Genomic DNA, 130024 nt, shown 5'->3' on the forward strand with positions numbered 1-130024 from the left:
TGGAGTTTATTTTTGGATATAGTATAAGGTATGAATCCAACTTTTTCTCCAGCTAATCATTAAGGGAAAAGTGTTATTAAGAAAACCACTTCTCTCTCTTTAGAGGAAAATTATCTTGGATTTACTTCTTCCTTAGCACTATTTCCTTGAAACAGTGGGTTAAGATAAATAAGGAATGCCAGCTGTTTACCCAGCAACATTTTTTTATTGTAAAAAGCACAGGCTTTGAGATTTCTCTGAGTAAGGTACAACTGATAACCAAGCTTGTTCCTCCTTGGGGAGATGTGGAACCCACCTTTAGGGATTTTTACACCATAGTGGTTCCTGTGGCATGTGAGGCTTACCTAAGGTGGATGCTCTCTTCTATATTGCTGTGTTTACAGTGCTATACCTTTCTGGCAAGCTAAGTGACCTTGGTGCCTTTTGGGTCTTGTGAGTGTGAATGTCTGCCGGGTATGCAGAGTAGAGTTGTAAGTTTTTCTAACACCATCTGTTAAATCCATATTTTCCCATTTCATTACATACCAAGTTTCCATAAGCATGAAACTGGGGCTCTCTGTTCTGTTTATTGATAAATGTCAATTCCTTTCCCAGTACAACACTTTTAATATAAGTTTGTAATATGTCTTAATAGGTGAATCTATTTGTCCTACTTTGTTAAAATTACCTTAGCTGTTTGTGGATTTTTATTCTATGTATGTATACATTTTAGTATCTATGTATACATTTTAGTATCAGTTTATGAAGTTCCCCAAAACAAGCTGCTGAGATTTTTATTGGAATTGAATTGAATTTGCATATTAATTTAGAATTAACATTTTTACAAGGTCAAATCATCACATTTGTGAACATAATTTTTTTCTTCATTTATTCTGGACATCATGTGTTTATGGGTTTTTTATTTGTTTTTTTGGCTAATTCCTAGGTACTTCATACTTTTCGTTGCCATTGAAAATGGTATCCTGTTATTTCTGATCATGTTGAACTTGATGTTGATCTTGTATTTCCAGCTTTGATGAATGCTTTTTAATTCTAAAGTTATTGATTCTCTTTGGTTGTCTATCTAAATGCAAATGCAAATAATGAGTTGTATTTCTTCGTTTTCAGTCCTTATACCTTTCTTTCCTCTTTATTGTTTCAGCCAGGTTGCCAGTCTGTATTTGACAGTAGTTGTGGTAGCTGGCATTTTTATCTTATTTCTACTTCAGAATCTAAAGTTGCTTTATTAAATGTGATGTTTGCTGGGGTTTTATGCTAGTTAGTCTTTATCGAAAGAAGTTCCCTTTTATTGATAATTTAAATGTGCCTTTGTTTAGATGGTCTTTTGATTTTTGACCTTTCGTAATAGTAATATAGAGTATAACATTGATCTTCTGGTATTGAACCATTCTTGCATTCCTACTTGATGTTATTTTTTTCAATGAAATAATTTGTTTTATCAAAAATACATATAAATGAGCATGGAAGATGATTAATATAAAAGTGGGGTATCATGCAGAAATGTAACTATATTCAGAAGGCAGAATTGCCACTGTTTGATGAGGTGTCCCAGAAGATAAGCTGAAAAGAGGCACTGGGTCATAGTCTGGCTCCGTTGTCTCTGAAATTTTACAAGAGCCTTTTCTGGAGAAAGTAATTGGGCAAGGCCCTGAGCAAATATTGGGAAACCTAGAGTTATCCACAGTTTATGTATTTTGAAATGTGTGCCAGCTTCTAGAGCTGGATACTTCCTGTGACACAGGAGGAGTGGGCTGCTTAGACTTTTCCGCTTTTAAGTTCCCTATGGCTATCCTTCAGCACTCAGGAGTAGGTCAAAGCAGAACACTTGTGTGTTCTCAAAAGATCCAGGGAGCAGAAGAAAAGAGCTAAACCATCAGCACATGGTCTCACAAGCCAAGTACAGCAAATAACCTAGGCCAGACTCACCCAGACACTGTCAGATTTCTTAAAAATAAGGTATACCATAAGAAAACATCAGTTGAAGTCTCTTGAGTCATTCTGCACAAATCTGAACTGGCTGCTCTCTTTGCCTGGTGCATAATTACCCTGGGTTCTGTATTTTCCTGAGGAGTCCTATGATCTTTCTTATTTCTGTACCCTACATTTGCCTCTTTCTTGGTTTACTCTCTTGGAGAGGTAAAGCACATCTAGTAGCTTCCTGAGAAAGGCTGCATGGGAGGTAAAGTGTGGGTCCTTGAATGTCTGAAAATGTCTTTAATTCTAATCTCAATTTGAATAATAGTATGGATATAGAATTCCAAGTTTGCAGTTGTTTTTCTTTGAAAATCTGAAGGGATTTCTCTGTTGTCTCTAGCTTCCATTGTGGCCACTGCGAAGGCTGAAGCTGTTTTGATTCTTGATCCTTTATATGTGCCCTGTTTTGTTTTTGTTTTCCTCTCTAGAAGCTTGTAGGATCCATCCGAGGACATTAATGATTGTAAATTACTTTGTTTTTTATTTATTTGTTTATTTCGGCTGTGCCAGGTCTTAGTTGCAGCATGCAGGATCTTTTAGTTGCGGCATGTGGATTTATTACTTGCAGCATGCATGCGGGATCTAGTTCCCGGACCAGGGATCGAACCCGGGCCCCCTGCATTGGTAGCTTGGAGTCTTACCCACTGGATCACTAGGGAAATCCCTAAATTACTTTGTTTTGAAGTTTCCATTTTCCTACATAGTCTTTTCTTTCCCCTATGTTACTGTGTGTGTGTGTGTGTGTGTGTGTGTGTGTTTATGTTTTATCTCTATCACAATAAAGATTTTCCTTGGGTTTCTGCTGAACTTTGGCTGCCTGCTTATATTTAAGAATAAGAGTCTGAACAGCTGATTGAAGACTTTGAGCAGATAGGGAGGGCTTGTTGTCGGTGAACTTTGTGTTAAAGGTAGTTTGGAACGCATGACATACGATTTGCTAATATTTCCCTAAATTAAACTTTCTATCCAGTCTCAGGTGGAGTGACCCACCAAACTTACAGAATGGTCAGGAAAACAGAACAGAAAGCACTTTAACTGTAGGTAGGCAGGCAGCTCCAATGAGAGTAGAGAGAGAATGGAAAACAGCTTGTGTATAGTTTCTCCTTCCAAACTCACCAATCAGCTAAATCACTCCTTCCCTAAGAAGCTGTTAGTAAAATAGGGAGAGAAGGAGGGAGAAAAAGGCACCAGTGTTATTCTAGAGAAATACTTCCATGTGAAAAAATGGAGTAGAGAATTATGTTAGATTGAACAGTATGTTAAAGTGAATGTATATTTTAGATTTGTCTTCATATTTGCTTTTGGGGTGGTCTCTTTGCTGTTTCTAAGAGAAATATATTTAAAAATCTCCAGTTGTTGATATATTCTCATGGTTTTATCAGTTGTTACTTTGTATATTTTTGCTACCTTACTATAAGTTTTGTACTTAGCATGCTTTCTGTTTCTTTTTTTTATAGATCAGATGTTTCTGCAGGTTTGGAAGCTGTACATTCTATTTTTATTCTCGTTGTGGTTACTTCTAACCCATAATTATGATTATTTTTCTCTACCAGCGTTTAAAGTTATCAATGTTGGAGTCTTACGATAACACAAGAATGTTGGCACACTATCATCCTCCCTGCTTTCTGCAGACACTTTTCCTATTGTCTCTCTGCCCTTATTCTTTCACTTGTTGGTATCACTTGGAGTTTTTTATTCCAGTTAATTTTTTATTTTGAATATTTGCCTAGTAGAACAAATAACTTGTCTGAGGTTACTATTTATCCTTACTTATTATATGTGTTTTATCCATTCAGTTACATGTTTAACCATCAAACTAATAATCACATGGTTTTAAAAAATCAAATTGTGATTAAAAACACATAAGGAAATGAAGTAGTCACCTGCCTTACTCCAGAGTCCTGATCCCAGAATCAACCACATTTAACTCCTTGCTAATCTGTTTTTATCTTCTTATTTCAAAATAATGTGGTCATCTAACTTTTTTTTTTTTTTTTTTTTTTTGCTGTACGCGGGCCTCTTACTGTTGTGGCCTCTCCCGTTGCAGAGCACAGGCTCCAGACGCACAGGGTCAGCGGCCATGGCTCACGGGCCCAGCCGCTCCGTGGCATGTGGGATCTTCCCGGACGGGGGCACGAACCCGTGTCCCCTAGCATCGGCAGGCGGACTCTCAACCACTGTGCCACCAGGGAAGCCCTCATCTCACTATTTTGACTTACCAACTTTAGAGGTTATCTGTTACCCTCTCCTTCCCACCCCCTGCCATGGAGGATTTGGCTACCTTACACTACCATCCCACACTTCTTCTTACCCATCTTCCTAATATTATTTTAACTTTTAGTCAAGTCAGTGAAAATGTTTGCATTATTGTGACCATGTAAGTATTGTTTCTTTCTTCTCTATTTCTTATGTAACTCTCTGGTTTTCCTGGTGTTGACATTGCCTTGCTTTTTTATTTGTCTGGTTTCTATGTACTGTACCTGGCTAAAAGGAGTGGTGCCTAATGCTTTCAAAGTGCTGAGACTTTCAGGAGTTCTGCAGTGTAAACAGTCTTAGTTGTCAGAATCCCAGTCTTTGGTATAATTTCATCCCTTCTGCTAAGTCAGTTATTTGCTTTCTTACTGCTTCTGAAAGTCTCACTCATTGTTGTCTTCTCTTGGGACTTCCCTGGTGGTCCAGTGGTTAAGACTCCATGCTTCCAATGTAGGGGGTGCAGGTTTGATCCCTGGTTGAGGAGCTAAGATCCCACATGCTGCGCAGTGTGGCCAAAAAACAAAAAAAAACCATTGTTGTCTTCTCTTTATGCTTTGTCCTGGTTGTTTAATACCTCTCATTCTTTTTTTTTTTTTTTTTGTCATTTTGGGGGAGATTTTGAGGGGAAAGGAGAACAAGGTGAATAATCTCTTGTATTTAACTAGAAAACAAAGTGGTTTTCTGCAACCATGTGTTATATACCTTCGAGAGAGTTATCCATAGTGCTGCCCATTCATTCCTCCATACCTCCCCCTATTCTGTGTTGAACTCAATTCAACAGGTTTTTCCTACCACCACACCCCCCAATCAAAACAACTCTTGTTGAGGTCACTAGTGACCATTACACTGCTTTCCAGTGACCAATTCTCAGTCTTCATTCTACTTGACTTAAGGTGGCACGGTTGATTACTTCCACCTGTTGAAAATCTTTTTTCCCTTGGCTTCCAGGACACCATACTCTCCTGGTTTCCCTGCAATATCACTGAACCCTTCTTTTCAGTCTTCATTGCTGGTTTCTCCTCGTACTCCCTACCTCTAAATGTTGGAGGACCTCAGAGTTTAGACCTTGGACCACTACTGTATACTCACTTCCCTGATGATCTCACCTAGTCTGGTGACTTACAATACCATATGTTTTGATTACAAAATTTTTGTCTTCAGGCCTCATCTTTTATTTGAATTCCAAAATCATATCCACCTGCCATTTCACTATCTCCACTTGGTATCTACTAGGCATCTTAGGTTTAGTATGCTTAAAAATCCTGATGTTTCCTTCAAAACCTGTTTCTCCTTCATTCTCTTCCATGTGTCACTAAATGGCAACTCCATCTTTTGTTTAGGCCAAAAATTTTGGAATCCTTTCTCTTTTTCATTCATACCCCACATGTATCAGGGAATCCTGTTCGTAGTAACTTTAGAATATATTCAGCATTTAGCCACTTAGCATCTCCACTGCCCCCTCTCTGGTCTAAGCCACATCATTGCTTGCCTAGATTATTGTAATAGCCTTACGACTTGTGGCTCTGCTTCTGCCTTTACCTCACCAGACCTATAGTCTGTTGTCAAGACAGGAACAGAGTGATCCTTTTTTAAAAAAATCTAAGTCATAATACAACACTCCTCTGCTAAAAACTCTCCAGTGGCTTCACATTTGACTCAGTAAAAACTCAAAGTCCTTATAGTGGTCTACACGGTGTTAAGCTATCTGACCCTTTCTACTCTTTGCCTTCTACTTTCCTCCCAGGAGTCACATTGCCCCCCTTGTAGTTATTTGAATATTCTAGGCATGCTTCCGTAGGAGCTTTGCACATAGCTTTTCTTGTGTCTGGAGCCCTTTTCTCGCAGATATCCTCACGGCCCTCTTCTGCATCTTTCTGGTCATTGCCCAAAAGTCATCTTCTCAGTGAGTCCATCCATGTCACTCTATTTTAAACTGCAACCCTTTCCTTCTCCCTCTGCATTCCCTTATCCTTCTGCCTTTTTTCTTTGCAGCATATATTGCTTTGTGTCCTCCTGCATCCCCATACTTGAAAGTACCTGGCAAATTTAGGCATTCATTTATATTGAAAGAATGAGTGGATAAATCATAGTAGTTACCTGTTCCTAATACTCTCAATGTCAAAACGTTTCACTATAAAAAGAGCATATACGAGTGTTATGAAATTAACACTAATGTTAATGGTAAATGACAAAATCAGTGCAAGGTAAGTTAATGGCTTAAATTCATAACTACTAGCTACAGTATGCAATATTTCCCTAGATATGTATAATTCATCAATGTTTTGTTGCTTCTACCAAGGGTTAGGAACTAGGCTGCACAGCCGGAGGTGAGCAGCAGCAAGCAAGCAAGCGAAGCTTCATCTGTATTTACAGCCGCTCCCCATAGCTCACGTTACCACCCGAGCTCCGCCTCCTGTCAGATCAGCTGTGGCATTAGATTCTCATAGGAGCGCAAACCCTACTGCGAACTGTGCATATGAGGGATCTAGGCTGCACGCTCCTTATTAGAATAATGCCTGATGATCTGAGGTGGAGCTGAGGCAGTCAGTGATGCTAGTGCTGGGGAGCAGCTGCAAATGCAGATTATCATTAGCAGAGAGTTTTGACTGCATAGAGACCATAATCAATCAATTGCTTGCAGACTCATATCAAAACCCTATCCGTGAGTGGCAAGTGACAAGCTGCATCTGGTGGCAGGCTTTAAATCAGAATCTGACACTAATTTTAGTCCGCACATGGCCTGCCTTTTGTGGGTTTTTTTGCCTCTTTTTTTTTTTTTTTTTTGGCTGCATTGAGTCTTTGTTGCTGCACACACGGGCTTTCTCTAGTTGTGGCGAGCAGGGGCTACTCTTTGTTGCAGTGCACGGGCTTTTTTTTTTTAAACATCTTTATTAGAGGATAATTGCTTTACAATGTCCACGGGCTTCTCATTGCAGTGGCTTCTCGTTGTGGAGTACGGGCTCTAGGCAGGTGGGCCTCAATAGTTGCAGCACGCAGGCTCAGTAGTTGTGGCACATGGGCTTAGTTGCTCCACGGCATGTGGAATCTTCCCAGAGATTGAACCTGTGTCCCCTGCATTGGCAGGCAGGTTCTTAACCACTGCGCCACCAGGGAAGAACCCTGCCCATTCTTTTATTTACCACTTCCATTCACACCTCTTTCCCACGCTGTGCACTTGTCTCAGTCAGTTTTGGTAAGCCCACAAGCTAACCCTAGCCAAAATGAGTAAAAAACAAACGTCGCTGGAGAGCTTCTTTGAAAAGGGAGAAAGACCCAGTGATGAAGACAGCAGAAGACTCTAAGACTGCCAACAAAAAGAAATCTGCATTTAAAAGAAAATACCAAGAGTCGTACTTAAATTACGGGTTCATTGCAACAGGTGATTCACATTCTCCAAGCCCACTTTGTATAATATGTGGCGACTGGCTATCAACGAAACCATGAAACCTTCAGAACTGCTTCGCCACGTGGAAACCAAGCACCCTGCATTAAGAGACAAGCCTTTGGAGTTTTTCAAAAGAAAAAAAAGTGAACACAAAGAACAGAAACAATTATTGAAGGCCACCACTTCATCAAATGTGTCTGCACTAAGAGCATCATTCTTTTTTTTTTTTAATTAAGTTTTAAATTTTTGGCTGCGTTGGGTCTTCATTGTGGTGCGTGGGCTTCTCATTGCAGTGGCTTCTCGTTGTGGAGCATGGGCTCTAGGCGTGCGGGCTTCAGTAGTTGTGGCACGTGAGCTCAAGAGTTGTGGTGCACGAGCCTAGTTGCTCTGCGGCATGAGGGATCTTCCCAGACCAGGGATTGAACCCGTGTTCCCTGCATTGGCAGGTGAATTCTTAACCAGTGTGCCACCAGGGAAGTCCCGAGGGCATCATTCTTAGTGGCTAACCACCTTGCTAAATCTAAGAAGCCCTTTACCATTGGTGAAGAGTTGATTCTGCCTGCTGCTAAGGACATTTGTTGTGAACTTTTAGGAGAGGCTGCAGTTCAAAAGGTGGCACGTGTTCCTCTTTTGGCTAGCACCATAACTACATGAATTGATGAAATAGCAGAGGATATTGAGACACAATTGTTAGAGAGGGCTAGTGAGTCACCGTGGTACACAATCCAGGTTGACAAGTCTACCAATGTTGACAAGCCAACAGTGCTTGTTTTTGTGCGATATATTTTTCGAGGATGTGCATGAGGATATGTTATGTGCACTTTTGTTGTCAACCAACACCACAGCTGCAGAACTATTCAAGTCTTTGAATGATTACGTAACAGGAAAACTGGTCATTTTGTGTTGGTATATGCACGGATGGAGCAGCTGCCATAACTAGACAACTTTCTGGTTTCACTACTCAGGTCAAAGAGGTCGCTTCTGAATGTGAGTCTACACACTGTCATCCATAGAGAAATGCTGGCTAGCCGAAAAATGTCACCTGAACTTAACAACATTTTGCAGGATGTGATTAAAATTATCAACCACATTAAAGTACATGCCCTTAACTCACGTCTGTTCGTGCAGCTCTGTGAGGAGATGCACCCAGAGCACACACGTCTTCTCTCATACACAGAAGTGAGATGGCTTTCTAAAGATAGATTACTGGCCAGGGTTTTTGAGTTACAAGAGCCGCTCCAGAGATTTCTTTTAGAAAAACAGTCACCACTGGCAGCACATTTCAGTGACACAGAATGGGTCACAAAACTTGCTTACTTGTGTGACATATTCAACCTGTTCAATGAACTCAATCTGTCACTTCAGGGGAGAACGACAACTGTATTCAAGTCTGCAGATAATGTGGCTGCATTCAAAGCCAAACTGGATTTATGGGGGCAACGAGTGAACACTGGGATTTTTCACATGTTTCAAACATTAGCAGAGATTTTGAAAGACTGTGCCAGGGCCTTCTTTCTCCCACCTGGTGCATGATCACCTATCTCAGCTTTCAAAAGAGTTTGAGCATTACTTCCCAACCACAAAAGACCCCCAAACTGGGAAGGAATGGATCCGTGACCCATTTGTGAATAAGCCAGGTGAATTGACCTTGTCTGTGCTAGAAGAGGATCAACTGCTTGAGATCGCAATTGACGATGGCCTTAAAATTATGTCTGAGACAAGTCCAAATTTCCATACGTTCTGGATTAAAGTCAAGGCGGAATAGCCTGAGATTGCCACAAAAGCACTGAAAAGCCTGCTTCCATTTCTAACATCCTGTCTTTGTGAAGCAGGGTTTTCTGCAGTGACAGCAACCAAAACGAGATTACAGAGTAGACTGGACATAAGCGACACACTTCGTGTGTCACTGTCTCCCACCACCCCCAGATGGGACCATCAAGTTGCAGGAAAACAAGCTCAGGGCTCCCACTGATTCTGCATTATGGTGAGTTGTATAATTATTTCATCATATATTACAGTGTAATAATAACAAAAATAAAGTGCACAATAAATGTAATGCGCTTGAATCATCCCAAAACCATCTCTCTCCCCTACCCCCAAACCCCCGGTCCATGGAAAAATTGTCTTCTATGAAACTGGTCCCTGGTGCCAAAAAGGTTGGGGACTGCTGGCTTATACTATTAATAGACAATAATAAGTTAAGATTAAAATCCGTAGAAATATCAAACTGTTTGCCCTTTATCATTTACATTTTGTGTAGTTTAAATTTGGTTGATTTTCAACTCCAATAATATGTTCATAACCTAGCATACTTAAAGTTTTAGTTTAAAGCCAGCTTTAGTAAGCTTCAGTTAGAAATTCAGCCCCAGAGAAAAGACTACAAGTCATTTAGATAGCATACTTTTTAGATGACATAATTAGAATTGATACTGTAATTGCCCCCAGCAACTTCATTTTATTTATTCTATTCAACATACATTTGATTTCAGGATCTGTGGATCTTTGGATTCATCTTTTAATCAATTCTGGAAATTTTACAATTATCTCCTTTCTGTTCTCTGTAGAATTCATATTAGACATATGTTTAGCCCTCATTCTACCCTCCATATCTTTGTCTTTCATATTTTTCATCTCTTTGTCCCTGTGCTGCAATCTGGTTAATTTTTCATGTATACAGCATCTGCATGTTCACTCTTCAGCTATTTCTAATTTACCATTTAACTGATTCACTGAGGTTTCTTTAAATTTCCATAATTATATATTTAAATTTAAATAATTATAATTAATTATATTTCAATAATTGTATCTGGAAGTTTTTTTTCAAGCTGCCTATTTATTATTGATCATTTATTATGCCCTTTATTTAAGTATGCTACGTTAATGTCTACAAGAACTCAAATATCTGCAGTCCTTGGAAGTTAAAATGCTTATTGCTTGTGCTGACTCTCACACATAGTATCTGGCCTCTTTACATTTATGGTGCCCTTTATGAATTCACTGCTTGTTAATCTGTAAATTCCACAGGCCAAAACTGGGTAAGGCTTGACTGCAGAGGATTCACTTTTGCCTCTGCTGGTATAATAGAGGCATCATTATTTTGGGACCATTTCGGTCCTTCCTTGAAGGTCTTGAGTAACTGTAGGGGATAGTTAATTTCCTCTCACCCTCACTCTACTTCTGAGCCAAAGCTCAGAATCCTCACAGCTAAGTTGCCATGGGCATCCACTTCTCGGGACACTCATACCCCTCTCTTCTGCCTGCAGTTTCCACCAGTTTTGATGGATTTTGCCTCTCCCCCTACTTCATATGAGATCAGTAGTGTGTTAATGTGCGTTTCCCAGCCAGAGTCTTACTTGTTCATCAGGAGAGTCTCACGTGTAGCCAATCACAATGCCAAAAGTAGAAGTTCCCTCCAATTTCCAGACTCTCATAAACAGTTATTTCAAATTTTACATTGTGGAACATCCAATATATCTGTGTTTTTGTTTCTTTGAGATTTTTTTGTAAAACTAATGTTTACTTTATAAAAACTAATCCTTACATTGAAATTAACTGGGAATCTCAATATCCCCAATGGAACATGAGGAGAAACCAGGAATGAAGAAACGATATTAATACCAGAAAGTAAACAAAGCATAATTTCTATTAGTAAACTTAATAAACCAGCAAGCATGTATATTTCACCTTATTTTTCTCATTTGCCACAGATCTTCACAGGTCCTTAAATTAAGACAGATATTTGGAAACTTTGGCTTTAAGATTTAGGAAGATTTCTAAGTGCCTTCTGGCTCATCAAAGGAAAGTCAGATACATTTATAATAGTGTAGTTTTATGTATTTTTTATAGTCGATGGCAATATTCTTTGAAATTCTTTGAAAACTGTTCATTCATGTATGTTCAACCATATATGATAAGGCAACTAAACTAATAAACTGATTGGAAAACCCCGCTTCTTAACCATTGTATCAATGATTAAACATTTAATGCTTTACTCTTTTTCCATTTGTATGTGAAAGAAGAAAATTTTTAAAGCCAGCAAAAATTAATTTCTTGATATGAATGGTTAACACATTTTCTAACTGAAACTTGGTAATATTTATTAAGTTCAAAATAATATCTACTTTATTGAGTTGTTGAGAGGTCTAAAGGATACTCTGTGTTAAGCAAAGTAGGTAGCATATAATTAGGGCTCTTGTTAAAGGTGATAAGTACTTCTTAATAACCATGTTATCAAGATGCAGTTTTGAATCAGGAGCTGTCTTTAAAGACTAAGGACCTGCTCAGGGGATCAGGTGGAACAGTGCGGTTGGAACAGAGATGTTCTCTAGTAGCATCCTATTAGAAGAGTGGGAAATTACCTCTACCTGTTACTAGCACAGGTACTGAGGGACAAGGGGAAAAGTTATTGTTCAGGAGTAAGCAGTCAAGATTCTACAATGTTGAGCGTAGAACTGCCACACACATAGCACATATGTGTGGACTATGTATGTATACATACACACGTACACAGATGGAGGACTTGCAGGCTGAGCATGTGGTATATCAATTTAAGAATCTCCCAAAGCAGTGTCTCTCGAACAGCAAAAATGGGGAAGTTTTAAGCTAAGGGTACATGCATATTCATGAAGGAGCTTGAGCAGAGGAGGATTCAGCATAAAATTGGAGCAAAGGCCAACAGAGTCCAAGTCTTACTTGATTGAAGTCAGGAGGGTCAATATCATCATTCCATCCTTCACCTGGATGGGGGCCTTAGTTCCTGCAGAACTCAAAGGTATAATTATTATGTATATCCCTTGAGGAGGAACTAGGACTCTGCTTTATCACTGCACTTTCTTTGTTCCTGCGTCCTTTTGTTCCCTTAAGATCATTAATTACTGAGTCATGTTCAAGGGCAAGCATCACAGCACACTTAGATCACAAAATGGCTCAGGCCCAATTGGCTTCTCTTATGTTCATAGCAGCACTATTCACAATAGCCAGGACATGGAAACACCCTAAATGTTCATCGACAGATGAACAGATAAAGAAGATGTGGTATATATATATATATATATATATATATTCCACAATGGAATACTACTCAATCATCAAAAAGAATGAAATAATGCTATTTTCAGAAACATGGATGGGCCTAGAGATTATCATACTAAGTGAAGTAAGTCAGAAAGAGAAAGACAAAAACCATATTGTACTACTCATGTGTGGAATCTAAAATATGATATAAATGAACTTATCCACGAAACAGAAACAGACTCAGAGACATAGAGAACAGACTTGTGGTTGCCAAGGGGAAAAGAGGGTGGGGTGGATTGGGAGTTTGGGATAGCAGATGCAAACTATTATATATAGAATGGATAAACAATAAGGTTCCACTGTATAGCACAGGGAATTATATTCAATATCCTGCCATAATGAAAAAGAATATGTGTGTAACTGAATCACTTTGCTGTACAGCAGAAACACAACACTGTAAATAAGCTATACTTAAATAAAATAAATTTTTTTAAAAAAGGAACACTGACATGTAGCATTTACCCTACAAGACTGAACTTTGTACATCTGACTAGGTTCCCAGCAGTAGTCACCACAATAACACACTTGGCTGAACCTATTAATGTATGAAAACTCAACCTGTAACCCAGAGCTATTTACATTTTTCAAGAGATGCCTCCTGATGAAGACAATGGTTCACCCTAGATTCTTTTGATGTCGCTCAGATCATGCAATTTTCCCATTCTACCTAATCAGGTATACCAAAGACTCCAACAATTTCACCCAATTTTTATCTGAGTTCTTCTGTCTCCCCTACGTTCCCCTTTCTTCTGGACTCAGAGTTGATCATGTAAGTTCTGGCTCGGGGCCTCTGGTTGCTAAGAGACAAGACGCTGGTAGGGTGGCACGCTGCACTGCGACTAGAGTGAATGCGAGGTGGGGCCGGGGAGGAGGAAGGCAAAGGCTAGGCGCAGCGGCCAGTCGCCGCCGCAGCTCCTCGGCTCCCTCCCTCCCGGCAGGAGCTTGTCGTTCATTGGCTGCGCCGCAGAGGCGCTGGCCTACGATTGGCTGGCGGCTTTGATCCCCGCGCTCCCCGCCCCGCGGAGCTGGTACCCTGCAGTCTCCTGCTAGCGGGCGGGGGTGGCTTGTGAGGGCGCCGTGGCCGGTTCACGGCGCGGGCGGTACCGGCCTCTGCAGGTGACGGAGGCACAGCGAGGGCCGCCCCGGCGTAGAGGTGAGCGAGACGCCGAGGGGGCTCGCGTGCCGGTTGGGGGCGGGAAGTGTGGCGAGAGGCGGTACCGCTGGCAGCTAGCGGGTTCCCTCTGCGGCCTCCTCCCCTGGCGGCCGGGGTCCAGCTCGCCCAAAGTGCCTCCGAACGCCCCCACGCGCAACCCGCAGCCCGCCAGTCGTGCCTACTCCAGGTCCCCGAAGCCCGTCCAGCCCGCGAACCAGCTGAGGGACCCCCGGCGTCTGCCTCCCGGCCTCGCCCTGGGTCCCTGCCCCGCATCTTCCCCTCCGTCGCCTAAGCTGTCCGCCCCGCGCCTTTGTCCGCCCCTCACCCGCTCAGCTCTGAGAGCTTCTGCCCCTCCGGGGGAGGCGGGGAGACCGCGAAGGTCTGGGCTGCCCCAAGGACGTGCTGCGCAGCGAGCCTCTGGGCCGACGGTTTGCAGGGCTTTGATCTATTCTTCCTAGGTTTCAGCTGTGATTTTATTTTCCCCTTCACGATGAAAGCCAGCTGCTTCCGTTCTCATTCGTGGTCAGAAAGCCTGGGCACAAGGCTTCTACCCTAGTGCGGAATAACTCTGTTATCCCCCACCCTCTGTTATGCCAGAGGCCTTTGACCTGCCCTACTGGCCGCCGTCGCTTCCCACCTTCCTCTGCCCAGGGGAAGAAGTCTCTGTCTACAAGACCCTTTTTCTGTTTGAAAAAAGAAAAGGAAAATACAGATGCCAGTCGTGGACCTCTGGTCTTAATTACATTGGTTTTATTAATACATTTAAATAAACTACGATTGTGGGAATGGGGGAGACGAAATGAGGTGTGTTCTTTAAAAGTGTAGAGTATTAAACAAATAGAATTTTTTATTTTTGGTAAATAACACGTTTCACATTAAACTTTAACATCTTCTTCATGTTTATCATGAATGGGCGTAGATCTAGTAATAGTGTATAGTTTGAGCTTCAGACTTTTTCTTATTGGCAGTTTTCAATAAGTCTATACTTCTTTACCAGAATGGGAGGCACTGTGACAGCTATTCAGAGAATTTATTAAGGGTTATCCATCAATGCTATACCTTTCATACTTACATTCTGACTTTAAGGGATGCTTTCTTGAACATTCGTTTAACTGGAATTAATACTGGGTAGTTTTCCCTTTCTTGATATGATTCAGTTGTGTAAAGAAAATGTTAACAGAAAATTTTTTTTTCATATTTAGATGATTTAAATTATTCTTAAACGTATATATTATAAATGAGTAGTATTATATTGGAAATACACATACAAGTTTTAATTATTTTATATGAACAGTATATTTGATTAGATAACAAGTGCCTGCACATTGTAGGCCACAATAAATATTTTAGAAATTTTAAATGAATCTTTTTCGAAGCGAAGTAAAAAAACAGCACCCACGTCCTTTCCCTGAATTCTGTTTCAGACTAATTTTTATTGAGGCCCAAACAAATTGTAATAAAATACCCCATGCTCTAACATACTTCTCAAATTGCGTGGTATGAAAAGTGATGATGTGCTAGGCACACAAGTAGAGAACAGTGAAGTTCTGTAAAATCTATTTTCAACTGGTCTCAAGGCATTGTTTTACATTCTTAAACTAATTTTTGGCAATTTTTATGCCAATAATGGCCAAAATAGGAAAATAATAATAGCAATAATAAATTATTTATTGAACACCTTTTGTATGCCAGGTAGTGTGTTATATATATTATCAAATCCTTACAATAACCTCAAAGGTAGGTATTATTTTCCTTATGTTGTAGCCGAGACCACTGAAATCATAGGTTGTACTGCTGGAAATGGTAAACTAGATAAGAATCTAGATCTGACTTTCTACTCATTTTGTTGAGAGCATACTTCTTGGAAAGTTGCTGTCTCTCCTTTCATCTGTCACATTTATCTTTTTGAATCCGTTTAATCTGAGGATTTTTGGAATGGTAACGTTACCACTACAAACATTATGTAGTACTAAGTGCCAGGTAGTACTGTCCATATGTCCTCAAAAGTATGTGGGCTAGCTACTATTTTTCTTTGTTTTACAGATGAGGAAACTGAGGCATAGAGGTATGTAATCAGAACCAGATAATACCTTCAGTGGTAGAACCAGGACAAAAATTTGGGTAGTCTGGCTCCAGGGTCCATACCCAACATGATTCTGGCCCATCAACAAGGTACCTCTCTGGTTGCTAGGAAGCTGTGACTTTTAGAGTGCTTAGTGTTTTTCTTTGTTTCTTTTTAATGTTCATGCAGAAACATGTAGGATAACTTTATGATGTCTACCACCTGATGTCCTACATCAGTATTTTATGTAAACAATTACATAGTACTAATCATAGTTAACACTTAACTGAGAGCTTCTGCATTCCAACTCCCCATTCCAACATTTAAACATCTCACATAATCCTTAGCAGGATCCTAGGAGGTAGATACTGTTATTTTATGTTGCATCACATTTGTAAGGTGCTTTTATTGTCTTCAAAGTGCCTTCACAAAAATAATCCCTTTGATTATTTGTATGATGTCAAGTAGAGGTATTACCAGCACTTAATTTTTATTGCAGAATTTCAAATGACTTGCCTTGACTAACTTGTGTGGAGTTAAAACTCAAACCAGAGCTTCAGACTCCTATGTTCATTGCTTTTTCCACTATGCTGGTTTCTCAGTGGATCTTTGCTTTATACTTCTTGTCCTAAAATAGATAATATTTTTCCATAGGAACAGCTTATATTTGGAGATTATATTCCCAACCCAGATTCAACATCAGTTAAGTCATAGATATGACTAGCTGTAAATCTTTGTCATTATTTTCATCTGTAAATTTATGTTCTGACTTCATATATAATGCCTGGCACATGGTGAGGCCTCAGTAAATGTTAAAATTCTTTTTTTTTTAAATTTCAGCTTTATTGAGATATAATCGACATAAATTCTCAAAATTTTCTAAATTTGAAGGGAGTAGCTTCTTTTTCTCTTCGATACCACAGCCTTCTCCCTCCCTTGCCTCACAAACAGCTTTCAAAATTGTTTCATTGAATCATAACTAACTTCAAAATGTTTAGACTCTCTCTACCCTAAGCCATCATTCCCAACTGCTGTCTTCCCTATACTCTCACTTCTAGAATATAATGGAAAGAGCATGGATTTGAGAGTCAGTTTTACCTGGATTTGAGTCTTTGATCTCCCTCTTACTAGTTCTGTGGCCTTGTACAAATTATTTAACTTTTCTGAATGTGTTTCTTCATCTTGTAAAATTGGGGAAAGCATCTATCTTATAGGGTTGTGGTGAGAATTGAAATAACTTACATAAAAGGCTTAGCCCAGCTCCAGGCTCCTAGTAAATATTCAGTAAATAAGTTCTTAAAATTCTCTAAGGTTGAAGGAGGTAGCTTCTTTTTCTCTTTGGTACTGCGGCCTTACCCTCCTCCACAATACCAACAGCTATTATGTGTCCCTCCTCTGCCCCTGATGGCTCCCCTCTGCTTTGGCTGTCAGCAAGTGATATTAAAATGATGTTTGCCTGTTTGTATCCTCAACTCTCTACTAGTAAACTCCTTGAGGACAGGGACCATGCCATATTTATTATGGTATCCCCAATGCTTGGCTTATAGTTGGGACTCACTAAATGTTTATTGAGCGACATCCATTTGGAAAGCCTTCTAGAGACTTTTTTCTTGGTCATCCTGTTGCCTGAAGATTTTGGACACACCCTTAGTCACTTGATTCAAGGTCTTCTGGATTGAACCAGAGGATGTGTGATGGTAGGAGAGAGGGTGGGGAGCCAGATGACGAAGCAGGCGAAGCCTCCACTCTGCAGGTGTGAGTGCATGTGTGTATGTGTGTGGAGGTGCCTTGACTTTTTATATATGAGAGTCAGGGTGTTTGTTTGGGTGTGTGTAAGGGTTAAACCTTATCAGGCCAGTTGTCACATTGCTTCTGAAGATAAGGAATAAGGACTTTCCAAAAAATGTTTCAAACATATAAAAACAATGCTAATTTCATTTGTTGATATACTCTCCCCACCATATATAACTCATAATCACATGCGTAGTAACAATGATTATGCTTACCCTAAAATGTCAGATTAACTTAATTCTAAGTTTCGTTTGATTACATCAGTCAAAAGTATACTCGGCCTCCATTGTTTATAGCATGGACATTCACTCACAGAGAAATAAAGGAAATATGGCTTAGGACTGCAATGAAATTATCATTCTTTTTAACTAGCTTTTTTTTTCACAGTTTAGTTCTACCATCCATGAACTGCTAATCAAAATACAGATCAGGCATACATAAGGATTTTTTTTTAAGGAAGATATATTGTATTCAACTTTTTCTCTTAACATATTATTATGAAAAATTTTAAACATACAGCAAAATCAAAAGAATTTTATAGTGAACACTTGTATACCCGTCACTTATATTCTGCCCTTAACATTTTATCATACTTTTTTAATCACATATTTACCCATTTGTCCATCCTTCTATCTATCTATCCACCCATCCATAATATTCAAATGCTGTTATATTTGAAGAGATTTGAGCTATATATTCTGTTTTGATTTTAGGTCAGTTTTATCTTTCCTTTATGTAGTAGTAGATAATTCTTAGGAGATAATTCTTAGGAATGAATTATAACTGATTTATAATGTTCTGAAAACATTTGGATTTCAGACGCAAATAAATCTATTTGTCTTCTCTGTCTCTAGTTCCAAAAGATGAGTCATGGATATTCAGAAAACAACAATTTCCTAAACAATAACAACCAAATGGTGTTGGACATGATCCTTTACCCATTAATTGGAATCCACCAGACCATCAACTGGGAATCAGTGGCAAGGCTTGTGCCTGGATTAACACCCAAAGAGGTAAGTAACAGTTTTCCAGGTATCTACTGAAAAGAGATCAGAAAAAGTGATCAATTTAAAGGAATAACTGTTATACTAAGAAGAAATATTTGAGTTTTACATATTCATATGCACATATAAATACTGAATATGCATACATACGATGCAATTTGGCTAAATATAATCTATGTAAATTATATGATATATTAATCCACCTGGTATGTTTAAATTCAACCTTATCTTAAATGTTTACAACTGAATGGGTAGATAACATTTTTGTAAATCCAGTTTTATTAAATTGCTAATGCTTTGCTTTTCAAACTTGAGTAATGTACAGACCTTTTTAAAGGAAAAAAACCTTGAAAACTGCCAATGATGACTTAAATTATTATAGTGGAAATTAAATGTGCACTAACAATACTGGGTATAAACACACCTATACGATCATAAACCAAATTTACATTTTATAGACAAGTGAAAACTCAAACCAACACAATTCAAACTAATAAGCTTACTTAATGTGATAAGTAATAGTGTTTTGCTGAAATTAAATTGCTGATTATAATGCAAATATTTGTGTAGCCTCTTGTGGCACAAATTTTTTTGCATTTAGCCTGTACTGCCATGTGCCCTTCAAAGCCTTTACTCTTTCCCCACTTTTCTCTCTTTAACCCTCTACCATGAAGCTGTGTGTTGTGCCAGGACATTACTTGCCTTTCCTTGGCACTAACACATCTCTTCTCTGTACCAGGTTTCTTCTCCACATTGTCCTTTATTAAAATTAGCCGTGGGGGCTTCCCTGGTAGCGCGGTGGTTGAGAATCTGCCTGCCGATTCAGGGGACACGGGTTCGAGCCCTGATCCGGGAAGATCCCACATGCCGAGGAGCAACTAAGCCCGTGCGCCACAGCTACTGAGCCCTCGCACCTAGAGCCCGTGCTCCACAACAAGAGAAGCCACCGCAGTGAGAAGCCCGCACACCTCAACGAAAAGTAGCCCCTGCTCACTGCAACTAGAGAAAGCCCGCACGCAGCAATAAAGACCCAAAAGCAGCCATAAATAAATAAATAATAGAAAAATAAAATTAGCCGTGGACAATTAAAATATTTCTTGGTACCAACTTAATTTACAATTAATTTACAACAGAAAAGCGAATAGGCACGGAAATATTCTGTCATCCTAATGACCTGGATGATTTTATTAATGTTATCCTCAGAATCAAAACTCACAATCTAAAAACTCTTCTAGGGAACTCTTAGGTTTCTGGTAATTCATCTATGCACCCTAGTTGGAGAAACACTGACCTCAGAATTTTTTGCTGTTAAAAGGAACCCTAAAGTGGATGAGTCATCTCAGATTTCTAGAAGTAGAAAGGACATTAGTGATTTTACCCAGTAGGTTTTAAGCATATGCACCACTGCCTGGCCCATAATACACACTCAATAAATACCTATAGGATCAGTGAATGAACCAAATTCTACCCTCTTCTTTTACAGCTGAGAAAACCAGTACCCACAGGGATTACTTGCCCTCGGTTATGTTATAGGTCTTTGTGAAATGATGAGGGAATTTATTATTAAGTGTATGTTATCATTCCCTAATCTATACTTTTTCATCTTTTGGAATTTTACGTGTTAGGTTTTAAAACAAGGCAAACCTATGAATTTGACTATTTTTCCAACTTTTTATTGTGAATATTTTCAAACATACAGAAAAGTTAACAGAATAGTATAGCATCCCTATATCCTTTATTTGGACTCAGCAATTCTAGGTGTTTGCTTGATCTCTTTATGTAACTTTTTTTTTTTTGACATTTAGAAGTAAGTTTCAGACATCACAATACTTCATAGACTGTAGCATACATCTTAAAATAAGGATATTATTGCATAACTACAGTACCATGATCAAACCTAAGAAAATTAACAATAACTCCATCTTATCATCTAATATCCACTGTATATTCAAATTCACTCAGTTGAGAACTTTGGGTTTTTTTTGGCTGCATTGTGCGGCTTGCAGTTCCCTGACCAGGGATCGAACCTGTGCCCCCTGTAGTGGAAGCACGGACCCCTAACCACTGGACCACCAGGGAATTCCCAAGAAATTATTTTTTTAACTAAAATGCAACTAAATGTGAATCAGACTGTTTTTAAGTAATGTTATTTTTTTTTTTTTTTCGCGGTACGCGGGCCTCTCACTATTGTGGCCTCTCCCGTTGCGGAGCACAGGCTCCAGACACACAGACTCAGTGGCCATGGCTCATGGGCCTAGCCGCTCCGCGGCATGTGGGATCTTCCCGGACCGGGGCACGAACCCGTGTCCCCTGCACTGGCAGGCGGACTCTCAACCGCTGCGCCACCAGGGAAGCCCAGCAATGTTAATTTTTAATTAATTTCTTATTACTAAACAAGACATATCCTCAAAGAATACACACACAAACATAACACACACACATAAGGAAACAAGTGAAAAATCAGAATTATAAATATGACCCTACCTAAAGTAAGCTGTTGAAACCTTGTATTTATCCTTCCAGATTCTTTTCTATTCATATATGAATTCTTAAAAGTGGACATGTAACAAATGTACTACTTTGCTGCTTTGTTTTTCACTTAGCATATTGTAAACATCTTTATGTGTCAGTTGCTAGAGTTCTACATTTGATGACAGTATACTGTTATTTGAGCTAAATCATAATTTATTGAACCTTTTATTGGATATTTAAGCTATTGTTTCCAACTTTTGACTACTGTAACAAATATCTTATTCTTTTCTTAGGGGATAATCTCAGAAGCAGAATTGCTTCATTAGAGGGCATGTGCATTTTTAAGGCTTTTGATACATATTGTCCACTGGAAGGGTCATCCATGTTGTACTCCAGTCAAAATAGCCGAGTGCCTGATCCTTGCACTTTATATATCAAGTGTTATTTCTCTGTGTGTCTTTTCAAAATTCTTATTTATATGTAAATAAATATTTATATGATTTTAATGTTATCTCATCACAGTTTTCATTTCCCTTTCTTTAAATCCTAACGGATGAATGTTTTATATTTTATTGTTCCATATCCTTTTACTATTTGTAAATTTGTTGTTTTACTAGTTTAATAACAGTTTTCTATGTATTGAATATATAAACCCTTAATCTAGCTTATTTTTCTCAGTTTTTTTTCAGCCTATAAGTTATTAATGATAGTCTCTTGTATACACATGTTTAAAAGTTTATGTTAAAAATCTGTGAATCTTTTACTTTGATGTTCTCCTTTTTTGTCATGTTTAGAAACTTTCTCAACCTAAAGACTGTGAATAATATAAAATCACCTACATTTTGCTGACTACTTTTTATTTTACATTTAAATGTTGACTCCACTTGGATTTTTTTTTTTTAATTATTTTTTTGGCTGCATTGGGTCTTCATTGCTGCGCTCTGGCTTTCCCTAGTTGTGGCTAGTGGGTGCTACTCTTTGTTGTGGTGCGCGGGCTTCTCATTGCCGTGGCTTCTCCTGTTGCAGAGCATGGGCTCTAGGCACGTGGGCTTCAGTAGTTGTGGCACATGGGCTCTAGAGTGCAGGCTCAGTAGTTGTGGCGCACAGGCTCTAGAGCGCAGGCTCAGTAGTTGTGGCGCACGGGCTTAGTTGCTCTGCGACATGTGGGATCTTTCCAGACCAGGGCTCGAACCTGTGTCCCCTGCATTTGGCAGACAGATTCTTAACCACTGTGCAACCAGGGAAGTCCCTGGAATTTTTTTAGTTTTAACTTTTTTCCTAATGACTAGTTAGTTGTCTCAACATTTATTGAATAGTCCATTCTTTATTACTGGTTTGAAATTTTACCTTCAGATCTATTTCTCGACTTACCATTCTAATCCATTGATCTCTCTATCTAATCCTATTGACTGTTCTGTACTGACTTATTTTCAATATTGTTTTACTATCTGGTGGACAATAAGAAACTATATATTTTTTTTAAGGTTTATTTATTATTTATTTAATTTATTTTTGGCTGTGTCAGGTCTTAGTTGCGGCACGCAGGGTCTTTGTTGAGGCATATGGGATCTTTTCTTTGCGGCGTGTGGGTTTTCCCTTCTCTAGTTGTGACACGCAGACTCCAGGGTGTGTGGGCTCTGTGGTTTGTGGCATGCAGGCTCTCTAGTTGAGGTGCGCGAGCTCAGTAGTTGTGACGTGCAAGCTTAGTTGCCCCATGGCATGTGAGATCTTAGTTCCCTGACCAGGGATCAAACCCGCGTCCCCTGCATTGGAAGGCCGATTCTTTACCACTGGACCACCAGGGAAGTCCCAAAAATTATATATTTTTAAAGTTTCTTGAATATTCTCTTAATCTCTGGATTTTTTTTTTTCATTTTGAAGTTGACCTGTTGGTATATTGGAAGTAGAGAAAGGATGAATTAAAATTTTCTAGTTAAGCATTTACCTTAGCTAAAATAATGTATCTAATTTTTCCAAAGTGACTATACCATTTTATATTTTCACCAGCAATGTATGAGGGTTCCAATTTCTCCACATCCTTGCCAACACTTTTATTATGTCTTTTTTATTATGGCCATCCTAGTGTGTGTGAAGTGTTAACTCATTATGATTTTGATTTGCATTTTCCTAATGGCTAATGATGTTGACCATCTTTTAATGTGCTTATAGGCCATTTATAGAGCTTCTTTGGAGAAATGTCTATTCATATCCTTTGCCCATTTTTCAATTGCGTTGTCTTTTTATCATTGAGTGGTAAGAGTTCTTTATGTATTCTAGATACAAGTCCCTTGTCAGATACGTGATTGGCAAATATTTTCTCCTATTTTGTGGACTGTCTTTTCATTTCCCTGATGGTGTCCTTTGAAGTACAAAGTTTTAAATTTTATTGAAGCCTAGTATATCTAATTTTTCTTCATTGCTTGTGTTTTTAGTGTTTAAGAAACTATCACCTAACCAAGGTCATGAAGATTTTTACCTATATTGCCTTCTAATAATTTTATAGTTTTAGCTCTTATACTTAGTCTTTGATCTCTTTTGAGCTAATTTTCTTATATGATGTGAGGTAGGGGGTCCAACCTTTCTTTTGCATATAGATATCATGTAATTTTTGCTTAAACACAAAAGAAGATTTAACAATGTACTTTAAATTATTCACAGTTCACTTGCTTTTTGTTTAAGCAATCATGTGTTCATTTCAAATATTCAGGTTTCATAATTTTATTATTTCATAAGTATTAGAAATTGTTGTAAGCTTTGTTAAATAAGATAAACCTACATTCAGTTTCCAATATAGCTATAAGCATTACCTAAAAGATATCAGAAGAATCTACAGTTTAAAAGCCTACCTAGGGCTTCCCTGGTGGCACAGTGGTTAAGAATCCGCCTGTCAATGCAAGGGACATGGGTTTGAGCCCTGGTCTCGGAAGATCCCACGTGCCGCGGAGCAACTAAGCCAGTGCGCCACAACTTCTGAGCCTGCACACCTAGAGCCTGCGCTCCGCAATGAGAGAAGCCACCGCAATGAGAAGCCTGCGCACTACAATGAAGAGTAGCCCCTGCTTGCTTCAACTAGAGAAAAGCCCACTGGCAGCAACAAAGACCCAATGCAACCAAAAATAAAAAATAAATAAAATACATTTATATTTTAAAAAAAAGCCTACCTAACCACTTTCACTGTTACAAAAAATAAACTCATTTTGTAGGAAAAATGGATTCAGTTAAATCACTTATATTCTTTATCCTATAGATGTACCTGTGAACCTGTACATTCTTCTAATCATTACAGCATTTTTTTTCTTTGCCAGGCCTTCATCACTGCTTTTTTCAGTCCTCATACAAAAAATATTTTCTGTTTCTCATTTATCATATTAATTATTTTTATTTAATTTTAAGACTTTGCTTAAAGAGGTGGGCATACATACTGAGTATAATATTTTAGTCTAAACTTATGTATCTTTTTGTTTTGTTTTTGTTTATTCTTTTGGCTGCACCATGGAGCATGTGGGATCTTAGTTCCCTGACCAGGGATCAAACCCATGCCTCCTGCAGTGGAAGCATGGAGTCTTAACCACTGGACCTCCAGGGAAGTCCTACACTTACGTGTCTTTTAAATGCATTTTCAAAGGACTAAGCCTTGAATAGGGATTTCTTTGTAGTAATAGTACTATAGTACTATTAGTAAACAATCTTTTCTGAAAACGGTGCTTAATATCTAGTGGGCACTTGATAAATTTTTGTGTAATAAATGAATGATGACATACCCAATGCATTATTCACTTAATATATACGTGTATACGTGATATATATTTTTCTCCTTTTGCACCTCCCAGATTACTTGGTCTGCTATGCAATTTGCCACCCACGTTGCTACTGATGGAGATTTAAACATGAATGCTATAGAAGTGTTGTTTGACCAAGACCCACATTAAGGAAGGCATTTTATGTTGTGACATAGTACACACTTAGAAATGACATTTTCGTGAAGGACTACTTAGCCTTATTATGCTTAATGCACTCTTGATATTTTCTAATCTATTGCATTTTATTTCTTTTTTTTTAGTTGCTAATCTGGACTTTTCTAAATTGATTCCGTGACTAACAATGGGTTAAGGGAAAACACTGTTCTAGAACAAACTGCCCAAATATGTGGCCGTGAAGTGTTACTACAGTATTTTGTGCATGGTGAACCTCACTGTTAGTAAGAACAAAGACTCATTATTTTAATAAAGAAGATCTAGTGTCACAAATCAGATACTTTTTTTTTTTCTTTGAAGGTTAGAATTTGGTCTTGTTCCTGGTGGAAATTCAGTGTGAAAATAAAAGCCAAGTTTTTAACTAAATTATTAAAATTATCAACTGATGATAGACGTAGACCGTGGGGAAATATGGTTGATAAAGGCATTCTTCATTTTTCTACAAAAGCATAAGTACATTATGCCTTTGAGTTAAAGCATATTTTTTTAAGAACTACCCTGAATTTTAAAAAAAAAAGTAAGTCAGAGGCTTTCATGTATTGAAATGTGCGCTAATTTTCTAGATGTTACCCAAGAGACTAATATTCACTTATAAAAAATGATTTAAAACCCCCCAGACATGCATTTCCTTCCTTTATGTCATTACAGTGTGCAAAGAGGTTTGATGAACTGAAGAACAGTGGAAGCTCACCTGTGGACAACCACTGTAGTCCCCTCATGGCTGCTGGAGAGAGTCCTGTTGAAACTTTAGCCACGTATATCAAATCCTCGCTTCTTGGCACACAAAGAGAATTTCAGGAGACTCCAGTTGGTCAGGATGCAGTTTCTAAAACAGGTAAGGTTTTAAAAACAAAATGCAGTGCTTGTCCTTATGACAATTCTACAAAATATTATGCATTCCCATCAACTTTTCTTTATTTAAAGGCTAATAGAAACATTAATAGAAAAATCTATTAGTATTTTCCTGAGCTTTAGAAATTTGTCTTTGCTGTATTTAAAAAAAAAAGTGTAAATGTTAACATACAGGTCAAACACCATTACCAAAAAAAGCTTTTTACTTTATCAAAATTTACTACTCCAGTCCATTAGCCTATTTATGTTATGTTGTAAATTTTAAAGGGATTTGACCTGTACCTTTTACTTAATTTTTTTTTTTTACTGGGAGAATCTTGCTTGCCTCTCATGTTATCTTTGCTACAGCTCCCCTCTATTGGAGTCAGCAATAGCTTCAGATGACATAGCAGCAGTGTAGAAGTGATGTTTTCCACAACTTCATTGGAAATAATAACTGGTTTTAGAAATCTTCAGTGTAGTGAATTATTTTAATTTCAGCAGCAGCAGAGTATTGATATAAAAATTTGCTTCAGGAAGAGAAAACTGTATTGTAGGCTTTTGAAAATTTGACCCCATCCCTACACACCATGTTAGTATTTTTTAAATCTTCAGTGTAATGTTAGCAATTTGTGATCCTTTTTTCGTACTGTTTTTTTCCATATACCTTTAGAAATATTAAGGCACCTGACAAAGTACCACCTTTAAGTACTCTTGGAAACCATGAATTTATAGTATAACCATTCAATAAGTAAAAACCCATTCTCAGTTAGAAATGCTAACCTCCCCCCTTTGTTTTTGTATGTGTTTGTTTCTGTATTTAAGGAAGACATAGTATAGCTTCCACAAGGAATTGTTCTTCAGAAAGTGAAAATTGTACTACTCATAATGGTGGAGAAAAGACTGAAGAATCTGAAGGGTAGGAGGCTGGTTCTTTGCTAGATAAGCTTTAATATGAATATCAACTTTAAATTATAAAAATATGATTGCTAATTTTATATATCAGTTACCATAATTTAGGAATTTCACATTATGCAATTGCTGAAATAATTGAAATGAGGGTAGTTGATGTGTTGAACTATAAACAATTGCCTGATAGGTAAACGTATGGCTTATTCATATAACTTATAAATTGGACAACAGTTTTCCACTTTAAAAATTCATTTTCATCTTGTAAGTATTAGAAATAACATCTATTAACATAAAATTTTGAAAAGTGAATTTTAAAACCCAAAGAAAAGTCTCTGCCATTAGTTCTCCAACTTTATTAAAGAAACTGGATGTGTGTTTTAGAACTATTTGAATATAATTACTCATTGTAGAAATATTTAAAAATTAAAATACATCTTTCAATATAATGCAAGTTTTGATAATTTTGTATTGTTTTGTGTATTTTACATACAATAAACTGCACATATTTAAGTATTCACTTTGATGAGTTTTAGCCATATAACCAATGAAGATAAAGAACATTTTCATCATCTCTAAAAGCTCCTTTGTATATTTTCTGTTCTGATAGTTTTTTATAACATCTTTATTGATATATAATTCACATACCATAACATTTATCCTTTTGAAAAGTTCTGGAGATGGATGGTGGTGATAATTGCACATCAATATGAGTGCACTTACTGCCAGTTAACTGTACATTTAAAAATGGCAAATTTTGGGGCTTCCCTGGTGGCACAGTGATTGGGAGTCCACCTGCCGATGCGAGGGACGCAGGTTCGTGCCCTGGTCCGGGAGGGTCCCGCATGCCGCGGAGCGGATGGGCCCGTGGGCTGTGGTCGCTGGGCCTGCGCGTCCGGAGCCTGTGCTCCGCGGCGGGGGGAGCCGCATCGGTGGGAGGCCCGCGTACCGAAAAAAAAAAAAAAAGGCAAATTTTATGTTATGTGTATTTACCACAATAAAAAAATTCACCCTTTTATAGTTTAGTGAATTTTAGTTTATTCACATAGATTTTTTTTTCCGGCCGTACCACGTGGCTTAGTTCCCTGACCAGGGATTGAACCCACGCCCCCTGCATTGGAAGCACAGAGTCTTAACCACTGGACTGCAGGGAAGCCGCCCTCACATAGATTTTTAACTGATAGGTTTTGGGTATGGCACAAAAATTTATCTGATAAATTAATTAGGATTATCTAATTTCATGTTGTGCCCCAAAAAGCCACAGAAATTTCATACTTCATTATACCAGCCATTACCTGTTTATATTTTGACCACAATTTCTTTGAAAGAACAACTTGCAAAGTTACTTAAATTCCTTTGACTTTGACAGAGCATTGATTATTAATCCTTTTTCTGTAGCCAGTTTTGTTTCAAATGTAATTTCTCTGTATTAAAAAATTTTTTTTAAATAAATTTTAAAATTTATTTATTTTTGCTGTGTTGGATCTTCGTTTCTGTGCGAAGGCTTTCTCTATTTGCAGCGAGCGGGGGCCACTCTTCATCGCGGTGCACGGGCCTCTCACTATCGCTGGCCTCTCTTGTTGCAGAGCACAGACTCCAGACACGCAGGCTCAGTAGTTGTGGCTCACGGGCCTAGTTGCTCCGCGGCACGTGGGATCCTCCCAGACTAGGGCTTGAACCTGTGTCCCCTGCATTAGCAGGCAGATTCTCAACCACTGCGCCACCAGGGAAGCCCCTAAAATTTTTTGAAGTTCAATTAAACACACATTAAATTCATATTATAGGGTAGTCTGTCACTTCCTATCTAATCTCTTCCTTTTGTAATGACATGAAGGCAGTTATGGATCACACTAGTGTTTCTTTTTGTGGTGATGTAATTTTCAAGGGCATATAAATTCAAGGAGTATAGAATTTTTGAAGCAATCTTTCTGATGCATCATCTAAACTTATTCTTAAATTGTTTTTTAAATATGTAAATAAGCATGTTGTAGTCTTAAGAATTTTTAACCACATTTACTAATTTATATTTATTGAATGCCTAGAAACAAGCTTTCTTGCTGTTAAAAATAATAAAGTACCTATGCTAATTTTTTGATACTTCAATGAATAATTTTAACTGTTTTTCCTATTTATTAATAGTAAGAAAATTTTAGTATTTAATCTATATCTCCATCCCATACCCATTACCATGTAAAAGTGCTGTTTTATGTTCCTCACAAGAATTAGAATGTATAATTTAATTTTTCTTTGTGAATTGGTATTTTTAAAAACATTATAATTAACTTATAATTTGAAAATAAATTTAAAACCCTGTAAATTATAATAAGTTCTGTGGTAAAAATATTTTTGTTTTATTAAATCAATAGCTTAACTAAAATTAGTCAATTTTCAGATACAGATCAGGTTAGCAAGACACTTATGAAAACTTCTGAATGTCAAACCCTGTAAAACTGATGTGTGATTAAAACCTTGAAAAATATCTTGTTCTCATACTTCCAATAAATGTCAATATTATTGGCTCCTCTTCTAAAATTCTAATAATTTCATTTCTGTGTAACATTTTTTATGAAGGCCAAACATGGTGATCCATGTATGTGATGAAGCAAAAAACTTGAAAGAAGATTTTATTTGCCCGCGAGATCTTTTGATATCAGAAATGAAGTACTTTGCTGAATATTTATCTGTGGACGCCCAGCGCTGGGAAGAGGTGGACATTTCAGTTCATTGTGACGTTCACATTTTCAACTGGTTGATAAAATATGTTAAAAGGAACACTAAGGAGAATAAAGATTGTGAGATGCCCACTTTAGGTAAAAGACAATCTATTGCTTATTTTGTAGTGCAATTTTTGTGTCAGCTGGAAGTTGCTTCAGGCCAAACATGAAATGTGGAAAATTGTTCAAACATTAGTATTTATGCTCAGATTAGTAATCACCTTTTAGGAAACTGATACCTCACCCTTTGTAAGCCAGTTATAGTGAATTTATGGCAAATGGACAGGTCTCTAGATCAGCTATTTTCACTGTATGGTACAGTGACCGACCACTGGAGTCCTAAAGATCCTTTTAGAGGATCCACAAGGTCAAGAGAATCTGCTTAATAATGCCAGTATGTTGCTTGTCTTTCTCTCTGTGTTGACATTTGTTCAGATGGTGCAGAAGTAATGGAGGATAAAACTGTTGGAGCTTTAGCACACATCAAGGAAGGAGCATCACACTGTCTTAGTGGTCACTGTGTTCTTCAACACCACGTGCTCATAGGAAAAAAGAAAACAAAAAAACATTTTCACTTAAGAATATCCTTGATGAGGCAGTAAAAATTACTAATTTTATTAACTCTTGACTCTTGAGTATACATCGTTTTGATATTCTGTGTAATGACACAGGAAGTGCATTCCTGCTGCACACCAAAGTATGATGGCTGTCTGAAGGAAAAGCATTTATTTGTACAGTTGCTTGAGTTGCAAACTAGCTGCTTTTTTACGAAACCATTTTTACTTGGAAGAATGGCTGACAAGTTATGGTTATTCAGACTTAGGCATTTGGCAGATATTTTCTTTCTCTCTCTCTCTTTTTTTTTTTTTTTTTTTTTTGGCCACACCATGCAGCTTGCAGGATCTCAGTTCCCTGACCAGGGATTGAACCCAGGCCACGACAGTGAATGCCCAGAATCCTAACCAGTAGGCCACCAGGGAACTCCCCAGACAAATATTTTCTTGAAAATGAATTCAATGAGCCAGTCAATTAAAGGGATACAACTAACAATATTTGTTGCCACTGATAAAATTCAAGCTTTCAAGTGAGACTTAGAGTATTGGAAAACTTGTATCTGCTTGCATGTGCTTGACAGTTCCTCAATATTTAAAGATGTTTCTGATGAGACTGGTGAGATTTTGTGTGTGTGTGTGTGTATTGTGCAATGAAATGTTTCAACATTTGGAAGATTTGCATAACTCAGTGAACCAATGTCTTCCTAGTGACCAATGCATGATGTTAAAAAAAATCATGCATGGGTTGAAGGTCCACTCAAAGTACAAGATAAATCAGTGGATTTGAGATAGCAGAATAGGAAAAGTTCATTGATATGATTTCAATTCCCATTGCAACTAACCTTTAAGAAAGACTACTCACAAATTCACTGTGGAAACAGATACAAGAGAATCTAGCTGTCTTCCCTTAAGTCATACATTGAAGAGATTTATAAAAAAATGTCCAACAGTGTTATTTTCACCTATTTTTTGTTTCTATTGGAAAATATAGTTATTTTTCATAAAATATGTTAATATGTAATTAGTTCATTATTTTTAAATGAATATTTTTTTTAAATTTCTGTTTTAATTTCCAATATGGTAAATTCTGATAGATATAACCCACATAAACAAAAGCTCTCCAGGAATTTCAGTTTTTAAGATTTTTTTAAAGGGGTCTTGAGAGCAAAAGTTTGAGAACCAGTGTTCTAGAGGATCAGAAGACTAATTACTAAGTAATTTTTTGCGGGCATTGACTTGTATAGGAAATCACACTGGTGGTTTAATGAAGTCTTTCTGTGCATGAGAATTGCAATTTACAGTAGTGGCAAAATATTTCTAGACTCTTGTTGTAAATAAACCTATACTGACAGTATATAAGAAGTCTTCTGAGGAAGTTCATAATTTAATACATTTTTGTGACCAAATTAATAAAAAAGGTTTCTAATGGTCCTTAAAATTACAAAATTGCTAACTCAAAATTTTCAACCAGTCAGAGCCCAGAGATTCCAGACCATGCAGATATGTATGTGTGAAATAAAAATCAAAATACGTAGAGAGAAAAAAATTACTGTTTGATCTAGTATGTTTAAGAACATAGTACAGGTTAAAAAAGTGGTGCAAAACTGGTGTCTCTGTAATCTTGGACATTAAATCAGTGGCTACAAATGTAAGCTTTTATAAAAGCAATCTTTATTCTAACTAGGAAAACTACCAAAATTCTTAATTAAATTGCTGATAATCCAGACCTTGTGTCTTAATTGGAATGGGTTATATTATATTTTCCTGAGGAACTTTTTCACCAGCTCCTTCCTCCCTTTACCATTGCTCTTTGAGAACCTTTAATCTAGAATTGTTACTTAAGGAAAGATTGGGATTACTTATTTTAATCATTGCCTGCATAGTCCTTTATTTAGGAGGATTGTCTTAGTACTATAATGGTAAAAATCACAGTTTTTTTCTTTTTCTTAAAAATATACCTCATGGGAGATGACTGAAGATGTTTTACTAAAATGATAGATAGCATCAACCGGCATCCGCCTTTCCCTGGTTGTGCCTCCGAAGTCTGCCTTTAGGAAGTAATTTTGCATTTCTGCAATAGTAAATTTTATATTATCTTTCAGAATCTTTTAAATTAAGTATTTGTTCATAACAATCATTTGAACCACATTTGAAGTAGCTTCACTGTCATTTTTGTGTGATGAGTTATATTCACAACTTTAATTATCTTTTTCCCTGGTTTAGTTAAGGAGAAGTTTGCATATATCATATCTTTAGCTGGAGTCTTTTTACTTGATATGAGTCTAATTCCAAGGCAAATTTACTATGCATTTTCTCTATACTGTAAGTTTTAACATTGCATTTTCTTTCTTTCATGTATATAAGCCATAGTAAGATTTTATTAAATTGTTCTTATTAAAGTAACATCCTCTTTTAAGGTGAGAAGGGCCTGTTCTAAGGAGATTGAGGTACAAATCCAAAGGAGAATTTAATTTTTCTCTCTTTTTTTTTTAGAGCCAGGAAATGTCATTTCGATTCTTATTTCTTCAGAATTTTTGAAAATGGATTCATTAGTAAGTATTAATAAGAGATTCAAGCTCTTTTATTCACCCATACTTGATTTAACATATAACTTGATGTTTCCTTCAAGTATCTAGAAAATTCTAAGACATCTTCCTGAAGTAGTTGTTAATTCAAGAGTGTGATTCATTAGAATAAACTGCTGGTGTTTGGAGGTACTTTGTTCTATTGGGAAGGCTATTGTTAAGGCTACTATGTATCGTTAGTATATGATGCCTATAAAACAAACAATTTATCCTCAAGGGAGGAGTTAGCTGTTGCATTAGGTGAAACTAAACAGAATTAATTTTACCCCAAAAGGGATTTTGCTCTGAAACCAAATTAAATGAAAATTAATTGGAATACATTTGTTTTACTATTAAAGTAATTGGTTTAAGCATGTTTTACTTATTTGTGTCTTTCATTTATAGTTCAGCAAATTAAGAACAAATACCCAACTACTAAAAAATGTAATTTTGTATGTGTAAACCACATGCTCATGTCTGTTGTTTAAGAATAGTTGATAAAACATAAAAGCATAATATATACATATACATATCAAGCTGTAACATTAAGTATATTTGTTTTTCTTCTTTTACCTTTTATTTAATAAATATCTTTATGGTTCAAGTGTTTTTTATATGTTTTTTGTGGTTTAAATTAACATTTAAATGAATATTTGCTTTTAACCTCTGGTAAAACTAAGCAGAGCAAAATACCCCTTTGCTGTGTTAACAGATGTGAAGTTTATTTGTTTGAAGTTTTATTAGTTCCCTGTATTCTTTGTACTCCTTAGTCCCTCTCCTTTCAGTTGTTGGTATTTATTGCTTCAGGGGAGGGTTATAGAAAAAAAGCGGAGACTAAAAGAGTCTCTGAGTTTTGATTTTTGAAATCTAAGCCCTAAAGGATGATTTTTATGCCATAGCAAAATATTTAGAAGAATGCATAATTAACCATTGCTGTTTTTCCCCAAAACCCAAATCTACCTCAAAAAATAAATAAATACATCTCACAGTGAAGAAAGGGGAAGAAAGTCAGAGAGCAAGCACAACACAACTGAGAAAACGCTGAAGTGACTGAAACTGTGTTTCTGCCACTCAGAGAAACAGAGGCTTAAAATTATCACTAAGTTTAGTTATAGGAAGTCACATACCTTGTACCCTTGAGTTTGTGGACTAAAATTTGTATCTGCCACAGTCATGAAAGATGTTCATTACATTATCGTTTGAAATATTCTAAGAAGTGTGAAAATTATTTTTCTAGCTATGTTTGTACAAATTTGACCTGCTAGACCACTTTGGAACAGTGTAGATTAACCCAAATAGGCAGAACTAAGTTATTGTGTAGCAATACATGGATTAGGCTTTTAATGAATCTTATCTTTGAAAAGTATTGATATGACATTATCCTTTATGCTACTGTCTTCAATATTCATTTTCTGTTGTGTTTTTTGTTTAGGTTGAACAATGTATTCAGTATTGCCACAAAAATATGAATGCCATAGTAGCTACCCCATGCAACATGAATTGTATTAATGCAAATCTTCTTACACGTATAGCTGATCTATTCACACACAGTGAAATTGATGATTTAAAGGACAAGAAAGATAAGTTTAGGAGGTAATTTTTAAATTTTAATTTAATTTATTTATTTTTTTAAAACTTTTGGTGGCACCGCACGGCATGTGGGTCTTAGTCCCCTGACCATGGATCGAACCTGCACCCCCTGCAATGGAAGCACAGAGTCTTAACGTTGGATCACCAGGGAAGTCCCTAAATTTAATTTTAAAAGTAATGTTCCTATTAGAAGAAATGTATTATTTCTATTTCATTTTAGTAAAAATTCTATATTTAGAATATATTTAGAAATCTATTTCCATTTTATTTTATTATTTTTTTTTTGCGGTACGCGGGCCTCTCACTGTTGTGGCCTCTCCCGTTGTGGAGCACAGGCTCCGGACGCGCAGGCTCAGCAGCCATGGCTCACGGGCCTAGCCGCTCCACGGCATGTGGGATCTTCCCGGACCGGGGCACGAACCCACGTCCCCTGCATCGACAGGTGGACTCTCAACCACTGCGCCACCAGGGAAGCCCTCCATTTTATTTTAAATGAAGTAAAATACATCCTGAGCCAGTGGCTCAGGTAAAAATTAGTAATTAAATTGGTTACGCTGAATAAGACACATATAAGCAGATTGTGGTGGTGAATTATGTTAAAAATTATTAAGACAGGCCTTAGTATAAAGGGGAAGAGTGATATGAGATGAGGTCAGCAGCACTTAGGGGCTGTTTAAGTCATAGCAAGGAGTGTATACTTTATTCTAGGTGGAATGGAAGCAGAGGAGCGGCATGATCTGATTTGTTTTTAAGAGCTCAGTCTATTCTGTGTGGAGAATAGACTATAAGAATATAAGAAGCAAGACCTGTTAGAAGTCTAGTGCAGCAGTCTAGTGAGAGATGAAAGGCTTTGGACTAGAGTGGAGGCAGGGGAGCTTGAAGGAAGTAGATGGATTCAGAATATGTTAATAGAAAGATTTGACAGATTTTCAAATGGAATGATGTGGCAAGAGAGAAAGTATTTTAGGATAATTACTAGGTTTTAAGGTTGAGCAACTAAGTGTGCTAGTTTCATTAATAGAGAGGGCAATGACTGGGGTGAGGGGAATCAGGAGATGGGTTTGGGTCTTGTTAAGATTATTTAATATATTTAATATACTTCTTGGACACACAGGTAGGATGGCAAGGAGCTAGTTGGATATGTAAGTCTGAAGTTTAGGTCAGAGGTCAGGGCTTAAAATAGAAATATAAGAGTAGGTGAGGTTTGAAACCATGGAAGTGAATGAGATTTCCTAGCAATACCATATGCTCTCCCCTGAATTGCAGTGGTACCTTTACTGTAAATCAGGAAACTATACGTGTGAGGTCTCTTTCTGAATTCTCCATTTTGTTCTGTTCATTTCTTTGTCTGTACTTTTATCAGTAGCACACTGTCTTAAGTACAGTAGGTTTCTAATGTTTTTTGGTATCTAGTAATCTGAATTCTCCAGCTTTGCCTTCCTTCAAGATTGATGTCTTGGTCATTTTTTTTTTTTTTTTTTTTTGCGGTACACGGGCTTGTCACTGTTGTGGCCTCTCCCCTTGCGTAGCACAGGCTCTGGACGCACAGGCTCAGCGGCCATGGTTCAGGGGCCTAGCCGCTCCGCGGGATGTGGGATCTTCCCAGACCAGGGCATGAACCCATGTCCCCCGCATCGGCAGGCGGACTCTCATCCACTTCACTACCAGGGAAGCCCTGTCTTGGTCATTTTGTATACTTTGCATTTCCATATGAATTTTGTAATCAGCCTGCCCATTTTCTCTTCTTTCCCTCTCATACACACACACAACCCTGCAGATTTGAGGGTTAATATTCAACCTGTAGATTTGGAAAGAGACATCTTAATAATAATATTGAGTCTTTCAGTTCATGAACACGGTATAACCCTCCACTTATTTTAGCAATGTTTTATAGTTTTTAGTGAGAGATACTTTTCCTTTTTTAACTAAATTTATTCTTAGGCATTTGAATTTTTTGGTGCTATTGTAAAAGCTATTTTTATTTATTTTATTTTCTAATTGTTAGCAAGAGAGTATTGATAAAGACTGTCCAACATTTGGAGTTTCAACAAGGGAGGAGCCAGTGAGGAGCCTGAGAAGGAGGAGCTAGGGGGTCAAAGGGAAGGCAAAAGGAAAGAGGGTTTCAAAAAGGAGGAAGTGATTAAGTGGTCAAATGTGTGGAATGCTGCTACCCTGTAGGGTAAGATGAGAACAGAAATGTGGCCAGTTGGATTTAAACAACTTTTTTCCAGATGTTTTGCTCTGAATGATTGCAGAAAAATTCAGCAGTAGCTATTATAGATAGGTAGGCTCAAGAAATGATTTTTTTTTAAGAAGGGAGATACTAGATTATATTTATATATTGCTGATCAGGATGATTCCTTATAGTGGGAGAAATTGATAGTGCAGGGAATTATCTAAGAGTTTAGTCCTTAAGGGGAATGAGACACAGGGGAATTATCCAAGAGCTAAATACTTGAAAATGGAATCAGGATCCTAAATCCAGATTGGCCTTTAATAGCAGTCATTACTTGAGAGAAAATGGAGACAGTCAGGGTGTACACTTGGAGTTAATGACATACTTAGAAGACTTAAAGTTCATGCAGAACATTATTATATTATGCATAGTAATAAAGTATTAACATTTATTGAATGTTTAATACTGTCTGGCACTCTTTAAAAGACTATCTCATTTAACCCTCATAAAATCTTATGCATTTGAAATTACTAGCCCCATTTCATAGAGGGAGAAAATAAGGTTCAAAGATGTTAAGTTGCCAAAGAGCACATACCAAATTATTGATAGACCCAGGATTGTTAAATTTCCAAAATTCTCGGTCTTGAATATTCCTTAACAAAGGACTGAAAGAGGGGTAGATATCCATTTGTCTCATTTTTCTTGTAAAAATGGATTCTTGATCAGGCAGTTCTCATTAGTAGGTTTATTTACTTAGAACGCTAAATATTTATTATAAATTCCCAAGGAAGGGCTCTCTAAGGATTTATTAGTCTTATTTTCAACATGTGCAGATAGGTCAGTGTTTATTTTCATCACTATCAAGTAACTTTAATAAAGTAGATATAAAAAATTAATTTGTTGGTCATTTGTTCTTAATAGTAAACTTTTTTGTAAGAAGATTGAGAGACTGTTTGATCCAGAATACTTGAATCCAGATTCTCAGAATAATGCAGCAACATTATACAGGTACAGTGATATGTTTTTCTTTGGTATGCTATATAATGCAGCTAAATTCTTTAATTTTACTACATTTGAAATTTTCTTCTTGGATGTTTTTGTATCTTCTTTTTTGTTGTTTTTTAATTTTTAAAATTTTAATACAATTTTTATTTTATTTTTTAAATATTTATTTATTTATTTTGGCTGCACCCAGTCTTAGTTGTGGCACACAGGATCTTTAGTTGCAGCATGAGGGATCCTTTAGTTGTAGCATGCAGACTTCTTCAGTTGTGGCATGTGAACTCTTAGTTGTGGCATGCATGCAGGATCTAGTTCTCTGACCAGGGATCGAACCTGGGCCCCCTGCATTGGGAGCGTGAAGTCTTACCCACTGGACCACCAGGGAAGTCCCAAATTTTTTATACAATTTTTAAAGTTTACTTTCCATTTACAGTTATTACACAATATTGGCTATATTCCTTGTGTTGTACAATACATCCCTGAGCCTATCTTATACCCAATAGTTTGTATCTCCCACTCCCCCACCTCTATTTTGCCCCTCCCTACCCTTTCCCCACTGGTAACCACTAGTCTGTTCTCTGTATCTGTGAGTCTGCTTCCTTTTTGTTATATTCACTGGTTTGTTGTATTTTTTAGATTCCACATATGAGTGATAACATATAGCATTTGTCTTTCTTTGTCTGACTTATTTCACTTAGCATGATGCCCTCCAAGTCTATGTATGTTGCTGCAAATGACAAAATTTCATTTTTTATGGCTGAGTAATATTCCATTGTGTGTGTGTGTGTGTGTGTGTGTGTGTGTGTGTGTGTATACCACATCTTCTTTATCCATTCATCTGTTGATGGAACTTAGGTTGCTTACATATCTTGGCTATTACAAATAATGCTGCTATGAACATTGTGGGGTGCATGTATCTTTTTAAATTAGTTTTTTGGTTTTTTTTTTTTTTTTTTTGATATATGCCCAGGAGTGGAATTGCTGGGTCATATGGTAGTTCTATTTTTAGTTTTTTGAGAAACCTCCATACTGTTTCCACAGTGGCAGCACCAATTTACATTCCCACTAACAATGTACAGGGGTTCCCTTTTCTCCACATCCTTGCCAACATTTGTTATTTATGTTCTTTCTGATGATATCCATTCTGTTGGATGTGAGGTGATATCTCATCGTGGTCATGATTTTCATTTCCCTGATGATTAGATGTTGAACATCTTTTCATGTGCCTTTTGGCCATCTGTATTTCCTCTTTGGAAAAATGTCAATTCAGTTCCTCTGCCCATTTTTTAATCGGGTTGTTTGTTTTTTTTGATTGTATCTTTGTGTTATAGATGCTGTTTGTGTAAGAAACTTTTAACAAAAGAAACAGAAAGAAGAATTCCTTGCATTCCTGGAAAAATCAATGTGGATCAACATGGAAATATTATCTACATTCATATAAGGTGTAGTGAAAATAAAATACAGCTTTTTAAATGTGAATTAATAGTGTATTTATTAAAAGCAAAACTACTCTTATAAGGAATAGGATAATATCTTTTCTGCAATGATCCAACTTTGATTTAGAAAGATGCTACTTTCAAAACAAAATTGTTGTAAAAGCTTTATTTTATCTTGAAAGATATTCTGATCAGTGCCATTAAAATGATTTCTTTTCACTAACAGATTTTAGTTATCTATTATATAAGTGTTTTTGAGAAGACAACCAAATTTACTTTCAGATAAATTTTGGTGAGTGACGCAAATTGTCTTTAAAATTGGATTTTTTGTAATTTATTTTTCATACTTTGTCAGTATTCCATTAATGCATCATCCTTTTTAATTCCCCTTTAAGTTCAAAACTGGTTCTCATCCTGAGTTGGAGAGTAGGGAGAGAGTGTTATAAATCGGTAGAATGTCTCAGGATAACAAAAACTTTAAAATATGTATGTATATTCTCTGACAGTATCCTACTGCTAGGAATTTATTCAGAGAGGTAATGTTGATTTGTGAAAGCACTTAATAAGGACATTTATTGCTCTATATAAATAAGAAAAAGTAAAAAAAACACTCAAATGATTAAGTGAACTAAGATATATCCATAAAATAGTATATCTATATAAAACATCTAATCAATTCTTAATGTGCAGCCTTTGAGAATGTAAAAGAATATATACTCACACAGAAAATTGTTAGTGGTAAATTAAATAAGAAAAAACAGTTTATAAAACAGAACTAGAAACATGTTCACTAAAATGTTAACTGTGGTTTTACCTTTGAGTGATAGTATTATGGATGATTTTCATTTGCTTTTTGCTTTTTTTCCTATATTAAAAATGTACAGTACTTTTACTAAAGAAAAAACCCTACAAATGTTAGGTTTCATATTTTAAACATTAAAACAGAAACCCAGAGAAACACATGACATTTGACCCTAGTGTTAATAATAGCACAGTCAACATTAAAATATTTCATTTTTCTCTCCATATAATAAAGGGAATATACATTAGTTACTATAAGCACTTGGGATTTTTTTTTAATACAGCAGGTTCTTATTCGTCATCAATTTATACACATCAGTGTACATGTTAATCCCAATCGCCCAATTCATCACACCACCATCCCCACCCTCCCCGCGGCTTTCTCCCCTTGGTGTGCATACATTTGTTCTCTACATCTGTGTCTCAACTTCTGCCCTGCAAACCGGTTCATCTGTACCATTTTTCTAGGTTCCACATACATGCGTTAATATACGATATTTGTTTTGCTCTTCCTGACTGACTTCACTCTGTGTGACAGTTTCTAGATCCATCCATGTCTCAACAAATGACCTAATTTCGTTCCTTTTTATGGCTGAGTAATATTCCATTGTATATATGTACCACATCTTCTTTATCCATTCGTCTGTCGATGGGCATTTAGGTTGCTTCCATGACCTGGCTATTGTCAGTAGTGCTGCAATGAACATTGGGGTGCATGTGTCTTTTTGAATTATGGTTTTCTCTGGGTATATGCCCAGTAGTGGGATTGCTGGATCATATGGTAATTCTATTTTTAGTTTTTAAAGGAACCTGCATACTGTTCTCCATAGTGGCTGTATCAATTTACATTCCCACCAACAGTGCAAGAGGGTTCCCTTTTCTCCACACCCTCTCCAGCATTTGTTGTTTGTGGATTTTCTGATGATGCCCATTCTAAATGGTGTGAGGTGATACCTCATTGTAGTTTTGATTTGCATTTCTCTAATAATTAGTGATGTTGAGCAGCTTTTCATGTGCTTTTTGGCAATCTGTATGTCTCCTTTGGAGAAATGTCTATTTAGGTCTTCTGCCCATTTTTGGATTGGGTTGTTTGCTTTTTTAATATTGAGCTGCATGAGCTGTTTATATATTTTGGAGATTAATCCTTTGTCCGTTGATTCGTTTGCAAATATTTTCTCCCATTCTGAGGGTTGTCTTTTCGTCTTGTTTATGGTTTCCTTTGCTGTGCAAAAGCTTTGAGGTTTCATTAGGTCCCATTTGTTTATTTTTGTTTTTATTTCCATTACTCTAGGAGGTGGATCAAAAAAGATCTCGCTGTGATTTATGTCAAAGAGTGTTCTTCCTATGCTTTCCTCTAAGAATTTTATAGTGTCTGGCCTTACATTTAGGTCTTTAATCCATTTTGAGTTTATTTTTGTGTATGGTGTTAGGGAGTGTTCTAATTTCATTCTTTTACATGTAGCTGTCCAGTTTTCCCAGCACCACTTATTGAAGAGACTATCTTTTCTCCATTGTATATCCTTGCCTCCTTTATCAAATTTTATACTTTTTTATCTTGAGACTTGATTTACGTTTTGAAAATTACTTCCATTTTGACAGCAATAAGTATTAATATTACTATGTGAATAAATGGATATTAACTTCGACATCCAGTTTTGTTGTTTTATTCAAAGTATTTTCCTGCAAATCAGTTGTGGATGACATTTTTCAAAAATGTCTTTAACCTAAAACAGATGTAATTTCTAATAACATGATGGCATTTTGTTATTTATTGAACTACCTGTTTTTTTATAAGTTTATATCACATAACTTACAAATGTGTTATTACCAAGACCTGATTCTTCATTAATTTATTACTCAACTACTAGAAAATGCCTTGTGAAAATAATATAAAGAACTAATACATTAATGGAATGTTTAGAATCACCAATATTTAATAATTATTTTATAGTATGTACAATTAGAATAAAAGGTTCCATTTAGCAACATAAGCCTAAGTTCCAACTGTTAGCCTGCTCAAACTATATTTAATTTATAACGCTTTATCTAGCGTAGTAAAATAATTTGGCATTCAGTCTGTCACAACTTTTTCTGTTGTCCACAGGAAAAAAAAAGAATAAACAAACTCCCAAATGAAATTTTACCTACCATTCAGTGTAGTCCATTCCACAGCCATCTTTTGGGGAACGTTCTTGGAAATATGTCACAAATTTTAAAATATTTGTTTGAACTAAATTGTTTATATTGCTTGAGTGTAAAATAATATAACAACTGAAGCTCTTTTCCCCAGAGATAAGACTTGGGATGTTCATGAGTATTTGAATAGTCTTTCTGAAGAATTAAAATCTTGGAGAGATGTATATTGGCGCTTGTGGGGAACAGTCAACTGGCTAACTTGTTCAAGATGTTATCAGGTGAGTTTTGTCTTTTTTTAATATCCTGCTCTGCAAACATTGAGAGCAGGCTCTTTTGATATATGCTGTTTAATTAGGGTGTGTTTGTACAATATCTGACATCTTTTTAAGAAACTAGTGTCAAAACGATGGTGCTATTAAACATTGCTTGCATCTGACTTCATTTCTCATACTATGGTTCTTCCTCTATTTTATTTCCATTGCTGAAACAATCAATGACTTGATGAATTTTTATAAAACCAACAGGTTTTAAGTGATCAAATCCATTTTTTTCAATGGAAAAAAGATAACAGAATTCTCACTGCCTTTCATTATTTCCAGCCAAACTGTTTCTCTGTTAGTCCATAAATTTCTTTAGAAATTCAGAAACACCCTTGCAGATAGGATACTAATGAGATATGCCCTTCTTGTTAAAATAATTGTGTTACCAGAAAGGTTTTGTTCATTTTCTTCTAAATGAAGTCTATCATAAAAGCACAAGAAAGCTTGCTATTTGAAGGTACCTATAATAAATCCTTTTCTAGAATAAATAGATCTTTATTGATTGCAGTCATTCCAAATTAGTCTTATGTATAAATCCAGAGTGTTCTACGTAAAATTTTTTTCAATCCCTCAGGTCTCCCAGCCCCCAGTTCTTTTCCTCTCTCACTTGGGTAATTATTTTCAGTAGAAGGAAGGAAGAGCAGTGGACTCCCTATGTCCCCACAATTTTTAAAATCTTGATTTATTAAAGTATAATTTACATACAGTAAAATTTATCCTTTTGTGAGGTTTGACAAACTCATACAGTCATGTAACTACCATCACAATCAAAGCATAGACCACTTCTGTCAGCCTAAAAAATTCCCTCGTGCCCGTTTTTAGTCAATTCCTTCTTCCACCCCAGGCTCTGACAACCACTGTTCTGTTTACTGTCTCTATAGTTTTGACTTTTCCAGAATGTCATATAACTAGAATCATACAGTTTTAGCTTTTTTTTTTTTTTTTTTTGCGGTACGCGGGCCTCTCACTGTTGTGGCCTCTCCTGTTGCGGAGCCCGGGCTCCGGACGCGCAGGCTCAGCGGCCATGGCTCACGGGCCCAGCCGCTCCGCAGCATGTGGGATCTTCCCAGACCGGGGCACGAACCCGTGTCCCCTGCATCGGCAGGCGGACTCTCAACCACTGCGCCACCAGGGCAGCCCAGTTTTAGCTTTCTGAGTCTAGCTTCTTTTACTTAGGAAAATGGATTTGAAATTTATTCACATTTTTGTATCTATCAATTTGTTCCTTTTTAGCCTTAGGTAGTAGTCCATCATATGAATATATCCCAGTATGTTTATTCACTTACCAGCAAAGGACTGTAGGTGTTTCTAGTTTGGGGCCATTATGAAGAAAGCATCTATAAACATTCCCTTACAGGCTTTCATGTGAATATGTTTCTCTCGGGTAGTTACCTAGAAGTAGGATCGCTGGATTGATGGTAAATGTAAGCTTAACATTTACCATGCCTAACAGTTTCCCAAAGTCCCTGAACCACCTTGCATTCCTTCCAGCTATGCATGGGAGTTCCAGTTACCCCACATCTTCACTAGCACTTGATATTGTCAGGTTGGTTTTTTGGTGTGTTGTTGTTTTTTTTTAACTTAATAGCTGTGTAGTGGTCCTCCCCACAATGGAGTGTCGCTTATAATCCAGGATATTAGGCTTCTAAAACCTGACTTGTTTAGCATGTCAGAATGCAGAAAATTTGAAGGATTTTTTTCTCTTCTTCATAGGAAATTAAGTCTTGATTTATAATATTTAATATTTTACTATGGAGAGTTCATAAACTCATAAAATAGTTTGTATGCAAAATACTTTGTATGAGTGTACACCTTATAGCTTTTATCAGATGCAGAAAATTTTAATTAAAATCTATTATTTGAAAATCATAATTGGAACTAACAACTAAGAATTCTGAATTATAGACTATCCTTTCTTGCTTTTGTGTTCAGGATCTTTTTATTTTCTTTAAATTATCTTACCAACTTATAAATGTATCTGAAACATGACTATTAATTTTACAATTAAACTTCGATAAGATTTTCACCAGTGATTCAAGGTTACTCCATAGTTGTCACTAATACTGATGCTAAGTATTTACCTTAAAAAAATATGTCAAAGAATAAGTGAGGCAAATTTTTATTTAATTTTTTCCATTGGAAAACCTCTTATGTGATTGGCCAATTATAAAATTAGATGTACATCAAGATCAATTTAACTCATCTGAACTTAGTGTTTTTGATTTTGTTTTTTAATAGCTGTATTGAGGTATAATTACGTGCCATAAAAATCACTCACTTTAAGTGTACAATTTACTGATTTTTAATAAATTTACAGAGTTGTGCAACCATCACCACCATCTAACTTTAGTACATTTCCATCACCCCAGAAAGATCCCTCATGTCCATTTGCTGCCATTCCCCAACCCTGTCTCACTTTTAACACCAGGCAACCACAAATCTGCCTTGTGTCTCTAGAGATTTGCCTTTTCTGTGCATTTTATGTGATGGAACATACAGTATGTGGTCTTGAGTGAAGTATTTTTGAGATGTATAATTTCATTGTGGGAATAATACTTGATTTTACGTATTTCTTTTATTCAGGCTTTTCTGTGTATAGAGTTTTCACATTGTCAATATCACTCAGAAACAGTGATTTATCCTACTGCAGGAAGTTCGCTAAGTTCTGTTGGCACTGGAATCTATCCCTGCTGTAACCAAAAGGTTCTTCGGTTTGACCCCACTCAGCTTACAAAGGTAAATTTTGAATGTTGCCCTTTTGTAATTACAGCACTCACTAACACTTTGTATTTAAGTCTTTTCCTCTTTTATTGTTTTTAAAATATAAATATACATTCATGTAGAAGAGACTTAAAGCAATGCATAGGTAAGTATAGTAAAAAATAGAAATCTCTCTTCACACCACTCCCTCATTCTACATCTCTTCTTAGAGGTAACCACTGTTCACAGTTCCTTTCAGACCTTGTTTTATACGTTTCAGGCACAAACTATATGTTGTTTTTCATTCTGGAAATAGGATCAGACTATTCATGTTATTCTTTAGTTTGCCTTTTTCACTCAATAATATAATTAGGTGACCATTCTGTGTAATATTAACTGCTGTGTAATACTCCAAGCTGTGCGTATTTCACAATTTATTTAACCAGTCTCCTATCGATGAACATTTAGGTTGTTTCCAGATTAATAATATTACAGTGTTGCAGTGAACATCCTTGCACATATATCTTGGTGGAATATATGAGTATTGCTCTAGGTTAGAGTCCTTGATCACTCACATTCTTGGAAATGTTATGTAATTAAGTTTCGTGAATGGACGAAAGGAACCTTCAGGTCTTCATCATCATCATCCATACAGTAAATATTTATGAAGTGCCAAAGTTGTGTCGCAGACTGTGCAAGGCAGAGAGTAGTGTGTAAAACTGGGTAGTTTCTGCCTCCATGGAGCTTACAGTTCAGGCAATAATGTCAAAAGGGCGGCGGGGGGGAAAGCAGGCAAAGGAATGTTTGAAGAATTTCTGTAATAGGCTGGTTTGATCTGGACCTTGAAATCAGGGAAAGCCTCCCTCCGTAAGGAGTTGGCACAGAGATCTGAAGGGTGGGTAGGAGTATGTGAGGCAAAGAGGAAGAGAAAGAGCCCTTTGGTCAGAACAGCAAGGCCAAAAGGAACACAGTGGGTAAATGAGACTGAAAGAAACTGTGCCTGTTGTAAAAAACATGCATGGCTGAAGACGGGGCTGGAGAGGTCAGCAGGTGCCAGCCATGCAGGGGCGGGACCTCCTAGGCTGTGCTTTAGTTTCTTCTTTATTTCAGATTTTGAAAATATCAATTGTTTGTGGAGAACGGCTTAGGGAATAGTCAGTAGAGTCAGGTACAAGGGGAACTATCAGAGTAGTCTTAGGGAGATGACGGTGACTTGGACTAGGGCAGTGGAGACAGAAATGGATGAATTCAGTATTTAGGAAGTAAAACTGAATTGACCTATTGGATTATTTCACAGAGGGGATTGGAGGAGTCAGGAATGACTCAGTTTCTTGCTTCTGCTACTGGATAGATGGTGGTGCTATTCACTGAGGAGGAAAACAACAGGCGAATCAGGTCTGGAGAGGAGCTCACGAGTTCTGTTTTGGACATTTTGAGTTTGAGGTACTTTATGAGATAACCAGGCAAAGAGTGTTAGATACGTGGGTTTTGGTGCTTAGAGAGTGGCTAGGCCATAGATAATAATTTCTAAGTCTTGCAAATAAGTGATCATTGAAGCCAGCAGGTATAGGTGAGCATAAGAGCAGAGGGTCTACAACAGAGCCTAGAGAAACTCCAACATTTATTGGTTGGATAGAGAAGCATGATCCTGCAAAGGAGAATGATCAGGAGGGGACAGAGTAAACCAAGAATGTTGTCATGAAAGTCAAGGGAGCAGTATTTGAAGATGGAGAGAGTGTCCACGATGCCAATTATTGCTAAGAGGTCAAATAAAATAATGAAAGAAATGTGTCTTTTGGCTTTGGTGACCTGGAATTCTTAAGTGCAAAGAACTGTTTTGATGGAGTGCTAGATTCAGAAGCCAGATTAGTATGGGTTGAGGAGTGAGTAGAAGAAAAGCAAATGGAAACAGTGTGATTAACAACTCTTTTGGGAAATTTGAGAAGGGGAGAAGATGGATCAATAATTAGGTTATGGATATTTATTGTTTCTGTCTTTTAAAAAAATTTTTTATTGGAGTATAGTTGATTTACAATGTTGTGTTAGTTTCAGGTGTATAGCAAAGTGAATCAGTTATGCATATATATGTATCTGCTCTTTTTTAGATTCTTTTCTCATGTAGGTCATTACAGAGTTTTGTTTTTTTAATATTTATTTATTTGGCTGTGCTGGGTCTTAGCACACAGGATCTTCGTTGCCGCACGTGGGATCTTTTAGTTGTGGCATGCAGGATCTTTGTTGCAGCATGTGAGGTCTAGCTCCCTGACCAGGGGTAGAACACAGGCCCCCTGCATTGGGAGCACAGGATCTTAACCACTGGACCACCAGGAAAGTCCCATTACAGAGTATTGAATAGAGTTCCCTGTGCTATACAGTAGGTCCTTATTAGTTATCTATTTTATATATAGTAGTGTGTATATGTCAGTCCCAATATCCGTTTTCTACATCTGTGACTCTATTTCTGTTTTGTAAATAAGTTCATTTATACCATTTTTTTAGATTCAACTTATAAGCAATATCATATGATATTTGTCTTTCTCTGTCTGACTTACTTCACTCAGTGTGACAATCTCTAGGTCCATCTATGTTGCTGCAAATGGCATTATCTTCTTTTTTATGGCTGAGTAATATTCCACATCTTCTTTATCCATTCGTCTTTTGATGGACATTTAGGTTGCTTCCATGTCTTGGCTATTGTAAATAGTGCTGCAATGAACATTGGGGTGCATGTAATCTTTTCGAATTATGCTTTTCTCTGGGTATATGCCCACGAGTGGGATTGCTGGGTCATATGGTAGTTCTATATTTAGTTTTTTAAGGAACCTCCATACTGCTCTCCATAATGGTTGTACCAATTTACATTCCCACCAACAGTGTAGGAGGGTTCTCTTTTCTCCACACCCTCTCCAGCATTTATTGTGTGTAGATTTTTTGAGGATGGGCATTCTGACCCGTGTGAGGTAATACCTCATTGTAGTTTTGATTTGTGTTTCTCTAATAATTAGTGATGTTGAGCATCTTTTCATGTGCTTTTGGGCCATCTGTATGTCTTTTTTGGAGAAAGGTCTATTTAGATCTTCCACCCATTTTTTTCTTTTTTTAAAAAATATTTTTATTTTTTCCATTCTTTTTCAAATTATCTTCCCATTTAGGTTATTACAGAATATTGAGCACAGTTCCCTGTGCTATACAGTAGGTTCTTGTTGGTTGTCTATTTTATTTTTACTTTCTTTCGTTTTTTTTTTAATTGAAGTATAGTTGATTTACAATGTTGTACCAATCTCTGCTCTACAGCAAAGTGACTCAGTTATACACATATATACATACTTTTTTTATATTCTTTTCCATTATGGTTTGTCACAGGATATTGAATATAGTTCCCTGTGCTATACATTAGGACCTTGTTGTTGGTTATCTATTTTAAATACAGCAGTGTGTACACTTCTGCCCATTTTTTGGTTGGGTTGTTTCCTTTTGTTGATATTGAGCTGCATGAGCTGTTTGTATATTTGGGAGATTAGTCCCTTGTCGGTCTCATCATTTGCAAATATTTTCTCCCATTCTGTGGGTGGTCTTTTCGTTTTGTTTATAGCTTCCTTTGCTGTGCAAAAGCTTTTAAGTTTAATTAGGTCCCATTTGTTTATTTTTGTTTTTATTTTCATTACTCTAGGAGGTAGATCAAAAAAGATATTGCTGCTATTTATGTTAGGGAGTGTTCTGCTTATGTTTTCCTTTAAGAGTTTTATAGTATCCGGCCTTACATGTAGGTTTTTAATCCATTTTGAGTGTATTTTTGTGTATGGTGTTAGAGAATGTCCTAAATTCATTCTTTCACATGTAGCTGTCCAGTTTTCCCAGCACCACTTATTGAAGAGACTGTAGGAGAGACATTTTTAAAAGTCAGTAAGAAGGATCCAGTTGAGGAGGAGAGATTGATAGTACAAGGTTTATGAGGAGGCAGGATAAGGTGCAATTTTAAGCACATATGGCAGTATTTGTTTAGAGAGGAGGAAGGGCAGCCCCTCTATTATAACAGGAGAGAAGAGTAGGATGGTTGCAGATAATAGTAAAATTGTGTTTTTGTCATTTGGATGATAAGTTGTTCTAACCTATTATCTTTTCTGTTCTCTGTAAAGTAGAAGGTAAAGTCATCTGCTAAGAATGAGGGGGAAGGGACTTCCCTGGTGGTCCAGTGGTAAAGAATCCACCTTACAATGCAGGGGAGGCGGGTTCGATCCCTGGTCAGGGAACTAAGGACCCACATGCTGCAGGGCAGCTAAGCCCACGTGCCACAACTACTGAGCTCACGCACCTCAACTAGAGCCTGCGTGCCGCAAACTACAGAGCCCACGTGCCCTGGAGCCCGCGCACCACAACTAGAGAGAGAAAACTCACACGCCATAACTAGAGAGAAGCCTGCACACCACAGCGAAGATCCCAAGTGCAGCAACTAAGACCCAAGGCAGCCAAAAAATACAAATACAAATAAATAATTAATAAATCTAAAAAAATAAAAGAATTCTTTATTAAAAAAAAAAGAATGAGGGGGAAGAGAGAAGGGTCCAAGGTTTGAAAGAAGTACCAAAGGTTTGAAATAGTCTTTTGGGAAACCAGGAGAGTGAATTTTCCAAAGAAATCTTGTAGGTTATGAGGCAGTTTGGAAGCCCTTTGGAGATTGGTGATCATGAATTTACAGTGAAATCCAACATGCCTTTTTATATCACTCTCTCCAGCAGTCCTTAGCTGCTTGAGTGCAGGCATAGAGAAAGTAGGTATTTGAGCTCATCCCGATGAGTATAATGAAATTTAGGGGCAAGGAATTTGGAGTATTAGCCATAGATGTTATTAAAATTATGGATCATGAAATTTAAGCTGGATTAAGAAATTTGTTATATTTACGATCCAATTAGCAGTTTTGATTAGTCAGAAATTTTATTGGTGAAGTAATAAATAGGTTACCCTTATGATGTTCATGTTCATGTTTAAAGTTTTAGATAATGCTTTTCACACAAAGCTATTTAAATGGGGCATGAGACTTTAAGCAAAATGGGGTTCGCTTTGATAGGCCCAAGATAATTGCATTAATTCATGATTATTGTTATGTTTTTGCAGTAACATGATTTAGTCATTGCATTTCTTTATGGTCAAGCTTCTCTTTTAACTGTCACATTTATATCACTTTGAACAATATTTCTAAGAGTTGTATCTCTTTGGCTTTTTGTTGTCTATTTACTGGTTGTATTGACTACTGATATTCCATTCATTGTGAGAGGATTCAGGCATAAATAGCAGCTAAATTGTATTTTAAGTCTGGTGTGCAACATCATGGAAATTGATTAAAGTGATTTCTTAGACTAAGTGAAATATGAATAGCTCATTTGGTGAGTTATATTTCCAGTAATGGCAGACTAAGTAATTCAGACTAATCCTCCCATCAAAAGGTAACTAAAAAAAGAAGTATGAAATATAACTGTAAAGATTATATTAAAAGCATCAAAGAGCTAATGGGGAATTAGTGTTAAGATATAAGAGATGATGGGAACCCAAAGAAGAAAGCCAGCACTTAGGGCCATTTTTGTCCTGGAGGTGATGACCAAACTGAAAGAGACAGCTGAGAGTCTGGGCTGAGCTTTTGGTGCCTATCAGGTCCAGTAGTTAGGATGCCAAGAATGGGGACATTAATGAATAACATCCCCAGCCCTACACTTTGTGTTGGTATCCCAAAGAAAATAAGAGGAAATGAGAAGCAAACCTTCCCTTGATTGAATAGCAACCTGGTTTTGATTTATTTGGGTAGCCTAAGAAATTCAGGCCCTGAACTTGGGTTAAGGTAATCCTGGATTGCCATGGTCCCCAGACATCTGGCAAAAGCAGTAAACATCCTCTTTGAAGAAAGAGAACATTATTCTATACCTCAAATTATTTATACAAAAAAATTTTTAAACAAAATATTCAGCATACAAAGATAACCTGACATGGATGAAAATAAGTTACCAAGAATGGGAACAGCAGAACTTAGACAAGAAAAATAAATGACAGAGAACTCACATATTGGAATTATTGACACATAATAAGATTACTAGTTTAAGTTGATAGAAGCCAAGTTCAGAAATTTTTGACTGGGAATTATAAACTATAAAAAGTGACAAAGAGGGACTTCCCTGGTGGTCCAGTAGCTAAGACTCCACGCTCCCAATGCAGGGGGCCTGGGTTTGATCCCTGGTCAGGGAACTAGATCCCACATGCCACAACTAAGAGTTCACATGCATGCAACTAAAGATCCCGCATGCAGCAACTGAAAAGATTCCACATGCCACAACTAAGACCCAGCGCAGCCAAATAAATAAATAAATATATATATTTTTAAAGTGACAGAGAGTTTAAATAAAAACAAATAGAAATGCTACTACTGAAAAACGTAATAACAAATTTAAGATCAGTGGCAAATTTAACAGCAACTTAGTTATAGCTGAAAAATTAGTAAAATGAAAGATAAAAGTCAGAAGAAACTATCCAGAATGAAGCACAGACAGACAAAATTATGAGAAATATAAAAGAAAGTAAGAGACCTAGAGAGTACATGTCTAATATTTTTTAACTGTAAAGTAAACATAACATAAATTTGCCATCTTTTTTTTTTTTTTTTTTTTGGTTGCATTGGGCCTCCGTTGCTGTGCACGGGCTTTCGCTAGTTGCAGTGAGCGGGGGCTACTCTTTGTTGTGGTACATGGGTTTCTCAATGCGGTGGCTTCTCTTGTTGCAGAGCATGGGCTCTAGGCTCGCGGGCTTCAGTAGTTGTGGCACGTGGGCTCAGTAGTTGTGGCTCACGGGCTCTAGAGCACAGGCTCAGGAGTTGTGGCGCACGCGCTTAGTTGCTCCGTGGCATGTGGGATCTTCCCGGAGCAGGGTTCGAACCCATGTCCCCTGCACTGGCAGGCGGATTCTTAACCACTGCACCACCAGGGAAGTCCCCATCATCATTTTTTAAGCATACAGTTCAGTAATGTTAAATATATTCCTGTTGTGCAGCCCATCTCCAGAACTCTTTCCTCTTGCAAAGCTGAAACTCTCTACCTAATGAACAATTCCCATTGTCTCCTGGCAACCACCACTCTACTTTGTCTCTATGAATTTGACTACCTCTATTGTGGAATCATACAGTATTTGTGTTTTTGTGTGAGAAGGTCTAAGTTTTTAATGGGGTTTCCCCTTAGAAGAGAAAAAGAATGGATCAGAGGCAAAATTTGAAGAGATAATGGCTAAGATATTTCAGAATTATTGAGAGATATTAATTTATAGATTCAAGAATTTCATTGACTCCCAATAAGATAAGAAATCCTGTAATATACAACATGATAAATGTAACTGTTATATATAAATGTTAAGAGAGTGAATCCTAAGAGTTCTTGTCCCAAGAGAAAAAAATCTTCTATTTCTTTAATTCTGTACCTATATGAGATGATGGATGTTCACTAAGCTTATTGCGATAATAACTTAATAATGTATGTAAATCAAATCATTATGCTGTATTCCTTAAACTTCTACAGTGCTGTAGGTCAATTATATCTCAATAAACTGGAAGAAAAAAATTTTTTTAGTTTAAAAAATGTCTTTCAGGGAAAAAAAAATCATACCCATACCTATCATAATGAAACTGCAGAAAACAAAAAGAGCATTTTTAAAGCAACCAGAGGGAAAAAGTATAGAATCTCTTCAAAAAATCAATAATTAGAGTTCACATCTCAGCAATAGCAATGGAAGCCAAGGTATAGTCCACTAGGTCTTTTTTGTTTGTTTTGTTTTGTTTTTATAAATTTATTTATTTATTTGTTTGTTTTTGGCTGTGTTGGGTCTTCGTTGCTACGCATGGGCTTCCTCTAGTTGTGGCGGGCGGGGGCTACTCTGTTGTGGTGCACAGTCTTCCCATTGTGGTGGCTTCTCTTGTTGCGGAGCACGGGCTCTAGGCACGTGGGCTCAGTAGTTGTGGCTTGCGGACTCTAGAGTGCAGGTTCGGTAGTTGCTCCACGGCATGTGGAATCTTCCCGGACCAGGACTCGAACCCGTGTCCCCTGCATTGGCAGGCAGATTCTTAACCACTGCGCCACCAGGGAAGTCCCTCTACTAGGTCTGCAGTATGACAAAAGAAATAGTTAATAATCTAGAAAATCTGTGCCTTCCTTAAATATCCTTTGAGAATGAAAGCAAAATAAAGATTTTTTAGGCAAAGAAAAATTGAAAGAATTTGCAGCTAGCAAACTGCTTTAAAAAGGAAATACTGGGACTTCCCTGGAGGTCCAGTGGTTAAGACTACACGCTCCCAATGCAGGGGGCCCGGGTTCGATCCTTGGTCAGGGAACTAGATCCCACATACGGCAACTAAGAGCCCACATGTCACAACTAAAGATATCCCACATGCTGCAACAAAGATCCCACGTGATGCAGCTAAGACCTGGTGCAGCCAAATAAATAAAAATAAATAAACAAAAATTTTTTTTAAAAAAAAAGGAAATACCAATGGATGTTCTCAAGATACAGGAAGGAATGAAGACCAAAGAAAGAAATTAATATATTGGTAAATCTAAATGAACATTGGCTGTATGAAGCAATAATGGTAAAACAATAGTGGTAATGCTTTATGTGTGTGTTTTTAATAAATGTATAATTACATTAATCATATAGACAATTTTAAAATAATTGATATATACTATACATTTTAGTGTATAATATTAAAACCCATAATAATAGCCTATAAGTTGGGAGAGTGATGAAATGGAGTTTAAAAGGTCTTGCATTAGGGAGTGTATTAACAAATTAGACTTTGATAAGTCGAGGATACATGTTATAAGTTCTAGGGTAACCACTAAAAGCATAGAAGGGTGTATAACTTCTGAATTAATGTGTGTGAAGGGAATGAGTGGAATGATAAAAAAGCAGAAACAAAAATTTAAAATTCTTACTAATGGAAATAAAAGGGACATGATGTAATCTAATAAAGGATAGATAATATAAGACTTACAGCAAATATTACACTTGATAGTGAAATGTAGAAAAATTTTCCTTTGAAATTGGGAGCATGATAAGGATGCTCATTGTCAACATACTTCTATTCAAATTGATCTGGAGGTCCTGAACAGTATATTAACACAAGAAAAAGAAATATTAAAAGGTTATAGAGATTGAATGGAGCTCTCATAATTTGCAGATGATAATTGTGAATGTAGAAAACCCTGAAGAATCTACAGACAAATCATTAGAATTAGTAAGAATTTAAGATTGATCTATTAAAAATCATTTACAAAAATCAGTTGTATTTCTATAAACCAATGAGATTAGAAAATGAAATTTATAAAAAGAAACCACTTACAGTAGCCTAAAAAATAAGTACCTAGGAATAAATCTAATAAAATAAAACATAAGAACTCTATACAGAAAACATAAAACATTATTCAGAGAAAATGAAACTAAAAAATGGATTTTTATACCATGTTCATGGATTCAGACTCAATATTGTAAAGATATAAATGTTCACCAAACTGACCTATATAGATCCATGCGATCTCAGTAAAAATCCTAACAGGTTTTTATCAGGAACTTTTCTAAGCTGATCCTGAAATATTTATGGAAATACAAAGGGCCAAGAATAGCTAAGATACTCTCAGAGAACACAAAGGTAGAAGTACTTTCTCTGCTCAGTATCAAAATTTATTTTAAGTCTTAGGTAATTAAGACAGAGTGATACTGATAAAGATTAAACAGATGGACCAGTAGCAGAGAATGAAGTACATTTAACCCTTGAACAACACTGGTTTGAACTGTGTAGGTCCACTTATACATGAATTTAAAAAAATAAAGATGTACAGTACTACGTAATTTGCGGTTAGTTGAATCTGTGGATTTTGGTATGTATGGGGACTCCTAGAACCGATCCCCCACAGATACCAAGGAATGTCTGTACTCAAAGCTACTTAGATACTTTGAGTACTTTGTACTCAAAGCTACTTAGCTACTGTGACAGAGGTGACGTTACAGAGCAGTGGGCAAAGGATAGACTTTCCAATAAGAGGTACCGGGACATTGGGATATCAAAATGGGGAAAAAATAGCCCAGACTATTCCCCCAAAAAAGCCTATATGTGAAACAAAAGCTAATAAAGCTGGGAATTCCCTGGCAGTCCAGTGGTTAGGACTTTGTGCTCTCACTGCCGAGGGAGCGGGTTCAATCCCTAGTCAGGGAGCTAAGATCCCGCAAGCCGTGCAGGGTGGCCAGAAAAGAATAAAAAACTTATAAAGCTATTAAAAGATAATACCATAAAGGGAGAGATTTTAAATTCAAGTACATTAACTACATTAAATAAACTGAAACTGAGGAGACAAACTCACAGGTGGGACCAGATATTAGCAACACATATCCATAAAAGGTTCATATTAAGATTTTTTTGACTTGTACAAATTAATAAGAAAACGACAATAGGAACTTCACACCAGAAAGTTCCTTGTTGTTCAGTAAACATGAAAAGGAGCTCAACCTCATTTTTAATTGGGGAAATGCAAATTAAAACCACAGATACCACTACATGCTCACCAGAATGACTACAATTAAAATGTCTCACCAAGTGTTATCAAGAACATAGAGTAATGAGAACTCTCATACACTGCTGATAGTAATTTAATTTGGTATACATGAGCACTTGTGCATCAGGAAACATGTTAAGGAATGTTCATAATACTACTACTTGGACTAGTTCCAAACTGGAAATAACCCATCCACCAGCTGTAGAATAGATAAGCAAATTGTGATTATTCATACAATGGCATACTGTCCATTAAAGCAAATGTTAGTTACATGTAGTAACATGGTTGAATCACAAAAACATAGTATTAAAACAAATGAGATGGGACTTCCCTGGTGGCGCAGTGGTTAAGAATCCGCCTGCCAATTCAGGGGACATGGGTTCGAGCCCTGATCCGGGAAGATCCCACATGCCGCAGAGCAACTAAGCCCGTGGGCCACAACTACTGAGCCTGAGCACTAAAGCCCACGAGCTACAACTACTGAGCCCATGTGCCACAACTATTGAAGCCCGTGCACATAGAGCCTGTGCTCCGCAACAAGAGAAGCCACTGCAATGAGAAGCCGGCGCACCACAACGAAGAGTAGCCCCCGTTCGCCACAACTAGAGAAAGCCCGTGTGCAGCAGCAAAGACCCAATGCAGCCAATAAATAAATAAATAAATTTATTTATTTCAAAAAAAAAAAACAATACAAATGAGACAAACTAAACTGTAGTGTTTAGGAATACATCCTTAAGTGGTAAAAGGTATAAGCAAGAAAGTGAGAACCATAAAAGTTGAGGTAGAGGTTATCCGTTGGGAAGGATGGAGGCAATTATGGTTGGGAATGGGCCCAAGAGGAATCCTGGAGTATTGGCAATATTCTGTTTTTTAGTGTGGATAGTGTTACATGGATATTTGTTAAGGTATACATTTATGTTTCATGCTCTTTTCTGTATGAGTATTATTTTTTGAGATACTGAGAAAGGTGTAAAAGTGTTAGTAGGATGGTATGACGGGGCAAAGAAGAACAGAAACATACAGTCATCTTTAAAGGAATGTTTCTATAATGAACGAACCTCTCAAATTTAGTCTTTTACGTGACAGGGTTGTAAAGTGAAGGACCACATGGTTGTTCTTCATGATCAAGGTGAAGGTGAAGATTTGCTGTCCTGCCCAACTGCCAGAATACTGGATGATCTGCAGAAACACAAAGATGTCATTCTTGTGCCTTTTGCTAAAGATACAGTCAGGTGAGGTGGGGGAAATGGTGTACTGCGACTTTATTCAATGGTTCGCATCCTGGAATCCTCTACCCCCCAGTACCTCCCCAAATCAGTAATGGCAGTCATTTTCGTTATTTCAGAAAGCCTAGCTGAAATTATATGTTAGCTTACAATAAGAGCAAGCAGATGTTTATTTGGTAGGAAAAAAACCTCTAAATATTGGAAGTCCAAGGGGAAGAAAAACTAATAATAGGAGTTCCTGGTGATTCAAAGAGTGGGGCCCACACTCCAATTTTAGAGGATTTAAAAAATGTTTTCCAAGTTACTTAAGCCCATCTTAGCTAATTGATGGAACTAGAAAAAAGAATTGATGGTTGAGGTTATCTTTGCATAAATTTGAACTCCTTGGATTCAGTAATTAATGAAGTCACTTCCATCATTTTACAGTTGCAACAGGCTGTCAGGTTGGGGGTAGGAGGACTCTCTGATAAAAGCTGTCCTCAAAGCAGTATCCACCATAGCAGCCTGTTTCACCACCTGGCAGGTACAGTGCTTGGAGTATAGTGGTGCTCCCCCCATACGGAGTGACTTATGCTGGGGGAGTCACTAGGTGCATTAAGAAATGTAAATGTTGAAGTGGCATACCTTTATACTCAAGAACTGTATTTCTAAAGAGCAATTTATAAAACATTTGCAATAAGAAAAGATATTGTTTGCATTTAAATTCTTAAGAAATTGGGGAATTCCCTGGCGGTCCAGTGGTTAGCGGTCCAGTGGTTAGGACTCGGCAACTTTCACTGGCAGGGCCCAGGTTTGATCCCTGGTTGGGCAACTAAGATCCTGCAAGCTGCGCAGCAAGGCCAAAAAAAAATCTTAAATTGAACACTTCTCCATAAAATGTCTTTTCCTTTCAAGTGATTCTGGTGGTCCCTGTGATGAAAAGGGTCTAGACTGTGATGTTTTACTGGAGCCAAATACACCATGGGGCCCCAAGAGTGGGGAGCTCAATGCTGTAAGTAGCTTGCTTCATTTATTCTTTATTTATAAAAACAATTGATAATATTTAATTTTTGACAAATTTAATCTGTTTAATACTGAAATTTTCCATTAATATGCATTAACTCTCATAACAAGGTATTATGCTGAGTTAACAGGACTATAAGGATGATGCATTCCTTGCACTCAAAGAATTAATAATTAATCAACTTAAATTTGGGGGAAAATATAGTCTTCAGGGTTTATTATGGACAAATAATGATTTGAGAAATGAAGACAGTATGAATGGGATATTTTATCCCCTCCTAGTCCTGTAAACATTTTTTGGTATGAAATTCTTTTTGTTAATTGTATTCAGTAATGCATTTAGTTTTTCCAGGGTTTCAAAACTGAGATATTTTCAAGGTGACTGGAAAGCATTGATTCCTTTGATTCCTGTTACTAACAGCCAGGGAGTCTCTGTTTGCCTGTGAACTTCCTGTCTGTGTTAGTTGAAGTAGCATTTACTTGAGAAAATGAAATATTCCATGTAAAATGCATTATAAACTTTAGATGGCTGTGTTTAATTACTAACATTTATTTATAAATTATATACAAAATAGCAAATTAGATTTCTTGAATATCCATATATAATCTGGTTCCTTAATTTATAATAGAATATAAACATTAAAAAGTGATTGAAATAATTCACAATATAAAATTATATTATCTCTATATGTGATTTACTTGTCCTTTGGAAATGACCCTAGGAAATGTTGATATTTTTTTTCTTTTTTGTAGACATACACATTTTTTCTGGGCAGGGAATACAAAAGATTGTACTATATCATTTTTAGATGAGTTTAAAATTATGTTTCAACCTAGAAGGGAATGAACTTTTTTAACTTTTTCCAACTCTTCTACAATATCCATATGAAAATAAGGAGCTGCAATCTGGGTAGATGCAGATATATTAATCTCTTATTCCTTTGTCTTTTTTATAGTTCTTATCACTGAAAAACTGGACACTGCAGCTGGTAAGTGAGCAACTATATTTCACTTTCATGAATCTCTTTCTTCCTAAATCAAAGTTCAGTTTAATAGAATCTCATGAGTATCTAATTTTATAGATTTTAGTTAAATGTATATCATCCTTTTCAGCTTCTGTAATTTCGCACTTATTAAAAAGTCATTGTTTAAAACAGACACATACTCCATTATCTAGCTGCATAATCCATAAGTTTTCTTAAATGACTTTTTTAAAGTCACTTTTAAGTCACATTTAGAACATTGAACAAAACAACATATCAATTAAGTTCCAATTATTTGGTTGTTTGATTGATTGATTTTTTTGTTGTTTTTTACCTATTTGCCATTACTGTGCCATCTGCCACCAGTATTCACAAGAATGGAATAGAAATTTGTATCAGTGATAACAGACAGTAGGGTAGATAGATGGAGGAAACTGATGACGATACGTTCAGATGATCCAGCACCACATTCACCCAGAGAATGTGCACATTTACTTGTTTATGAGACTACATTCATATTGGCAATTATTGTATTTTAGTTTAATCTTTTTTTTTAGGTTTATTTATTTATTTTTGGCTGCATCAGGTCTTAGTTGCAGCACGCGGGATCTTCATTGAGTCATGAGGGGATTTTTCGTCGTGCTGCGCACGCTTCTCTAGTTGTGACATGTGGGTTTTTTTTTTTTCTCTTTTCTAGTTGTGGCACGCAGGCTCCAGGGTGCGTGGGCTCTGTAGTTGTGGCGCGTGGGTTCCAGAGAGTGTGGTCTCTGGTTTGCGGCACGCAGGCTCTCTAGTTGAGGCACACGAGTTCAGTAGTTGTGTCATGTGGGCTTAGTTGCCCCACGGCATGTGGGATCTTAGTTCCCTGACCAGGGATCGAACCCACATCCCCTGCATTGGAAGGCGTATTCTTTACCACTGGACCACCTGGGAAGTCCCTAATTTAATCTTAATATCAAGGAAAATACTTTCAATTGAGTGATAGAAGTGCAGTTCAACAAATACTGAGTACTTATAATGTGCCCATCACTCTGCTAGAATCTGTGAAGGAAATAAATTTTTAAAATATTTAATGTAATGCTATCTTGTCCTAAATGTAGAAATTCTTACATCCATTTCCTGAAAGTTGTGCTAGACAGTGGTCATTTTATCAGTTCTTGTTTGGCTCATTCATCCAAAATAAATTTAGATGAGTGTGTTTGAAAGAATTCATTGGTGATGTGATAATATACAGTTTTAATACAATGTATTTGTTTTTTCAATTCAGAAACAGCAGTCATTATTTTCAGAAGAAGAAGAATATACCACTGGGTCCGAGGTCACTGAAGATGAAGTTGGAGATGAAGAAGAAGTATCCAAGAAACAAAGTATGGATTTCTAAGTTAAAAATCAAGTCTCACTTTTATGAGGAGGGTATATTCCAAAGGATTTAATGCAAGGGATGAAGAATTGGCTTTATAAGTCTACATGGTAGGTTACAACATGGAAAAAATAAATAATAGAGGCTTCATCAAGATTCCCTAACCCTGACACTAACACAGAATACTCATAAAGTTATTTTTTTTTAAAGTGCTGTATACTAAGAAATAACCCTCCAAGTTTTCATTTCAGGTGTAACCTAATGGGTTTCTCAAAATGTGTGACTATCTCATTGTACCTGAGATGATATGAAGTGACACTCAAATGAAGCATTAAATAATAGTCATCAAAGTATGATTTTTTAAGTTAAAACCATAACTTTATACACCTATAGAATGAACTTGTGTCAAAATTTTTCAACCCATTAGTGAGAGAAATAGCAGGGAAAGTTAGGGTTAGGGTTAAGCATTTGAAGGCTCAGGTATTTGTAGGCATTTGAAAAAAGAATGTTAAAAGAAGACTGCAAATTAGGTACAACACTGATTAATGTCATACAAGGCAATAAACCCATAACCACCGGGGTTATCTTTGTTTTCCTTTTTTCCTTTTTTTGGCCCCGACACGTGGCATGTGGGATCTTGGTTCCCCAACCAGGGATCAAACCCGTGCCCCCTGCAGTGGAAGCATGGAGTCTTAACCACTGGACCAACGGGGAAGTCCTGGGGTTATCTTTTCTATTGGACAGAAATCATTTGCATTTCTGTTAGAAAAATTTGTAAGGTAACATGAAAATTCACAGTATCTGGGCCTTCAATCAATAGTAGACAGGAAAGTCAAACATAAGGACGTTCTCTTAGAGGATTAAGTAAGCAGTCCTCCAGTATATCACTTAAAGGACATGTAGTCTTCCCTTTGTCTTATTTCTAAGTTTTATATAATTTTTCTTTACATGTTGAATTCCCCTAATGAAAAAACTAGTCATTTATCAATTATTTTTCAATACTAATTAGTGAAGGAGAAAATGCTACTATGTTGTGTGTGTGTGTGTGTGTGTGTTTCACAGTTGATTGGGGTATAGTTTACATGTAATAAAATTCATTCATTTTTAAGTGTACACACTGACGAGTTTAAGCACAGTTGTATAACCACCACCAAAATCAAGACCTAGAATATCACTCCAGAAAGTTTCCTTCTAACTCTTTACACTCAGTTCCCTTTCCCCACTCCCAATCCCAGGCAACCAATAATCTGCTTTTTGTCACTGTGGTTTACCTTTTCTGAGATCTCATATAAATGGAATCATGAATAGCCTTTTGTGTCTGGCTTCTTTCACTTAGTATGATGTTTTTGAGATTCATCCACTTGTTGTGTGTATCAGTAGTTTGTTCCTTTGTATTGCAGAGTAGTGTTCCATTGTAGAAATACACCATAATCTGTTCATCCATCCACCATTTCATGGACATTTGGGTTCTTTTCAGTTCTTGGCTGTTATGAATAATGCTGCTGTGAACATTTGCGTAAAAGTTTGTGGGGACATATGTTTTCATTTCTCTTGGGTAGATACCTACAAGTGGAATTGCTGGGTCACATGCTCAGTGTATGTTTAACTTTATAAGGAACTGCCAAACTGTTTTGCAAAGTGACTGTACCATTTTGCATCCCACCAGCAATGTATGAGAGTTCCAGTCGCTACACATTTGTACCAATACTTGGTATTATTGTGGGTTTTTTTAATATTAGGCATTCTAGTGCGTGTGTAATTCTTCGCATCTTTTCATGTGCTTCTTGGTCATTTATATGTCTTTTTTGTGAAATGTCTGTTTAAATCTTTTGCCTTAAATCTTTTTTAATTGAATTGTTTGCCTTATTGAATTGTAAGAATTCTTTATATATTTGTGGATACAAGTCCATATGTTTTGCAGATATTTTTCCCTAGTCTATGACTTGCCTTTTACTTTTATTAACATTGTCTTTTGAAAACAAAAGTTTTTAATTTTGTGAACTATAATTTTTTAGCTTTCCTTTTATGTTTCAGGCTTTACTAGCTAAGAAATCTTTGGCTACCCCAAAGTCACAAAGATTTTCTATGTTTTCTTTTAGAGGTTCTGTGACTTTAGCTCTTATATTTAAGTATACAATACCTTCCAGGTTAATTTTTGTGTGTGGTATGAGGTAAGAGTCAAGATTCCTTTCTTTTTTCCATAGGCACAGCCAGTTGTCCTAGTACTATTTGTTGAAAAGACTGTTCTTTCCCCATTGGATTACTTTAGCAACTTTGTTAAAGAATCAGTTGACCATTACATATGGATCTACTTCTGAACTTTGTTCTCTTCCATTGATTCTTCTGTCTTTACATCAGTATATCAATGTCACACTGTCTTAATTTTTGTAGTTTTTAGTGACTCTTGAAATCAGTAGTGTGAGTCCTCCAAAACTGTTCTCTTGTCTTAGTTTATTTTGGTATTGGAATTGTGTTGAAGCTGTATGTTGCTCTTTTTTTTCCCAATGGCAAGTCTTCCAATCCATGAACACGGACTGTCTCTCCATTTATTTAAGTCTTCTTTAATGTCTCTCAATCATGTTTTGTAGTTTCATTATGCAAACATTGTAACATCTTTTGTTAAATTTGTTCCTAAGTATTTTCTTATGCTTTTATAAATGGAAGTAGGTTTTTAAAATTTTCCAATTGTTCATTAATGGTAATATTGAAATACAGCTGGTCTTTGTGTATTGACTTTGTATCCTATGAACTTGCTAAATTGACTTAATTTTTCTTTGCTTATTAGATTGCTTTCAGTATCTATGCCTTTTATCTCTTGTCTTGCCTTTTTGTGTTGGTTAGGACCTGATGTTGAATAGAAGTGGTGAGAACAGACATCCTTGCCTTGTTCCTTATCTTAGGGGGAAAGCATTCAATCTTTATATTACTAAAGATTTTTTTTTGATGTGGACCATTTTTAAAGTCTTTATTGAATTTGTTACAGTATTGCTTCTGTTTTATGTTTTGGTTTTTTTGGCTGCGAGGCTTGTGGGATCTTAGCTCCTCGACCAGGGATCAAACCCACACCCCCTGCACTGGAAGGCAAAGTCTTAACCACTGGGACTCCAGGGAGGTCCCCTCTATCTTTAACCATTAAGTATGTAACGTTAGTTGTTGGCTTCTCATAAACGCCCTTTCTTAGGTTGAGGAGGTTCCTTTCTATTTCTAGTTTGCCACATGAATGGGTGTTGAATTTTGTCAAATGCTTTTTCTCCATCTACTGAGATGATAATATAGTCTTTCTCCATCATTATATCAATATGATGAATTACATTGATTTTTCAAGTGTTACATCAGTCTTCCAAGGTAAGCTTCACTTGGCCGTGAGGTGTTTTTCTCTTTATATGTTAGTGTATTGGACTTGCTTGTGTTTTGTTAAAGATTTTTTGTTTGTGTTCATGAGGGATATTTGTCTGTAGTTTTTTTGTGATGTCTTCTTCAAGTTTGTTATCAGGTTAATACCTCATAAAATGAGTTGGAAAATGTTCACTTCTCTTTTCTGAAAGAATTTGTGTAGTATTTGTATTCTTTGTCCCTTAAAAGTATGGTGAAATTCAGTAGTAAAGTCATTTGGGCCTGGAGTTTTCTTTATAGGAAGCTTTTTAATTATCAGTTAAGGTCTTTAATTAATATAGTGCTATTCAGGTTTTCTATTTCTTCTTGAATGTTTTGATAATTTCTTTCAAGGAATGTGTCCATTTTATCCAAGTTGTCACATTTATTGGCATAAAGTTGCTCATGGTATTTCCTTATTATCCTTTTTTGTCTGAAGGATCTCTAGTAATGTCCCTCTTTCATTCCTGATATTGATAATTTGTGTCTTATCTCTTTTTTTCTTGGTCAGTTTAGCTAGAGGTTTATTAGTTTTATTGATCTTTTCAAGGAACCAGCTTTTGATTTCATTGACTTTCTCTATAGTTTGCCTATTTTATATTTCATTGATTTTCCCTCTTATATTTACTATTTCCTTCCTTGTAATTACTTTGGACTTAATTTACTCTTTTTTTTAGGTTCTTAAAGTGGAAACTTAAATCATTGGTTTTTTTTGGGTTTTTTTTTGCGGTACGCAGGCCTCTCACTGTTGTGGCCTCTCACATTGCGGAGCACAGGCTCCAGACGCGCAGGCTCAGCGGCCATGGCTCACGGGCATAGCCGCTCCGCGGCATGTGGGATCTTCCCAGACCAGGGCACGAACCCGTGTCCCCTGCATCGGCAGGCGGACTCTCAACCACTGCGCCACCAGGGAAGCCCAAAATCATTGTTATTTTACTTCTTTTCTAGTATAAGCATTTAAAGCTATAAGTTTCACTCTAAGCACTGCTTTTAAGTATTCATAGACTTGATATATCTTTTTTTCATTTATATTCAATACAAAATATTTTCTAATTTCCCTTATGATTTTGTCTTTGACCCATGTGTTGTTTAGTAATGTGTTTAATTTCCAAATATTTTCAGATTTTTCTGGATACTTCCCAGTTGTAGGTTTCTAATTTAATTCCATCATGGTCAGAAAATGTACTCTGTGGTTTCATCTTCTAAATTTTATTCACATGTGTTCCAGATGTGCATGAAAAGAATGTGAATTCTGCTGTTATAGGTGGAGTAGTCTTTAAAGGTAGGGTCAAGTTGGTTTGATTTTCTGGTACAAGTCTTCTCTAATCATATTCTGACTACTTGTTCTATCAATTACTAAGAGAGTAGTATCGAAATCTCAAGCTATACTTGTTAATTTATGTATTTTTCCTTTCAAGTCTGTCAGTTTTTGCTCTGGGTATGTGTTAGAGCTTTGTAATTAGGCACATATACATTTATAGTGTATTGACTCTTTTCTCATGATCTACCCCTCCTTGTCTATAGTAAAACTGCTTGTCTGAAAGTCTGTTTTGTTTAATATTAACATAATCACTCTAGATTTTTTTTGTTTACCAATTGGATGACATATCTTTTTTCTATCCTTTTATTTGCAACTTCTTCGTGTTTTTAAATTTAAAGTGTGGGGACTTCCCTGGTGGCGCAGTGGTTAAGAATCTGCCTACCAATGCAGGGGACACAGGTTCAAGCCCTGGTCTGGGAATATCCCACATGCTGCAGAGCAACTAAGCCCATGTGCCACAACTACTGAGCCTGCTCTCTAGAGCCCGCGAGCCACAACTACTGAGCCTGCGAGCCACAACTACTGAAGCCCGCGTGCCACAACTACTGAAGCCCGTGCACCTAGAGCCCATGCTCCGCAACAAGAGAAGCCACTGCCATGAGAAGACCACGCACCACAACGAAGAGTAGCCCCTGCCCGCCGCAACTAGAGAAAGCCCGCACACAGCAACAAAGACCCAACACAGCCAAAAATAAACGAATAAATAAAATTTAATTTAAATTGTGTATCTTGTAGATAGCATATTGTTGGTAATTGCTTGTTTATCTAGTTTGACAATCTCTGCTTTTTTTTTTTTTAATTTTTGGCTTAACCCTGAATGGATTAAATGCTCCAGCCAAAAGATACAGGCCCACTGAATGGATACAAAAACAAGACCCGTATATATGCTGTCTACAAGAGACCCACTTCAGACCTAGGGACACATACAGACTGAAAGTGAGGGGATGGAAAAAGTTATTCCATGCAAATGGAAATCAAAAGAGCTGGAGTAGCAATACTCATATCAGATAAAATAGACTTTAAAATAAAGAATGTTACAAGAGACAAGGAAGGACACTACATAATGATCAAGGGATCAATCCAAGAAGAAGACATAACAATTATAAATATATATGGTCCCAACATAGGAGCACCTCAATACATAAGGCAACTGCTAACAGCTATAAAAGAGGAAATTGACAGTAACACAACAATAGTTAGGGACTTTAACACCTCACTTACACCAACGGACAGATCATCCAAACAGAAAATTACTAAGGAAACACAAGCTTTAAATGACACAATAGGTCAGATAGATTTAATTGATATTTATAGGACATTCCATCCAAAAACAGATTACACTTTCTTCTCTAGTGCACACGGAACATTCTCCAGGATAGATCACATCTTGGGTCACAAATCAAGCCTCAGTAAATTTAAGAAAATTGTAATTATATCAAGCATCTTTTCTGACCACAACGCTATGAGATCAGAAATCAATTACACAGAAACGTAAAAAATACAAACACATGGAGGCTTAACAATACGTTACTAAATAACCAAGAGATAACTGAAGAAATCCAAGAGGAAATCAAAAATACCTAGAGACAAATGACAATGAAAACACGACGATCCAAAACCTATGGGATGCAGTTCTAAGAGAGAAGTTTATAGCAATACAAGCCTACCTCAAGAAAGAAGAACAATCTCAAATAACAATCTAACCTTACACCTAAAGGAACTAGAGAAAGAAGAACAAACAAAACCCAAAGTTAGTAGAAGGAAAGAAATCATAAAGATCAGAGCAGAAATAAATGAAATAGAAACAAAGAAAACAATAGCAAAGATCAATAAAACTTCTCAAAGCTGGTTCTTTGAGAAGATAAACAAAATTGATAAACCCTTAGCCAAACTCATCAAGAAAAAGAGGGAGGGGCTTCCCTGGTGGCGCAGTGATTAAGGATCCGCCTGCCAATGCAGGGGACACGGGTTCGAGCCCTGGTCAGGGAAGATCCCACATGCCTCGGAGCAACTAAGCCCGCGTGCCAAAACTACTGAGCCTGCACTCTAGAGCCCGCGAGCCACAACTACTGAAGCCTGTGTGCCACAACTACTGAAGCCCACGTGCCTAGAGCCTGTGCTCCGCAACAAGAGAAGCCACTGCAATGAGAAGCCTGTGCACAACGAAGAGTAGCCCCCACTCTCAGCAACCAGAGAAAACCCGCATGCAGTGAAGACCCAAAGCAGCCAAAAATTAAATAAAGGAATAATTAAATAAAAAATTTAAAAAAGAAGAGGGAGAGGGCTCAAATCAATAAAATTAGAAATGTAAAAGGAGAAGTTACAACAGACACCACAGAAATACAAAGCATCCTAAGAGACTACTACAAGCAACTCTATGCCAATAAAATGGACAACCTGGAAGAAATGGACAAATTCTTAGAAAGGTATAACCTTCCAAGACTGAATCAGGAAGAAATAGAAAATATGAACAGACCAATCACAAGTAATGAAATTGAAACTGTGATTAAAAATCTTCCAACAAACAAAAGTCCAGGACCAGATGGCTTCACAGGTGAATTCTATCAAACATTTAGAGAAGAGCTAACACCCATCCTTCTCAAACTCTTCCAAACAATTGCAGAGGAAGGAACCCTCCCAAACTCGTTCTACGAGGCCACCATTACCCTGATAGCAAAACCAGACAAAGATACTACAAAAAAAGAAAATTACAGACCAATATTACTGATGAATATAGATGCAAAAATCCTCAACAAAATACTAGCAAGTAGAAATGAACAACACATTAAAAGGATCATACACCGTGATCAAGTGGGATTTATCCCAGGGATGCAAGGATTCTTCAATATACGCAAATCAATCAATGTGATACACCATATTAACAATTGAAGAATAAAAAACATATCATCAAAATAAAAAACTTTTAAATATTAACAAATAAAATCCAGTAAAAAAAAAAAAAAGGTTAATATATCAAGTAATTGACCAAGTAATGTTTATATCAGGAATGCAAGTTTGGTTTTACATTTGGAAATACATTTCACCATATTAACAAAATAAAGGAGAAAATCCATATCATCATCTAAAAAAAATTTATTAATTTATTTTTGGCTGTGTTGGGTCTTCGTCGCTGCTCACGGGCTTTCTGTAATTGCGGTGAGCAGGGGCTACTCTTTGTGGTTCACGGGCTTCTCCTTGTTTTGGCTTCTCTTGTTGCAGAGCACGGGCTCTAGGCGCGCAGGCTTCAGTAGTTGCAGCACGTGGGCTCAGTAGTTGTGGCTCCTGGGCTCTAGAGCACAGGCTCAGTAGTTGTGGCGCACGGGCTTAGTTGCTCTACGGCATGTGGGATCTTCCCGGACCAGGACTCGAACACGTGTCCCCTGCATTGGCAGGTGGATTCTCAACCACTGCGCCACCAGGGAAGCCCCTTGCTTTTTTAAAAAAATTAATTAATTATTTATTTATTTTTGGCTGCTTTGGGTCTTCGTTGCTGCACACGGGCTTTCTCTAGTTGTGGCGAGTGGGGACTGCTCTTTATTGTGGTGTGCGGGCTTCTCATTGTGGTGGCTTCTCTTGTTGCAGAGCACGGGCTCTAGGCACGCGGGCTTCAGTAGTTGTGGCACGCGGGCTCAGTAGTTGTGGCTCATGGGCTCTATAGCGCAGGCTCAGTAGTTGTGGCACACGGGCTTAGTTGCTCCTCGGCATGTGGGATCTTCTCGGAGCAGGGCTCGAACCCGTGTCCCCTGCACTGGCAGGCAGATTCTTAACCACTGCGCCACCAGGGAAGTCCCTGCTTTTGTTTTTGAAGTAGAGTTTTCTTGATATATAATTCTTTGTTAATAACAGTTTTTTCTTTTTGCACTTTAAATATGTTGTTTCAATGTCTTCTGGCCTTGATTGTTTCTGATGAGAAGTCAGTCATTGTGATAAAATTGGTCTCATATATCTCAATATTTTTCCTTGTTTTTTACAGAGGCTAAAATTTCCAGTGGTGGTAGTTTTCATTCTTGTCTTGTTCTTTATTCAATGATAATGCCTTTAGTGTTTAACCATTAAACATAATATTGGCCAGTTAAAAAATAAATAAATAAATATGTCATTTCAATGTCTTCTGGCCTTCATTGTTTCTGATGAGAAGTCAGTCATTGTGATAAAATTGTTCCCCTCTGTATGTAATGTGCACTTTTAATCATGCTGCTTTCCAGGTTTTCTTTTTATCTTTAACTTTTAGAAGCTTAACTATGGTATGCCTAGATGTGACTTTCTTTGAGTTTATCTTACTTGGGATTTGTTGACCTTCTTGGATCTGTAAATTAATGTTGTCTTACAATCTTTATTCTTTAAGTATTTTTTTTGCCCCTTTTTCTCACTCGTTTTCTGGAGCTCCAGTACACCTATGACCTTTTGATAACTTCACATTCACTGATTCATTTTTCTGCCATTTCACATTTTCTCTTGAACCCATCTGGTACATTTTTTCATTTCAATTATTGTGCCTTTCAGCTCTAGAATTTCCCCCTGGTTCTTTTATACTTTACGTTTCTCTGTTGAGATTCTCTATGTGCTTACTCAATACTACCATTTTTCCTTTGAACATATGTATAATAGTTGCTTTGAAGTTATTGTCTCCTAAGTCCAACATGCTGGCCCTCTCAGGATCAGTTGCTATTGACTGTTTCTTTTCTGGGTGTTTTCTGACTGTTTCTTTTCTTTTCACTTTCTTTATCTCATAACTTTTCAGTGAAAATTGGACATCGTAGATTATCTTTGTGCAACTCTGAAATCTCTTTTGTTCTTCTGAGGATTGTTGGGATTTTTGTTCTAGTAAGCAATTAACCTGCTGGACCCAAACTGCAAAATCTGTCTCCTGGCTGGTATGCAGTGGATGGTGTTTTTCATAGGTTTTTTGGCTGCTGACTGCTACTGCGTTAGCCTGCCCCCACCCCACCCCCAGGGGCCACACCAGCCTGTGTAGTTTAGTGGTCAGCCAAGGATTTGGACAGAATTTATATTCAGATTTGGGGGCTCACCTGCCTAGTGGTTTCCTTGCTTTTTGGGTTCCCTCCTAGATTCCTACTTGTTTTTCCAGTTCCCAAGTCTGACCTCTGATACCTCAAGACTATAAGACTCTCAGAAGCTCAAGCTAAAGGCAGTTTGGGGAAATCATTCAGTCAGAAGGCACAAGAAACTCCCACATCTCGCAAAGAACAGTTCCGTCTTGCAAGGATCAACACCCCACCCTAGTTTCTGCTTACCTTTTTAGCGGGGCTTCCTAGGGTCTCCCATATACCTGCAGAGTTTAACACTCAGCTAGGAATTTGGGCATAGTTTATACTCACATTTTAGACCTCAAGTCTCTTTCTTGCTTCCATATTTTCCCCTTTAAATTTCCAGCTTCTTGGGGATTCCCCGGTAGTCCAATGGTTAGGACTCTGCGCTTCCACTGCAGGGAGCATGGGTTCAATCCCTGGTCAGGGAACTAAGGTCCCACAAGCCACGTGGCACGGCCAAAAAGAAATTCCAGCTTCTCTGTTGCTTCGAACTTTATCATCTTCTCCCTAGAACTCAAGGCTGTAATTTTCCTCCCTGAACTGGGGAGGTGGGGAAGTGCCCTCAGACAAGAAAGCCACAAACTCACAGCTCTTAGCTCTTGCATCTTTCAAACGTAAACACTGAACTTCCTGTCTTCCTTTGACTATTCCCCAGTACCTGCAGATGGTTGTTTATAATATTTTTGTTCTGTTTTTAGGGAAGGAACTATCCAACCTTTTCACACTGCCATTATCATATGTCCCACCCTATCATGGCTTTTAGAAATTTTATAACGCTTAAATCTCCCACTTTAACAGAGAGACACGTCAGGGGCTCAGGGCTTGCCAGCAGGCAAATAAATCTATCCAGATTATTGATGTTGTTTTGTCTTTTTCTGTTATCTTCAAAATTAGCTTCTATATAGCACATTTTACAGGTTTTTCATTTATGGTAGTGATAAAGTTTCCCTTTTAAGATAGAACAAAAAGTGTGAAGGTGGGCTTCCCTGGTGGCGCAGTGGTTGAGAGTCCGCCTGCCGATGCAGGGGACACGGGTTCGTGCCCCGGTCCGGGAAGATCCCACATGCCGCGGAGCGGCTGGGCCCGTGAGCCATGGCCACTGAGCCTGCGCGTCCGGAGCCTGTGCTCCGCAAAGGGAGAGGCCACAATAGTGAGAGGCCCGCGTACCACAAAAAATAAAAATTAAAAAAAAAAAAAAAAAAAAGTTTAAAAAAGAAAAAAGTGTGAAGGTGGTGTACAAATAATTGATATTTGGGAAACAGTGTTCTAATGTGCTATTCTTAACCTTTAAACATTGTTTTTAGAGAAATACTTCTTTCCCCTCCTTTTTGCCTCTCTCCTTTCTCCACTAAACTGTCAGCCAGAGTAAAGCAGAATACTGACTGCAGGAATGCCTTAGTTTCAAATATACTTTGTCCCAGATCTGGTTCTTCACAAGATCATTTATGTTCTACCTTCATAGCCCACCTCCTGCATGAACAAAAGACATTTTAAAGATTTTTTGTGAGCTCTTCTTTCCTCCCATTCTCAAATTGTGTTTTTCTGGGTTATAGTTATTTTTTATATAAAAAATTTGGAATTAGGAGGTGTGACTCCACTGGCAAATTAGATTCAGAGAAAGAAATATGAATAATTTCCCCAACATGTTTCTGTATTTAATTTCACTGGCACTTGGAATTCATTGCCCTCATTTTTTTCCGCAAAGATTTTCACCAAGTAGAAAGAAGAAAAGTAATTAAAATGAACCTCTGTAAAGCAGTTTTAGTTTGATTTCTCCATATAGTTACTTTTTATCCCAAGGTAATTTGTTAGTTTTTAAAAACAATGTTTTATTTTTCAGTGGTTTTATTGTTTGAATGTGACAAGTGCATGGGAAAAGTATATGGGACTTATGCTCATAACATTGACCTTCTGTTATCAGGGAAAAAGGAGAAGCCAAAGAAATTCACTAAACAACCAAAAAAGCAGATGTCTTCACCCTGTGGTCAGAAGAAAGAAAAGGCATTGGAGAAGGTAACAGTAAATTATCTATTACTATTCTAAAGTTCATATTGAGAAATAAGCAGGTACAGCCAGGAAAAATTCGAAAAAGAAGAGTAATGAATGCCACAGTGGAATGCTAGCAGTGTAAAAATGAGTGAAGAATCACTATAAAGACTGAGATTAAAGATCTCTAAGGTATATTGACACATGAAAAAAGGAAAGTGAGTTTGGGGGAGAGAAATTAGGGGTTTGGGATTAGCATACACAAACTACTACTATATATAAAATAGATAAACAACAAGGTCCTACTGTATAGCACAGGGAACTATATTTAATGTCTTATAATAAACTATAATGGAAAAGAATGTGAAAAAGAATATATATATATATATATATAACTGAATATATATATATATATAACTGAATCACTTTACACCAGAAACTAATACAACATTGTAAAGTAACTATACTTCAATAAAAAGAAAAAAAGAAAAAAGGAAAAGTGCAGAGCAGTATGTATAGTGGCATATTATGCTACCATTTTTGTAGACTAGATGAAGGAATATATATGAATTTTCTTGTATATCCATAAAATATCTGTGGAAAGCTATACAAGAAATTGATAAAATTAGTCGCCCCTAAGGAAGGGAACTGAATGTCTGGGGGACAGAGGCTTTTTAATATATGTGCTGTTTGTACTTCTTGAATTTTGAACCAGTATTACTTGTTCAAAAAATAAGTAGCCTTTAAATTTTTAAAATAAATATTTTATGACCTTTTAAAATTATTCTTATTTCCCCGTGCCTTCAAAGGAAGGAGTAAAAAGCCAGGTAGGAATAAGAGAACAGTATAACTACAGTTGGCTAAAAGAGAAACTATAGATTGTAAAAATGTGTGAAAAGCTGGGGTTCAAACAAGTTCCACACAATATATGTTGGATGGGTTGTACGTTCATCTCCATATTAAGGACCACAGGCACAGAATGAGTGAATTCTAAAAGATTGCATAGAGGTGGGGGGCTTCCAGGTCAGACAAATAAAACTGGGTTCAAATTCTAGGTCTGTTTCTCTGTGGAAAGTTTCTTAACTTCTCTGAAGCTGTTTATTATGGAGGTAATAGTAGCACCTATCTCACATGGTAGTTGCAAGGCTTCAGTGAAAGAATGCTTGTAATGCTCTTGGTACAGTATCTTGCATCCAATAAATGTAAACTCTTTTTATATTACCTATAACACTAATCAATAAATATGTTCTAATTGGGCCTTAATGTTGTCTACTTTTTTTTAGTCAACTTCTAGAGATGTGTCTCCTTTCATGTGAGTATTGCTCCTTAATCCAGTCAGATGTTCACTGTAAAAGCATCAGTGCTGATTTTTGTTTAATTTTTTCAATAGTGTGAGTATGCAGAAGAATAAGTGGGATGCCACAAGATCCTTGAGATTCAACCAAGATGCACAAAGAGAAGATGGTAAGTTTTATTATTTGTGTAGTGTACAAATTAGGTCTAAATAGCAATGATAGGAATCTTTTATTTTATGAAGTATGCTGAATAGCTTTAAAGATTCCAACTGGAATAAGGCCCAGAATTAGCACATTCCCTTAGGCATCAACCAGAGTTTTCATTACTAGACAATCCCAGTAGATAATATGTTGTTTTATGTATCTGTCATTTTGAGGCCTCTAAGACTGACTTTCACCCAATACCTCCACTCTCAAGAAGGCTGAATATGTCTTAGGCTGATTTACAGTAATATTAAAAGCAGCACAGTTATCTGTATATGAGCCATTTTGCCACTTGCAGCCTAAAATCCTTCAAAGATAAATAGGTGTATGTGTCTATAAATAATATCCAATGATATTTTCATAAACTCTTGATGATTGCAATCTTCTTTAAGAAATAAAAGTAATAAAACATCCTCATAAAAAGTAAGGTTTATTAATTTTTACCTTCAGATCAACGGCGGATGTCTGAAATTACAGGGCACCTAATAAAGATGAGATTGGGTGATCTGGACCGAGTCAAGTCAAAGGAAGCAAAAGAAGTAAGAATTATGTACTCGGGTACTGTGCTTGCTTGGATATGCCTTCCTACTTTATTTTCATCATAAGTATAAAGATGCTTTATAATTTTAAAAGAGTAAATTTTTTATGTATTTTTATATTCTGTACCGGTTAGCCAGTTTGTTCACATAAGTTTTTCACCACCTCTTACAGTCCATAGGTCCTCTCTATAACACACATAGTAAAGTACATTGTTACTGAAAGTGTAATGTCCAACCAAGAGCAGATTAACTGTCCGGAGGGTGACCCCTGGAAGTTGCTAATTTTCATCAACTCTGCATGCAGTGCTTAGACATTATCTTTAAAATAAGATGTTATCTTGATGAAAATGATCACAAGAAATACCTTACTGTTACTGAATTACATGTTAATCATAACATTATGTATCATCATTAGTACCAGTATTATGTATTCACAGTAACACTTGCCCCTAATTCTTTTATTTAAAAATTTACTTCCCTACAAGAACAAAACACAGGAAAAAAAATCTTTATCACCATGGGTTAGGCAAATATTTCTTAGCTACCACACCAAAAGCATTATCCATAAAAGAAAAAAATTGGCACATTGGACTTCATCAAAATTTAAAACTTCTTTTTGAAAGGCATTATTAAGAGAATGAAAAGACAAGCCATAAACTATGAGAATGTATGTGTAAAATATTTATCTGGTAAAGGATTTATATCCAAAATATATAAAGAATTCTCAAAACTCAATAATAAAATAAACAACCCAATGACAATAAGTGGGCAAAAGATTAATCATACACTTCAGAAAGAAGGGATACAGGTGGCAAATAAGCACAGGAAAAGATGCAACTTCATTAGTCATTAGGGAAATGTAAATTAACACCTCAGCAAGATAGCACTATACACCCACTAGAATGTCTAAAAAAGTTTGGTTTTTTTTTTTGGCTGCATTGGGTCTTCGTTGCTGCGCACAGGCTTTCTCCATTTGTGTCGAGCGGGGGCTCTTCTTCGTTGTGGTGTGCGGGCTTCTCATTGCAGTGGCTTCTCTTGTCTGGAGCACAGGCTGTAGGTGTGCGGGCTTCAGTAGTTGTGGCTTGAGGGCTCTAGAGCACAGGCAAGCTCAGTAGTTGTGGCACACGGGCTTAGTTGCTCTGCGGCTAAAAAAGTTTTTTAAATATGCTGGCAAGACTATAGATCAACTGGAACTCTTGTATATAGCTAGTAAGGATGCAAAAGGGAATGCCTACTTGGGCATTAAGCATTATAGCATTAAGTGTTTACTCACCATACAGATCATTTCACACATATCTTTACAGTGGCTTTATTTAGAATTGCCAAGAGCTAAAAACAACCCAAATGTCCTTTACATGATAAATGAGTAAGACTGTAGAATAGATAAAAAGAATGAGCTATTGATACATGCTGCAACATAGATGAATATCCTACACGTTATGCTAAGCAAAAGGAGCCAGGTTCAGAAGGCTACAGACTGTATGATTCTATTTATATAATGTTCTGGTAAATGCAAAAGTATAGGGACATAAAACAAGTCAGTGGTTGCCAGGAATTGGTAGTGTCAAATCGTTGGACTTAAAAGGGGCACAAGGGGATTTTCTTGGGGTATTTGAACTGTTTTATGTCTCCATTATGAGTGGTTACACAACTGTATGCATTTGTCAAAACTCAGAACAGTACACTAAAATGGGTGAATTTTACTTATATAAAATTGTAACTCAGAGCCTGAATTTAAAAAATCAAAAAAAAAATCAAAATAAAATTACTTCTAAGTTAAAAAGTAATGCCATTTCAATAAAGCAGAGCTTCTATTGGTTCCTTAAAGATAATAACTTAATTTTTCTCCTTTACTGTGCAGTTTGCAGGAGGTATTTATTCCAGGCTCGAAGCACAAATCAAGGCCGCAGTGCCAGTCAGTGCACGGCAAAGCAGCTCGGAGAAAAACACAAGGTGAATCCGCATAAATGAATCCAGAATGCCACTAGCTTCGAAGTGATTTTTTTTTGGAAAAATCATATGAACACTAGAAGCACATAATTTGAGTTTGGTTTTATTTTGTTTCGGGGATTTGATCATCCAGACATTAATTAGAACCAGATTTTAACTTAAAAGTTAAGACTTGAAGAGGTCATGATCACAACATTTAATGAAAGTATACTTTTCAAAAAGTTTTCTGTTTATTGAGTCAGCTCCGTTCTGAGCCAACTGCTGATAAAAATGTAAGCTATAGTGTGAATTAGCAGGATTTTTATACTATTTGTAGATAATATATTACTACTTTATATAAATCATTGAAACCTTTCTTGTTTCTTGTTCTATCTCTCTTAATAAAGTCTAATTTGTATGTTCTGAGTCATTTTACAGCACAGATTTTCTTTGAAAGATTAACAGTTACTGAGATTTGATTATTAATACTACAGATCCAAATGCCTTATCTGCAATTCTGAAATCCAGAAAGCTCAGAAAGCCAAAAGCTTTTTGCATACATTTGTGGCAACTCAAGCCTGACCTGAGCTACTGTGGTACTATTTATAGTTTTTATTTATCCCACTTAATGTAAATGCTCATTTGTTTCACTGAAGAAGTATTAATGTGTTTGGTTGTGGGGCACTGCTCCAGATTCATAATATACAATATATGTACATATTATTTCCCTGAAATTAAAAAAATATCTGAATTCCAAAATACATCTCCAAGAATTTTTGAAAATGGATCATGGAGCTACATGAAGTTTCATTAAACTTTGACACTGTCAAGCAAACATGACCTCAAGCAGTGGCAACTTATTGTTTTAGAAGCACCTCTGACCTTCTTTTCTGTTTAAAAAATCTAGGTCTAAAAGTCGTTTTGGTCAAGGTCGGCTTGCGTAAAGCACCTTAAACTATAAGAAGACAGAAGACTCACCTCTGGACATCTGAAATTGCTCATCACTTCTTGAAGGTCTTCAGAACGATGACTTCTAAATGTTTTAAGTTATTTATTAATTATTCTTGCAAGCCACATAAATCGTAGTGCTAAGAGAAATATATAGTTAGGTCTTATGAAATCTAATTGTAAATATGAAACTTTTTAAATCTAATTTTCCTTTGGTATGATGCTAGGCTATGTAGAAAATTAGTATTTACAAATTTGCATAGTTAAGGCTCCTAGTATTTGTTATCCTTTATTTATTTGAAAGAGAAGAGGTCTAAACTCTCAAGTAGCTAAGAGTTTTTTAAGACCTTAAAAATTAGGGGAACACAGCTGGTAGTGGTATGGTACATGTGCACTAATTATAGTATGTCTTTTGGGCTGTAAATCTTGGGATAGCTCTGAGAACTGCAATTTGTGTGATGAAATTTCCAGTGATGCTAATTTTAAGTTTGCATGATTAATAAGGAGTATACAGATCTCAAGACTGCATTAAATAAATTTTCAAGATGAAGTAGTTCTTGTGTTGGGCAGAAGCCTTAATTTTTTTCAGCATTATTCCATAGAAAGCACAATGTTAATCCAACTCTTTTTTTTTTTTTTAGTTGTGTTTTTTTGTTGTTGGTTTGTTTTTTTTTTAGTTTTTAGTACTTATTGGTCATCTGAGCTGGAATTACTGATTATTACCTCTTTCTTCTGTGAAGCTAGTGCCATTCTGAATTTGTTAAAATAACCATTGATAATTTTAAGGCTAGCAAATCATTTCAGTTGTATGAGACACCCACTGTACAGTTCTCAGGGCACTAAAACTCAACCATATTTCTATAGCCATTCGAATAGCCCCTTAAAACAGTTATAATTAGTTATTACTTTAGAGATGTCTAGAAGGAAAGATTCCCAAATACATTTGATGGATGAAAAATTGCATATATTTAAGAAAAATAAAAATCAAATTCTATTCTATAGATCATGTTTTAATTTTCTAACCAAGCAGAAAGAGTGCTCAGGGAAAATTTGTTCCAAACCATAAGCATAAAAAAATTATGCGTTTGGAAATTACTTGTATGTAGGTCTCTGAAAAACTTTAAGATGCACTGTTTCTATTTTTAGTCTTCCTTTGCCTTATAATTGAAATTTCTTCAGATTAGAGAACAGACTTTAATAGTGTATGACAGAACAGCAATTTCTGTTGAAATGTCCAAGTGTTACACTCAGTTTAGACGTACAGAAATCATTATTTTTAATGAGTGTTTTAGTTGGTAAATGAAGCTAGATTTTATTTGATGTTATACGTATGGCTTTGCCAAGATTTTTGAACTTCTCTTTGGAAATTTTGTTGCAGTCGATATATTTTTCAATTGTTTGATATTTTTGAAACAGATTATAAAATTTTTATTTTCAGAAGAAAATGTTTTATACTACATGATCTGTACGCCCTGTTAAATACCAGCATCTTGTTTAGTTTACTCTGATCAAAAGGATTTAGGTTTGTACATGTTCTACAGTGCTGTGACGGTCACAATTAAAAGAGGAAAATATGCTCATTTGATTTTTAACTGATGGTAGCAAGGCAAATTACTTCTCCCCTGGGGGGACTGTACTGCTGAATTTTTACAAACAGTATTTATCAGAATTTGATTTTCTTCAGAATGTGCTTTTAATTTTGTGGATGTCTGTAATTCATAGCACAGGTACCACAAACATTTTAATCAAACTCGTAATAGCATTTGTTTTGCCAAATACTTTGAGGTTTTATCTTCCATTAATTCTGAATTCACATTTATTTAATTGAAATAAACATTAATGACAAAAGTTGTTTGCAAAGTCCCCTGATCTGAATCATTCCATCTTCTCAAAAATGTTCGGATGGGCTCTAGATCACACATTTTCATGGAAGAGGTGAACTTTGTAAATTTTAAGATTGTTTTAAATGAGATTATCCTGGTAAAGATTCAGAAAAATGTTTAAGGGTAAAATACTTCAGAAAAGATAATTTGGTAACAGTGCTGATTCCATACTGTTGGACCATTTTGCTATTGTCCTTCTTTAGAACACTCAGCCAGGTATTGTGAGATATGCTAAGTGCTTTGGAAGCAGAGGCTGAAGCCCTATCATGCTAATCTGCCAAAGGCAAATCTTAGTATAAAAACAAACAAACAAGCAAAAACCCTTTTATCTCCAGTACCTCGAATTAATTCTTCAACCCTCAACTGTTCCTTAAAGAACTATTATGAACCTCACCTTTTCACATGGCTCAGTTAAAAGGCACTGGGGATACCTAGCCATAAATTTTAGTGCTAAGAGAAATATATAGTTAGGTCTTATGAAATCTAATTGTAAATATGAAACTTTTTAAATCTAATTTTCCTTTGGTGTGATGCTAGGCTATGTAGAAAATTAGTATTTACAAATTTGCATAGTTAAGGCTCCTAGTATTTGTTATCCTTTATTTATTTGAAAGAGAAGAGGTCTAAACTCTCAAGTAGCTAAGAGTTTTTTAAGACCTTAAAAATTAGGGGAACACAGCTGGTAGTGGTATGGTACATGTGCACTAATTATAGTATGTCTTTTGGGCTGTAAATCTTGGGATAGCACTGAGAACTATAGCCAGTCCAGTTCTTTTTTAAATTTTATTTATTTATTTATTTTTGGCTGCGTTGGGTCTTTGTTGCTGCACGCGGGCTTTCTCTATTTGTGGCAAGTGGGGGTTACTCTTCGTTGCGGTGCAGTGGCTTCTCTTTGTTGTGGAGCACAAGTTCTAGGCGCGCAGGCTCAGTAGTTGTGGCTCACAGGCTCAGTAGTTGTGATGTGCGGACTCTAGAGCGCAGGCTCAGTATTTGTGGCACACGGGCTTAGTTGCTCCACAGCATGTGGGATCTTCCCTGACCAGGGCTCGAACCTGTGTCCTGTACATTGTCAGGTGGATTCTTAACCACTGCACCACCAGGGAAGTCCCTAGCCAGTCCAATTCTAATTGGCTAACTCTCTCATTTAAAGCTGATCTATTGGGGAGGATGATATGGGGATAATATTATTTCCACTTTTATAGGACTGTTGCAGGGGCAGGGTAAATGATTTAGAGATCTAAAACAGTTAGCACAGTATTTTCTGGCTAATCGTAAGGCCTCCAGAAATGTTAACTATTATTATTGTTGCACTGTGGGATCTTAGTTCCCTGACCAGTGATTAAACCCGGGCCCTTCGCAGTGAGAGTGTGGAGTCCTAACCACTAGACCACCAGGGAATTTGCTGTTATTTTAATATTTGGGAAGTGCCCTTAAAAGTCTTTAAGATGGGAGATTGATATCCCTCTTCCTATAACTTGAGTTGCTAAGACTGATGTGTGTTTGTTTAATGCAAGAAAGAAAAGAGGCACATAATAATTCAGTGGTTGCTGTGACATCATTTGTTACTTTGTTATACTAAACCTCTTGCCTCATTTAAGCAGTGTAAACAGGATTTGTAGGAAGAGGTAGGAAAACTGTTTCCTGCTGTGTGGTGGTGAGTGACCTGTGCTGTCTTCAAAGAGGTACTGAAGGAGAGAGTGAGGCTGCAGCATGGTCTTATAGCAGCTCTCCTTCCAAGATTATCTTTCCTTGAGAAAACGTAGCTAGTTGCGCTTTTACTACTTGTCTATGACAAGAGTAGTTATCAAACTGTAGAAGAGTGGTTGCTAAATTAGTAGCTGCTGAGACTGCTGCTAGCTCTCTTAAGGTGCCTTATCTCCTTCAGTCTCACCATAAACCCCCAAATCGGGTATTATCCCCATTTTATAGGTGGAGAAGAAAGTTCAGGGAGCTAAAGTAATCCGCACACTGGGATTGAAGTCTAGGTCTATCAGCACATTCCAACACCTTGAAACAATTTTACCTTGGATTACCTGAAACATTTTCTCTTAGAGTGCCTCCTGGCTCACTGGCAGCTCCTTCAAACTGAAAACAAGTGATCCCAGCTCACTCCCTGTGGTTCTAGCCTTGTTTATCCAAGTGCCTACTTGAGATTTGTATTTGGAGTATCAGTAGGTGTCTCCAACTTAACATAATAAAAGCAGGACTTGTGTTATGTCTCCCCAACCCACCACCAACTCCCTGCTCGTTCAGTAAATGGCACTACTGCCCACTCAAGTGCACAAGCCGAATGTTTAGAAATTCCTCATTATTCCTCTTTTTCCTTCACTCCCCACATCCAATTCATCGGCAAGTCTGATATAAAACCTACATCCATTTGCTTCTCTCCATCGCCATAATCCATCACTCCAAGTTATTAACATCTCCAAGCCTCCTAAGTGATTCCAGCTCCCACTCTAACCTCTGTGATTCACAAAGCAACTACAGTACTTTTGAAATGTGAATCAGATCACATCACACTCCAGTAGCACCTCATCAAACCTAGAATAAAATCCAACTTCCATTGCCCAGGTTTACGAAGTCCCACACAGACTAGCCCCTGGCTGCCTCTCAGTCTCCTTTCCCCTCTTGCTACTACATTCCAGTCACGTGGCCTACCTGCTCCTCCAATAAGTAAGCTCATTCCCACCATTTAGTTCCTTCACATTACTGTTCCCACTGTCTAGAAGCCTCCTTATTATAATTCAGGTTTTAGGTTAGATGTCATTTCCTCACAGGAGGCATTTCCATGTCCCCAATCTAAGGTAGCTACCCAAGTCACTCTCATTACATCATCATAGTTTATTTCTGTACAAATCACAAATCTGACATTATTACATCATTATCTTTTTCTTTTCTTTTTTTTCTTTAAGTCTTTATTGAATTTGGTACAATATTGCTTCTGTTTTATGTTTTGGTTTTTTGGCCCCTAGGCATGTGGGATCCCGACCAGGGATTGAACCCGCACCCCCTGCACTGGAAGGCAAAGTCTTAACCGCTGGACCACCAGGGAAACCCCTTCTTTCTTTCTTTTTTGTCTATTGGTTTGCAATTTGTCTTCCATGCCAGAAAATGAAATGCATCCAAATAGGAAAAGAAGTAGGGCTTCCCTGGTGGCACAGTGGTTAAGAATCCACCTGCCAATTCAGGGGACACGGGTTCAAGCCCTGGTCCGGGAAGATCCCACATGCCGCGGAGTAACTAAGCCTATGTGTCACAACGACTGAGCCTGCGCTCTAGAGCCCGCGAGCCACAACTACTGAAGCCTGTGCGCCTAGAGCCCGTGCTCCGCAACAAGAGAAGCCACTGCAATGAGAAGCCCACGCACCGCAACAAAGAGTAGCCCCACTCACCGCAACTAGAGAAAGCCCGTGCGCAGCAACGAAGACCCAACGCAGCCAAAAATAAATAAATTAAAAAAAAAAAGTAAAACCATATCTTTTCACAGACGACATGATCTTGTATATAGAAAATCCCAAGAAATCCACTAAAAAACTATTAGAACATATAATTAAGTTCAAGATTTCAGGATATACAATCAATATACAAAAATCAATTTATTTCTGTATACTAGCAATGAAAAATATGAATATGAAATTTTTAAAAATTCCCTTTACAATAGCATCAAAAAGAATAAAATACTTAAGAATAAATTTCACAAAAGAAGTGTAAAATGTGTACTCTGAAAACTACAAGATATCATTGAAAGAAATTAAAGAAGATCTAAATAAATGGGAAGATTATCCCATGTTCATGGATCAGAACACTTACTATTGTTAAGATGGTAATACCCCTCAACTTGATCTACAGATTCACCACAGTTCCTGTCAGATTTCCAGCTGGCTTCACTGTAGAAACTGACAAACCAATCCTAAAATTCATATGGAAACTCAAGGGACCCAGAACTGCCAAAACAATTTTGAAAAAGAACAAAGGGTTCACTCTTTCTGATTTCAACTCTTCCTACAAAGGTGCAGTAATCAAGGCAGTGTAGTGCTAGCATATGGATAGACATACAGATCAATGAAGCAGAACTGAGAGTCCAGAAATAAACCCATCTGTTTATGGCCAACTGATTTTCAACAATAGTGCCAAGACCATTCAATGGGGAAAGAATATTCTTTTCTACAAATGGTGCTGGGAAAATGATAGCTTCCTGCAAAGGAGTGAAGTTAGACCCCATCTCACACTATATACAAAAAAATTGATTCAAAATGGATCTAAGACCTAATTGTAAAAGCAAACTGTAAAACTCTTCGAGGAAAACACAGGGGTAAATCTTTACAACCTTGGATTTAGCAATGGATACTTAGATAAGACACTAAAAGCACAAGCAACAAAAGGAAAGATAGATAAATTGGACTTTACCAAGATTAAAAACATTTGTGTTTCAGTGGGCACAATCAAGAAAGTGAAAAGACAGCCTATAGAATGGGAGAAAATATTGACAAATCACATATCTGATAAGGGACTTATATCCAGAATTTATAAAGAACTCTTACAACTCAAAATTTTAAAAAGACGACCCAGTTTTTTAAATGGTAAAGGATTTGAATAGACATTTCTCCAAAGAAGATGGCCATTTGGCCAAAACCACTTGAAAAGATGCTCAACATCATTAGCCATGAGGGAAATGCAAATGAAAACCACGAGTTACCACTTCATACCCAGTAGAATAGCTATCACCAAAAAGCCACCTAATAATGTGGCCAGGAATGTGGCAAAATTGGAATCCTCACAAACTCCTGGTGAGAATGTAAAATGGAGCAGCTATTTTGCACTTTGCAAAGCAGTCTGGAAGTTCCTCAAAAGAAATTAAACATAGAGTTACCATTTACCTACCAATTTACCCTAACAGGTATATCATTTTCTATTTAGTCTCTTCTTGTGTTTACCTATATGCACGTATCCATGCACAGAACAGTATTATCTGCTTTTTTTTTCCCAGGTAGAGAAACTGAGTCCCAGACATGGCAACTTGTCTAAGAGAAACAGAAAAAATGACCTGAGCAATGGGCCCTTGATGACGGTATTGCTATGTTAAACAAGTTAACACATGCATGTAAAGCAATTAGAACAGTGCCTGACATATGTAAGTGCTCAAAAAATGTAAAATATTATTAGACCATTATTATTTAGAAGTAACTATGTTGTGCTCATTCCCACTTTTGGCCTTGCCTCATGCTGTTCTCCCATCTAGATTGCTCTCTTGCTTTGCTACCTATTGAAGTTTTCCCCTTGCTCCAGGTCCCTGCTCAAATCTCACCTTCTCCATGAATCTGCTGACCTCTCTCTTCTCTGAATCGTGTTGCATTCACAACGTTTCCACAGTTTAGCAGTCAGATGTTCTCACTGCTTTTGTTGTTGTTATTGACCTTGACTCCCCAACCAACTCTTATGCTGTATTAGTAAAATTATATACGAAACAAACAACAGTGTTCACATTTGTTAATTTTGAGTGGTAGGTTGTTTAGATTATGCTTGTCTGCAGTTAATATATTTTCCCAAATTAAAGAAAAAAATTGAGGACTTCCCTGGTGGTCCAGTGGTTAAGACTTCGCCTTCCAATGCAGGGGGTAGGGTTCGATCTCTGGTCAGGGAGGTAAGATCCCACATGCCTCACCGCCAAAAACCAAAACATAAAACAGAAGCAATATTGTAACAAATTCAAGAAAGACTTTAAAAATGGTCCACATCAAAAAATCTTTAAAAAATAAAAAATTTGAGCCAACCAGAAGCTATTGACCATTGAAATTATGAGACTCTCAGAGACTTCCCTAGCGGTCCAGTGGTTTAAGACTCCACGCTTCCACTGCAGCGGGCACGGGTTTGATTCCTGGTCGGGGAACTAAGATCCCACGTGCCAGTGAGAATTTCAAAAAAAATTAAGAAAAAGTGAAACTTCAGCAAGAAACGTGGGCAACTGTCAGAATTATTTTACATCAAGAACAAATACTTGAGGGGGGATTTCTAAAGTGCATTTTTCATTTCTAATGTTAAGTAGTCATATACTCAGGGAAGAAACATGACTTTTTCCCAGTAAATGATGTGCAATAGCTGAATATTTGTTAAATGACATCTACCTTTGTCCAACAAATCAGTGTAAGTCTCTCTGACAGTGGTTCTGGAGTGGGCCTAGGTTAGTATTTTTTTAAAGGTCACCAGGTGACTCTATTACAGACACGTTGAGAACCATACTGCTATGTGACATGATATCTTTAAATGACTAATACTGTAAACCTCAGTCAGAGTTGTGTTCAGGAGCATAAAAAGAAATCAGGAAAGCATAGATTCTGACATCAGAGTGCTGCCACAAGGTGGCACTAAAAGCTCAAGGAAACCATAGTTTAAATTAAATCACATTAAGCTTCATGCTTGCTTAGTCTTCCTTACCAAGTGTGCATACGCATATTGTTTGTAGAAGGAAACAGAATACTGGGGAGAGAGCTGATAAGAGGAATTTTAGCTAATAAGGAATCCTAGAAGGCAAATGAGAAAAAGGTAGAAAAGCAGAAAAACAAAACGAGATACACCACTTAAAAGATCAAGCTTAAATATGACGCCCTTCTTCAATGCCAGAATTTTCTGTTCTCATAGCCATGCTTCTGTATGTTTATTCTAAAGGTTTTATATGCATTTAGAAGTCTCTAATAGTTCTGAAAAATTGAGAGGAAAAATGTTTAAAAAATCAAAATAAGTGATGGGAAATGAATTAATGCAAATTCTTAAATATAGAATAATGAACTGTTTCTCCTTTTAATAAATATATTAACTTAGCATAATTATGTCTTCTAAATGAGTAAGTTGAGGTCCAAAATATCTAGCCTGCGAAACTCTGCACTGTCCTCGCTGCAGTTATCTGAAGACTTGCCACCCTGTTCCTCCTAGCCAGCTGGGCAGAGACACAAAGACACAGAGAAGCATTAGACAGGTTTACACCAATATGTTAATAGAGGTCATTTCAGGGATGGAGCAGGTAAGGCAGAATTATAGATGCTCTTTCTTTTCATTGTTGTTTGCCTATGTTTTCTTTTTAATTATTAAATATTTCAACTAGACAGAAAAGTACAGAGGATAATACAACAAACATTCAGGTACCTACCACCCAGCATTTTAACATAATAATATGATATATATATATTTTTTTTAAGAAATTGAAGCATTTCAAATACCCTCATCCTATACAGATGACACTGCTTCTAGCTCTTCCTTTCCCAGAAGTAAACACTTCTCTGAAATTTGATGTTTATTATGCCCATGCATGTTGTGATACTTTTACTACATATACTATGTATCCATAACATAATATACTATTTAAACTTTATATAGTGAACTTATCTCCTTATATGATTTTTTATACTCTAAATTATGGTTTTGAGATTTATACATTTTGAGACAGATAGCTTCTGTTTATTTATTTTAGCTACTCTATAGTCATCTATTCTATGAATCTACAAAAATGTATATATCTATTTCCTGTCAGTGGGCATTGAGTTTATTTTCAGTTTTTCTCTTAAAATAATGCTACAATAAAAACTTTCCATCATTATCCTTGTGCATATATGAGTTGCACAAATTGACTAAAAGTTTCTAAACTTTTCTCCAGAGTTGCTGTACCAGCTTGGCCTCCTGTTAGCAGTATGTGAGAGTCCCTGTTGTTCAGCTTCCTCACCAACAATGAAGGTTGTATCATCAGGATGACTAAATTAAGCCACAAAACCAAGAACCACCAGTGACTTAATTCAAAGGTTTGTTTCTTGCTGCAAGTGCAGTGCAGGTAAACAGTGAAGGGCCGTTTGTCACAGTCACTCAGGGACCTGGGCTGAGAGGATCCATCCTGACACATGCTTCTGAGAGGCAGGGAGAAAGAACTAAAGGTCTCACACTCTGGCTGTGAAAGTTTCTGCACAGAAGTGATGGACATCACTTCTGCTCACATTTAATTGGCCAAAACAAGACGTGATCACCTCAAAGCATCCCCATTCCTACCTTTAGGGTCTGAATGTTTGTGAATGGTTACCAAGGTACTGATAGACTTTAATTTTTATTAGTCTAATGAGTATGAAATGGTGACTTGTTATTTTTATTTATATGCTCCTGATTATTACTGAGGTTGAGCATATATTCAGGTGTTTATTGCCCAAGTGTGTTTAGTCCTTTAAAAATTGCCTGTTGATATCCTTTGCCCATTTTTCTATTGGGTTTTAAAAATCTAATTTTGTAGGATATGTTTATAATCTGGCTACTAATCCTTTATTGATTCTATGCACTATAAATGTCTTCTTCCAGACTGTGGCATTTGCTTTCCACTTTGTTTAAGGTGCCTTTGTTCGTGGAATTTAACTTTAATGTAGTCATATATGACAGTTTTTTCCCTTATGGTTAGTACTTTCTGAGTCTCATTTAAGAAATCCTTTCTTATTCAAATATTTACACCAATATTTACTTTCAAAAGTTTTAAAGTTTTGGGACTTCCCAGTTGGCACAGTGGTTAGAAATCCGCCTGCCAATGCAGGGGACACAGGTTCAAGCCCTGGTCTGGGAAGATCCTATATGCCGTGGAGCAAGTATGCCCGTGCACCACAACTACTGAGCCTGCGCTCTAGAGCCTGTGAGCCACAACTACTGAGCCCACATGCCACAACTACTGAAGCCCGCACACCTAGAGCCCGTGCTCTGCAACAAGAAAAGCCACTGCAATGAGAAGCCCGTGCACCGCAATGAAGAGTAGCCCCCGCTCACCGCCAACTAGAGAAAGCCCGCACGCAGCAATGAAGACCCAACACAGCCAAATTGTACTATAATGTAGCCAAATTGACACATAAAATGATTAAGTGGGGATGAAATAGGAAGCATGAGAGTCAAGAGCTGTTTAGGAAATAAAATCAACAAAACTTGGAAATTGAGTTATGAAATGGTAGGACAGGGGTGGAAAATTGAGGATAATCTCAAGATTTTTTTCTTGGAAGAGCCACTGGCTGAAATGAGAAATTAAAATAGAAGAGCAGACTTGGATTGGGGCATCTGGGAGAATTGTGCTCAGCTTCTTGTCATCCACACTGAAACAAACATTCTAGGAGAGAGCCCCACCCAGGAGTTGTCAACTACCTAGAAGTCAATTCATTGTATACAGAAGAACTCAGCTAAACCACTGAGAAGCCACTGTGTCTAGAAAAGTGCCATTATACATTTTGAATATAAATAGATTAGTAAACTTCCAGCATATAAACTAAGGTTTAAAAAAGAAGTACATATATAAAATGACAAGAGATTCTCCTCATTGTTTGGGAAGGAGACGAGAAACAAATAATTGCAAAGTTGTTTTTCCCTAAACTGCATACACTTCACTTTAGGCTGTAATGATTATATGACCTATGTATTGCATTATTGTGTCTTTGTCAAACAACAAAAACTTGAACTTAGCCCTTTTTTACTGCAGAAAGTGTCCTTTTAGTGACTTTTAAAAATTGAGTGGCGGGCTTCCCTGGTGGCTCAGTGGTTGAGAGTCCGCCTGCCGATGCAGGGGACACGGGTTCGTGCCTCAGTCCGGGAAGATCCCACATGCCGCAGAGCGGCTAGGCCCGTGAGCCATGGCCGCTGAGCCTGCGCATCCGGAGCCCGTGCGCCGCAACGGGAGAGGCCACAACAGTGAGAGGCCTGCGTACCGCAAAAAAAAAAAAAAAAAAATTGAGTGGCATTTTATAATGAACTTAACAATGTAAAAATGGGATTTGGTTCCCAAGCTATTTTTGTACTTTGCCCTCAAATAACTGACTAGGAAAAACTTAAACTGACTAAAAAGGAACTAGAAGAGTCTTCCACTACCTTAGCTAGGAGTGGACTACAAAAGTTTTTTCTCAAGGTACAGTGCACAGTTGTTCAGAGTAAAGCACATAGAGCCCTTAGCATTCAATGCATTTTCTTTATATCTCTAAAGTTCCTTAAATATTTAACCATGAATATCAGGAAAAGGACAATTGGAGAGTAGAAGTTCAATTGCAGGCTTTTTGTATCAATGACATGTACATAAAAGCTTCAAAGATGACCCAGACAGATCTCTGCGTGAGCTGTGTATATATGATAGTGCTACCATATTTCTCATATTTAATGATATTCTACTTTTGGAATTTTAGTGTATGTATACAAAAATGGGTTTAATAACTCAACCGTGGTTCTGATTTATCATATATTAATAATTTCTTAAAATTCTTGTATGTGCTTTTTACAATAAAAAGTAAAAGTAAGTGATGCCAAAAAAAAAAATCAAGAATAAAAAAACAAGGTGTATCTATAGCGTAGTGAAATTCACAATGCCACAGATAAAGAGAAGACTCTAAAACCTTCCACAGAGGGAAAAAAACCAAGCCATAGTCAAATTACAGGGAGTTGAGATGACGTTGTATTCTTAAGAGCAACATGGGAAAGTAGAGGACAATGGAGCAAGGCAAAGAAGACAATAGAAAATGCTTTGAATCTTCAATTCTGTGCCTAAACTATCAGGTATGAGAGCAGAGTGGAGAGACTTTTAGTTAATCAATGACTCAGGAAGTTTACCTTCCATACGTACTTTCTCAGGAGTTTATTTGTGTATGTAATACACCAGCAAAAGGAAAAGAAGGTGTGGTTACCCAAAAAACAAGGGACCCAACAGAGGAGAGACACGAAGAGGACCTTCTTTCAGTCATGCACTGGAACCAGAGAAGAAAGTACAATCAGAGAAAAGTCTTTGGCTCTTCAGTGAACGGTATTTACACAATCATAGTAATGTAAACATTGTTTTTTGGTTTTCCACTTTTAGAATCAACATATGTGAGAAGGGGGCAGGGTCGTCCCTACAATCCCTTTGTTCATCTCTCACCCTTCTTTCCTACTCCATTCAAGCTATACCTTGGTCTCTACTGGGCCACACAGACGGTGATCAGATGAAGATGTGAATCCATCTCAGTGACTGCTGAGGGTGAGAGGAAGCCAGTGACTAGATAAGTGAATTATGTGTCCAGGGAAGCCAGCAGTGGGATGGATGTGATTCAAAGGAGTGAGGGGACTGTGAGTGGAGGTTTGAACTGGTTATAATTGGATTTATAAAAATCAAATCCCTGAATGTGGTGAAATAAATTCATTAATCCACTAAATATAACATATATTCTTTTAACTTTCCTATACACTGGAAAACAGAGCTATCTAAAGAAATCTTTAAATATTATTCAATCAAATTAAGGAGTGTTATGTGGAAGATAATGTTGGTTGCTTACCCAGCAGCCATTCCATTCTTTCTTTGCTAATAGAATTCCAATTTTGTTCAGGTATTAAGTGGTAAAATGCTTGTAAAGGAAGCTGACCCTTTACTAGCCCCAGAAGATGAATTTTGATTAGTCCAGCCTAGTAATGGTGATTCAAATTCCCTTGCCAGTGGTTCATTTAAGGAGAAGCATGTGATTATGGATAATGGGAGGTGAGGGAAAGTCTGTTGTAGCGCTTCTGGGAAAATTTCCCTGATGTTTAAAAATAGGCACGAGTAAGGGATGTACTCTTCTTCCCTTTCAGGCCTTTGGATATTGTATTGTCAGAACATTAAGCTTGGAGTTGCTGAAACCGTATTGCAGTCATGAGGAGAGCCAAGAGAGGAGGACAAAGCTGCTATGCTGAGAGACGAAAGAGGGGAACAATTTAATGAAAATCTGGGGCTGGCGATTAACACTTTGGCTAAACTACCTCAGAACATTTTGTGAGAACATGCTTTTTTTTTTTTATTGTTTTAGACAGTTGAGTTAGATTTCCTGTTACTTGCAAGCAAATGCATCCTAACAGAGCCTAAAGAATTCTAGGGGGGAAAAAAAAAGAGTTCTAAGGAATTCTGGCCAAGATAGTAAATATATTTTTTAAAAGTGATTTCTGGCTTCCCTGATGGCGCAGTGGTTAAGAATCTGCCTGCCAGTGCAGGGGACACAGGTTCATGCCCTGGTCTGGGAAGATCCCACATGCCGCAGAGCAACTAAGCCCATGCACCACAGCTACTGAGCCTGTGCTCTAGAGCCCGCGAGCCACCACTACTGAGCCCATGTGCCACAACTACTGAACCCCATGCGCCTAGAGCCCGTGCTCGGCCATAAGAGAAGACACCACAATGAGAAGCCCGTGCACCATAAAGAAGAGTAGCCCCCGCTCCCCGCAATTAGAGAAAGCCCGTGAGCAGCGACGAAGACCCAACACAGCCAAAAATAAATAAAATAAATTAATTAATTTTTTAAAAAAAGAAATATAATGAGGCTTAAGGTGATTAAATGCCTGTGGTGACTCTGCTACAATGTACCAGAAATGGGGTTTAAAAAAATATATATATATCATTGGTTCGATGCTCAAATTATCCCAGACTTGGCCAGTGGGAGCCCCTTCAAGCCAGATCCTGAGTCCTCTTGGCATCTCTCCATCACTTACTTTTTATCACTTCCATACTTCTCAGCACAATAAGATGTTCCAAGCTCAACTGGTATTTTCCCTGTTCCTCTCTGGAATCAGCTATTTATTCAAGGAACACTGGTTCCTTTTAGTGACGATGTTATTTAGAAACCAACATCTAGGTCCTAGATATACTCTACTAGGATATTTCTGCTTCCAGTCCCACTCTGTGGTCAGACCTAGGAAGTATAAGTATATACCTTCCTTCTATATTTATTTCTATAACTATCCACCTGTATTGTAAACTATTATTTCACATTGATAATTCCAAACCCAGTTCAATAACACGGGATTCATCTAATTTTCTCCCTTTTTGTTTTTGTTTCTTCCTTGTCAGTCAGTGAGAAATCTGGCTACCATTATCTGAAATATATATATATTTTTAAATATTTTATTTTATTCACTTATTTTGGCTGCGCTGGGTCTTAGTTGTGGCACGCCAGATCTTCGCTGTGGTACGCAGGATCTTTTAGTTGCAGCATGCGGACTCTTAGTTGCAGCATGCAGACTCTTAGTTGTGTCATGCAGACTCTTAGTTGTGGCATGTGGGCTCCTTAGTTGTGGCATGTGGGCTTCTTAGTTGTGGCACGTGGGCTTCTTAGTTGCAGCATGTGGACTTCTTAGTTGTGGCACGTGGGCTTCTTAGTTGCGGCATGTGGACTTCTTAGTTGAGGCATGCAGACTCTTAGTTGTGAAATGCCTGCGGGATCTAGTTCCCCCACCAGGGATTGAACCTGGGTCCCCTGCATTGGGAGTGTGGAGTCTTACCTACTGGACTACCAGGAAAGTCCCTGAAATACTTTTTATTATGTGTTGAATCCTCTGTATGAGCCAGTCTCCTGCCCCTGCTGCTGCCACTCTCTCCAATGCTCTCCTCACAATGGGTTGCCATTACCTGCTACCTTAGAGTTATCCCTGTTGCCCTCCTCTGATATCATCCTTATATGGGCCACCATTACGTTCTCACCTGTGAAATCAATCAATTCTGAAAATAAATAGCAGAGGATCCTTTTCTTTGCTAATAAACAAATACAATGTGAAATCAAGAAATTACTCAAGTTTATTTAACTTTTTAAATTTATTTTATTTATTTTTGGCTGCGTTGGGTCTTCGTTGCTGTATGCGGGCTTTCTCTAGTTGCGGCGACGGGGGGCTACTCTTCGTTGTAGTATGTGGGCTTCTCATTGCAGTGGCGTCTCTTGTTGTGGAGCACGGGCTCTAGGCACGCAGTCTCAGTAGTTGTGGTGCATGCGCTGTAGAGTGCAGGCTCAGTAGTTGTGGCCCATGGGCTCAGTTGCTCTGCGGCATGTGGGATCTTCCTGGACCAGGGGTTGAACCCATGTTCCCTGCATCGGCAGATGGATTCTTAACCACTGTGCCACCAGGGAAGTCCCTTTTTAACTTTTTAATATTTGAATGGTGGTATTCAAAAAAGTATCCAGTCTAAAAGCACTATTTGCTTAAAAAATATATTTAAAATATCTTGAACATGCAATAAAAGGAGTGAATCACAAAAATATTATGCCATGCAAAAACAAAAAGCAAACCCAGGTACGAAAGAGGTCTTTACATACTGTGTTTTACATACTGTGTTCACTTTGGCACCATGTATACTAAAACTGGAACTATACAGGAAAGATTAGCATGACCTCTGCACAAAGATGACACAAATTTATGAAGCATTCCATATTTTTTTGTTATACATATGTTACCATGATAAAAAATAGTAAACTAGAAAGAGTATATACTGTATCATTCCGTTTACATGAAATTCTAGAATAGGAAAAACTGTATCTATAGTAACAAATAACAGATCAGTGGTTGCCTAGGGCAGGGGAATTCACTGCAGAGAGGCATGAGGGGGAACGATGATGGAAATGGAAATTCCATTTTGGCGTGATGGAAATGGTTTATAACTTGATAATAGTATAAATTTGTCAAAACACTTGAAACTGCATACTTGAAATGCATTTCATTATGTGTAAATCATATTTCAACAAAATTGATTTTTAAGAAAAATATTGAAATTATAGAATTCTAAAGAGCTGGAAAGGATCAAAGTGTCTTCTGCTTTTTCAGATGATAAAAACTGAGCTCTAAAGAGGCTAAAGTCATTAGGCCAACCAGTTGATTGCAAAATTAGGATAGACTTAAGTTTCCAAACTTCAACTAGTTCAGTATCTTTCCATACCTCTCTCTTCTTTCTTGACATGCCATGGTGCCTGACCAGAAAAGTACTCTGCAAAAGATCAAATTTGTGCTTTTCCTTTCTTTCAGATCACAGGCTAGGGTAGAGAATGACAAGCAAAGCCTTACTTAGAAGGATAGACAAACAGTAGGGAGCTCTGAATGTCCTGGGAGAAGGGCATAGCAAGACTTTCTGTGTCTTGATATAAACAAAATAAACAAGAAACTGCCTCATTTTTTTGGGAAGTGGTGCTTGCTGGAGGGAAAGGGAGAAATGTGGTTCTGGAACCTTGATACCTTGAGTCGTCCTGACCCAGCCCTCCTGTGGCTGTGTGTGAGCTGCTCTGGCTGATTGTTAAGAGTGGGCCCTTGGGGGGCCAAATGTGGAACATCCTTGGCAAACTTAACTTATCTTCCTTCAGAGAGTTCGACCTCATAGCAGGAATATAGACAGGCAAGGGCGTCATCCACAAGCAGTGGACAAGCAGTGCCTTTTGGATCGAGGGGGACCAGTTTCCAAAAGTGACAATGTGAGATAATGAGAAACTATGGCATTAGCCAATTGATCAGACTCCAATTAAGAAGAGAACAGAACCTGCTATAGACTGAATAAGTTATCTCTTGGGGTATCTGGGCAATTTATGGGGGAGTGTTCTACAACTGGGACATAATGGGCTTCCTGCTAAAAGGGCTTTTAGGTAATTAAGCAATTGTTAGGAAAAAATAAAAGCATTGCAAATATATGTGTATTTGAGTTTATAGAGCAGGTTATACTAATTTTATTGGAAATGTTAATTCATCCAGGCAGCAGTATTTATTGAGCATACACTTACTATGTGTCTACACTGTGCTAAGAACTAGGGATACTGGCTATACTCCTAGAGTTTAGGGGGTATAGATAAGGTGCTTCACAAAATAGACTGCTATGCAGTGGGGAGCATGGGTTCTGATGGGATTCAGAGAATAGACCCCTAATCTACTCTTCAGATGAGGAGAAAGGAGATCAGGAGGTGCCTCTCCAAAGAAAGTAACATTTTAGGCGTAGAGCTGAAGTAGAGGCTATCCACATGAAGGGGATGACATTGCTCTAGGAAGGTGGAGACAGCATAAACAAGGCCCTGGAGATAAGAGGATGTGAATCTTTCAGAATAAAAGGCAAGTGTAATAGTTTGATGTGCCTGGAATAGAGTCAGGGTAGCAGGAAAAGATGTGGGATGAAGCTCTGGAGACATAGGCTTTGATCCTAAGGGCAATGATGAACCACTGAAGGGTGTTAAACAGGGCAGTGGCATGATTAAAATGTCTAGAATATTTTCTCCAGTTACAGTGTAAACAATGGACCAAAGAGAGGCATGATTTACATGATGACCATTAAGAGACTTGTTGGAGTAAGTGAGAATTATGGAGGGAAATAGATTTGAGTAAGGAGATACAAGTTTTCAGGACTTGATTGGGTTTTAGGGATGAGGGAAGAGAAAGAAAAGTACAGAATGATGAACTGTTTCTGATAGACGATACATCTGAGTAATTATAACATCTTTGTGCATATATGTGGAGAAAAATGCCCAAGGCAACCCTTGCTATCCAAACTCGGGAACTTGAGATTCAAGTAATCTTTTGGATAATTTCTTGGCTATCTAAACTCCTGCTATTGGCTAGTATAGCCAGGAACAAATAGATTTGGATAACAAGATTTCTTTGGATTCCCTACCTAAAGCCAGGAACTGAAACTCAGGATTTAGATAGTAGCGTATTTGAAGTATATTTGTTTTTTGGTTTTGTTTTTAGAGAAAGTTTTGTTTTGCTCTGTTCCTTGCCATATAGGTTCAATATTTTAGATAAAAAGAATTCTATATCATGAGATATGAAGTTTATATTTTAATAAGTTGGTATTTAGGAGAGAGCTCCCAAGACATATGGTATTAAATGTATACGTATGACAAAATTAAAGTTTTAAATATGAGTAGCTCTATTTTTTAGTATTTTATTTATTTTTTATTTTTTAAAATTTATTTATTTTTTTAGTTATTTTATTTTTGGCTGCATTGGGTCTTCGTTACTGTGCCTGGGCTTTCTCTAGTTGCAGCGAGTGGGGGCTACTCTCTGTTGTGGTGCTTGGGCTTCTCATTGCAGTGGCTTCTCTTGCTGCAGAGCACGGGCTCTAGGCGCGCAGGCTCAGTAGTTGTGGCTTGCGGGCTCTAAAGCGCAGGCTCAGTAGTTGTGACACACGGGCTTAGTTGCTCCGCGGCATGTGGGAACTTCCCAGACCAGGGCTCAAACCCATGTCCCCTGCATTGGCAGGGGGATTCTTAACCACTGCGCCACCAGGGAAGCCCTATTTTTTAGTATTTTAGTTTTACATAGTAGGCTTGTTAAGAACTAAGGAAATATATTTGCTATCAAGTGATCAATTTGACAAAAATCTATTATCTTTACACAAACCAATACAATTTTTAAAATATTCAGCACCATTCTAAGATTTCAGTGAAGAAAACAAAACAAATTTGATTTTAGGAACAAAGCACTTTTAGCAGAGTTTTAAAATAAAAATTTCTTCCATATTCACTTCTGGTATAACAAGGACTTTTATCATTATTTGACTTATATGACTGCCGTATTTTTTCTCAAGTTGACATAAAACGTGTGAAAATATACAAAAAAAGGCAGTGACGATCCTCTAGTATTCCAGCATAGTCCTTCAGAGTCAGAGGTGACAATATATATCAAACATTAAGGACTTTTTGAGATTTGTAAGGGGATTTCAAAATGTTGAAAATATGAGTGAAAACTGTAATAGTATTTATATGGGGTTGGATAATAGGAAAAAAATTTTAATTTTAATGTTTTCTCTCTTGATAAGAATTCCTTGAGTGATAGATCACAAGTTCCCTTCCATAAAGCAAAAGCATACGTTTTTCCACAGACCACCAAACACATTTGGACATCTAGGTTGTAAATGTAGATTTCAGATAAGATTATACTTACATACAATGTGGTCTGTCTCCTGCTTCTCAACATCTCCTAAACACTCACTTCTCACAGCACCCACCCCTCTCAGCTGATGCCCCATCTCATTCCATTTTTTATTGAAAAAAAAAAAAGGGAGACTATCTCATCTCCTTCCACCATATCTATCAATTTACCTATACTTCCAGCCTCCTTCTCCTTGCCTCCTGTATCAAAACTGACCAATCACTCTGCTTCTGCCCTGGATCCCTTTGGCTCTCACTGGCCTAGAACTTCACTCCCCTCTCCTACATCAGCTCTATCAGGACATACCACCCCAAAATATGTCACTTTGGCATATTGATTATTTTGAGCCAAGGGCACTTAAGAAACAGCAGATGCAGGAAGGGCTCTCTGGCCTCCTTTTTTCTACCTAAAAAACACACCATAAAATTTCGCATGAGAAAGGTGTCCTCCCTGTACCAGGGAGGACATAGACTGGGAATCAATGCTGAAATAGATCTCTACAAACAAACTTACTAAAATAACTCATCTGTCTTGCCCTGCCCCAATATATCTCAAAGCCACTTTCCTTTAATTTACTGCACCAGCCCAAACCCCTTTATCTTGTTATTTCTTCACAAGTTTATGGTGTCTTAGTCTAAAAGGTATAAAAGCTTTCTAATCTAGTCAATTCTTCGGGCCTTCAGTCTCTTGTAAAGGCCCCATGTACATGTAAAAATTTAATAAAACTTGTATGCCTTTCTCCTGCTCATCTGTCCTAATGTTAGCTTAATTCTGAAGCCCACCTGGAGACCCTAAGAGGGTAGAGAAGAATCTTTCCCCCCCTCCACTCCCATCAGCTTCAAAACATGCCTCATCTCATACTTCATATCATCCCTGTTGACCCAATATTTACCCTTCAGCCACCATCCCATTTCTCCATTCTCCCTCACAGCAGAACCTGAAAGAATTTTTCCTCAGAAGTGGTCTTCAAATTTTTTTGCTTACAGCACCCTAGAAGAATTTTGTAAAGCTATGTACCCACTTGGCACGTTATTAGTTTAATGTTTAAATTTTTTCACATTGTTTAGATAGTTGCAAAGGCTGTAATTTCCAGAGTATTGTAAATATTGGTGTTTTAACACTGCCACATCAGTCTTTAAAATATATCAGTAAATCTAAATATGATATCATCATTCACTAAAAAACCAAAAACAATTTAAAAAACTCGTCTTTAGCACACAAATTTTACATCATTCCTTTTTTTAAAATTTAACTCCTAGTTCTAATTCACTTTCTTCACAGAATTTTATCCTAATGTAACATATCTTATGCTTCAAAGTCTTCTATTGATTACCTAACATACTTTTTTGGAAAAAAGTATATGAAATTAAAATGTTTACATTTTTCCTGTGACCAGAAGTCTCTAAAAGTTAAAGTGTCTTGTGGATTTGTTGTAATTATTAAAACATAACGGATCAAAATCACATTGAAGTAAAATTTTATTGGAAATGCTATCTTAAGTGAAATGAGTAGATTTTTTTGATTGGCTTATATTTCTCTCTCTCTCTTTTTAAAAATTTTTTTTTAGTTGCATGGCCTGCAGGATTTTAGTTCCCCAACCAGGGATCAAACCCAAGCCCTTGGCAGTGAAAGCGAAAGCGCGGAGTCCTAAACACTGGACTGCCAGAGAATTCCCTGATTGGCTTATATTTTTGAGGATAGCTTACTGCTCAGAATGATGGGGCTCAGCATCAATTAAATTCCAATTTTTCATTTTTATGTGATAAGAAACTTGTTCACATTACTAAGTAGACAGAAATAGAAGAAAATCTGTTGCAGCAATAGCAGTCATTTCTTTGGACTCCTAAATTAATGCCCCAAAGGACTCTGTGTACTATTATCACATTATCATCTGTCATCTTCAATTTTGTTGAAAGAATATGAAAACACCCAACATTCAAAATAATTTATTGGAGTTACTGCTTTCTCAACTCAATGTCAATGTTGTGAATTGTCCCTCTGCTTGTCATCCCTGGACATTTTGCAGCCTGGGGCAACATGCCATTGTTATACAGGGAGGAGATGTATGCCTTTCTTTTGGAAAAAGGGAAAAGAGTGACTGTGGAAGCTGAAGTGGGAAAGGGGAACCTGTGCCCACAACACAGGCCTGCTCTTAAGAAGAGTGTTTTTAGGAAAATGCAATTTTAGAAAAGAGTTTATATGAAATTGAGGACCTGAAAATTAGTCCCTTGGAAAGTCTTTGTGTGCCCTAGTTTAAAGACCACTGGTATACACGTGCTTTTTCTACTGACTCCCATTGTCTCTTAAAATCCACCCTAATTGCACCTCTGACCCTGCAATGCCATTGAAAATACTTTTACAAAGGCCATCAACAATATCCACATTGCTAAGTCCAAATAAACATCAAGAGTAAGAAGTAGTTATAAGCTTCAGGAAAAGATAAAAAGAAATTCTAATGCAGAAATCTGACCCAAAGTTGCTATTAAAGAACTTACTCTCACAGTGGTCTTACACAGTGCACCTATTTTATAACTAACTTTATAAATAAAGACCAGGGCATGGGATACATTAGTTTAGGGACAGGTCTCCTGATCCAGCTGGCTCCAAGCAGGAGCGCCATAGTTGTGCAAAGCTGCATTTATGCAGCCATGGCTCTGGTCCATTTTCTGAAATAAGCTGGCCCATTAGAGCTTTGATGAAGTATCTCACCAGGCATTGGCAGCTTCTGAAATGGTAGGGAAAACTGCGTGTTTGGAAGAAACATTTGTTTCAGCCACCGCTCTCTCACCCTCTTCTTAGCAGGTACTATCTGACATTTCAAATTATTATTTAGAAAGGGAAATTTAAAATATTAAGGTAATGTTTGGCAGGACTCACTAACAAAAAATTCACTGGTCCCTAAACAAACTTCTCTCTTTAGGCCACATATAACCAGGTATTGAACACAAGATGTTTTGCGGGGAGGGGAGAGTGGAGCCAACATTACAGCTTCTTATTGGGGAAAACAGTCCTCAGGCATCCAGAACCGCCTCTCCAGATTCAGTTTAAAAACCTTGGGCATTACCTCTAGAGCTTTCAAAAAGCCTCACAAAATGCAGAAACGTGACTGGTGCAGCATTCTTCTTGGAGTCGATGGTATCCTTCGATAAGGTTTAATTCTCCATCGCGTCAACCAAACGGGGAAAGTCAGAGCATCTTTTTCTCCGTGAATAATAGATTCTTCCCCCCCCCCCCCCCAGCCTTTTCTGTCTAGGTGTCTCTCTCTCTCTCTCTCTCTCTCTCTCTCTCTCTCTCTCTCTCTCTCTCTCTGTCACAGCCTATGGAACATTAAAAGTATTTGGCTTACTATTAGAGTCGTGACACGCTTGAAAGTCATTTATCATCTACTTCCTCCTCAATATAAAGCATCAATTTGAAAGACTCGCTGTAGACACTGTTTAGAGAGGGGTGGTGATGAATACCCGCTGATGTAATGCAGTGGGGTTTTTGTTTGTTTAAGAGCCACAGGAAGAAGCCTGGTTTTGTAGTGGAATTCCTTCTTCAAACCAGGGATGGTGTTTCGGGACATTTTCCGACAGCAGGGGACCACGCGAGGCTCTCAGCGCCAGCAATCCGTAGCAGCAAACGCCTTCAGTTCTTTGTGAGAAATCTCCCAGGAAGGCAGGTTTAGGAGCATGCGCACACAGATTTTGTGGCGGAATCAGGGGAGCATGCGCAACAGATGTACGGATTCAGGCGAGACTCTTCCGAGCATGCGTCGTCGGGTCTGGCGCCTGTCGCAGTGGTCAGAGACTCCTTGCGGATTCCCGTCCCCACCGCTACCGTGGCCGGATTCCAGGCTCGTGGCAGAAAGGCTGGTGGTATATTCGTTTTTATGACTGAAGTTTTAACATCTTTTTTTCCTTCTTAAATCATTTTTTCCCAAGTACAAATATATACTTAGTACGCCTTGTAAAATATCTAACAATTTATGTTCAACAACCCACTAGAAAAATAGGCAAAGGACTGGAGAACAAAGACTTCACAGAAAAATAATTACAAATACGCTTTAAACATACAAAAAGATGCTTAGCATCAGTTGTGATAAGAGAAGGCAAATTACACTGAGATACTATTTTTCACTCATTGGATTGGCAAACATTGAAACGTTTGGCGATATACTGTACTCTGTAGGGGTATATGGGGAAACGAGCGCTGCCTCACACTGCAGATGGGAGAGCAGAATGTCGCAACCCTTCGTGGTTATCAAACCACAGATGCGTTTACACTTTGATCCAACAATCCCACTTTGGAGAATTGTTCCTATAGATACACTTGCTTCCATATGAAATGACATATGAAGTTGTTTATTGTAATTAGCAAAAGGTTGGAAACTACTCAGATATCCATCAGAGGACTGGTTTTGAAAACAGTAGTACAAGGACTTCCCTGGTGGCTCAGTGGTTAAGAATCTGCCTGCCAATGCAGGGGACAGGGGTTCGAACCTTGGTCTGGGAAGATCCCACAAGCCGCGGAGCAACTGAGCCCATGCGCCACAACTACTGAGCCTGTGATCCTAGAGCCCGTGCTCCGCAGCAAGAGAAGCCACCGCAATTAGAAGCCTGTGCACCTCAACAAATAGTAACCCCCGCTCGCCACAACTAGAGAAAGCCCGCGGGCAGCAGCAAAGACCCAATGCAGCCATAAACAAATAAATAGATAGTACACAGTGGAGCATTATGCAGCTGTGAGAAAGGATGAGGAAGTTCCCTACGTAGTGATAAGGAAAGATCTTTAGGATATCTTGCTAAGTAAAAAGCCCAGGTACCTATCTGGGCTTTTTACTTCACAAGTAAGTAAGATATGCCTTTTGTGTAGGAAAGGAGAATAAGATTCTATGACCCTTTCTTGTTTCCACATAAATTCTGGAAAGATACATAAGAAACGAATAATCATGATTTCCTGTGGGGTGGAGGGGAAGACAGAGACAGGGTGAGGGACTTCTCAGTGTATGCATTATAATGTATTGCATTTTGAACCATGTGAATGTTATCCATTAGAAACAAAAATGAAATTATAGTAACTTTTTTTAATGCAGAAATATCTAACATAAAAAATGAAAAATCCTCCCCTTCTAAAGGTAACTACTTTTTTTTTTTTTTTTTTTTTTTTTTTGCGGTAAACGGGCCTCTTACTGTTGTGGCCTCTCCCGTTGTGGAGCACAGGCTCCGGACGCGCAGGCTCAGCCGCTCCGCAGCATGTGGGATCCTCCCAGACCGGGGCACAAACCCGTGTCCCCTGCATAAGCAGGCGGACTTTCAACCACTGCGCCTCCAGGGAAGCCCTAAAGGTAACTACTTTTAATAGATAGGTGTATGTTCTTCCAACATCTTACTTGCTTTAATCTTAAAAGTATTTTTAAAAATTTAATTATGATGTATGCTATTTACATCCTTCAGAAATATGCAGGAAAGAGTTTTTAAAACCAAAAGCTCTTGGTCTGTTATATGTTTAAATTTATGCACCATTTATGTTTGTTAGTCATTTGGATATCCTGTTGTGTGAGGTGCTCATTCAAGTCTTTTGCCCATTTTCTATTAGGTTGTCTTTTTCTTATTTGGAGTAGTTCTTTATACATTCTGAATATATTTCCTTTGTACATGAACATTTTTTGGCTTGTCTTTTCACTTTAATATATTTTGATGAACAGAAGGTTTTAATTTTAACATGGTTCAATTATCGATTTTTTTAGATAGGTGGTACTTTTTCTTTGGTCCTGTTTAAACAATCTGCTGTTAAACATGTTTACTGAGTTCTTAATTTCTGGGGTTTTTTGTTTGTTTTAGTTCTATAATTTCATTTATTTCTTTTAGTTTTCAGTGCTCTGCACCAAAGTTGTCTTTTTTCTTTGAACATATTAAGAATTGCTATTTTAAAATCTATCTGATAATTCCACTTGCTGGTTCCCCTTTGGGTCTTTTTTTTTTCCCCGCTTGATTTTCAAATATATCAACTTGTCTCCGTGTATGCCAGGCTATTTTTTTTGAAATGTGGTCATTGTCTATGAAAAATTATAGAGATAATTCGAAGCCTAAAATAGTGCCCTTTCCCTCAAGAGAGAATTCATGTTTGCTTCTGACAGATGGCTAGGAACACTATCAATCTCAGAACAATTTAATCTGTTCCAAAATTGAGATAATTCAGAATTGGGCTTTAGTGCTTATGAGGGCCTGTTCAACCTACTCCTCTAGTTTGACCCTTTGCGTCCCAACCCAAAGCCTGAGGATTTGCCCTAAATCATGTTCCCCAACCCCATGAGTCTGTACAAAGCTCTGTCCAGCTTCTCAGCTGCATCTTCTGAAATTGGAAGATTGGCAGAGTCCCAAAGACTGAACTCAGCTACCTAGATTTCCATCGTTCTGTTTTCTTCTGAATCTTGGCGTGTAATTCTTCAGGGCCTTATTTGCTCTCATATGCTTTAAAACAGATATTTTAGAATATTTTATCTGGCTTTTCCAGTTGTCCTCTAGGAAAATTGATCTAAATTGCCTATTCTGCAGAACTTTTTTTATAACTTAAAAAAAAGTTTCAAGACTTCTTTAAAGAGAAAAAAAGTCTTTAGTTTTATGTTCTTTTCTCTTTTTTTTTACATTTTTAGAGTAAGATTATATCTTGGAGCTTTATCGATATGGTGAGTTTAAAAATAATTTAAAATATTTTACAGCTGATTTTCAGACAGACCTTTTAAAAGCTATGATTGTTCTTTAAATCAGAAGCTCTCAGGACTGAAGGGCTGTGTGTTGAGATCATGGGTGGTGGAGTCAGAGTTGGAAGTGGAGGGTAATTGGATGACCTTAGACAGAGCCTATTTTGACAGCTGGATGTCTCTTTTGTACTGAAACTTCTCGGTCTTCATCTCTAGCTCTCAGTAGTGTTTCATGCAGGTGACCACTCCATTCTTCATTTTCTCTGAGACCTTATTCTTCTCCTTCTCTCTCTCATTCATGATCTCTATTTTGCTGACCTATTTTCCTTTTCCCAACCTCTGGTTCCCTAGAGCTTAATCTGGGGGTCTCTCCTCTATCTAAACTCTCTTCCCAATTGATCTCGTGCAGACATATGACATTAAATATTTTCTGTGCAGAAAAATCTCAAATTTACATTTCTAGTTCAGATATCTTACCAGATCTTCTATCCCATTACCTCCTTTTTTTTCCATTAAAAAAATTGAGGTATAACTTACATACAGTAAAGTGCACAAATCTTAAGCATACAGCTCAATGAATTTTACATGTATATACATCCATGTAGCCACCACCCAGATATATACATGAGACATTTCTGTCATGCCTGAAGGTTCCATTGTGGCCTTTCCATTCAATACCCACTTCTCAGAGGTCTCTAATATGACTACAATTTTGCCTGTTCTTGTACTTCATATAAATGGAATCATACAGTGTCTTATCTTCTTGTGTCTGGCTCCTTTCACTCAACAAAATGTTTTTAAAATGTATTTGTGTTGCTCTATATATCAGTAGTGCATTTTTATTGCTGCATAGTATTCCATTGTATGAATATTCCACAATTTGTTTCTTCATTTTCCAGTTGTTAGATGTTGCTTTTCCCCCCTAGTTTTTTTTTTACTATCATGAATAGAGCTGCTATGTTATGAACAATTTTGTACATTCTTAAAAATATAATGCACGTATTTCTCTTCATCCCACCACACGCTTGGAAGATCTGATTGGCTGGCTTTTAGTAATACAACATTCTAAGAGAGAAACAATGACCTTGACTTTTTCTTTCAAGTTCTTAAATTCAGTAGAAGTTTTTAAAAAATCAATACCTAAAATGAAGGTATTGGTTTTTAAAATCAAATCTGTGAAGATAAGTGAAATCATCAGTAATGAACTTTGAAGAAAATTATAATTTTCTAATTCTAAGTAAATTTTCAAGAGAATTTGCCAATTTTATTGACTCCCTATCCCAATGATTTTCTTTCTTCAGAGAACCTACAAATCATTAGCAACTTCTGGGACAGGTGAAGAAACACGTGCATGCAAACATTTGGTTTCTTTATGCTGGTTGTAATTGCGCCAGGGGGACAAACAGCAACGTGTGCAGTAGCCAAGACACTCTCAAACCACAGACCCAGTGCCTTCTGTTGACTACTTTAGCCCTTCTTCAGTGAACTCATTCTTCTCCTTCCTGGCTACTCAGGGTGTGGTCCTCAGATGAAAAGCATCAGCTTCACTTGAGAGCTGCATTAGTTACCTGCCGTTGTGTAACAATTTATCCCAATATTTATCAGCTTAAAACAACACACATGTGTTGTTTCTGTAGGTCAGCATTCTGGGCACAGCTCAACTATGTCCTCTGCTTCACAGTCTCCCATAAGGCTGCAATCAGGGTGGCATCCCAAGGTCTGCAATGTTGTCTGAAGGCTTGACTGCCACCAACCCTGAAAACAGCCAGTTTGGGGACTGACCGAAGGAGTGCTGAATTCTTTACCTGCTTAGGGCACCCACATGTCTCAGGCTAGTTCTGTATCACCACAGTGATTTTTCTTTTCTTTTCTTTTTTTTTTAACCTCAATGGTTTGATTGGATCACTTAATCCAATTCATCTGAACAGTTTCCAGCCTCCTTGCTTTTTCTCCTTCCTGACTACAATCTACTTTCCCATAGCAACCATAATGATAATAAAAAATAAAATTAAAAAGCTGTGCACATCACATCCCTACTAAAGCTGTCCAATGACTTCCCATTATTTAGAATAAAATAAATTTCTGTAGAATTCACAAAGTCCCGTATGATCTAGCTCCTGCCAGACTTTGACTCCAACTCAGACTACTCATCCCCTTGATTATTACACACTAGATGTACTGGCCTTCTTTTGGACTCTTGATTTCCTCCTCAGGGTCTTTGCACTTGCTCTTCTCTCTGCTCCCAGATCTTCTCATAGTGGCTCCTTTTCCTCATTTAGGTTCTGGTCATGGAAAGTAGTCTCCATTCTTGATCTCTATCATTTAAGTTTCCTAATAGCATTACCCAAGATCTGAAATTCATGTTTGTTTACTCATGTTGTAGGATGTTAGAAAGGGGCTCTGACTTAGAATTTTATCAGAGACTCCAAAGGCCAAGCATGGTATAGGAGGTAGCAAGTACTCCTAGAGCCCCACGCACAGTAAGGGATGGAGAAGTTGGTTCCTCCTACAACAGCAATCACCCACCCATAACCCGTTGGGGGATCTCAAGGGAGGATTTCCCAGGAGGGATCATTGTCAGTATGCTCTGCATGTGTGCCCTTCCCATGGTTGTGGGGAGGGAGGGGCTAACCCCTCTTTGAAAGAGACTTCTTGGAGGGCTTCTGACGTACATACCCTGCTCAGGGTTGGATGCAGTTCTGTGGACGCTGAAGCTCTACTACATTTGGGACTTCTTTAAAAAGAAGAACATAAAGTTACAAATAAAATGAGATATTAAAGTAAATATTTACTTAAGAGAAAATAAACAATTTATATAATTTAAAAATATACCACAAACAGATATCACAGATGTCACACATCCAGAAAAATAAGATAATATTTTTTTAAAAAATATTTATTTATGTTTATTTGGTTACACCAGAACTTAGTTGCAGAAGGCGGGCTCCTTATTTGTGGCATGTGAACACTTAGTTGCGGCATGCATGTGGGATTCTAGTTCCCTGACCAGGGATTGAACCCGGGCCCCCTGCATTGGGAGTGCGGAGTCTTAACCACTGCATCACCAGGGAAGTCCCAAGATAATATTTTCTTAAAATGAACTGCCTGACACATCTCAATAATACTTTTTCTTCTGTGTTTTGGCTGCATGCTCTTCAATCACCTCTTCATATGACATTGACTGTGTACATTCCTGCCCAAGAGAGAACTTCTTTCTGACCGATGAGCTTTCCAATGAGTCCTCTGCTTACAATGATACAAGTCAAATAACTAGACAACTCTCCACACACTAGCTTCTAGCTCTTTATATTTGAAACTTGTTTCTCCTCCATTGTTAAAATATTTCCTGTAGGACACTTTCATATTGTTATCCAGCCCTGGCCTGGCACCTTTGTTTCATGTTGCAGGGCCAGTGAGCCCTGTGAGTGGTAGGGAGGAGTATTCCCTACCAGGAAGCTATTCCTATACCAGGACAGCTAGCAATAATTTCACTATACATGGAAGTAACTGGAAATCATATAAATGTATCCCATTGAACCCAAACTGAATATATCCCCAGTTCAACTTCCCCAGATTTCAGAATGGCTGAGAGCATTCTAACTCCACCCAGTATCACCCAGAGTGTTAGAGAGGAAGTCTGGAGTGGAAAGAAACAGCAGTGATTCACTGGTCAAGGCTTTGTCAGACCCCTCCTAGAGAAGGGGAGATGCTCTAAATTAGTTGGAAGATCTGATCATTTCACTGGGCTAGGATTTTAAAAGTCATAACAAAGAGAGCATTCATTTATTTATCCACTTATTATCTAAGAGGTGGGGGCAGGGAAAACGTTATTCAGCAAAGGGAGCTTATCTAGGAGAGATGGGAAAGAAAAAATACTTTCTATTTGCACCTATAGAATCCAGCTCATTCCACAGATGTGCCTTCTGTGTCTCTTAGAATCAGACTGCACCATGAAATGCAGGTGCCTTGTCTGCCCTGTTCACCGCCGTATCCCCAGCCCATGGAATAGTGCCTGCCACATAGCAGGTCCTCAATAAATATTTTTCAAATGGATGCCAGCCTCGGAGTATACAAATATAAATAAGCTTCAACCCCTTTCCTCAAAGAACTCAGTCTAGTGGGTACTGCAGACAGGAAAAGAAATGATTTCAGTGCATCACAGTAAGCACTGCAGAGCACTGAGGGTGGCTGGGCAGCAGAGAAGGCTTCTTGGACAACACGAGATGAACCATGAGGAAAGATTAGGAGTTCAGGCTGGGGTGACAAGGTACGGACAGGTGTGCAGCAAGAGCACAGCACCACAGTTTTAGAGAATGCTAAGAATCGCAATGGGAAATGAGGCTGGAGAAAAGAGGCGGAGACTTGAACCGAAAGCTTATTTGGTAGGTGATGGGGAGCTGCCGAAGGGTTTAGGCCAAGAGTGGCGTTACCAGAATTGTATTTGACCACAATAACTTTGATGAGTTGGTAAGTGGTGAATCGAAGAGGAACAAATTCAGAAGCAAGGAGACCAGTTAGGCAGCTCTTATTAATGACATGTTGACTGACCCGGGTCACAGGTGGTACAGATGGAAAGGTGGAATGGTTTGGAAAATAAGTAGGATGTCAATCAGCTGGATTTGGTCATTATTGGATACACATGGAGAAAGAGCAAGGCGTCTGCGCTGACTTCCAAACTTCTGGCTTGGGACCGAGAAGCTGGTGAAGCTTTGAGCTCAAGGGCAGGACATGTTTGTTAGGTAAGACAAAGTTCAATTTTTTTGGACTCATTGGATGCATTTTAAAATTTACTGTCCTTTCTCTTTGTTACCATCCCATCCATCCCCTTTTCGTTTTTATACAGTTTATTCTCTAGTGAAACAAATCAAGGCATTTAATCCTTCTTTGTTGCTAGCTCCAACATTGGTTTCTCCACCCCCTGACTTTCTTCATCTATTGTAATCCTTTTGCTGTTTTCTTGAGGTCTTTCTCTTTCAATATAGGCCATGAGTTTATTTTTCTTTGTGTAATCCTAGAAATAATAGTTCATGCCAAAGCCATGACAAAATGGGTCTGAATCTGAAGACACAGATGACATCTGTGATTTTGCACACACATGTGTTTTTGCAGAATTAATGTCTTAGGTACTGTTGCCTTTCTAGGGTGAAGGACAGCTATGACCCTTTGAAGCAGTAGGTTTGTCACCAACTTCCTGGTGTAGGTAGTTGCTCTGCCATTTATGACGGTGGTAAATTATCAGCCAGAGAGGAAGATTCCCCTCCCCCACCTTTTTTGGCCTTCTGCTGAATCGATCAAGTTTTATTTGATTATTTTCTCATCGTTTTGAAAATTATACTCTATATGCTTCTACCAATTAGCCTTAAATTTTCAACTCATGTGCTTGAGCATATTTTTCTAAAACCATAGAGAGGTAAGCATTTAGTTGAAAGCCATGGAGCCAGACTGCTAGGATTTGAATCCTAGCTCCACACAGAGTGGTGTGTGAGTTGGGAAAGTCACAAAATCTCTTGATGCTTTAGTTTCTTCATCTGGAAAGTGGAGATGATAATAATGCCTAACTCACAGGGTTGTTGTTGTGAGGATTAAATGAGCCAAATACATACAGAACACCTGACAAGTGATAGATTGACTTTCCAAGTTGTTACTTTAAACTATAACCTTTGAGAAAATAGATGCTATAGATGAAAATGTTGGCATAAATGCAAAAGCATGCAGTAAATAAAATAAAATAGTTTATTCTTTAAATCTGAGGACTTTTCTTGCTTATTATCCTAATATTGCATTTGGATTATATTTACTAGCTTGGGACATCCAGTTGGATTGCTGGCATCCTTTCCAGTGTGCTCAGGGGAAACCTCAGAGGAGAGAGGTCATTCTCACTGTTAACACTATAACTTGGCCTATAGCGTTTTATTATTTTTTTTAATTTAATTTTTATTTTATATTGGAGCATAGTTGATTTACAACGTTGTTATGGTGTTTTAGATGAACAAGAACCAGTCTTTGATGTTTATGTTGAACCCCAGATGGTCCCATTTTTCTTTTCAATAGCTGAGTTAGGGATGCACTGTACAAGACCAGTTCTTTTTTTTCTTTTTTTTTTTTTTTAAGCTGCGTTGGGTCTTCATTGCTGCACACAGGCTTTCTCTAGGTCCCATTTTTCTGCCTTTGACATTTGTGTGGTACCTAGAGCTGTGATAGTCATCTCATAACTACGAGGGAGCCTGTTCATAAACAGAGGTGGCAAAGAGAAAAGATAGAAAGAATCTTGACCTTTGATGATGTCACTGACCCTGAAATTAATCAACCTTGGAGCCTTGTTACCTTCAGGCTTCTTGTCATGTGAGATGATAAATCTCTTGTTATTTAAGCTATTTTTAGTCACATTTTCTTTCCTTTCTTTCTTTTTTTCTTTGGCCATACCACATGGCTTGTGGGATCTTAGTTCCCAGACCAGGGATTGAACCCGTGCCCCATGCAGTGAAAGCGTGGAGTCCTAACCACTGCACTGCCAGGGAATTCCCTAGTCACATTTTCTATTACTTACAGTTGAAAGCATCCTGAAAATGTAAAAAGTTACATGTCCCATATTCTGTTTAATAAATTATTATGGGTTTATTATCAGTATTTTAAAATGATTAATATATCAATACAGATTTTTTAATTTGTCAGTTTTAATTTGTAATATAGCAAATATTAATAGTTACAACCTACATAAACAAAACTTTTGGGGTATTTAATAATTTTTAATTGTGTAAAGTTTCTAAGACCAAAAAGTTTGAGAACTACTGTATATATTATTTCATTATACAAATATACTACATTTATTTTGGCTGTTCTCATACTGTGAACATCTAGTTTGTTTCCAAATATTTGCTATTATAGCAAATACCATAGGGACAGTTTTTAAAAGTATTTTTAAAAGCTTTGTTATGGAAAGTTTCAAACATATACAAAAGCAGAGAGAATAATATAATGAACCCAATGTTTCCATCACCCAGATTCAACAACTATCAACATATGGATAATCATATATCATCCAGACCCTCCATTTTCCCCATCCAGATTTTTTTAAAATTTTTATTTATTTATTTAATTTTGGCTGCGTTGGGTCTTCGTTGCTGCACACAGGCTTTCTCTAGTTGTGGTGTGTGGGGGCTACTCTTCATTGTGGTGTGCAGTCTTCTCACTGAGGTGACTTGTCTTGTTGTGGAGCATGGGCTCTAGGCGTGCTGGCTTCAGTAGTTGTGGTGTGAGGGCTCAGTAGTTGTGGCTCGTGGCTACCAGGCTCTAGAGTGCAGGCTCAGTAGTTGTGACGCACGGGCTTAGTTGCTCCATGGCATGTGGGATCTTCCCGGACCAGGGCTCAAACCCGTGTACCCTGCATTGGTAGGTGGATTCTTAACCACTGTGCCACCAGGGAAGTCCCAGATTTTTTTTTTTTTTTTTTTTTTTTTTGCGATACGCGGTCCTCTCACTGTTGTGGCCTCTCCCGTTGCGGAGCACAGGCTCCAGACGCGCAGGCTCAGCAGCTATGGCTCACGGGCCCAGCCGCTCCGCAGCATGTGGGGTCCTCCCGGACCGGGGCACAAACCTGTGTCCCCTGCATCGGCAGGCGGACTCTCAACCACTGCGCCACCAGGGAATCCCCCAGATTATTTTTAAAACAATCCCAGGCATCATGTAATTTAATCTGTAAATATTTCTGTATATTCCTCTAAAAGAGAAGAATGTTTTAAAAAACATAACCACAATACCTTATCACACCTAAAAGCATTTTAACACTTCCTTGATATTATTAACTACCCAATCAGTGTTCACACTTCTCTGAATGTCTTATTTCTTTTTTAGTACAATTTGTTTGAATCAGGGTTTGAATGAAGTTTACGTGTTGTAGTTGTTTCATAGGTATCTTAAATCTCTTTTAACCTACGGTTTTCCTCTCTATCATTTAAAAACTCTCCTTTATTTCTTGTTGTTGACAAAACCAGGTTATCTTCCTATACAATTTCCCTGTAGTCTGCGTTTAGATGATTGCCCCTGTGATGTTGTTTGACATGTTCCTCTGGCCCTTATGTTTCCTGTAAACTGGTGATTAGATCTAGAGGCTTGTTCAGATAGATATTCAAATTTTTTCAAGGAAGTGTGGTAAGACTACATTATAGGTGTTGATGTGTAATCCCATTAGGAGTCTAATTGGTGTCTGATTGTCTCTTTTTTTGTGATGTTAATAGAAATGCTTATATCCATTGGTACCTGATGGACTGAAAAATGATAATATCTGAGTTCTAATATAGTCCTCCTCTGTTTCTTATCTGAAACTCTTATCCAAAAAAAGAAATTTCTCATTATTTGGTTATCCTGAAATAGAGATCATATAAGAAAAACAGAAAAAGGCTTGATTTTCCCCCCCTTTATTTACTGGTTTAAATAATAAGTTGGCTCCCTAGCATCCTCCCAAGGTGAATAATGATACTTTGTTTCATATTGTTTAAAAGGACTGACAATACCAAAGGGTTGTTGTGGGGATGGAGCAACTAGAGCTTATACACTGCTAGGGGGGATATAAATTGTTATAACTACTTTGGAAATCTGTCTTATGGTATCTTCTAAGGCCTATATATGACCCATCTAAACCATTCTATATAGGCGACCGAAATGAGTGCTATATCCACCAAAAGATATGTATAAAAATGTTCATAGCAGCACTATTCATAACAGCTTCAGACTGGAAACAACTAACCTGTTTATCAACAGTAGAATGGGTAGACAAATGGAGGTATAATCAGAAAGTGGAATAATACATACCAAAGAAGAAAAGAACAAGAGATTGCCATACACAGAAACATGGATGGACCTCACAGATGTAATGTTGAGTGAAAGAAGCCATACACAGAAAAGTATATACTGTATGATTTCATGTATATGGAACTCAAGAATAGACAAAACTAATTTATAGTGATAAAGGTCAGAATAGTGGTTATCTTTGGGGGCTACTGTCTAGAAGGGAGTGTGAGGGTTTTGGGGAAGATGTTGGGGAAATGTTCTTGTAGCTACTAGAACTTACTATATGTATCAATGTTATGCTTCAACAAAAAGATTTTTTAAGACAAAATAAGAATATATATCTGTATTGCTTATATGCCTGAAGACATTCTGGAAGAAAACACCAGAAACTAATAACAGTGGTTTCGTGGGGATGGGATGGATGCTGGTGTGGAAACTGGACAGAATGGGTCAGGGCTGTGTGGGAGACGTTTTTCCCATGTAACCTCTCTCTTTTTTTAAATTGATATAGTTGACATAACATTATATTAGGTTCAGGTGTACAACATAATATTCAATATTTGTATATATTGAGAAATGATCATCACAATAATTCTAGTTAACATCCATCACCACATATAGTTACAAATTTTTTTCTTATGACGGGAAATAACCTTTCTATATTTAAAATGTTTTGAGTTGTATGAATATATTATTATCTAAAAGTTGGGTATCTTGGGACTTCCCTGGTGGTCCAGTGGCTAAGACTCCACGCTCCCAATGCAGGGGGCCCAGATTCGATCCCTGGTCAGGGAACTAGATCCTACACGCACGCCTCAACTAAAAGATCCTGCGTGCCGCAACTAAGGATCCGCATACTGCAAGGAAGATCCTGCACACAGCAACGAAGATCCCATGTGCCGCAACTAGGACCCAGTGCAGCCAAATAAATAAATAAATAATTTAAAAAGTAATAATTATAAAAAAATTTTTTTTTTAAAGTTGGTTATCTAGTAGAATCCTGTTTCCAAATGGATCCATCTCATTTTTGTCATGCAGGCATCTATTTGTTTCCCAGCCTTTTGCTCTTTTTCCAACAATCATGAAATCTGGAACAATTATTGGGAAAACTGACATTTTTGCTTTGAATGTTTACTAAAAGTCCTAAACATTGAAAGCTCAAATATTCTACAAAAGCAGCATCTTCAAATGTCAAATTGTTATAGATATGTTAATTATAGGAAATATTATATGTCTCACCCACTCTCACTTTTGATACCCTGCAAGTACTGATTGAATTTGCCCCATTTGTCCTTGATAATAAATAAAATTAGCTGGAGTAGAACAATACTGACTACAAAATCTTTTCATTCTTTGTGATAAATGATTCCTCCCAAGACAGGACTTGTCTTGGTCAAAGTGCCAATACCCAACTGTAGACATCTTTAGAGCATGTGTGCCCTAGAGAGCAAACAGGTCTCAGTCTTCTAAACAACCCTCTCCCCTACTGACAGTGATACAATGAACTTGAAGGGGCCCATAGCAAAAGGGACACTGAGGACAGAGCCAGATAGAGTGAGAAAAAAGTACAAGATAGTTTCACAGTTGGTTCCACCAAGTAGAAATAACCAGTGTGAAAGTGATAAATTATAAAGATGGGGAAATTAGCCTAATCTATTTGCCAAAAACAAACAAAAAACCCCAAAACTCCCAGCAACTTCTCTTGTCACATAGTTAATTAAAACTTGAACAAAAATTAGTCTTAGTGTATTACCACCTCGAACAAACATCATGATCCCTTTACAGATCTTCAATGGCATACTTTCCTTTGTTTTTCTTGAGAAACGCCATGACTCCCCTTCTTTTCAAATATTTATTAGACCTCTTTTCAAATGTATTTGATCAAAATCCTCTTTTCAAATAGTCTCTTTGAATTTTGATTACTTTTAATAAGGTCCACCTTCCCCACCCCTGCTGAACATCAGACGTTTTATCTTCCCTGAGTGTCAAGAGACCCCTCTGCCCTTGCTCCCAAGACAAATCTTGAAAGGAGTTTGAGGTCTACTCAGATGTAGAATAAAGCCTGTAATTTTGATGTGTTAGGAAATGGGGTTTGGGATTTTTTTACCTCTTATAATTCCATGGGTTGGCTTAGATCAACTGGGTGGTTGGGATCTGTTCCACTTGGTGTTGGCTGATGCTATGGTCTGAATGTTTGTGTCCCACCAGAATTCATGTTGAAATTCTAACCCCCAAGGTTATTAGGAAGTGAGGCCTTTGGGTGATTAGGTGCTAAGGCTAGAAGTAGAATGATCGGGTGTAGAGAATGCATTAGGATGTGCAGGATGGGGGTGCCACTAACCCCCTGCCATAGAGTGGGCTGTTTTCTTAAAACTTTCTTAAAACTTCTATGTAAATAAAGGAAAAATATAAATGTAGACAAAGAGGAAGAAAACAATTTAAAATGTTTGAGTAAATCAACAATAGAAGGATAGAAGATGTTGGATTAAGAATAAGTGTCTTGGGGGCTTCCCTGGTGGCAGAGTGGTTAAGAATCCACCTACCAGTGCAGGAGACACGGGTTTGATCCCTGGCCCGGGAAGATCCCACATGCTGCGGAGCAACGAAGCCTGTGTGCCACAACTACTGAGCCTGCGCTCTAGAGCCCGCGAGCCACAACTACTGAAGTCCACGTGCCTAGAGCCCGTGCTCTGCAACAAGAGAAGCCACCGCAATGAGAAGCCCACACACCGCAATGAAGAGTAGGCCCCGCTCGCCATAACTAGAGAAAGCCCACATGCCGCAACAGACCCAATGCAGCCGAAAGTAAATAAATAAAATAAATAAATTTTTAAAAAAGGAATGTGTTGGGATTCCCTGGTGGTGCAGTAGTTAAGAATCCGCCTGCCAATGCAGGGGACACGGGTTTGATCCCTGGTCCAGGAAAATCCCACATGCTGAGGAGCAACTAAGCCCGTGCGCCACAACCACTGAGCCTGTGCTCCAGAGCCTGCGAGCCACAACTACTGAAGCCTGAGCACCTAGAGCCCATGCTCAGCAACAAGATAAGCCACCGCAATGAGAAGCCCGCGCACCGCAACGAAGAGTAGCCCCCACTCGCTGCAACTAGAGAAAGCCTGCGCACAGCAACGAAGACCCAATGCATCCAAAAATAAAATTAAGAAGAATTTAAAATTTTCTCTTCTTACTTCAGAGAAAATTTGGAGTTAAAAAAATATATGTTCAAATTCCAGTAGTGGGTCATCCTACAATGTATCTGACCTGTTGTCCTCAAAACAGTCAAGGTCGTCAGAAACAAGGAAGGTCTGAGAAACTTTAATAGCAGAGAGGAGTCTAAGGAGACATGACAACTAATTATAATGTAGCATCCTGGACCAGAAAAAGACATTAGACAAAAACTAAGGAAATGAAACAACTATGGACTATAGTTATTAATAATGTGTTGATGTTGGTTCATTAATTATAACAAATGTACCGCACTAATGTAATATGTTAATAATAGGGGAAACTGGGTATGAGGTACATGAGAACTCTCTGTACTATCTTCTCAATTTTTCTGTAAATTTTAAAATGTTCTAAAAAATAAAGTCGACTAAAACAAAGTTGTTTTCTTTCTCCTTTTTTACCCAGCAGTAACCAAAATCTTATACAGAGAGGAAGTATTAGGTAATCAGTGATGTACTATGATCATTTTTACCTTGAGATTGAAAAGGCAACAGAAAAGTTGAAAGTGTTTGATTAATGAAGTTTAAGCAAGTTTCTAAAAAACTAAATTGCTCAAATGGCAGATTTGTGAATCTGGGGTTTCTTTTAATTCAAATAGTGTAATAAAGGCTCGTGATCAAGAAAGACTTTGACATCTACAAGAGAGACTAACTTCTAGACTTAATAAAATTGCTCTGGGCAGCCACTGCAGGCTCCAGCCTTGCTGTGGGGGGTTATGCTACGTCTGGCCCACGGGGCCCTAGCTCGCATTGGGAGCCGAATCCTAGAGGGGGACAACATGCCAACTGCCAAGAAACTAGCTAACATTGGCTACAAGACCTTCTCCTCCCCCATGATGCTTCTCACTGTGTATGGGGACTACCTCTGCAGTGCCCGAGCCTACCACTATTTCCAGCCGCCCAGCTCCCAGTGCCAAGCTGCAGAAGAACAGAACACCTCGGGAGTCTTGTAGAAATGGGGGGCTTTTTTCCTTGAGCAGAGACGCCTGAGGCATGCTGTGGAAGGACCTCACCTGTAGTCATTTCTGAGTCAAGAGGACCAGGGCTTTAATGGTTTTCGAATCCTGCTGGGAAAATGTGCCCATGTTTTCTCTGGTACAGCCAGTTTGGAGAGGCTATCGAATCACAACAGGAATAGGAGGGTGAGGCACACTTACAGACATTAAATATTTTGCCAAAAAAAAAAAAAAAAAAGAGCTTCAAACCAGAAAGAGTGCATTTATGGGAAATAGTGCTTATTTATGAAATATGTTTCTTAAAATTCAAGTCACATCATCGATGCATGTTTTTTTTCTAATTTTTTTCTTCCCCAAAGCAAAAAAAAAGCAAGAATAAGTGTTGGGTTCTTCAGATGATTGTGATTTATTATTCCCTTTTGTTATCCCCCTTTGTATAAGTTAATGAGACAAATTATAATGAAATCAAAGTGTTTTTTAACAGTTTCTAAACCTAAAGCAGAATATTACTTTTGCCTTAACAAAGGTTGAGAGGAGACTAAATCTAAGAAACTAGAAAAAAGGTTAAAAAAAAAAAGTGGGGGGGAGGAATAAATAGAAGTTAAAAATAATGAATCAATATGTGAGATATTTGGAGCCAAAAAGCAATGACACAAAATGGATGAGATTTAAAATAAAAGAGCCAGAAGCCAATAAGCTTTTGAAAATAAATGCAAAGATTAATATTTAATAAAAGTAAAAATTTAATAGTATCAGAGTTGTGCTCACATATTTATGTACAAATACGCCCATCAATGCTATGTATAAAAGCAGTAGGTTGTCCAACAATAAGAAAATAATTGCAATGCTTATATAAAAAGGAAAAATGTATAAGTATTAAAAGTCATCTTTTTGAAGATTATTGAAAGACATTGCAAAATGTTCATAATAAAAATAATATTAAGTTTAACAAAGTGTATATACACTGGTTCCAATTTTTTAAATTATAAAATAGATATGTGTTTTCTCAAAATGCTAAACACAGTTACCATATGACTCAGCAATTTCACACCTAGGTATTTACCCAAGAGAAATGAAAACATATGTCTATGCAAAAACTTATACATGAATGTTCATAGCAGCATTATTCATAATAGCCAGAGTGGAAACAATGCAAATGTCCATCAACTGATGAATGGATAAACAAAATTTGATATATTCATAGAATATAATGTTATTCAGCAATAAAAAGGAATGAAATACTGTTACATGCCACAACATGGATGAATCTTAAAAACATTATGCTATATATATGGAATCTAAAAAAAAAAAAAGTGGTCATGAAGAACCTAGGGGCAAGACGGGAATAAAGACACAGACCTACTAGAGCATGGACTTGAGGATACAGGGAGGCGGAAGGGTAAGCTGGGAGAAAGAGAGTGGCATGGACATATATACACTACCAAATATAAAATAGATAGCTAGTGGGAAGCAGCCGCATAACACAGAGAGATCAGCTTGGTGCTTTGTGACCACCTAGAGGGGTGGGATAGGGAGGGTGGGAGGGAGGGAGACGCAAGAGGGAAGAGATATGGGGATATATGTATATGTATAACTGATTCACTTTGTTATAAAGCAGAAACTAACACACCATTGTAAAGCAATTATACTCCAATAAAGATGTTAAAAAAAAAACAAGAAAACAAAAAAACATTATGCTAAGTTGAGAGTAGCTAAACACAAAAAAACACATATTGTATGATTCCATTTATACAAAATGTCAAGAAAAGGCACAAGAAGAGGCAGAAATTAGATTAGTGGTTCCCAGGGACTAGGGAGTGGGGAGTAGGGAGTGACTGCTAATGGTAGAGGGTTTCTTGTAGAGGTGATAAAAATGCTTTAAATTTAGATTGTGATGATGGCTGTGCAACCACTGTATATATGTCTATATATATACACACACACACATACGTATGTACATATATCAGTATATATAGTATAAAATATCAGTATATTTCAACAGTTTTTCTCTCTAGGTGGTGGAATCATGAGAGATTTTGTTTTCTTTTTTCTTCATTTTCCAAATTTTCTACAATGAAAAATGCCATTTAAAACAAATAAATGAGGGAATTGGTAACCAGTGCTACTCTGAATGTGACCTGTGAACTGGTGCTGGTCCCTAATTGTCACTGGTCTGCAACTGAATGCAGAAATTGAGAGTAAATACCTAGAAACTTTAAATAACTATTTTACATTGCTGTGATATCCAAGTGTATCATTGCTTTAGTGTTGTTTTACTAAAATATTGGTCCTCTGTGGACTGAGATTAAAAATAAAAATGTGGGGGCTTCCCTGGTGGCGCAGTGGTTGAGAGTCTGCCTGCCAATGCAGGAGACGTGGGTTCGTGCCCCGGTCCGGGAGGATCCCACATGCCGCGGAGCGGCTAGGCCCGTGAGCCATGGCCGCTGAGCCTGCGCATCCGGAGCCTGTGCTCTGCAACGGGAGAGGCTACAATAGTGAGAGGCCCGCGTACTGCAAACAAACAAACAAACAAACAAACAAAAAAACCTGCTCCTTCACCACAGCGAGTTAGTGAAGCTCTGCCCTAGATAATTCCTTAATAGCCTTTTCAGAAATGTTGAGATCAAAGGGTTGATCAAAACTAAAAACTAAGACATTAAAATAAGATATAAAAAATCATAACAGTACAAATGAATTAGAGAAAATTATGTTTAGAAGGAAATAAAAGCAAAAAGCTTACAGATTGAACAAAATGAATAGAATAGTAGAAAACAAAACAAAACCACTGCCATCAACTTCTAAGCCTCGAGCTCCCAAACTAAAACACCAAAGGAAGTCTCCCATGTGCTCCTTGGTTATGGCTCTCACTGCTTGTTACAGGTGCTGGGTTTTTGCAGGGATGGGAAATGGGAAAGGGGCCTGAGAACAATTTAAGTGCAAAAGCAGCCTATCCAAACCCTGGGGTAGGAAAGAATGTCGTATTGCCTCTTCCCTGGGTTGGATTCCTGAGGTCAGGAAGGCTCCCAGGAACTGATGAATCAGGTCAGCTTTAACACTCTTCTCAGACATCTCAGGAGTGTAGAATCAAAACCGATCTGGTTTTCAAAGTCGGTGGAATTTGATCCTCACTGACCGTGTAGCATGGGGCAAGGCAGAAGATGCTCAAATATGAGGCAAGAATATTCTCCTCTGCCTGCAACCGAGCTATACCCTTCACAAACCAGACGGGTAGAATAGGACCCACAGGGATAATGGCTCAGTGGTGGCTGAATCCTCAACTCTATATTCTTCCATCCTCACGAAGCCTGCAAGACAGGGGGACTTGTAAAATGTGGCCTAGGATGGGTGTATGCACGGGTGTTGTGGCTATCGTGGTTGAAGCCGAGAATGTATTTACTCAATTTTGGTGGTTATAATGTAATATTAATAGTACACTGCTTCTGACATACTCTCCCTCAAAGACATTTCAATTCCAGATGGATAGATATTAGCTATAAAGTGTTGCTAAATCTTTTGCAGTGAATTTGTAGGCTTTTCTGCTTAACTGGCATTTTGGAATTGGTGCCTGTCTCCTTAATGAGAGAAGTGTTGTCTTGGTGTCATCACCTCTGCCAAGGGCAGCGTTTCCTGTTGTCTAGCTCAGTGTTACTTGTTCCGTGAGAAACAACGGGGTGATGAATGGATTGCCTAAAAACCTTATCAAGCTGCAGTGACTTTCTGAAGTTTTCAACAGTTTCTGTGTGAAAAGGTTAACTGTGAATCATAAGTAATGAAGGTTTCTCAACAGAACGTTTCTCTTGTGTGGACATTATATGTACTGACATACTAGCCATTTACCTTGATGTTTAATATCATTTTTTTCTTCCTTCCTCTAGTAAGAAGTGACAGGTTTTGGCCATTAAGGTAGAAGGAAAAAACTGTGTCAATCCAAGTGCCCTGTCAAATGTCATAGCTCGATGTTGATGAGTTTCAGTAACTTCCACTTAGCTTTCCAAAATCTAAAATAAGACCTCCAAGCAGCCCCACTAGCTGTGGTAGGGAAGAAGGCTGCACTAATCTGATGAAAGAGAAAAGGTACTCATTTTATTCCACTTGTCCTTGGAGGCTAGAGGGAACATATCTGATGTTCAGCAAAGTCAGGACATGGTTGATGGGCTCAGTTGCTCTTGTGTGAGGAATCAAGGAATCTCAGGTTAGGAATCGAGGGCTCAGAAAGGGAGGCAGTATGATGCTGGTTACATTGTATTTTGGTCATGAATCTTGGATTGCAAGAGACATAAACCCCACTCAAACCAGCTTAAGCCAAAATGTTATATTAGCATTGGCTCATATAACTGAAAGCCCCACTTCCAGTCCACACTGAAAATCAAGGCTTCAAGCATGATTAGATCAAGCAGAGTCATGTACAATTTGTCTCTCTCCATACACCTCTCTCAGCCCTATTCTCTTCTGTGCTGATAGTTTCTGCAAATGTCTTGACATTGAGACTAACCGAGCTGGTTAGGTCACATGTTGACCCTTGAACTGTAGACTGTTCTGATCAGCCAGGCCTGAGTCCTGTGCTCATTCCTGATTTCCAAGTTCAGGCAGCTGTAACTTGTGGGTGCTCTGAATGTCCTCATCTTGATCCTGCAATTCAGGGATCATACTTTGTCAGAGGAGCTCACCAGATCACATGGATCAAGGCCTTAGGGAGGTGGCTGGGGATTTACATGCACCCTGGACCCATCTGGAGCACAAATTGCTGTGGACCCTGTTGCCAGGAGTCCATATCCTCTGGCCACCGCCCCAAAGGAGACTGAAGGCAGGAGGGGGAGGCATGTCTGTGGCTGGAGGTGAACGGGACAAGGGTTTGGGATGCAGGCAGGTGACATGGTGTGTCACTGAGCGAAAGCAAGAAGGAAGGAAGGCCAGTGGGTGGTGATGACATCGTGGAAGAGGGGCCCAAGAACCAAGTCTTGGAGGATTTAGAGGTGGGGACACGTAAAGGGCCGAGGTAGGGGGAGGACAATTACAGTGGGGAAACAAACTGAGCAAATGGATGGAGGTTGAAACAAGATCTCTATGTGCTGGGTGTCTTGTTTCTCCTGTGCCTGCCTTATACCAGGCCACATTACAGATGAGTTACCCTTCCTTTTTTGCACAAATAATTTTTTTAAATTGTGATAAAATATATGCAACACAAAATTTACCATTTTAACCATTTTTCAGTGTACAGTTCAGTGGCATTAAGTACGTTCACATTGCTGTGTAACCATCACCACCATCCATCTCCAGAACTCTTTCACCATCCCAAACTGAAACTCTATATCCATTAAACAATAACTCACCATTTCCCCCTCGCCCCAGCACCTGGTAACCACTACTCTATTTTCTGTATCTATGAATTTGACTATTCTAGGAATGTGATATAAGTGGACTCATGCAATATGTTCCTTTTGTATCTGGCTTACTTCACTTAGCATAATGCCTTCACCTGTTCATCCACGTGTAGTGTACCAAAATTTCATTCCTTTTTAAGGCTGTACAGCGTTCCACTGTATGTGTATGCCACATTTTGTTTATCCACTTACCTGTCGATGCATACTTTAGTTGTTTCTACCTTTTGGGTATAGTGAATAATCCTGCTATGAACATGGGTGTACCATTGGAGTCCCTGCTTTTGCTTCATTTGTGTATATACTCAGAAGTAGAATTGCTGGATCATATGGAATTCTGTGTTTAATTTTTTGAAGAACTGACATACTGTTTTCCATGGTGACTGCACCATTTTACATTTGCAGCAGCAATGCACAAGAGTTCCAATTTCTCCACATCCTCACCAACACTTGGTTTTGTTTTTTCTTTGTTTTTTAATAATAGCCTTTTAATGGGGTGTGAGGTGATATCTCATTGTGATTTTGATTAGCTCCTTAATGATTAGTGATGTTGCATCTTTTCATGTACTTGCTGACCATTAGTATATCTTCTTTGGAGAAACATCTAATCAAGTTCTTTGCCCATATATGAATTGGATTTTGTTATTGTTGTTGTTGAGTTATAGGAGTTCTGTATATTTTCTAGATATTAATCTGTTATCAAATATATGATTTGCAAATATTTTCCCACCATTGGGTATGATATTAGCTGTGGGGTTTCTATATATGGCCTTTACTATGTTGGGGTCGTTTCCTTCTATTCCTACTTTGTTGAGTGTTTTATCATGAAAGGGTGGTAAATTTTGGTGAATGCCTTTCCTTCATCGAGATGATCATTTCCTCCCCTTCATTCCATTAGTGGCGTGTATTAATGTGATGTATTATGTTGGTTTTTGTCTGTTGAACTATCTGCATTCTAAGAATAAGTCCCACTTGGTCATGGTGTACAATCCTTTTAATATTCTGCTGCTAAATTCAGTTTGCTATTACTTTGTTGGGGATTTTTGCTTCAATATTCATGAGAGATATTGGTCTTTAGGCTTTTTTTTTTTTTTTTTTTGGTGGTATCTTTGCCTGGCTTTGGTATCAAGGTAATAATGGCCTTATAGAATAAGTTAGGAAGTATTCCTTTTTCTTCAAGTTTTTTGGATTAGTTTGAGAAACATTGATGTTTGTTCTTCTTTAATTGTTTGATAGTATTCCTCAGTGAAACCATCTGGTCTAGGACTTTTCTTTGTTGGGAGGTTGGTTGTTTGTTGATTCAGCCTGCTTATTATAGTTCTATTCAGATTTTCTATTTCTTCATGACTCAGCCTTGGTAGGTTTTTTGTTTCTAGGAATTTTTCCATTTCATCTAGGTTATTCAGTTTGTTAGCATACAATTGTTCATAATACTCTCTTAGAATATTTTTTATTTCTGTAGAATTGGTAGTAATGTTCCACTACAAATAACCTTTGAGCACATGCCTTCTGTGTGTAAGGCACACTGTGTTAGGTTCTGCAGACCTATCTCTGAGTAAGATTCCATGGCATCACAAAGTTTACAGTCCAATGCATTTAAAATGTGATTTAGAGACCAAAGTTTGATAACCTTCCAGTTTTCAGAATTTGTATTAACTGTACTCTAATTATATTAACTATACATATTCAGAATTATGTTAACTAACAATTTAGGATATCTGTTCGCAAGCCGCATTCAGTGAAAGAAAGCCCTAATGATGCAGTCTTACCAGCCCTTACTTTTTGCTACTACTGTATTCTTGCCAAAGGTCCCTGGTCTCAGAATATGTGTTATGTGCAGCAAACAATCTTGGAGACAGAGCCAACCAGCAAGAGTGCACTCTAGTTCCGCATGACTCTTTGCACCACACACACTCAAATGTAGGCACAGGGATGAAAAATTATACCTTTTTATTCAGGTATAATATCCACACCATAGTGCACATGAAGTGCACTAATCTTAAGCACACAGTTTGATGGGTTTTTATGTATATCTGGACCTGTGTAACCACCAGTAGGTAGATATAAAATATTACCATTGTGCGTTACTAGAATACATGAGACATGAGAAGATTTGGGCTCTTAAAATCTCAGTCTGGCAGCAGTGTAGTGTAAGGAGGGTGAGACAGGCTCTGAGTCTTCATCTGGGAGCTTTAGCTGGAGGAAGCCTCCAAAAATTCTGCAAAAATTCACATTCATATGTTCACATATTCTGCAAAATCAGCTTTGGCCTGAGCCCTCCAACAAACTCTACACACACACACACACACACACACACACACACACACACACGCATTCATTCAACATTTATGGAATTTGCAGGTTCTGACTTGGTGGAGAATTCAAAGATAAAGAAATCAATGTCCCTGCCCCTCTAGAGAAAAGCCAGTGTCACTGCAGCCCAGAAACCCCCCAGGGCTCACCTTCGGACTTTTTCAGACATGGTTGGCAGCAGCTGCCATGCTCCTTATATCCTCCTGTTCTCAGAAAATCCTAGCACTACTCTCCCCGTCCTTGTCATGGGCATCACTTACTCACCTGAAGTTAGGTCAGGCGGGGGGTCATCTTTACTCTGATCATCTTATTCTACTCCTGCTTCTTCAGCTCTGGCCTCCAGAGCTGCCACCTTTTTTGTATGTCCAGGAATTACGTCCGATGATGTGGGATCTGAAGGACGTGGGCTAGTTAGCCTGGAGAGAACACCATTGTGAAGTAAGTCGATTACTGACCACAGGGCTGTGGAGAGGAATTATATAAGAAGGAAGTGGACTGATTGTTCATGGTCTGTGAAAGAAACAGTAACATAGGCTCAGGTTAAGAAAGGAGAGATGGTATTTCGAGTCTAGGAAGAAAATCCTTATCCAAAGCCACTCCGGACCTCTCAGAGGGGAGGACAGATAGACTGCCGCCCAGGGGGGAGTTTCGTGGTTCTTCTGACTTCAGGTGATGGGTGGGGTTGGCCTGGTGCTCTGATCCCTCTAACTCAATGGTTCCATGATTCTATGATGTCACTGCAGAAGGAAGACTGGGGAGCTGGGCTCGGCTCCAGCTGTTCCAATTCCTCTGTCGTGTGAATTCTGATAGTTTTGGAGTGAGGGGAGGTGGGCTGAGTCCCATGTGCCCCAGCTCAGTCTCCCCTCTAGCCACCTCAGCCCCTACCACGTTTGTGGAGAGAAATTAACCCGTGTGAGTCCACGCCACCAAAGCAAGCAGAGCATATCTGATGAAGCGGTTCCAAAGAACAACAATGAAAGCACCTTTTTATTCTTCTGTTTCCAGAAAATTTAAAGAACAAGAGAACTACATTCAAACTGAGCTGGAAAAGTATATCTGGATGATCTGTGACTGTGAGAGTGGATGAGTCTTCTAGCTAACCCTATGAGCTTTGAAACCACAGCATTCACTTTCTTCGTCATCCTTCTAATTTGCCCCAGTTGCATCTTCTTTTTATTGGTGGTTTTTTTAATATAAATGGTATAAATCCATGCTGATAAATTGGGATCAGATTTAAAGTCACACTAGTAAATGTATCTAGAAATAATATAAAACAATTTAAAATGCAACAAATAATAAGGCTGTAGCTATCTGTTTTTCCTATTTCAGGGTTTTAGAAATGCTAATTTCCTGTTTAAAAGTGAAGTTCCTTTCCAAGCCTTAACATCAAGACCATTCTTTCTTTTCCAAATTTTTTCATTTTTGATTTCAGTTCCCAAAGCAGGACAGATGAAGAGACAGAAAAAGGTTCTTGTATAGATGCTAATGGAGGTGAAGATTGTACAGCTGCTAATACAGAGATGAACAATTCAGGAGACAAAGAAAAGTAGGTCTGCATCTTAGACTGTGGTAGAACGCCATTTTTGTGTGTGATAATGGTGGCTAAGATGTATGAATTTTAAAAACCTTCGGGCTTCCCTGGTGGCTCAGTGGTTGAGAACCTGCCTGCTAATGCAGGGGACACGGGTTTGAGCCCTGGTCTGGGAGGATCCCACCTGCTGCGGAGCAACTAGGCCCGTGAGCCACAGCTACTGAGCCTGCGCGTCTGGAGCCTGTGCTCCGCAACAGGAGAGGCCACGACAGGGAGAGGCCCGCGCACCGCGATGAAGAGTGGCCCCCACTTGCCACAACTAGAGAAAGCCCTCGCACAGAAACAAAGGCCCAACACAGCCAAAAATAAAAATAAATAAATTAAAAAAAAAAAAAAAAAGAACCTTGCTGATTGATTTTCTACGACTCTTGTACCCACGAGGCCTGGCATTCTTGTCCAGAGACACAGTAAAGCAGTGGTGGCCACACCCTTAGGAAATGGAGAGGATGTGAAAGATGAAGAGGAGGACAAAATAAAAGAGAAGCAAAGGGCTGAGAATGCTGGAGAAAATGGTCAAGAGGTGATGGGCTTTTCTACTCTTAAGGGGCATTTAGAGTTTGATTGAAGAAGAGGTAAATTCCTTGGCTAGGTATAATGAAGGATGGTCTTGTCTGTAACTTAGGTTTGTATCTGGAAGGAGTGCAATGTTCACAGTCATCTAAAACATTCTTCTTATTGCTTCATTTTGTTAAGTCAGTTACACATGCCATGCCTGGACACTTGTTCCATCTTCATTCTTACATTTGTGGTTTTCTTAATAATTCCCCTTCATTTTGCTTTACTCAGAATCCTAAGATGTTAGAGCTGGAAGAGGCCTTGGAGATCATTTGGGGATCCAACGCTCTCATGTTACAAATGAGAAAACAAGATGCATTGCTCAAAGTCACTTCTCCGCCATGGCTGAGCTCAGGACCAGACCCCAAATGCCTGTTCTGCTTCCAGGCTCCTTCTACAACAGCCTGTAAACATTGCCAGGGCCTTCTTGAGCTCCATGTTTGGGGCTCCCTAATAAGAACAACTCACGTGCCCTCCCAACATAAGACCCATGGCCAGTTGGAGACAGAATGATGGTCCAGGTGGCTCTTGGATTTGACTGCTTTGTAGAGAGAATAACACATGTCACCAACGGCTATTTGAATATAGCAATGTGTGCTTTTATAACCATAGAAATATGAAAATTAGATCATGATGGATTACTAATGCTTTCCTATATCATTTAGAAATCCTTTTTCTGTTTCTCACTAACAAGGTACGTATAACCTATATTTTTAAAAGCAGGGCTCTTGCATTCATAAATTGATCATTTGTACTATTTGTTCCATTCTCTTACGGAATGACTATTTGCAAAAACCACCCATACCTGTCACTGGAAGTCCTTCAGTTGTTGATAACCATAAAAGACCTTTAAAAGGAGTGACATTTTCTAGGGAGGTAATTGTTGTGGACCTTGGAAAGGACAATCCTATAGCTCGAAGCTACACTCAATTACATAAAGAGAGAAAATGAAGCACAAAAAAGGCTGAGAGTGAAAGAGATGCAACCTTAGACTAACAATGAAATGGCTGGGGGTACAAAATCATGTTGAAACAGCAAAATAATGAGGAATTAAGTAAATACAGATAGTATTTCACCTTTGAGCAAAAGAGGTGGAGTATGTGCAAAATTCTATAAGTAGAATACCCAGAGCTTGAATACAGATTTTTTTAAAAAACTCAAATCTGAGCTCAAGAAATTGATTGTATCGTGTCCTTAAAACTTTGTCTACTCAAACACTGTTCTAACATGTGAATAAAGTTATTTGTGTTTGTGCAGATGTCTTTTAGGTAAATAATATTCAAGGGGGACTTTGGAAACAGCACAGGTTCTTGATGCTTTGATCACAGACATTTATGACCAAATAACATTACTGCTATCATCATGGAAACTTTCATGTAGCGTCTCCTACTATATAATTCCCTTTGAATTCAGTCCTGAAACCTTTTTTGTCCTGACAACTGCTTTTTAAGGTCGATACCAAAACAACTACCATCAACCGACAGAATATCCTGTTACTTAGGCAAATCCTGAGATGATACTATTCTTGATTTCAGTAGTTTAAAATTTCCTTTTCATATGTGGAATATGACAGTACAGACCAGTACAACATCATCCAAACCACTGCAGTAAACATCTGTAAGATACGTAAGGGGCTATGAGAGAGGTAAAAAGCAGAAAACACAGCATTTGATTCAGGGGCCTAGCGCATTGTCACGTATACGGCATACACTTAATAAATATTTATTGAGTGATTGGGAGAATAAGTGATAAAATAATTTAGAATGTGTGATTAATGCTAAATGGGGAGTATTGACACCCTTTGATGGGGAGAAGTCCCTGTGGTCTGGGACCATTCCACTGTGGGGAGGAGAAGGGACTTAACGGAATGGAAAGATTGTCTAATACAAGCAGAGGGAAGAGTGTATTTCCAATGGCGACAGGCACAAGCCAAGGCAAAGAGGTGAGAATGTGTATTGAGTTTGGTGGGCACCAGTTAGCTGGAGCCAGGCTGGCATTGAGGAGAGTTGAAAGGTAACAACAAAGTGTAGTGAGGGGTCAGAGGAAGGTAACCCTGAGGATCCCAGACTAGAGGTATAGGGTGGAGAATGGAGTAGAGCAGTGTTCGCTGGGGGAGGGGTCTACAGAAATATTCATTCAGAGCCTGTGAGTTGTCTACAGGCACTTAAAAATATTGATCTTTCACTTGATGGTAACATTAAATTTTTTTAAATTTTTAATTGTAAACTACACAGAAATTTTTTTTGAATTTTATTTATTTTTTATACAGCAGGTTCTTATTAGTTATCTATTTTATACAAGTGTATACATGTCAATCCCAACCTCCCAATTCATCCCACCCCCACCCCCACCCCCCGCTTTCCCCACTTTGTGTCCATACGTTTGTTCTCTACATCTGTGTCTCCATTTCTGCCCTGCAAACCGGTTCATCTGTACCATTTTTCTAGGTTCCACATATATGCGTTAATATACGATATTTGTTTTTCTCTTTCTGACTTCACTCTGTATGACAGTTTCTAGATCCATCCCCGTCTCTACAAATGACCCAATTTTGTTCCGTTTTATGGCTGAGTAATATTCCATTGTATATATGTGCCACATCTTCTATATCCATTCATCTGTCGATGGGCATTTAGGTTGCTTCCATGACCTGGCTATTGTAAATAGTGCTGCAATGAACATTGAGGTACATGTATCTTTTTGAGTTATGGTTTTCTCTGGGTATATGCCCAGTAGTGGGATTGCTGGGTCATATGGTAATTCTATTTTTAGTTTTTTAAGGAACCTGCATACTGTTCTCCATAGTGGCTGTATCAATTTACATTCCCACCAACAGTGCAAGAGGGTTCCCTTTTCTCCACACCCTCTCCAGCATTTGTTGTTTGTGGATTTTCTGATGATGCCCGTTCTGACTGGTGTGAGGTGATACCTCATTGGAGTTTTGATTTGCATTTCTCTAATAATTAGTGATGTTGAGCAGCTTTTCATGTGCTTTTTGGCCATCTGTATGTCTTCTTTGGAGGAATGTCTATTTCGGTCTTCTGCCCATTTTTTAATTGGGTTGTTTGTTTTTTCAATATTGAGCTGCATGAGCTGTTTATATATTTTGGAGATTAATCCTTTGTCCATAATACACAGAAAATTTACCATCTTAACCATCTTAAGTGCACAGTTAAGTAATATTAAGTACACTCACATTGTATAGCTATCACATCCATCCACAGAACTCTTCATTTTGCAAAACTCTAACTCTGTACCCATTAAACATGAATTCCTCATTCCCCACCACCCCAGCCCCTGGTAACCACCAATGTACTTTCTATCTCTACGAATTTGACTAAGCACCTCATACAAGTGGAATCACAGTATTTGTCCTTTTGTGACCAGCTTCTTTCACCCAGCATAATGTCCTCAAGGTTTATCCATGTGTCAGAGTTTCCTTCCTTTTATTGCCTGAATAATATTCCATGTGTATGCATATCCCACATTTTGTTTATTCATTTGTTTATTCATTTATCTTTTGATGGACACTTGTATTGCTTCACCTTTTGTCTATTTGAATAATGTTGCTCTGAATATTTAAAATTCTAAGAAATTTCAGACATAGCTAGATGACCATTTATAGCTGAGTATTCCCATATGATGTCATGGTTTCATTGCCTGTATATGAGTCCATATTTATAAAACCAAGTTACTTTGTCATTAACAAGAAAAGAGTAGAGAAGGAATGAATCCATAAATGATGCATCTATGTCAAAGTGAAGGCCAATTTCCTGGTGACTGACTGTACTAGCTGAGGTTTTGTAAAACTTCCAGTAGAAGAAAATAGTGGGAAGATTGGCCATCAGTGCCCATGATAGTACAGGCACATGGAATTCCAGAAGAGCCAATCCATGGTGCCACAACTACGGGGTGAATCAAATTAACTAAATGTTAATTTGAATTTTATTAGTTTTATACTTTTGTTTGTATTTTATTTGTAAATTTGTTTTGAATTTAGAATTGGATTAGAGCTCTAAGAATGAGTTGATGTCCAGTTTTATGTTTCTACATGGTTTAAAGTAACACTGTGTATAATAAACAATTTAAGGCAGTTAAGGTAGGGGGTGTCCCTGAGAACTCTTCTACAGGATTAGGTTATTGATGAGTAGCAACTTGGAGATGAATGCATGTTACTCTAGTGACAATTCAGGGTTGAAGGATGAGGGTCTGGAATAGGGAGGTGGCAGAACACCAGGAGTAAAGAATGTCAATTTCTGGCTAGATATGGGAAAAATGAGAGGACACAAAAGTGACTCCTGAGTTTGGATATCTGACTGTCAGAGATAGGAATGTC

General features: G+C 37.8%; 3 protein-coding genes and 1 non-coding gene across 6 annotated transcripts; all 4 read left to right on the top strand.

The window, feature by feature from the left end:
* The first annotated feature begins 13727 nt into the window (after positions 1 to 13727).
* SANBR (SANT and BTB domain regulator of CSR) lies at positions 13728 to 78506 on the top strand. 3 transcript variants are annotated; one of them, XM_027131776.1, is made up of 22 exons: positions 13743 to 13838; positions 15882 to 15903; positions 18546 to 18704; positions 25790 to 25976; positions 26798 to 26891; positions 29453 to 29691; positions 32643 to 32701; positions 34146 to 34306; positions 37401 to 37487; positions 38813 to 38923; positions 42009 to 42132; positions 44758 to 44910; positions 56532 to 56677; positions 57566 to 57662; positions 58630 to 58662; positions 59924 to 60023; positions 71682 to 71773; positions 73030 to 73058; positions 73137 to 73210; positions 73696 to 73784; positions 75646 to 75737; positions 76621 to 78506. In XM_027131776.1, the coding sequence occupies exons 3-22, from the start codon at positions 18555 to 18557 to the stop codon at positions 76655 to 76657; spliced, it is 2154 nt and encodes a 717-aa protein (XP_026987577.1). In that variant the 5' UTR covers positions 13743 to 13838; positions 15882 to 15903; positions 18546 to 18554; the 3' UTR covers positions 76658 to 78506. The 3 variants fall into 3 exon arrangements, with proteins under 3 accessions (XP_026987576.1, XP_026987577.1, XP_026987578.1); XM_027131775.1 differs by lacking the exon at positions 15882 to 15903 and having other exon boundaries at positions 13728 to 13838; XM_027131777.1 differs by lacking the exons at positions 13743 to 13838; positions 15882 to 15903; positions 18546 to 18704; positions 26798 to 26891 and having other exon boundaries at positions 25882 to 25976.
* Positions 78507 to 92628: 14122 nt separating this feature from the next.
* On the top strand, positions 92629 to 92733 carry LOC113633676 (U6 spliceosomal RNA). The gene has a single exon (XR_003438300.1). It is a non-coding gene; the product is annotated as a U6 spliceosomal RNA (small nuclear RNA).
* A 22531-nt stretch (positions 92734 to 115264) lies between these two features.
* LOC113633495 (cytochrome c oxidase assembly protein COX14-like) lies at positions 115265 to 116912 on the top strand. Its single transcript, XM_027131643.1, has one exon. It carries the CDS (start codon positions 115612 to 115614, stop codon positions 115846 to 115848), a length of 237 nt encoding a protein of 78 aa, XP_026987444.1. The 5' UTR covers positions 115265 to 115611; the 3' UTR covers positions 115849 to 116912.
* A 7131-nt stretch (positions 116913 to 124043) lies between these two features.
* DEMA1 (DPM1 ER membrane anchor 1) lies at positions 124044 to 126951 on the top strand. The gene is given in 5 exon segments (XM_027131632.1): positions 124044 to 124733; positions 124735 to 124742; positions 124975 to 125088; positions 125503 to 125652; positions 126462 to 126951. Coding segments are annotated over 5 exon segments (558 nt in total). The 5' UTR covers positions 124044 to 124625; the 3' UTR covers positions 126640 to 126951.
* The last annotated feature ends 3073 nt before the right edge of the window (positions 126952 to 130024 follow it).

The sequence above is a fragment of the Aethalodelphis obliquidens genome, unplaced genomic scaffold, assembly GCF_003676395.1.
Source record: "Aethalodelphis obliquidens isolate GAN/ISIS:26980383/991018 unplaced genomic scaffold, ASM367639v1 scaffold40, whole genome shotgun sequence".
Lineage (NCBI taxonomy): Eukaryota > Metazoa > Chordata > Mammalia > Artiodactyla > Delphinidae > Aethalodelphis > Aethalodelphis obliquidens.

Excerpts from the sequence above, each read along its gene's own strand:
- SANBR (XM_027131775.1), top strand. The coding sequence starts at position 18,555 with ATGAGTCATGGATATTCAGAAAACAACAATTTCCTAAACAATAACAAC. Across the intron at positions 29,692-32,642 it reads TTGTGAGATGCCCACTTTAG|AGCCAGGAAATGTCATTTCG; the intron begins GTAAAAGACAAT and ends TTTTTTTTTTAG. Across the intron at positions 42,133-44,757 it reads CTTGTTCAAGATGTTATCAG|GCTTTTCTGTGTATAGAGTT; the intron begins GTGAGTTTTGTC and ends TCTTTTATTCAG.
- LOC113633495 (XM_027131643.1), top strand. The coding sequence starts at position 115,612 with ATGCTACGTCTGGCCCACGGGGCCCTAGCTCGCATTGGGAGCCGAATC.